The sequence below is a fragment of the Pistacia vera genome, unplaced genomic scaffold, assembly GCF_008641045.1.
Source record: "Pistacia vera cultivar Batoury unplaced genomic scaffold, PisVer_v2 Contig949, whole genome shotgun sequence".
Taxonomy (NCBI): domain Eukaryota; kingdom Viridiplantae; phylum Streptophyta; class Magnoliopsida; order Sapindales; family Anacardiaceae; genus Pistacia; species Pistacia vera.
Window position 1 is genome coordinate 135,550 of NW_022196833.1, and position 115,059 is coordinate 250,608.

Sequence of the window (115,059 nt, forward strand, 5' to 3'; positions counted from 1 at the left end):
GGTTTTGAATACTTATTCTGTTGGCAATAAATTTATTATAAAGGGATGTGATCTGTTAACTTAAATTATTGACACAAATTTTCAAGGGCGAACGACTTGTACATACCCAAAGTTGACTGTAATGACAAGTTGATACCCAAAAAGTTTTAAAACGACAAATAGGTACCTTCCGTCATATTCTGTTAGTGATTTTTGTTTATTAATAGTAAAAAGACTAAAATGCCCTTCAAAGTTTCAATTTTTGTTTTTTATAAATTTAAAAATTTCTAAAAAACCCCCTAGGTTTGCTAATTTAATTAAACACCCCTATATATAAAATGTTTGTTAAATGACAAAAACACCCCCACCACCCCCAGTGCCAAATTCCGGCCACCATCGCCGGAATCTGGCCGGAAAACTGTATTACGACACAGATCCGTCGGATCTGTGTCGTAACGTGCCGATCTTGCCTTTTCCAGTCAGATCCGCCACGGATCTTGCCGGAAAAGGCAAGATCTGGCCGTCGAAGCAGCAGCCAGATCTGGCCTTTTCCGGCCAGATCCGTGGCTGATCTGGCCGGAAAAGGCCAGATCTACTGCCAGATCTGGCCTTCGACGCCGCAGATGGAGTTTTGCGGCGTCGACGGCCAGATCTAGCCGTAGATCTGGCCTTTTCCGGCCAGATCAGCCACGGATCTGGCCGGAAAAGGCCAGATCGACGCGTTACGACACAGATCCGATGGGTCTGTGTCGTAACGCAACTTTCCGGCCAGATTCCGGCGGTGGTGGCCGGAATCTGGCACTTGCCGGTGGGGGGTGTTTTTGTTATTTTATAAAACTTTTATATATTGGGGTATTTAGTGAAATTTGTAAACTTAGGGGGTTTTTTGAAATTTTTAAATTTATAAAAAACTAAAATTCAAACTTTTAAGGGCATTTTAGTCTTTTCACTATTAATAAACAGTAATAAACAGAAATCACTAACAGAACATGACGGAAAGTACCTATTTGTCATTTCAAAACCTTTTAGGTACCAACTTGTCGTTACGATAAATCTTGGGTATGTATAAGTCGTTACTTAAATTATTGACACAAATTTTCAATGGTTTAAGAATTGATGAAATGTCAATGAAAATAACCACCCAATGGTCATGAAATGTTGGGTTGTTTTTAAAAAACTCAAATCAAACACTTTTTATTTAAACATGGGCCATTTTTCTATTTTAATTGTAAGTATTTTAGGCCCAACTTGATATCACCCTATTCGACCCAACCAAGTTGGGTTGACATTGTGTGAGAGGCTAGTTCGGGTCCAACCACCCGTCTCCTCTAATCTCTTCCAATTTTTACTAAACTTCCCCATTCCTTTCCCTCCTCCCTTCTCCACACCACCCCACACCCACACCCCACCACCCCCCCCCCCCAAAAAACCAAATTTCATTAAAAAAATAACGTTAATGTAAATTAATTAATGAGAGTCTAAAGACAATGATACGCTTTTTTTATTGATAAAAACCATAAGAGAGTTATTTTAAGGGGTGAAGTGGTGAATTTGTTAAAAGTTAGGGATGACTTTAAATTCGAGTCACAATCATAGAGATGAGAGGTGATAAGTGATTTTCTTCTGTGGTAATTAGAATTATGTACGATCAAATATTGGAGTAAAAGTGAAAATCTAACATCTCTATTAGGTTTGTAAAAACCTTGAGCCTGGGTTGGGCTTGGAAATCCCACTCATTTTATATTAGCCCCTAACTTTTTAAAATCCAAGCCCACATCAACAGATGGGATGGAATTAGAACAGAAAAGAGGGGAGGTGATTATGAAGATTTGGTGGAGCAGGAAGTTGCAATGGAGTCGTACAAAGGGAGAAGAAGTTGTAAAAGGAAACAAACTATATGTAAACTGAATTTCTTTGGTTCTTCCTGAAAATTAAAGTTTTTTCAAACCCGTTTAGAAAGAATTTAGAGAAAATCAAAAGAAAACGGAGAACTTGAAATTAAATTGTTGTTTGCTTAATAAGTTTTTTCTTCTCTTAGCCATACTTTGATTCTCTTCAATTGTCTCTTTTATCTTTTCAAAGATATCTCTCGGACATACTCCGACTCTTTTCAATCACCTTTCTTGCCCTCTCAATTTTGACATGGTATCAGAATATATCTCTCGAACATACTTCGACTCTCTTCAATTACTTTTCTTGCCTTCTCAAGTCTGACATAATTCACGAAACTATTAGTCTAATGTTTTAAAGTAGAAGTGTTTCAAAAGTAAAATAAATAGCAAACAAAAGATGTCATTAAAATCATTCAATTTTTAAAAGAAAGAATTAAAAAAAAAATAGAAAAAAAGTTCCGTTAGTTAGATTAAGATGGTAAATCTGGCTCTTTGTCTTCTCTTGCATCTAGTGGTAACGTCCCAATTTAAATTTTTATTTTTATCAAAAAAATCAAGAATAACCATGTTTGTTTAGTATAATACCTTAATTGGGATGCGATTTTATTTAAGAGTAATGTTACATGTACAAATAAATCTTACAAAGATTTATATATAAAGTGATGTGGCAAGAAATGAATTGAATAATGAATATAAAAAATTAAACTCATCATATTTACTCTTCTATTTATTTCTTGTCATATCACTTTATATAGAAATCTTTGTAAATTTTTTTTATACATCTAACATTATTGTTTATTTAAACAAATGAAAATAATTTGATAATTTATTGATGTAAAACTTAGTTCATGTTTTATTTATTTATTCTTTTCAATTTTATTCTTACTAATAAAATAAGTGGGGTTGGAAAATCACTTCCCAAAGCAGAATTATAATGAGGTTGTTGAAATAAGTGTAAAGAGCACTTTATTGGTTATATATTTTGTTTGAACGATGATGAGGAATATACACTACCACGTCTTTTTTCCTTTAGAAAATGTTAGGAAGGTCTTTAAAGTATATAATAATATGCATAGATAATATAAAAAAATAAAAACTGAACATTAAACTAAAAAATTAAATGTGTCACCAAGAATGCTTTACATACAGAGAAAGTCTTTTCACATTGTGAAGTCTTATAAATTATGCAAGAGAGATGATTTCCTCCATATAGTGCCTGTGTGGTCCTGCACTGCAGCGTCAATCGTAATTAACTTAACTTTAAAAAGTCTTATTGGGAAAAAGGATTTCTTCTTTTCAAGTATAAGTCAATTAGATTAGAATCAAAGAAGTCATAACTTCGAACCGAAAAATCTCAATTAGACTATGAATTTTTATAAATACAATAAAATCTCTCCATACTGATATTATATTAAAGAAAAACTTTTATATAGTCATAACAAATTTTAGTCTCAACTTAGGATAGTTATAAATAAGAATAAACGTTACATTGTAATAGTTTATATTTTTTTTAATTCCCGTCTTAAGAAAGTTATCTCTACATAGTAATAATTATTTATATATATTATATTAAAAGTTTAAGATGAAATAAAATATTTATCTAAAATTATTTGGGACAATGATTTATACTTTAGAATTGTTACCACATTTTTTAATTTACAAGTATATAATAACTTGTTGGCATAGACATTTTTTTGTTGAAATTAAAATATTTTTAGCTTCTCAAACATGTTTAGAACTTCTTGGCACGAAATTTTTTGTATTTCTATAGTATCATCCTCATAATTATTTTCTTTATCTTATTGTCTAATTGTAATAATGACTACTGAAACAATAAATTAAAATCCTAATACATACTACTAAAACATAAATTATAAAATAAGAAAACAAAGCTGTCATTTTTGTAATTACACCTATAATAAGTTACAATTTCTTTAAAATAATAAATTAATTTTATCTCATCTTTGGTTATAAAGATGTTTTATTGTAATAATTCACTGTTTTGAAACTTTGCTCTACCCAGCCCAGCTGGTTTAACTAGTTGGATCAAATCCCGGGGCCTTCTCCATCATTACATCACTTGAATTTTGACCGTTGAAAAAAGCCAGAATTTGGTGTAGAAAAGCAAAACCTTAACTGTGTGGTCAGATCACAGGGGTGTGTTTATTGGATTTCAAACTTGTAGGGACTGATGATAATTTGGTTCGGGTTTCATAACACCGAGTAATATGTTAGAAAAAGTTAAGATGTAAGTAATATATTTAAAATATACATCCAGACATAAAGGCCCCTCCACAGTAACATTTAGCTTTTCTTTTTACTGTCACTCACCAAACTTGAGAACACACATACCTTTTGGTAAACTAGATATTTTTACGTGAAAAAATTATAGAACTAACCTAAAATAGTAAATGAATCAAAAAGGCGAAAAGGTGAGACATAAATGAATCAAGGGGAAAAAGGATAAATATGAGTTGTACTCACTTTGTAATACAGAGAAGTCCTCTTCCTTCCCATTAGAAACAGTTATCAGCTCAAGGTCAATCAATCGGTTCCTGCAAAACACCCAAAGCGGTAAGTTTTTTTTTTTTTTTAAAAAAAATTCTAAGAAGATGAAGCATCTGATTATGTTGTTTGAGTGAAACATATATGTTATAACCTAAGCCTAATAAGCAAATTCGCAACACAAACAACACACACAAGGTTAAAGATCAAAAAAAAAAATCACACAAGCACAACACAAGGCATAATTTTACCGTGGTTCGTCTATCCAATCTTGGATAGACTACATCCACGTTGAGCTCCGAAATATGGAAGCACACAACAATAAGAAGATAATCAACGATTACAAGAAGGACAAGACTACAAATCTGCCAAAAACAGACTAACACCCACCAAGGCCTAATCACTCAAGAATCTCTCAATAATCTGCAAGAAACAGAGGACAAATACCAGCCTCTAGAAGGAAACGCAACCCTCTCTCACTCTACCCAGATTAACCAAGAAAGATTCAGCAACAAACTCAGCCCTAGTGTTTTTCCCTCTTTTGCAAACCCTAATACACAGATTAACAAAAAAGCGATCTCTCTTTTTGTTTATCACTGTTGCTCTTCTTTATATATGTCTGCATTAAATACTAACAATTACCCAACCCTGGGGCATCCCTTTCCCATAGTATAGCCCTTTGTTCCCCTTGATATCCAAGAAAACACATTGAGGGATCTTGGTTCTAACTTTCCATCTCTGGTATGTGCATATGCTGCACATCCAAAGACTCTTAGGTGCAAGATGGTCTCCTTCAGACCACCATTCTCTTCAGGGCACTTAAAGTCTATTGAGCTAGAATGGCTTCCTATTTATAAGGTAAGCTGTTGTGCCTAATGCTTCCCCCCAAGAAGTGGTAGACCAGCTGTGAATAAGAGACATCTAACCTTTTCAAGAAGGGTTCTGTTCATTTCTCAGCAACTCATTTTGCTGAGGGGTTCCCTAACAGTCCTATGCCTCAAGATTCCCTCTTCTACACAATAAGAGTCAAACTCTGATTACAGAATTCCAGGCCATTATCAGTCCTAAAGGTTTTTACCTTCCTGTTAACTTGGTTTTCAACCAAGTTTTTCCAGCCTTTAAACTTGGTAAGGCTTCATCTGAGACCTAAGTAGGTACACCATAACTTTCTGCTATAGTCATCCATAATGGAAAGGAAATAACAATTCCCTCCATGTGTTCTAACCCTTTCAGGACCCACAGGTCTGCATGAACATAGTTAACCCTTTTTCAGCCAAATGAGTTCCCTTTTGGAAACTCATTCTGTGCTGTTCCCAACACACAAACTTCACAGAAAGTTAAATCAAATATTGATCCTTACCAAAGTACCATGTTGGCTAACACTGTCATACCTTTTTGACCTATGTGGCCAAGTCTCAAATGCCATTTCTCTGCAGCAGTCAGATTATAGATGATAGGGCAGACTTTACAGTGAGTGCACAATGTTGACCACACAGAATGTACAGCCATTTTGTTGACCCCTTCAAGTAGTATTTCATTTTCTTGTACACACTATGGATCCCTTTTCTGCTTATAACTACATCCAGCTTCATCCAAAGTTCCCAAGGAGACCAGGTTTCTTTTGAGGTCAGGTATTACTCACTCTGGTAACATTAGATTTTGCCATTATTCAACTAATGGTTATGTTTCCTATGCCTTGAACCTTACAAGAGTGATTATTACCCATGAGAACAGTTTCTAACTCTCCCTTCCTAAAGTTTGGAACCATTGGATGTTGGGACTCATATGAAAAGTGCACCTGAATCTAAGACCCATTCCTTACTGCTAGCATGGTTTGAGATAGTGAGGGCTTCTAAAATTCAATGCCAGTGCTAGTGCTAGCTAAGTTACTCCCTGTATTTGCTGTTTTTGTTCTTTATCCAATCATAGCAGTTCTTCTTAAGGTGGCCAGGTTATTACAGCGGAAACACTTCCTAGTTTCTCCTTAGACTTTGTATTCTTCCCCTTTTTCTTAGCCTAGGGTTTATGTTGTTGGAAATTCTTATTGCTATCCCTTCCTGATTGTCCTGGATCTGATCTACCTTTGACAAACAGGTTATTGCCATTCTTTTCTGTATTTTCAACTCCAATTCTCTGATTTAAGACCTACTATAATCAGGTCAACACTGGGAACTGTCCCAGTGTATTGTAAAGCATTCTTCACCACTAAGTACTCATCAGGCAGTGAATTTAACAATATCATGCCAAACTGGAGTCACCCAACTCCTGTCTGTACTTTCAATACTAACGTCATCTTAAGAAACTCCAGGTTTTCTTCTACAGACTTAGTAACATCCATCTTATAAGAAAATAAGGCTCATTTAAGAAATGTAAGTTTGGTGCAGACTGTAAGGAATAAAGGGATTCGAGTTTACCCCAGAGTGTGAGCGGTGTTTCCATGCCATCAACCTTTCGCAGGACTGCATCGGACAGATTCATTATGATCAGATTGTAGGCTCCTCATCCACTTAGCCTTCTTTTTCAGTTTCTCTTCAGACACTTGGTGGCATCTTTTTTAGGGCAAGCCCGACTTATTAGCGAAAGAGGGCTTTCATCTTCTTTTTCCATGTATTAAAATCGATCTTCCCATCTATTGGGTGATCCCATACGAGTAGTGCTCATTCTATGTAGTAACAGGACAGAACAGTCAAAGGGTACGTGGCGTTGTTATACCAGAATTCGCCAATTACTGCAGGCAGTTTTAAAGCAGTTACTGTGTGTCCAGCCTATACCCTTAAACTGTATCACACAAGCAAGACACAAACAGACTGAAGTGACAAGACTTCTACAGCCCTTAGACAATACCCAGATTTCTCCCCTCTTGTGTTTGTGACTCAAACTAACCAATTCGACCTGATTCAAGGACTATTCGACAACCCTAAGCCCTATAAGCCTTTAATCCGAAAACCCCCAATCTGACAAACCCTAATTTTAGAATTTTGACGAAGACCAAACGATTTCTAACCCTAACCCTTAGAACTTTTCAGCTCTGATACCACCGAAATATGGAAGCTCACAGCATTAAGAAGATGATCAACGATTACAAGAAGGACAAGACTACAAATCTGCCAAAAACAGACTAACACCCACCAAGGCCTAATCACTCAAGAATCTCTCAATAATCTGCAAGAAACAGAGGACAAATACCAGCCTCTAGAAGGAAACGCAACCCTCTCTCACTCTACCCAGATTAACCCAGAAAGATTCAGCAACAAACTCAGCCCTAGTGTTTTTCCCTCTTTTGCAAACCCTAATACACAGATTAACAAAAACGCGATCTCTCTTTTTGTTTATCACTGTTGCTCTTCTTTATATATGTCTGCATTAATGATTCTCAGCCCTTGGATCTGCCTTGATCTGACAGTTGTAATTTGGTAATGGTCTTAAACAAAACGACCCCGTTTTGACTTGAATATACTTAAGTGAAACGGCTCCGTTTTTGGCTTCACAATACTTTCAGTCTCCACCTTGAAGCCAACTTTATTCCTTTTAGTGCAGTGAGCTATCCCGTATTTCTTCTCAGCTCTTGGAGGGCAGTATTTACTTAATATGAAGCAGGTTCAAGCAATGCTTGAACTTGGCTGTGGTCACCACTTTTGTTCCCATGTCCGCTGGATTGTCTTCAGTGGGTACCTTCAACAGATTTATCTCTCCCTTTGCAATCAGGTCTCTGACATAGTGATGCCTTACATCCACATGTTTAGTTCGTTCGTGATACACTGGGTTCTTGCTCAAGTGGATGGCACTTTGACTATCAGAGTAGACTGTTGCTGTACCATTCAACAGATCAGCTTCTTTAAGGATTCCTTGCAACCATGTTGCTTCCTTGAATGCATCTGAAACTGCTACATACTCAGCTTCAGTAGTGGATAATGCAACCAGAGGTTGCAACTGAGCTTTCCAACTAACACAGTTGCCTCCCAGTGTGAAGTTATAGGCAGTTGTGGACTTCCTAGAGTCTCTATCACCTGCAAAGTCTGCATCTACATACCCCACCAGATCAAGTGATGCATATCTTTTACAGAACATTAAACCAATTTGAACAGTACCATTAATATATCTCATCAACCATTTTAATGCATTCCAGTGTTCATTTCCAGGGTTTGACATGAATCTGCTTAATAGTGATATTGCATATGCTAAATCAGGTCTGGTGGATATCATGGAATACATTACAGAACCTATGGCATTAGAATAAGGGACATTCTCCATTTTCAATCTTTCTGACTCTGTTTTTGGGGACTGTGACTTACTAAGTATGAAATGGTTTGCTAAGGGCATTGTCACTGCCTTGGATTCATTCAGTCCAAATTTTAACACTAGTTTTTGTAAGTATGAGGACTGATGCAGTTTAAGAGTATGTGCACTTCTATTTCTATCAATCATCATTCCTAGTATTTTCTTTGCCTTCCCTAAGTCCTTCATATCAAATTCAGTATTCAATTTGGCCTTTAATGCATTAATTTGAGACATGGACTTGCTAATTATTAACATGTCATCTACATATAGCAAAAGGTAGATTGGCATGTTATTCATACAGGCAAAATAGAAACAGTTATCATACATGCTTCTAGTGAATCCATTTCCTATTATGAATGCATCAAATCTCTTGTACCACTGTCTAGGGGACTGTTTAAGTCCATACAGAGATTTATTCAGTAAGCATACATAATCAGGCAGTTTTTTATCCTTAAAACCTACAGGTTGACTCATGAATATTTTCTCATCCAACTCACCATGCAAGAAAGCAGTTTTAACATCCAGTTGTTCTATCTCTAAATCATGTTGAACTACAATTGCTAGCATGAGTCTAATTGTTTTAAATTTAACTACTGGAGAAAATATTTCAGTGAAATCAATACCTGCTCTTTGAGTGTAGCCCTTAGCCACTAACCTTGCTTTGAATCTTGGTGGGTCAGACTCATTTATCCCTTCTTTCAGTTTGTACAACCATCTGCATTCCACCAATTTCTGATTCTTTGGCTTTGGAACCAGTGTCCAGGTTTTGTTTGAGTGCAATGACTCCATCTCTTCCTCCATAGCAGCCAACCATTCTTTTCTATCCCTTGAACTCAGTGCTTCATCATAGGTATTTGGTTCTGATCGATGTATTTCTGCCCCAGCTAGGAGTGCTGTATAAATCAGGTCAGCATAGTTGTACCTTGCAGGGGGTCTGATTTCCCTTCTGACTCTGTCCCTGGCTAACTGATATTGGGCCAGGTTGTCCTGCTGATCCTCTTCAGCATTGTCAGTAGGGTAATCTGCACCCTCCTGCTCTTGATTGTGTTGTGGTTGATCTTCAACAGGGTCAGGATCATTTGTTTGGGTGTATTGATCAGGGTTAGTTTCAGGCTCCACCTCAAACTGAGTTGTCCCAGTTTGTCCTGAGGTTTCAGACTCTTCTTGTGAGCTACCTGCACTGTTAGTACCAGATTTGCAAGGAAAAACTGTTTCATTGAAAATCACATCCCTACTAACAATTACCCTGACCCCTGGGGCATCCCTTTCCCACAGCCTATAGCCCTTTGTTCCCTCTTGATATCCTAAGAAGACACACTTGAGGGATCTTGGTTCTAACTTTCCATCTCTGGTATGTGCATATGCTGCACATCCAAAGACTCTTAGGTGTTCAAGAGATGGTCTCCTTTCAGACCACTTCTCTTCAGGGCACTTAAAGTCTATTGAGCTAGAAGGGCTCCTATTTATAAGGTAAGCTGCTGTGCCTAAGGCTTCCCCCCAAAAAGTTTTTGGTAGACCAGCTGTGAATAAGAGACATCTAACCCTTTCAAGAAGGGTTCTGTTCATTCTCTCAGCAACTCCATTTTGCTGAGGGGTTCCCCTAACAGTCCTATGCCTCAAGATTCCCTCTTCTACACAATAAGAGTCAAAGTCCTGATTACAGAATTCCAGGCCATTATCAGTCCTAAAGGTTTTTACCTTCCTGTTAACTTGGTTTTCAACCAAGTTTTTCCAGCCTTTAAACTTGGTTAAGGCTTCATCTTGAGACCTAAGTAGGTACACCCATACCTTTCTGCTATAGTCATCCATAATGGAAAGGAAATAACAATTCCCTCCATGTGTTCTAACCCTTTCAGGACCCCACAGGTCTGCATGAACATAGTCTAACCCTTTTTCAGCCAAATGAGTTCCCTTTTGGAAACTCATTCTGTGCTGTTTTCCCAACACACAAACTTCACAGAAAGTTAAATCAAATATTGATTCCTTACCAAAGTACCCATGTTGGCTTAACACTGTCATACCTTTTTGACCTATGTGGCCAAGTCTCAAATGCCATTTCTCTGCAGCAGTCAGATTTATAGATGATAGGGCAGACTTTACAGTGAGTGCACAATGTTGACCACACAGAATGTACAGCCCATTTTGTTTGACCCCTTCAAGTAGTATTTCATTATTCTTGTACACAACTATGGATCCCTTTTCTGCCTTATAACTACATCCAGCTTCATCCAAAGTTCCCAAGGAGACCAGGTTTCTTTTGAGGTCAGGTATATACCTCACTCTGGTTAACATTATGATTTTGCCATTATTCAACCTAATGGTTATGTTTCCTATGCCTTGAACCTTACAAGAGTAATTATTACCCATGAAGACAGTTTCTAACTCTCCCTTCCTAAAGTTCTGGAACCATTGGATGTTGGGACTCATATGAAAAGTGCACCCTGAATCTAAGACCCATTCCTTACTGCTAGCATGGTTTGAGATAGTGAGGGCTTCTAAAAATTCAATGCCAGTGCTAGTGCTAGCTAAGTTACTCCCTGTATTTTGCTGTTTTTGTTTCTTTATCCAATCATAGCAGTTCTTCTTAAGGTGGCCAGGTTTATTACAGCGGAAACACTTCCTAGTTTCTCCCTTAGACTTGTTATTCTTCCCCTTTTTCTTAGCCCTAGGGTTTATGTGTTGTTGGAAGATTTTGGAATGTCTTAAACAAAACGACCCCGTTTTGGCTTGAATAACTTAAGTGAAACGCTCCTTTTTTTGGCTTTACAATACTTTCAGTCTCCACCTTGAAGCCAACTTTATTCCTTTAGTGCAGTAGCTATCCCGTATTTCTTCTCAGCTCTAATGGGCGTATTTACTTAAATGAAGCAGGTTCAAGCAATGCTTAAACTTGGCTGTGGTCACCACTTTTGTTCCCATGTCCGCTGGATTGTCTTCAGTGGTACCTTCAACAAATTTATCTCTCCTTTGCATCATTCTCTGACATAGTGATGCCTTACATCCACATGTTTAGTTCGTTCGGTGATACACTGGGTTCTTGCTCAAGTGGATGGCACTTTGACTATCGAGTAGACTATTGCTGTGCCTTAACAGATCAGCTTCTTTAAGATCCCTTGCAACCATGTTGCTTCCTTGAATGCATCTGAAACTGCTACATACGCAGCTTCAGTAGTGGATAATGCAACCAGAGGTTGCAACTGAGCTTTCCAACTAACACAGTTGCCTCCCAGTATGAAGTAATAGGCAGTTGTGGACTTCCTAGAGTCTCTATCACCTGCAAAGTCTGCATCTACATACCCTACCAGATCAAGTGATGCATATCTTTTACAGAACATTAAACCAATTTACAGTACCATTAATATCTCATCAACCATTTTAATGCATTCCATGTGTTCTTTCCAGGGTTTGACATGAATCTGCTTAAAAGTGATATTGCATATGCTAAATCAGGTCTTGTGGATATCATGGAAGACATTACAGAACCATGGCATTAGAATAAGGGACATTCTCCATTTTCAATCTTTCTGACTCTGTTTTTGGGGACTGTGACTTACTAAGTATGAAATAGTTTGCTAAGGGCATTGTCACTGCTTTGGATTCATTCAGTCCAAATTTTAAAACTATTTTTGTAAGTATGAGGATTAATGCAGTTTAGAGTATTGTGCACTTCTATTTCTATCATCATCATTCCTAGTATTTTCTTTGCCTTCCCTAAGTCCTTCACACAGAGATCAATACCTCCTATAAATGATGTTATCTTCCGATTATTACCGGATGCTTGCGTGTCAACAATAACACATTTCTGATGGTGTGTAAAGATGGTACTAACAGTCTGGACAACATCATCATACAAACAATTTTAACCCATCGTTAATTCTAAAAGAAGAAAACAAATGGTTTTCTAAAACTTATAGAAAACAAGCGATGACAGAACTATAAAAGATCCAACAATTATTATTTCAACTCAGTGTCAAGTGATTTTTGCGACATTTAATCAACATACATTCATACGAGCTAACTAGTCTTCTAACTATAACAGAGACAGCAATTTACTAAAATGAAAAATAGGGATATAAAACATGCCTGTTGTTTGAAAAAGCTACACTCCCTACTAGCATAACGTGGTGCTAGCACACAATTCACAGATGAATCCTTGAAAAACCTCTTCGTTTCTTTATCGTGAGTTGCCATCAATCCTACCTGCACATTTCAGCCAGTGAAATGTATAACCAATAGAACATGGAAACTACTTTTTAAAGAAGACTGTTTTCTCATTATTTAAGAACATGTAAAATTAGTTCCCAAATTTTGTTAACAAAAGTAGAAAGCCTAATATTAGCATCTTCACAAAATAAGCTGAAAATGTTGGCTTCCCTACTCACCGTTTTGACTCCGAACTCGTCACGGGATGTCTTATCCTCCCAAATCAACAACACAACTCTGACACCTTCCTGCGATTTATACTTCAGCAACTTACCGAGTGTCAAATCACCACCACTCGGCAACGGCCGAGTGGGCTCTCTAACGAGCTTAATCTTCACAAACACAGACCACCCCATAATGTAGATCAGATGACGAGCATCTAAAATGGCTTCGCAAATGTCCTCCCAGCACGTGCCTGGCTTATAAACCTGATCTCCCTCAAGCGTAACGTGAGGCAAGGACTCCTTCCTCACGTGAGCGTCCTGGTACAGCGTCACTTGATTTCCCTTTCGTAACGGAAAATACGTGTTTCGAACTCCTTCCAGCTTAGGATCACCGGCAATGCCATAGCGGTATATTGGATTTGTTTCACACGGCGTAAATTTCATCTTCAGTCGCAAGGCTTTGTGTGTCTTAATACAGCTGGATCGGACGATTCGGAACCATCCCGAGATATCCTTGCCGTTGGCCATTTTTTCCGCTGGAATTTTTGCCTTCCCAATAACCTTGGGCCCAAAGAAACTCTTGACTATAACTTGAAACTCGAGTTCAGTTGCAGGGTGAGCCAAGGGAATAAAAAACTGGTCGTTCCAGAATAGATTCTGAGAGTTCTTCTCAATGATACGAGTGCGCCCCAAAGTGGCTTGCGGCACTAACACTGTAACATAAGAGTCGCCGAAGATAGCCTTACGGGGGTCGAGGTTATTAAGCTCCTCGATTCCATCGCCCTTCCCGGTGGCCCAATTCAGAACCCTTCGAACCTCGATGATCGTAAGGACAAGATCACCGTGAAGATACGGGACGTGTTTATCCTCGGCGGTAGCCATGATGGAATGGTAACTTTCGACAAATGTATGAAACCGTAATGTCAGAGAACCAAATAGAGTAGTAATTAAGAAAAACAAACCGGAGATGGAAGTTCAAAAGAGAGAGAAAGTAAGAACGAAAGAATGATGAGATGGGAAGTGTTTTACTTATATTAGTGAAAGCACTGAGTTTGATTCTCTTTTGTAGTTCATTTCAATAAAACAAAATTAATTAAAGTGAAACCACTTGATCACCTTTGCACGACCAAATAAATAAAACATTCTTTGAATGAAATGATTTGATGTTAATTTGAATGGTCCTCATCTTCCCGCGACACTTCACGTGGAGTCGAGCGTTGCCGGCTGGTTAGTTTTTGTTTGTCGCAGCAGATTCTTCCGTACAATGTCAGAAAACTTCAGTCGAACAAAATGATAATGGAATCCAAAATATATCTGTTATAACCTAAGCCTAATAAGCAAATTCGCAACACAAACAACACACACAAGGTTAAAGATCAAAAGAATCACACACACACAAAAGTCACAATTTTTACCGTGGTTCGTCTATCCAATCTTGGATAGACTACATCCACGTTGAGCTCCGAAATATGGAAGCCCACAACACTAAGAAGATATTCAACGATTACAAGAAGGACAAGACTACAAATCTGCCAAAAACAGACTAACACCCACCAAGGCCTAATCACTCAAGAATCTCTCAATAATCTGCAAGAAACAGAGGACAAATACCAGCCTCTAGAAGGAAACGCAACGCTCTCTTAATCAACCCAGATTAACTCAGAAAGATTCTGCAACAAACCCAGCCCTAGTGTTTTTCCCCCTTTTGCAAACCCTAATACACAGAGTAATAAAAACGCGTTCTGTCAGTTTTTATCACTGTTGCTCTTCTTTATATATGTCTGCATTAGTAATTCTCAGCCCTTGGATCTGTCTTGATCTGACGGCTAAAGCTTGGTAACGGTCTTAAACAAAACGATCCCGTTTTGGCTTGAATATACTTAAGTGAAACGGCTCCGTTTTTGGCTTCACAATACTTTCAATATCCAAACACATGCAAAACTGACAGTGTTCCCTTTTTAATTTTAATCACATCAATGGTGATTTTCCATATGGCTCACTCAGATTTTGCTCCCCACGTGTTATTAAAAAAGCTTCTTTTTTTTTTTTTTCATTTATAATAACATAAACAACACTTTCATTTTAATTCTTGGTACGGTATTTGATATCAAATGTATTTTTAGAACCTATTTGTAAATAAAAATTTTAATTAGAAGCATCCAAACCTTGAATCGAAAACTATAATTATGTTAATTAATATGTATACTATCCAAATATTATTATATTTATACAAGTAAAGGAGAATTTGGTAATTTGGAACAGTGTTAAAGATCTTGAATAGAGATTTTCAACGGCCAATAACCAACTTGTCTTTTTAAACTACCGAAGATCCCAACATCCTTTTCAGCCATTCCCTGCTATATTTTGTCGGCGACTTTAGAATTAAATCTGGACCGTCTATCCTCTCTGGCTACAAGGTGCCGTACTAGATTTTTATTGCTTTTACGTTTGTTCTGCGTTTTGATACTCTTATCCATGAACGGTCCAATCACCCAAGGCGAGAAGCCATTGAGTTTGAAACTTTGAGACTGAGAGGGTCCACATTCCACGACACTAGATTATTAACCATTTGGCAACTGGGATCTTTAAATTTACGTATGTATTTAACCATTTGCCAATTCCATGATATGGTATCTTCGTTTACTGTGTTAATCTTCGTCTTCAATCTTCATCTTCAAGCGCTCTTTTAATAATCATTAAACAATGGACGTTGACTCATCTTGCTTTTCTCTCTCCAGGCTCACCGAACCAAAACTGCCCTATCAGATTAGCAAAATATGCGGACCAATAAAATATGTAAACAAGTGGGAAATGAGATGGATGTGTTACTTTCTTTAAATAATTATTATATATATATTTTTTTAATGAAGATTTCCCATGTCTTCATAAATGGTTGATTCAAGGTTATCATATCGTAAGCTGTGCCATACCGATCTAATAAAATTTTTTGTCCTGTTATACTGTGTTAACCCACCAAATTTGAAGGTCCCACTATATATCATGACGGGAGTCGGTTCGTATGTTTTATAAAAATATTTAATATTTATAAATTATGATAATTTTGATTTATTATTAATAATTATTATAAAAGCATACTTATCAAAATCGTTGGATCCAAATTTTTTTCTTTACTTAATAAATATATTTTTTACACAATACAACATCATTTGTACAAAAAGACTCTAAAAAACAGTAGACAGTGCAGTCAAATCTCAAAAAAACAACGGAGTGGGCACAAAGATGCCCAGTAAGTAATCTCCTACTCTATAATCCCCGTGCACTACTCATCAATTCTTTCCGTACTCTTGTCATTTTCTCTAATTCTAGTTCTCACTATTCTTTTCTTTCTTTCTATTCTTTCTTTTTCTCATTCTCATTCCGCTTTCTCATGGCAGAGACCGCTCTCTCTCATAGTTGTTTACATGCATTCCGCTCTCTCATGGCGGAGACTGCTCTCTCTCATAGCGGTTTATATGAGGGGAACTCTACACTCATGAGTTCCCCATCGCACAACCTATTTTCTTTTCTTTTCTATAGCACTTAATAATCATTTTATTCTCTAGTGCTAGTTCTTTCTTTCTCTTTATTCTAAGAGAATTGGTTCTTTTCTTTATCTCTATTCATAGAGTGTTTCTTTCTCATTTCTCATATTTCTTTCTCATGTGATTACTCAATTACACATATGCTTATGGATGGCTCATGCCTAAAATCTTTCTTACATGCATTCATGACATGCAAATATGCTATGTTGCATAAAGTAAGGTTCTCTACTTCTACTCATGCTTCTTTTAGGCATTTCATCAGACAATGTGTGTGCATACATAAACTTTATTCTAACTTTAATTATACTTCTTTCTTAACCATCCAAAATTGGAGTTCAACTCCTTTAAAACATCACACATCCTGCAAGGAAAACACACTTCAAATATTCCTCTCAAATTCTTCTAATTCTATCCATACTTCTACCAAAATTTATCAACACAATCCAACCTTCTCATGGTGGAAATTTCTTCATAAAACAACCTTGAATTCATTCATGAATTCATCAACTTATTTCAACATAATAAATTCAAGCATTAATCATACATAAAATCTCTACACATCACTCAATCATGCAAATCACAACTTAGGTGGATTTACTTACCTTAGACACAAGTAGAATCCACTTAAGCTCTCAACTCTTGATGACTTGATACTATCTCTTAAACCTTCAATACACAACTCAATAAGGATCCTACTCTTTCAACAATAAAATTACATCTAGAGTAAGGATTCTCACCTTTTAGTGCTTAGGATCAACTTGTAACAACTTCTAGTCAAAAGCTCTTCAAAGATCCTTGGAAAATTGAATGAAAATTTGAGAGAATTGAAGGATGAAAGAGGCGGTGGAGAAGAATCAAGTGAAAGGGTTTCCAAAGCTAAATCCTTAATATCTCATATTTTCTCCACTCTTTCCCAAAATACCCTTGCTCCTTCTTTGAAATTCCACCTAAGACCTTTCATTCTTTGCAAAAACAACCCCATTCAAACTATTCTCCATGCCATTTCCTTACATTTCACTCCCAACTTTTCCTACTAAAAAGGGGTAGAATAGTCATTGAGTCTCAAAAAGAAGAATTCTCTAAAACTCAAGGGGAACATTCAGCCGAATCTTCGCCGTGGCGAAGCTATTTTCTTCGTCCCGGCGAAAGCTTACAGCAGCTACACGAGGTTGTAGCACCTCATCGCTGCGGTGAAGATTATTCTTTGCCCTAGGGAAGACTGTAATATCAAGATTTCGCCAAGTCTTACAAATTTGCAGGGCAACCACTCAACCAAACCAAAACACCCTTTCAACCAAGGGTAAACCAATCAATATTAACAACATACAGACTCAAAAGAGGATAAATCAACAAACATTTAAGTCATTCATCAAAACTTAACGACGTACCTCAAGTGGGGTGTTACAATTCTCTCCTCCTTAAAAGAATTTCGTCCTCGAAATTCAAACAAACAACTCCGGGTAACGACTTTGCATGTCTTGCTCTATCTCCCAAGTAGCTTATTCAACTTTATGGTTTCTCCAGAGGACTTTCACTTAAGGAATACTCTTATTTCGGAGCTCTTTAATCTTCTGGTCCAAAATTTGAATTGGACACTCCTCGTACACGAGATTCTCTTCCACAATTACATCCTCTGTACTCAATATATGGGAGGGATCAGTTATATACTTCCGTAACATTGAGATATGGAAAACATCATGCACCTTGTCCATGCTTTGTGGTAGTGCCAATCTATAGGCTACTTTCCCCACTCGTTGCAACACTTCAAATGGACCAATGAATCTCGGTGCTAGCTTCCCTTTATTTCCGGTGCTAGCTTCCCTTTATTTCCAAACCGCATCACCCGCTTAAAGGGGGAAACTTTCAAGAAAACTTTATCACCCACTTCGAATTCAACTTCCTTTCTCTTCAAATCAGCATAACTTTTCTGTCTATCTTGGGCTTGTTGCATTCTGCTTCTAATCAGCTTCACATCTTCAATCAATTTCTGAGTCATCTCTGGCCCAATAGGTATATTCAACTCATCTTTCTCACCTATCTCATCCCAATGTAGTGGAGATCTACATTGTCTACCATACAAAGCCTCATAAGGAACCATCTTAATTATAGAATGATAACTATTATTGTAAGCAAACTCCACTAAGGCCAACATCTCATGCCAGGATACTCTATAATCCATACAGCTCTCAACATATCCTCAAGCACTTGATTTGTTCTCTTTGTTTATCCATCAGTTTGAGGATGGTAGGCGATGCTAAAAGCCAATCTAGTACCCAAGTTCCTCTGTAAGCTTGTCCAGAAAGCGGAGACAAATCTGGTATCTCTGTCTGAGACTATTGTCTTGGGTACCCAATGAAGTTTCACTATCTCTCTGATGTAAATCTAGGCTAGCTAATCCGAAGTAGTGCTCTCTTTCACCGGAAGGAAATGGGCTGATTTTGTCAATCTATCTACAATCACCCAAATGGCATTAAATCCTCTCTGAACTCTAGGGAGACCTACAATAAAATTCATCGAGATACTCTCCCATTTCCACTCAGGAATACTAAGTGGTTGAAGTAATCCTGATGGCCTTTGGTGATCTGCTTTCACTTGTTGACATACCAGGCATTTAGCTACAAACTCCGCAATATCATTCTTCATACCTGGCCACCAATAGCCTTTCTTTAGATCTTGATACATCTTGGTTGCTCCTGGATGAGCAGTGTAGGGTGTGACATGAGCCTCCAAAAGAATTCTCTCTCTCAACTCCTTATCCTGAGGAATACACAACCGATTCTTGAAACGGAGAACACCATATACCAGATGGAACTCTGGTCTCTCATTCTTATACACTCTTTGCAATAACTTCTGACACCACTCATCAACCACTTACTTTTCCTTAATTTCATCCAGTAAGGTAGACTGAATTTCTAACTTGACAATCCCTCCTTGAATCACCTCAATCTGTTCTTTACACAACTCATCTATTAACTCTCTCTGTCTTGTGAGTTGGGATAAATCTTGTGAGTTGGGATAAATAAGCTTTTCTACTCAACGCATTGGCTACGACATTAGCTTTCCCTGGCTGATATTTAATCTCACATTCATAATCTTTAACTAGCTCTAACCACCTTCTCTGCCTCATATTAAGCTCCTTCTGAGTAAAGAAATACTTCAAACTCTTATGGTCAGTGTAGATATTACTCTTTGCACCATAAAGATAATGCCTCCAAATTTTCAAAGCAAAGACTACCGCTGCCAACTCTAAATCATGCGTAGGGTATCTTGTCTTGTACTCTTTCAATTGACGAGAAGCATAAGCTATCACCCTACCTAACTGCATCAAGACAGCACCAAGTCCCTACAGTGAGGCATCTATAAAAATATCATACTCTACACCCTCCTGAGGCAACACTAAAACAGGAGCTGATGTCAATTTTTTCTTTAACTTGTGAAAACTCGTTTCACAAGTAGTTGACCAGATAAAAGGAATTCTCTGCTTGGTAAGAGCTGTTAATGGCTTAGCCAACTGGGCAAACCCTGCTACGAATCGTCGGAAGTAGCCTGCTAATCCCAAGAAACTTCTCACTTCCTTTACCGTTTTCGGCCTTTGCCACTCAAGGATTGCCTCTGCCTTACTAGGGTCCACTGAAATCCCTTCACTAGAAACAGTATGGCCCATAAATAATACTTGATTCAACCAGAATTCACACTTAGAAAACTTAGCATACAACTTATTTTCTCTCAATCGTTGTAGTACAAGTCTTAAATGCTCCTCATGCTCTTCTCTCGACTTAGAGTAAACCAGGATATCATCAATGAAAACCACAATGAATTGATCCAAGCAATCGTGAAATACCCGGTTCATCAAGTCCATAAAAACTACTGGGGCATTCGTCAACCCGAAAGACATCACTACAAACTCATAATATCCATACCTTGTACGAAAAGCAGTCTTAGCTATATCTTGCTCAGCCACTCTCACTTGATGGTACCCTGACCTCAAATCAATTTTTGAGAACACTACCGCTCCTTTTAATTGATCAAACAAATCGTCTATCTACTGTCACCTTATTCAGCTCTCTGTAATCTATACACATCCGTAAAGATCCATCTTTCTTCTTCACAAAAGGAATTGGAGCTCCCAAGGGAGAATGACTTGGTCAGATAAAACCTTTATTTAAAAGCTCTTGGAGTTGCTTCTTCAATTTCTGAAGCTCGGCTGGGGCCATTCGATAAGGGGCTCTCGATATTGGTGCTGTCCCAGGTGCTAGTTCAATACTGAACTCAACCTCTCTCTTTGGAAGTAAACCCGATAACTCTTCCGGAAACACATCCAGAAATTCTCGAACTATAGACACCCTCTGAATTTCTGGCTGAGGAACATCACCACTCTGCACTACATGTGCAATATATCCTGAACACCCCTTTCTCAGCATCTTTCTAGCTTTCAAGCTACTGATCAACATACTCAATTGATGGCCCTCACCGAAACTACATACTCAATTGATGGCCCTCACCGAAACTAAACTTATCTTAACTATCAAGATTAAATCTTGCTTTCTTCTTCTGACAGTCAATTTCTACTCCATACTTCCCTAGGAAATGCATACCCAAAATCACGTCGAAATCGGGCATATCAACACTATTAGATCAACTAATAGCTCTCTTCCATGAATCACGACGGACTCTCCTGGAAGCATCTCACGGGTCAAAACACTAACCCCATCAGGTAACTCTATCCTAATGGGTTGGTCTACCACGACAGACTTCAGACCTAATCTTTCTATCATCCCATGAGATATAAAAGAATGCGTGGCTCCAAAATCTATTAAAGCATAGAGAGGAACTGCATGAAAGAATAACTAACCAGTTACTGCTGATGGACTGGCCTCCACCTCACCCTGTGCCATGGTAAACACCCTGGCATTCGTGCCTCTAGAAACCTGTGCTGCTGGTGGAGGAGGAGCTTTACAATCTTTCATTAGGTGCCCTGGCTGGTGACACCTATAGCAAACATTCGAACCGAACTCTTTTAGACACTCCCCCAAATGATTCTTCCCACACTTAGGGCACGGAGTGACTCCAGTAGTTCTAGGCCATTTACTCTGCCAATCGCCCCTATTCTTCTTTGGCTGGAACCTCTTTTTGTTCCTCATGTCTCTACTTCTCCCAATCTCAACTCTTTCTTTTTGCGGAGCAGGGGGCGGTTCATTCTGTACTATCATGGATGGCCCTTCTGAACTCATCTTGTTCACATAAATCTCTACTCTCAAAGCCCGATCTAATGCTTCAATATAGGTATGAGGGGGCTCTGCTCCTATCATAACATCACGGGCTATTTCTGACCTCAACCCGAGAACAAATTTCTCTCTTCTCAACTCGGGAGTACTCACTATCCCAGGTGCAAACCTCGCAAGAGAGTTGAATTGAACTGAATACTCTTTCACTGTACTCATCCCTTGCTTCAGATTAATAAACTCTTGTATTTTCTCATGAACCCAGTCAACCATTCGATACTCGGTCTCAAACACTCTTCTAAAATCTCCCCAAGTCATGGTTGCCGTGTCATGAGTCTCTTCCATTAATTCCCACCAAATTCGGGCATCAGCCCGAAATAAGAAACAAGCATAGCTAATCCTCTCTCTATCATTCATGGGAAACAGGGCCACCGTCTGCTCAACGGACTTAAACCACTCTTCTGTTTCTAACGGATCCCTAGTACCCCTAAACTCTGGTGGCCGATGCTGACTTGCAAGCCCTTGAATCGAATCAACTCGATTCTGTACTATCTAAGGTACCAGCCCTTCTCGCTCTTGCATTACGGGCGGTACTCTATTAGGGGTCTCAGTTCTCTCCGGTACAACTCTCCCCTGACTCTCTGCTAACACCTGCTGTATAATGGTTCGAATCATTGTCGCATCAAGGGTAGGGGGAGTCTGTTTCGGCGGGTTAGAGGATTCTCCCTCATTCATCACACCCTTACCCTTCTTTCTATTACTACGTCTCATCTACAAAATAACCATTCTCACATCAACTTCAATAACCCACTAATAAGAAAAGAATTTAACTTACAGTGGCCGGATAAGACACGTCGTAATGGCTAGAATGACACATTGTCCCATCCCAAAATCATTGCTCTGATACAAAAAATGTAACAACTTCTTTCTATTTTCATATTCATAAAATATATCAATAAAAGATAAGCATATTTATCAAAATAGTTGGGCCCAAATTTTTTTTCTTTACTTAATAAATACATTCTTTACACAATACAACATCATTTGTACAAAAAGACTCTAAAAAACGGTGGACAGTGCAGCCAAATCTCCTCGCTTGCCGACGCCCATCCGACCAGGTCCTCACCTATGTCTTGTACAGCAAAGAAAACAACGGAGTGAGCACAAAGATGCCCAGTAAGTAATCTCCTACTCTATAATCCCCGTGCATTACTCATCAATTCTTTCCGTACTCTTGTCATTTTCTCTAATTCTAGTTCTCACTATTCTTTTCTTTCTTTCTATTCTTTCTTTTTCTCATTCTCATTCCGCTTTCTCATAGCAGAGACCGCTCTCTCTCATAGCAGTTTACATGCATTCCGCTCTCTCTTATAGCGGTTTACATGCATTCCGCTCTCTCATGGCGGAGACCGCTCTCTCTTTTAGCGGTTTACATGAGGGTAACTCTACACTCACGAGTTCCCCATCGCACAACCTATTTTCTTTTCTTTTCTGTAGCACTTAATAATCATTTTATTCTCTAGTGCTAGCTCTTTCTTTCTCTTTATTCTAAGAGAATTGGTTCTTTTCTTTATCTCTATTCATAGAGTGTTTCTTTCTCATTTCTCATATTTCTTTCTCATGTGATTACTCAATTACACATATGCTTATGGATGGCTCATACCTAAAATCTTTCTTACATGCATTCATGACATGCAAATATGCTATGTTGCATAAAGTAAGGTTCTCTACTTCTACTCATGCTTCTTTTAGGCATTTCATCAAACAATGTGTGTGCATACATAAACTTTATTCTAACTTTAATTATACTTCTTTCTTAACCATCCAAAATTGGAGTTCAACTCCTTTAAAACATCACACATCCTGCAAGGAAAACACACTTCAAATATTCCTCTCAAATTCTTCTAATTCTATCCATACTTCTACCAAAATTTATCAACACAATCCAACCTTCTCATGGTGGAAATTTCTTCATAAAACAACCTTGAATTCATTCATGAATTCATCAACTTATTTCAACATAATAAATTCAAGCATTAATCATATATAAAATCTCTACACATCACTCAATCATGCAAATCACAACTTAGGTGGATTTACTTACCTTAGACACAAGTAGAATCCACTTAAGCTCTCTACTCTTGATGACTTGATACTATCTCTTAAACCTTCAATACACAACTCAATAAGGATCCTACTCTTTCAACAATAAAATTACATCTAGAGTAAGGATTCTCACCTTTTAGTGCTTAGGATCAACTTGTAACAATTTCTAGTCAAAAGCTCTTCAAAGATCCTTGGAAAATTGAATGAAAATTTGAGAGAATTGAAGGATGAAAGAGGCGGTGGAGAAGAATCAAGTGAAAGGGTTTCCAAAGCTAAACCCTTAATATCTCATATTTTCTCCACTCTTTCCCAAAATACCCTTGCTCCTTCTTTGAAATTCCACTTAAGACCTTTCATTCTTTTCAAAAACAACCCCATTCAAACTATTCTCCATGCCATTTCCTTACATTTCACTCCCCACTTTTCCTACTAAAAAGGGGTAGAATGGTCATTGAGTCTCAATAGGAAGAATTCTCTAAAACTCAAGGGGAACATTCAGCCGAGTCTTCGCCCCGGTGAAAGCTCACAGTAGCTACACGGGGTTGTAGCACCTCATCGCGGCGGTGAAGATTATTCTTTGCCCCGGCGAAGACTATAATATCAAGATTTCGCCAAGTCTTACAAATTTGCAGGGCAACCACTCAACCAAACCAAAACACCCTTTCAACCAAGGGTAAACCAAGCAATATTAACAACATACAGACTTAAAAGAGGATAAATCAACAAACATTCAAGCCATTCATCAAAACTTAATGACGTACCTCAAGTGGGGTGTTACACAAATAGGTTCCAAATAGGTTCTAAACTGGGTACCCCCTCCAGGTTCAAAACAGGGTACCCTTTTTACAGGTTCTGGTTCCGACACACACAAGAATCGGAACCAGAACCGGACAGTATCGGTTCTAAAAAATTGGAACCAGAACTTACTCACACAGTACCGGTTTCGGGTAGATTCCGATTCTAGTTTCGGTTCTATCCCCCGGTTCCGGTTCTACCCGCATGCTCACCCCTTGTATATTTATGTATGTATGAACAATGGACGTTGACTCATCTTGCTTTTCTCTCTCCAAGCTCACCAATCAAAAACCGCCTTATAAAGTAAGCCAAATATATGAACCAAATCAACCTATAAAATATGTGAACAAGTGGGCCATTGCAGATTTCCCATGTCGTCATAAATGGTTGATTAGCATGCAAGTACAATCACAAACGTGTTTCATTTAATACCTGAGAGTATATTACAAACATCAACCATAACTTCTGATTATTTTTTTCCTGGGGCTCATTGAATTCAACATCAAACCTTCCAAAATGCTGCTGCTATTCTCTCTTTCTCTTTTGCTGGTGTGTGGTAATGTAGCCATGGCAGCATCGAGTTCAAGCAGTAGCACCTCCACGGAGAGGCAGATTAGTCAGACACCAACATGGGCTGTTGCTATTGTTTGTGCTGTTATCATCATCATTTCTATTTTCTTGGAAAAAACTCTTCACAAACTTGGAACTGTAAGTTCATTTACTTTTCTTATGCTTTTAGAAATTCTTTACTGCCAAGAGCTTCGTCATGTTTGTTCTATAACTACCTTGACCCTTTTAATTATCTTGTTAACTTGTCATTCCGGTTCTTTATATTGTTATGTTTGGTTCTCTCTTTTTTTTCCCCTTTTTTGAGGCACAATAAACATTAAATTTCTGGTTTACATGTTATGTGTTTGAACTTTGAAGTTCTTTGATTTTCATTCCTCATATTGCTACTTAGTGCTGAGTTTTTACTCGCTTTAGTCATGATTTAAGATTGGATTTTTCAACGGTTATACTAGTAAATATGTAAGATTCTCAATGTAGTTCAAATAGTGTTTGTTAATCTTAGAATGTTGCTGTATTTGGCCCTTTGATTGACTGTGGGTAATTTACTGGAATACAAATTCAGGTTCTTACAGAGAAGCACAATGCGGCTTTGTTTGAAGCCCTTGAGAAGGTCAAATCTGGTAAGAAGATAAATTTTCTTCTATACTTCTGGTAGTTTTTTGGGTGGACACAAAAATTGGGTGCTTAATTGACATTTAATATGTAATTTTTGCAGAGTTGATGGTTCTGGGATTCATTTCGCTCATACTCACTTTTGGGCAGAAGTACATTATCAAGATATGTATCCCTTTCAAGGTTGCAGCCATTATGCTGCCTTGCGTATCAGATAGTGTGAATGATGGAGAGTCAGGTAGCGAATCAGAACATCGTAGACGACTCTTGTGGTTTGACCATAGATACTTATCTTCTTCAAGTACAACTACTCCTGCATGCAAGTCGGTGAGTGCATATAAAGCTCAAATTATGGTTCCTTTTTACATTTTCCTAAATTGATAGTAGGTACATGGTATAGTGGAGATTTATGTTGTGACTGGCATGTATTGTATTTTCTTTCTTGCAATGTATGAGAAATAAAATTTTGTGGTTTGAAATATCATGTTGACAACCTTCAATGCAGTGTTTTGCTGCCAACATGACCAATGGTGAATTTTCTTTTCCTGTTTTTGGAGTTGGGTGGGTGCCTGGGGGTGACCTTGGTGCTACAAGCCAAAGAAAACTTAATATTAAACTTATTACGCATAGATATCTTTCATTCCTCAGCAATATTTCGATATGTTTTCATTGCCGATGCATATGAAATCTAACCTGTGTATTTCTAGATTATAATTAAATCACAAGACTTACGACATCCCATATGCATATTCTTTTTGTTAAATATCTCATGTAGTAGTATCGAATTTAACATATATATTCAAAGTTAGAACTATAAATTTGGTTTTGAGTGATGAATGAAATCCTGGATAATGCAATATGAAGCAAGCTTCATCTCCTGGTATTCAATTTGAAGCTTTTATGGAAAATTTATAATTTCTCATGCAAGGTATATGCTACATGGAAACAGTGTCCTACTAAGATGCAAGACCTAATGTACTTTTACCTTGAAAATTTTGATGGTTGATACCTCTTATATACTAATCAAAATCCATATAGTCAAGTAATAGCTAATCATTTTTTTTTTTTTTTTTTTTTTTTTTTTTGGAGTCCTGTCTTGTGGGCATCATTTGTGCTTTTGTTATCAACCTACCAAAACTATTCATGTGTTTTTAAAAACAAGGATTTGATTAGTATTTAAGTAAATTAAAATTCATTGTTGATCATAAATCAATCAAGGAGTTCAATTCTTCAAACTAAAAAGATACATAAAAAAGCAAATGATAGTGCAAATGTTACAATAAATTAAAAAAACACAAATTTAGAATAATTAATTAATAAATTTTTGTTATAATTGATTTAAAAAACACATAATTCCACCTCCCACTTGTCTCCAACGATCTGGTTTACTGTCCTTACACATTCCCGACTTTCAGGCTCCTCGAAGGAAGCCTCTAGCTGACCAAGATGCTCTGCCCAAAGTGAGTTCCTATATCCATAAATCTGCACAAGGCACATGCTGGTCACATAACGTTACGTATATATCACCCATAACGGTAGTTTTACAATTACAGAATGTTCAAGAATTATCGGAGTCTTAGAATACAATCTTAGTCAGACTAAAGTTCGAGGGTTTATGATTGGAACTCAAAATATGCATTTGAAAAGTATTAACATAAAAGATTATAGGGTTACTGTCATACTTTCATCAAAGCCAAAACTAATTTTATGCTATGGGATGCTTTTGCTACAGCAATCATGCCCACCAGAGCAACAATTACAAACAAAGCTGATTTTTGAAAATCTTAAAAGAACTACAGGATGTCAACTTGCTTTGTTCAAGCCAAAAGCAAACAGGAAAGAAGCAAATCTGGGTGAAATAAATATGTAAGGAATCGAGAAAGAGAAGCAGTTCAAGACAATGATACTATAAGAGTATGCCAAAGAGAAAAGAAAAGAGAAGAGAAGAATTTCAATGTATTTTGTCAATATATTACAACCTGTACAATAGCTAATTTATACAATTTTTGTAAATGTAAAATAGGAAAATAATAAATACAAATCTCTGTAATTGTTCAATCAATCACATGAATTAAGGTGATTGAAGGGAAATCAATAATAATAAAGACGCATTCCATATTTCGTCAAAATCATTTGAAGTTGTTCAAATCTTTTGATCATGGTCTTTCAAGAAACAGTTAGGGATGAGTACCAAAATAAACAGACCTGACCATGTGGATGCCTCTTGATTTTCGCCCAAGCATGATGCGGTTGATATGCACCCATGGCTATTTCAGTGTCTTTACTCCCAGCCATTGATCTTTGATTAATGTTGGCAGATCCCACTATCACATATTCATCAGCTACTATCATTCCCTTAGCATGGACATATACCATAAACCGCTTATGTTTTTGTGATTCAGATACCTGATAAATCTTTAATTAGTAACTACTAACTATAATTTAAAAATATGTCCTGCTTTCCTTAGAAAACTTATTACATATCAAGACCTGATACACGAATGATTAATAGAGCTAGTATTTCAAAACTGTCATGCTTCCATCAGAAAATACACTTTAAAAGTTAAAAGATTTATATGAATGTTTATATATCTACCATAAAACATTTGACATCAACAAGTCAAACTGGAAATCAAAAGCAGCAATTAGACAGGAAAGTTCACAAATTAACTACTTATGAATCCTAAGGATTGATATAATGCTTGTGACTTTTTCAAGAGAGAAATGAAATAGCTAATAGAGATCTTATATTAAGAACAAGAAAATTATTTAGCCACAATAATTAACAACAAACAAATAATTTAGTCAAGTTGTATTACAGTAAGCTTAAAAAAGCACAATAGGAATTCTCTTCCAAGTAAATACCTTTTCACCACTGTTGGTTGACACATCTAGGTTTTCTTCCCGTTTACCAAGGCAATAAAAATTGAGGTAATCTTGTGGATGTGCATTCCTCTGCATATCTTTCAGTGCCTGTGCGACAACACTATACATCATCTGCATTGTCTGGCTCTGCAAAGTGCAAATAAGTGGAAGTTAGACAAAATAAATTCTGCATTGTTATTTTTAATATACATTTTTTTGACAAAAATGTCAAAACATTTGAAGAGAAACTAGAATGATGAAGGTATTAAAATAGCAAGTGCTCATCCTATTTCCCAAGTATAAAGTTAAAGTAAACTTAATTATAGAATCCAATTGGATAGCAACAACATAAAAGACTATACCAATTGAATTGCTAAAGAAGACATTTAGTGTTTAGAAAAAAATGTTACCAGACTTCCCATTGTGTTTTTCAAAAGCCACAGTTATGTCACCATTCTAAACCCAAGTGAAGGAACCAAACTAAATCAGGCCAATTTATGAACCAAGATCATATTATATCTGGCATGACAAAAGATAGAAATGAGCCCTTAAACTCTGAAACAATAATTAAAAAAAGAACAACACATTATTGTTTCGAAGCAATACAAGATAATACATTTTAGAGGATGCTAATGAACATGGTCGGTGAAACAAGAATATGAATCAATTTGATATTTAAATTTTATATGCAAGTAACAATTCCAGTTCATAAGATTTGGGACATATATCAGAATAAAACCTGCCAAAACAGAATTTCTCGCACATGGCGAGAATTTGGATCACCCTCGGGCCACATAGGTATGATAATTGTTGATGCGTGCTTTTGACACCAACAAATCGACACGTGCGTAACGTTGATTGGTCAAGAGACACACGTGATTATGGATGAAATGTAGAGTAAATGTAACAATGAGAGCTTTTTAAAGTGGTTCGGATGCTAAGGTAGCAAATCATACGTCCACTGATAGTTTGTATTAGAATCGTGGGTCAGGTCGCAATAGCGGACTAACTTACAAATGATTAGGGAAAAGTAAATACAAAGGTACAATGATACAAGAGAGAGAGAAAGCTCCTTCAGAGTGCAAAGAAGCCAAATCCCTTTAATGAAAGGGTTTTTCCTTTTTATAGTGAGATGAGTGCAGATAATCATCATTAAATCCGTGGGTTGGTGCGAATGTCAGGACTAAATCCGGCTTTACGTCACATTGTCCACCTTCCAAGTTGATTTCACGCGATTTGGAGCAGGGAAATGGACACGTGGGAGCTCCACGGCGTCTTGCATGCCTGACGTGCGCTTACCATTCTGACAGGAGCAGGTCACCCCCATCACGTGATTTCCCACGTCAGCCCTTGATTTCCCAGGCAAAACAGAAGTCCCCTAGTTTTTAAGGTTTGAGGGTCAAACCTTAGAAACTAAGTCATGCCGCGAGTAGAGGCCCTGACCATTCTGATCTGAATGAAAGAAGCTCGGGATAGGACCTTTCGCGAACATGACTTCGCGGAAACCTCGTCCGAACGACCTGACAGCCATCGCCCAAACGTCCTGACTTCATCGAGCGCTCCTTACCGTGCCTTGGAGAATTAATGAGGTCGTTTCTGCGTTGGCAGGTGTTTTGCGCGTGTCAAGCGTCTGCCAGGCACATTAAATGCGTTGTGTGCTGACGCGTTACTGCTTTGGCAGAGCATTAATTGCGTGACGCGCCCGAAACGACAACCCTCATCACAGCAATAAATGCGGCATGGGGCGCATTTAATGCGGAGAGAGAGAGAAACGTCGTTTCGATTCCGAGGGGCGGTAAACGCCGGTTCGTAGTCCATATTAAAGTCCAGATTTTCCAGATGAGGCCGCCAGAATCCCATTTGCCTAGAGCGCAAACTCTGCAAACCGAAAGCCTTTCTTTTCCGATTGACATCTTTCTGATACCTGAAGCAAGAACCGTTCACTGTCACGTCCCCCAAAAGGTAAGGGTTTTTTGTTTCCCTTTTTTTTTTTTATATATGGTGGTACAATGGCGTTGCGTCATCTGATGCTTCATCAGAGGTGCGACGATGAAGTTGGGTTCCTGCCGTGAATGGCGGCTGGAATCGCTGTTAGGTTTTAGGGAATTTGCCCCAAGCCGCCGTACGGGGCGACGTACGATGGCTAAAATGACCTTCTGTCTGTCTGTGTTGTAGACTGCGGAATGGAACCCTCAGCATCTAGATCCGAAGAAGGAGCCGGTTTGTCTTCGCGGGATGTTCCCGTGGATGAATCCCTCGAGGTTTTCTCGGTTCTCACCCGAGAAGAATTCGAGAGGATAAAGAAACAGTTCGGTGTCCACGCGGAGGTGTTTCTCGACGCCACCCGGTCGTCGTGGCATCCTTCCGATGGCCTGGCTGCGATCTCCGAAGAGATCTTCAAGGGTGGGGGGTTGATTCCTCTCCACCCTTTTATTAGGTCGGTCCTAGATCGCTTCGAGATCGCACCAATATAATTAACGCCAAATGCGTATGTCATCGCTGTTGCGATGTACATCGCGTCCCTTGAGAGTGGCTTGGGCGAGTTAACAGCGGTGGAGCTCGGCTGTTCGTATTACCTCAAAAGGAGTAAGGACAAAGACTCCTATTACTTGTCTCGGTGATCTACCATCACCAAAGGGATACATAGCTATCCCAGTAACGCGGGGACCTACGAGACAAAGTTCTTCTTCTTCTGCTACGAAGGCTACTGCCGCTTTCAAAAACCAAGTAGGTCCCTCTTCGCTAGATTCATTAACTGTGCGCTCGCTTATTTTAACGACCTGCATTCTTTTGCAGTTAACAAGACGACCAGCCTGAATTTGCTCACCTGGACAGGATCGTGTCTTTTGGGGTTCTCCCTGAAGAAAGTCGGGATGCGAGGAAGCTCGTGACAACTGCGAACTTGTGGAAGTACGGTTTTTTTAACGACCAGGCATCTTTAGAGTCCCCAGAATGTAAGTTGCACACTGATTCCTTTCTGGTCATGGAATAATTTTTGCTTAGCTACTAACGCACCTTCATGCAGCGACCATGCCTCCGAAAGAATCTGAGCAACCCCGGCGAGCACCATTCAACTTCCCTCGATCGAGGAAAGAAAGGGAGGCCAAAGCTGCTCGCCTTACAGCGGTACAACCGATGCAAACTGCCGCGCCTTCCCAGTCCTGTCCTGAGCAAGAAACGACCAGGACAGAATAGGTCGCTCAACCACCTCCTACTTTCCCGAGATGGAAGGCTCCGGCCCAGCAGTCGAAGAAGAGGAGGCAGATTCAGGTCGAGGATTCAGAGACCAAATCTTAGGAAGAACCACTAAGGTCGCGGCGGGACGTCAGAAGGAGGTCGGGCAAGGAACCTGCGGACAAGATGGTCACTGCCGACAAGGCGAAGGACACACCAGTGCTGGATTTACTGGGGAACCTGCTCGAATACCTGCAGCCGATAGTCTACTCTCTGCTTGAATGTGGGCTATCGGAGTCATATGACGAGTTCTCTAATACGAGTGACGACTTGATGACCACATCGTTCCAACATCTAAGCAAGGTAAACGAACTGTTCTTAAAGTTTGTTTGCCATTTTCTTTCTAACTTCTTGTTCGCAGGCTTTGCTTGCCATGAGGATGTCCATGGAGAAAGCTCAGCTGGGGGCCGCGAAAGGGGCAAATGATCTGAAAGAGGAGATCGCGAAGCTCAAACAGAGCCTGGAGACCGTCGAAGCAGAAAGAACGCAATCGTTTGAGGCGGCGAATAGATACTTGAACCAAAAGGAGGCCGCTATGCGGACAGTTGACTTCCAAAAGGTGGAGCTCGAACGGCGTGCAGACGAAGTAAAAGAGCTTCAGAGGACAACCGCTAGGCTCTCCAAGGAAGTCGGAAAGAAAGATCAGGAACTCCAGACGACCTTAACACGGGCCCAGCGAGCAGAACAAGAAAGGGAGGCCTCCGAAAAGGAAATGCTAGCTTTTGAGGCCGAACTCCAGGAAAGTCGGGAAAAAATTGCTTCCCTGACTAAAGAAATACGGATCCAATCAGAGGAGATCAAGGATAAGGCCATCGACTAGGCGATCGGGTCCATTTATACCCTACGACCAAAGAAACCAGATCTGGATATGTCCGACCTCCCAAAGGGGTGGCAAGAGACCTTGCAGATTTTGGTGAAAGAAAATGATCAAGCAGTAGTAGCTGCCCGAGGATCCGACCAGGCAGAGGGTTCGGGTCTTGTTTTGAAGGATCCCCCCACTGACCAGGCTTAGTGCGATGAGACCGACTCCATAGGAATTAATAGGGTCTTGAACAATTTTTGTCGTACATGAAATACACTTTGCTTTCAATTGCTGTTCGCTTAATCATATATGAGTGCAGTTTACAATTCAGTTCGTTTTACATAGGTAATATTACATGCGAATTGTTACAAGCGAATAGGATAATATTTTACAATAAAAAGGAGACTTAACAAAATTAAAACCTAATTTGCAATGAGAGCTAAGCTCGGGATTACTGATAGTATGACCGAAGGTGCTTGACATTCGAAGCTTGGGGTACTTTGGAACCATTCAACCTTTTGAGATGGTAAGTCCTCGATCTGATCACCTTGTCGACTCGGTACGGACCTTCCTAGTTCGGTCCTAATACCCCCACGCTTGGCTCCCTGGTTCCGAAGAGAACTTCTTTTAGCACAAGGTCACTGACCTGGAAGTCTCTTCGCTTGACCTTTGAATCGAAGAATCTCTTCGCACGTTGTTGGTAGGCTGCTATCCTTAGTGAAGCTTTGCTGCGGTGCTCCTCAACAAGATCCAGACTTGCTCTCATAAGTGCTTCGTTTTCAACCTCATCGTACAAGTCTCTCCGAAGAGAACCAGTTCCTACCTCTACAAGAATCATTGCTTCGCAGCCATAGGCTAGCGAAAATGGCGTTTCTGAGGTGGAAGTTCTCGGAGTTGTCCTGTACGCCCATAAGACTTTGGGGAGATCGTCGGCCCAATTTCCCTTGGTTGCCCCAAGTTTAGCCTTTAGAGTGTGCTTGATGGTCTTGTTGACAGCTTCAACTTGGCCATTTGCTTGTGGTCTGGCGACTGAGGCAAATTTTTTACGGATGCCCAGCTCATCGCAGAACTGCTTAAACTCCTCGTTATCGAATTGCTTTCCATTATCTGAGATGAGGGTGTGGGGAATTCCGTAGCGGCACACTATGTTCTTGAAAACGAAGTCTTTCAGCTTTCTAGTCGTGATAGCAGCCAGCAGTTCAGCTTCCAACTATTTTGTGAAATAATCTACCGCGACCACGGCATACTTAACTCCTCCTTTTCCGACTGGCATGGGACCGATAAGGTCGATCCCCCACATGGAAAATGGCTAAGGGCTAGACATCGTTATCAGCTCGTGAGAGGGGGCTCGCAGAATGTTCGCGAACCGTTGACACTTGTCACATTTCTTGACAAAATTGTGCTTATCTTCTTGGATCCGGGGCCAATAATACCCCTGACGAACAACCTTGTTCGCAAGAGATCGAGCAGCTATGTGATTACCACAGATCCCTTCGTGAATTTCCCTCATGATATAGTCTGCTTCTTCACTGATCACACATCGGAGGAGAGGGGCACTGAATCCTCTCCTGTATAGCTGGTCCCCGATGAGTGTGTAACAAGTAGATCTTGCTCACAGGACCCTTGCCTCGACCTTGTCGTCTGGCAAGGTCCCATCCTTGAGGTACTGGAAAATGGGAGTCATCTAGGAGTCCGGTTGAGTCATATTTACGGCCTGTTTGGTTGAACTGATAGTTGGGGCATCGACGAACTGAACAGGAATGCTTTCTGGAGCTTCTGAATCCAACGATGAGGCTATCTTTGCTAGGGCGTCCGCTACGGAATTGCTATCTCTGGGAATCTAAGTGATTTCAAAGTGTTTGAACGACCCGAGAGCGGCCTTAGCTTCTTTCAGATAGCGGACCATGTTTTCTTTCTTGGCTTGATATTTCCCTAAAATTTGGTTGACGACCAGCATGGAGTCGTTGTAAACGCTGATCGTGGTTGCACCCATTTCTTTGGCAAGTCGCAACCCGGTGAGCAGGGTTTCATACTCAGCCTCATTGTTGGTCGCTTTAAACCCGAACCGGAGAATACCATGGATTCGAGTCCCTTCGAGGCTTACAAGGAGAAGACCCGCACCGGCTCTTTTTCTATTTGATGACCCATCGACGTAAAGGTTCTAGGTCGACAGGTTCCAAATACTTTCTTGGATGGCTTCGCCAGGCTGTTGCTCGCTTGGAAGATAGGAAAATTTTGAGATGAAGTCAGCAACAGCTTGCCCTTTGATGGTCGACTTGGGCTTGTACTTCAGGTCGAACTGGCTTAACTCCATGGCCCATTTGAGCAGTTTACCCGAGGCTTTTGGTTTCTGGAGGACCTGCCTAATGGGGTAATTAGTCATTATGTGGATTGTATAGGCGTGGAAGTAAGGTCGCAGCTTTCTGGATGCGATCAGCAGAGCATAGGCTAGTTGCTCCATTTTCGGATACCACATCTCGGCATCCGTCAGATGCTTGCTCACATAGTACACTGGCCATTGCACCTTTTCCTCTTCCCGTACTAGAGATGCACTGACCGCGAACTGAGAGGTGGACAGGTAGAGGAGCAGGATTTCCTGTGGAAGAGGCTTAGAGAGGAGAGGTGGCTTCCCGAGGTGTTCTTTTATACTCTGGAACACCTGTTCGCATTCAGGAGTCTATCCGAATTTCTTATTAGCCTTTAGAACATTGAAAAATGGTAAGCAGCAGTCTGTTAGCCTCGATATAAAGCGACTAAGTGCTGCTATTCGCCCATTTAGACTCATGACCTATTTTTTGCTCTCCATATCGAGCAGAGCTTGAATCTTCTCGGGATTCACTTATATCCCTCGCTGATTAACCATGTACCCTAGGAACTTTCCTGACGATACCCCGAACGAACGCTTGAGAGGGTTCAGCTTCATTCTGTACAGTCGGAGGATGTCAAACATCTCAGCGAGATGTGCGATGTGTTCTGAGGCGACCTGGGATTTGACCAACATGTCATCCATATAGACCTCCATTGTTTTTCCGATTTGGTCGGAGAACATTCGGTTAACCAGCCGCTAGTAGGTTGCGCCAGCATTCTTGAGGTCGAAAGGCATAACTTTGTAACAATACAGCCCTGGTCCGTAATGAAGGACGTATGCTCCTCGTCTGGCCCATACATCGGGATTTGATTGTATCCCGAGTATGTATCCATGAAACTTAGCAGCTCGTGCCCCGATGTGGCATCTATGAGCTGGTCAATTCTCGGTAGAGGGAAGCTGTCTTTCGAGCAAGCCTTGTTGAGGTCGCTAAAATCAACGCAGGTCTACCACTTGCCGTTTGGCTTCTTTACCAAGACCGGGTTGGCGACCCAGGTCAGGTAGAGTGCCTCTCGGATGGACCCATTTCAGAGGAGGTTTTCCACTTCTGATTTTAATGCAGCATACCGCTCCGGATCCATTGCTCTTCTTTTGTGGCGAACCGGTTTGGCCTCACTGCCGATGTTTAATGCATGGCAAATAATGTCCAGGCTGATCTCGACCATATCTGCATGCGACCAGGCAAACACATCAATGTTTTCTCTTAAGAAGCTTATCAGTTCGGACAAGAGCTAGGGGTTGAGACAGCTTCCAATTCTTAACACTCGGCTCGGCTCTTTTGGATCAATCGAAACCTCAGACAGATCCTCAACCGGGCCACTAGGAGGGATTTCTTAGATTCGAGGATCTATATTATCCTCTGCTGGGCCAGGCTGTGGCTTGATCCGGCTGATCGCCATAGCCTGGCGAGGCACACATCGCGAAATGCCATTTCCTTTACTTGCCATCTGTACCGCTTTTACGTAGCATTCGCGAGATGCATTTTGCGATCCACTCACTTCCCCTATCCTCGTTGGAGTTGGGAACTTCATCTTGAGATGGTATATGGAAGTGACTGCCTTGAAGCTTCTCAACAGAGGTCGCCCCAAGATTCCATTGAAGGCTGATGGGCAATCCACGACCAAGAATTTGGTAACCCTAGTCACCTCGTCATAGTCGCCGAGCGTGACTGGGAGCTGGATCGTTCCTTTGGGGATCAGGTGGTCCCTTGTAAAGCCGTAAAGAGGGATCGAGGTGGGCTTCAGGTCGGCCTCGTCCAAGTTCATTCTTTCGAAAGCGGTCTGGAACAGGATGTTCATAGCGCTTCCGTTGTCCACGAGCATTCTGCAGACATTATGGCACCCTATCAGAGGCATGATCACCAGGGCGTCATCATGAGGATGGTGCAAGCGAGCTGCTTCCTTTTCGCAGAAGGTGATCAGCTCCTCATTTTGAGCCTTTTGCGGTCACTGCGATGCATTCATTACCCTGATCGGGTCGTGATATGCTTCGCGAGCGTACTTTTCCTGCGCACCTCGCGTGTTTTCCCCGAGGTGTGGGCCTCCGAAGATTATGTTAACACTACTGTATCCACTACAATCACGACGCTTTTTCTTTTGCTCCTCTCGGTTCTCCTTCGGAGCAGAGTCATCAATATACTCCTTGAAGTGCCATTTCTTGATGAGCTCTTCGATTACCTGCTTTAGAGCTCGGCATTCATCGGTGTGATGCCTGTTGTCCCGATGGAAACGGCAGTACTTTTTGCTGTTCTGGCCGTAGCCGGGGTTTTCATGGGTTCCGGCTCACTGAGCAGGCTGGCCTCCTCAGATTTGTCAAGAATTGCAGATACGGACACATTTAGCAGAGTGTATTGAATTCTGTCGCGGTCATGACGAGGAATAGGAGCATAGGACTTTTTGTGCTCGTAGCGGGGTTTCTTCCCTTTTCGCTGATCATCGACGTCTCTTTTGCGATCAACTCTCCTACTTTCCCCACGACCAGACATACTGCTCGAAGTGCCGTGATTGTGACGGCAGAGTGCCGCCAATGAATTCTCTATTCGAAGATATTTTTCTACAAGGTTGTAAAATCTGGTAAGGGAGACATCGTCCTCAGCCTATAATTCTTTCCATAGGTCAGTTTGCAGGCGAACTCCAGCTATTATGAGCGTTCAGATGGACTCTTCGAGGGCATGAGCTACCTTGTTGAGTTCCCTGTGGAAACGGTCGATGTAGGATTGTAGGGATTCGTCTCTTTCTTGCCTTATGTTGCTGAGATAGCTCAAAGGCATCGAAAACTTCCGATTTGCTTGGAAATGTCGTAGGAACGTCATGCTCATCTGAGGCCACGAACTGATCGATCCCGCTGGGAGTGACCTTAACCATCGCTTGGCGTGAGAAGTCAACGTCACGGCCAAACAACGACATTTTGTAAGATCCAAAACCTGGTGGAGCTCCATCAGGTTGTTGAACTCATACAAATGATCTTGCAAGTCATGGTTCCCATCAAACGGCCGCATGTTAGGCATTCTGAACCCCGATGGGAGTGGAGCAGCTAGCACTTCGGGAGAGAAAGGGGATGTAGAGGCGACCTGGGCCTGCTCGTTTTGCTGCTCTCTTAGTCCAGAGCTCGCTGTAGCTCCTCAATTTGTGGTAATGGAGCCAATTGGGGATTGCTTTTACCCATGCAAGTCCGACCTTCGCGATTACAGTTTAGGAAAGTCCGGAGGTCGGACTCTTCTTCGCCTCGGTCGGCATTTCCAGCCGCTCTTGACACATGCTGACTAGAGGCGTGTGAAGGTGATGGATGGTACGGGGTATTTTCACGACCCTCGCGGTGGTACGAACCGTCCCACAAGGTGTGGGGACCACCCGCATGATAGCGATCAGGATCGTTCTGCTGGCGGTGATAAGAATCGTCCCGCCTGGCACTTTTGCTTGGGTTCATCTGCGACGTGGCATGGGACAGCTCAGGATTCACTTTTTCACCGAGTCTCAGCTTTGCCGGCACCTGCTGGGGGCACGGTTTGTGTTCGTTGGCCCTTGGGAGCCCGTAGGCTTGTTTTTTGCCACTTGCTTACCCTTACGTCTACATGCTACAGTGCTCGCGGCACGGGCTAATTCTCTCTGCCGCGCTTTCGCTCGACCTGCAGGCGTTTTTGGCGGTTGCACCGCCCTAGCTATTCTAGATGGTACGCCTTGGTCCAGACGGTCCAGCCTTTGGTTGACCATCTGGAGAGTATTGTCGAACCTCTCTAGGTAGCTTCTGATGGCGGGGTCAAGCTGCGAAGCTGCCGGGATATCCATCGCAGCATTTTGTGGAACTGGAAGTATCCTGGAAGAGGTATCCCCCTGGGTTAGGGGAACTCCCTCAGCGCGCTGGTTGGCTTGCTCAGGTTCAGATTGGCGGGCCATTTGTTGCTGTAGGACCAGTAGGTCAAAGATTCTCCTGATGAAGGATGAACACTAAATCAGCCCTCCTTCTAGCGCCAAACTGTTGATGCGTGCTTTTGACACCAACAAACCGACACGTGCGTAACATTGATTGGTCAAGAGACACATGTGATTATGGATGAAATGTAGAGTAAATGTAACAATGAGAGCTTTTTAAAGTGGTTCGGATGCTAAGGTAGCAAATTCTACGTCCACTGATAGTTTGTATTAGAATCGTGGGTCAGGTCGCAACAGCGGACTGACTTACAAATGATTAGGGAAAAGTAAATACAAAGGTACAATGATACAAGAGAGAGAGAAAGCTCCTTCAGAGTGCAAAGAGGCTGAATCCCTTTAATGAAAGGGTTTTTCCTTTTTATAGTGAGATGAGTGCAGATAATCATCATTAAATCTGTGGGTTGGTGCGAATGTCAGGACTAAATCCAGCTTTACGTCACATTGCCCACCTTCCAAGCTGATTTCACGCGATTTAGAGCAAGGAAATGGACACGTGGGAGCTCCACGGCGTCTTGCATGCCTGACGTGCGCTTACCATTCTGACGGGAACGGGTCACCCCCATCACGTGATTTCCCACGTCAGCCCTTGATTTCCCAGGCATAACAATAATATAGACCGCAAATCTCTCATTAGCTCTGATTTTACTGGCAATCTTTAGTGCCAACTCCATAGGGATAAGGTTATCAGCTCCTGCTCATACAAGAACAGAATGACTTCAGAAAAATTTAGGGGGAATAGAAAACATAGTAATGGTTTATGATGTCCACAATCTATTAACTGAAAATGTTACAGAGATATAATGGCGTATTGAAATTTCTATATTAGCTCCTGAACACCTCTTTCAAAGATCCTAAGAAAATTTTGCAATTAAATACTTCATATTTGTGTGTTCCTTCTATTACAAAACTTTTGGTGTTAGACTTCTTGATAAGAAGAAAATATTGTACAAACAGAAAAGATCGATCAGATTTTAACCTGCATCTTTATACAATGGCCATGCATAAGATGATCCAAGAAAATACTGATTTTCAATATATATGAAACGCTGAGCAGATCTGATGGCTTGAATGTATGCCATTTGAATGCTCTTGTCTATTACCGAGTCTTTTGCACAGATAAGGTTCTTCTGCAAGAGAAGAATTCATTCAGAACTGATTAAGCAACAGATGACTGAAAGAGATTAAATTGTCAAGTCAATATCAAGTACCGGTCATGACCTTGAATATTATCCTCTATGGATGACAGATAGGATTTTCTAAGTATTAAGAGAGCAAAGTTAGTTGATACACAAACCTGATTCTCAGCCTTGTTAACATCCTTTAGAAATCCTTCCACTGATCCTGAGTCAATGGACCGGAAAATCTGTAAAAAAGAAAAAATTCACTAAGAATTAAAGAAAATAAAAATAACAAACCAAAGAATAAAATTTCATTCAATATTATATTTGCAGTGTATGACCTGAACATTCCAGGTTTCAGGATTTTCTTCCTTGGAAACCTGTACTACGTCGCCATCCTGTGGAACTAGTGTGGTTCCATCACTTGACACAGATACGGAAGGACTTAATATCGCTGCGATGCGCTCTATCTTAAGCAGAGAATCATCTTGCAGAGAATCGTCTTGCAAATGAGAAACCTTTTTAAAGTTTCGAGTGGATTTTGCGCGCGGAGTTGCTTGCCTCCAACACTGCTCAAAGTTTATAAGAACATCATATGCAGCTGGCCCTTCAATTCTGCAGTGCAAATCATGCCATGGCTGTCTTGGAGCCTTGATTCCAGCCTGACACCAAAAAGAATTGTAAAACCAAGTGAAGAAAAAGAGCAAGAAAACAATAGCACTAGAACTACTTGCACATGAAGGACGTTTGAAAGTATAATCCTATACAGTTGATTTTGAGCTAAATAGAATGCAAGGTCCAGTATCAAACAATAATATAATGATAAATGTTTTTGATGCAGTGATACTTTGCTGGAAATGCATCAACATTGCAGGTTCAGTTGGAATTGTTTTTGAAGCCTATTGAAGATAGTTTACTGCAGTGGTCCAACGTGCATGGCTGTAATTTTTAGTGTATTGTAGTTAAATGGTTTAAGTGTAATTAAGTCAGTATTATTGTGTGTATTGTGTAAGAAATATTAGTTGTTAAGTTTTTAAATTTGAATTTGTAATGTTTGCTGTAGTTGTTGAATCAGTAGAGAGTTGTTAAGCTAATGTTTATATTGATCAACTTCAATGAAAACCATAGACTTTTGCATATATGCTTTGAGTTCTCTTTATCTTTCTTTTGTATTCTCCGACCAAGAACTATCAAATGGTATTAGAGCCACTCACAAAAATATGAAGTTTCTTGCATTCAACCATTAACCACAACTCAAGAACACCTTCCTTTTTCAGCAAAAACCAGCCTGCATCAGCTCATTTTTCTCTCTACGACAGACACAAAAAACTAGAGACATGGCAACTCAATCTGCTGTGATGGCACCATTGGTGTTCAATAGGGAACACTACCATATATGGGCTGTTAAAATGAAGGCCTTCCTCCGGGGTCAGGGGCTGTGGCAGTATGTGGAAGAGAATAGACAGACAGCACCCTTGGGACCAAATCCTACTTTGAATCAGATCAGAATACATGAAGAGGAAACTGCCAAAGCACCTAGAGCTCTCTCTCACATTTATGGAGTAGTGACTGACCTTGTATTCACAAGGATCATGGCATATGAGACTCCAAAGGAAGCATGGGACAAGCTGAGAGAAGAATATATGCAGGTGCTTAATCTAAGGAGAGAATTTGAGATGCAGAGGATGCAAGAATCAGAAAAAGTTAAGGATAATGTTGACAGACTAATGAGTGTTGTCAACAAAATAAGGCTGATGGGAGTGGAGTTGACAGATAGAAGAGTGGTGGAAAAGGTTTTGGTGAGCTTGCCGAAGAGATTTGAGTCCAATATCTCCTCCCTTGAGGACTCCAAGGACATAACTCAGATTACTTTGACTGAGCTTGTTCATGCTCTCCAAGCTCAAGAACAAAGAAGACTCATAAGGCAAGAAGACACAAGTGAGAGAGCAATGATAGCAAACCAAAAAGGCAAACCTGCACAAGGACAAAATAGGAGGTATGCTGGGGATAAAAAGGAAAAGAAAAGAGTAACAATAAGTGGGAGAAGTCAAGTGGAGTGAAGGAGTTTCCAGCTTGCACTCACTGTAAAAGGAAGGGACATTCGGAGAGAAGGTGCTGATTTAGACCAAGGATACAATGCAGGAGTTGCAAACAATTTGGGCACCTAGAGAAGGTTTGTAAGAACGAGGGAAACAATTTGGGCATATAATATCAAACAATATTATAATGATTTTTAATAAATGTGATTATTTATTTTCAGACTGAGGCCAACAACATTTAATGAGAACAAAGTTAATCTTCACAGATAACTAGATACATGCCTGAAAAAGAAGTAGATGATCTGAAAATTCAGCACATGACCATATGATTCAAACAGCATGGCAATAAAAGAATTCTTAAGAGTGGGTGCGCGTGTGTGTGGGGTGAGGGTGAGGATGTTATATTGAGAAAAGTAACACAAGTCTAAGAGTACTAGCCAACAAGTAATATAATGGATCGCAAAAATTATATATGCTCACATGGAAATAGTATGCTGTACAAAGAAATGCTGAAGTTAAACCACAATTTTTAATATTGGCAAGAAAGCCACTCACAGGATACGAAGGATTATGGAAATCATCCTTGAACACAGTGTTGAGATCACGAAAGAGACGATGTTCAGGGGTGTCATAGCGACCATCACAGAGATCAATACCTCCTATAAATGATGTTATCTTCCGATTATTACCGGATGCTTGCGTGTCAACAATAACACATTTCCGATGGTGTGTAAAGATGGTACCGGCAATCTGGATAACATCATCATACAAACAATTTTAACCCATCGTTAATTCTAAAACTTATAGAAAACAAGCGATGACAGAAGAGAACCAAAAAAGATCCAACAATTATTATTTCAACTCAGTGTCAAGTGATTTTTGCGACATTTAATTAACATACATTCATACGAGCTAACTATAATAGAGACATCAATTTACTAAAATGAAAAATAGGGATACAAAACATGCCTTTCTTTTGAACATGTTACGCTTGCTACCAGCAAGATAACGTGGTGCTAGCACACAATTCACAGATGAATCCCTGAAAAACCTCTTCGTTTCTTTACCGTGAGTTGCCATCAATCCTGCCTGCACATTTCAGCCAGTGAAATGTATAACCAATAGAACATGGAAACTACCTTTTAAAGAAGACTGTTTTCTCATTATTTCAGAACATGTAAAATTAGTACCCAAATTTTGTTAACAAAAGTAGAAAACCTAATATTAGTATCTTCACAAAATAAGCTGAAAATGTTGGTTTCCCTACTCACCGTTTTGACTCCGAACTTGTCATGGGATGTCTTATCCTCCCAAATCAACAACAGAACTCTGACACCTTCCTGCGATTTATACTTCAGCAACTCACCGAGTGTCAAATCACCACCACTCGGCAACGGCCGAGTGGGCTCTCTAACAAGCTTAATCTTCACGAACACAGACCAGCCCATAATGTAGATCAGATCGCGAGCATCTAAAATGGCTTCGCAAATGTCCTCCCAGCACGTGCCTGGCTTATAAACCAGATCTCCCTCAAGCCTAACGTGAGGCAAGGACTCCTCCCTCACGTGAGCGTCTTGGTACAGCGTCACTTGATTTCCCTTTCGTAACGGAAAATACGTGTTTCGAACTCCTCCTAGCTCAGGATCACCGGCAATGCCATTGCGGTATATTGGATTTGTTTCACACGGCGTGAATTTCATCTCCAGTCGCAAGGCTTTGACTGTCCTAATACAGCTGGATGGTTCGATTCGGAACCATCCCGAGATATACTTGCCGGTGGCGATTCTTTTCGCGGGAATTTTAGCCTTCCCAATAACTTTGGACTGAAGGAAAGTCTTGGCTTTAAGTTGAAACTCGAGTTCAGTTACAGGGTGAGCCAAGGGAATAAAAAACTGGTCGTTCCAGAATAAATTCTGAGAGTTCTTGTCAATGATACGAGTGCGCGCCAAAGTAGATTGCGGCACTAACACTCTAACATAATAGTCGCCGGAGATAACCTTACAGGGGTGGAGGTTATTGAGCTCCTGGTTTCCATCGCCATTATCGGCGGCCGAATTCAGAAACCTTCGAACCTCGATGATCTTAAGCTCAAGATCACCGTGAAGATAGACTACTTGTTCATCCTCGGCGGTAGGCATGATGAAACGGTGAGGTTCCGCAAATGTACGAAACCGGAATGTGAGAAAACCAGATAGCGTAGTAGTTAAGAAAAACAAACCGGAGAGGGAAGTGCTAAAGAGAGAGAAAGTAAGAACTTAATAGAGTAGTAGTTAAGAAAAACAAACCGGAGAGGGAAGTACAAGAGAAGTGTACACCGGAATGAGAAAAAAAGAGAAAAAGAAGAAGAAGAAGAATAAAAGATAGAGAGAGTTCAACAAAAGAATGATGGGCTGGAAACATATATAGTAGCGTTAAGTCTCCAATGGCCACCTTTGTTGGAGTCTACTACTTCAATATTAATGAGTCCTACAGATGTATTCGAGAATCCCATTTATTGGGTTGAACTTAAGAATAAGAATCTTTATAAAATTAGATTTGGCCACCTTGTCAACATCGAGATAGATAAGATGCAATGGTCCAGTATCAAACAATATTATAATGACTTTTTATAAATGTGATTATTTATTTTCAAACTGAGGCCAACCACATATAATGAGAACAAAGTTAATCTTCACAGACCATGATTCAAACAGCATGGCAATGAGTGAGGCTCTAGAGAAAATTAAAGCTGGTCTCTTTCATTCAGACATTATATTTCAATGTAAAGTTTGTAATGCATGAGCAATTTATGCATTGATCAAGAAATTGAAGTCAGTTTTTTGTTTTGTAATGCAGAATTGATGCTACTAGGCTTCATATCTCTACTCATTACAGTGGGCACAAAACCTGTCTCAAAGATATGTATCTCTGCAAAAGCTGGAAGCACCATGCTTCCATGTAAGGAGCCCAAGGACAAGGAAGACTACAACAATGGTGGAAATGATGGAGATGATAGAAGAAAGTTATTATGGCACACCGGGAAAGTGATACGGCATCGAATCCTTGCGGCAGGAGGAGAAGAGGACTATTGTACCAAACATGTAAATATATATATAGTATCAATTCACAGTACTGCATATTATACTGTTCATATAGACAATGACTCAATAATTGTGTTAATTATTGATTTCAGGGAAAAGTACCTTTGGTCTCCCAGTCAGGGATTCACCAATTGCACATCTTCATATTTATGCTGGCTGTCTTCCTTGTTCTCTACAGTGTTCTCACCATCGGTCTAGCAAAGGCTAAAGTATGTCAGTTTCATGAATAATTTTATAAATATTCTGCTGGGAAAGCTTGAGTGATCATAAACAGGGAAAACCAATTTGTAATGCACACAGATGAAGAAATGGAAAGGATGGGAGCTGGAGACATCATCCTTGGAATATCAGTTCACTAATGGTAATTAGCATTTTCCTAAACCTTTTGGCTTAATAAAAATATTTTGAGGTTTATATATTTTGTGCATCAATGATTAAGCTGATGACGTTTAGTGTTATAGATCCTTCAAGGTTCAGATTGGCTCATCAAACTTCCTTTGTTCGACGCCACACTGGATTCTTCACAGCACCTGGCCTGAGATGGATAGTAAGATGCATTCTAAAACTCCCTTTAGTAGGATTCTAAAATGTTGAATCAGAGTAATTTAGCCATTTTTGAGCCTGATTTGGAATGAAATACATTGTGACATTGTGGTGTTCTAGTTAGATCCCTCTAACCAGATGAGGTAATTCATGTATACAGGTGGCTTTTTTCAGACAGTTCTTTTATTCTGTAACCAAGGTGGATTATCTGACCATGAGACATGGATTCATAAAAGTAAGTTATTCCACTTTTATTTTTGCTTTTGTTCTAAACATAAATGCATATCCAATATGTAAATATATATTGCAGGCTCATTTGGCTCCCAACAGCAAATTTAACTTCCACAAGTATATCAAAAGATCAATGGAAGATGATTTCAAGGTGGTAGTTGGTATCAGGTTGTGCTCCATCCTTCTCTTTTTCTCTGACAGTGAATTTCTGATTAATTTTTACTTAATAATTAACCATGAATTTCTGTTTACAGCCTACCATTATGGACATGCTGTATTGTTTTCCAGCTTCTCAATGTGTATGGTGGGGCTTCTTTTCTTAATATGTGTTAATTTTGATTGTGAAAGTTTTCATTGACATTAACACAATTGCTTAACTTATTCTGCAGGATGGTATACTCTTTCATGGGAATCATTCATACCACTAGTTGTAAGAATTTCTTAACTTTCTAGTTTTAAATTGTTTACCTGAGGATATTATCTTATGAACTACTAGAACAGTTCAATTTATATATAAAATTAAATGGATTCTATTATACATGCAACAGATATTTCTGATAGTTGGCGCGAAGCTTGAAATTATAATCATGGAAATGGCTCAGCAGATCCAAGATCGAGGGACAGTTGTAAAAGGAGCTCCTGTTGTAGAGCCTAGTAACAGCTTCTTCTGGTTCAATTGCCCAGATTTGATTCTTTTCTTGTTACATTTCACCTTGTTCCAGGTACTTCTCTTGCCTTGTTATGCTTTTGATCTACGGACCCAAAACTTGCATAGATTATGCATCAGGTTTTTATACATCTAGCATATTATGAGCTGATGATCATGTTTTCAATTAGCAAAACGCGTTCCAGATGGCTTACTTTCTATGGACATGGGTAAAATAATAACTTAACCACTATCCTTGGTAGAAGAAATTTAATTTGTTGGTTCAGCATTGAGAGAAAAACTCGGAGAAAATTTCATTTTATTGTTTTTATTCATCAATGCAGTATGAATTCGGGTTGAAATCATGCTTCCATAAAAATCTGATGGAAGTATTGATAAGGGTGTTCCTGGGTGTAGCTCTTCAGATTTTATGCAGCTATATCACCTTCCCTCTCTACGCCCTTGTAACTCAAGTAACTTCTTTAATTCATACACAAATTCGGAATCAAAGTTTGTAAATAGTTACAATCATAATGTACATTATGTTAAAAAATTGCAGATGGGGTCTCACATGAAGAAGGCAATCTTTGAAGAGCAGACAGCCATGGCTCTAAAGAAATGGCAAAAGGCTGCCAGGGAAAGGAAGAAGTTGACAAAGGCCACAGGCATAGACATTCCATCTAGTTTCATAAGAGAAGAAAATAATACCCCAAGCCATGGACTCATCGCCCTTACAGTTCCTCCATAAATACAAACCAATACTCGCCATGGACCTGAAAGTGTCTTAGTTTCCAAGGAGTACTTACAATTATAATTCTGAGACTGAGTTATTAGAATAGAAGGTCCTGCACCACTTGTTTCTAGTGATGATCATCATGAACCAAGAAAATATAACAATCAGCAAAAGTTGCCAAAACTGATAGTGGGGATTTCTCATTTGTTAAGCCTTAAAAGATGGGATTATCGTTCATAAATTGTTGCTAAACTTATAAAATATAAATATAACAGTTATCATATGATCAAGTTCCAAAATCATGCTTTTTGCTACTAATGGAACGATTAGGCTTCTCTATCAAGAGTAAGCGTGTTTTGCTGGAATTATGTTCAATTATGCTTATGGAAGAAGCCCTCTCCATTTATGTTCACATGGACTTGGAGTGGCTTCTACTTAAAACTCCTTTCTTCTCACAAACAAATGTAAAAAAAATTCTTTCACCTGTAGACTCAACCTCATCCAAGTGAGTTTGCTGCCCCCTCAAACTTGATTCTAGCATGAGCTTGGGTTAGAATTCACATCTCCACAGCAGCTCCATGGCAACTTTTACACCTTTGCTGATGGTAAATGAAAGAGAAAACAGCACCAATATTTACAACAGAGGCACTGTATTACTTTGTATTAATCCCTTCTGAAAACAAATTGTAGAAACTATTAAAACCGAGCAAACTTTTAGTCGTGGTGAATTGTCTAGTTAATCACTTTACGTAACTCCAATATCTCATATTATCTACTGAGAAGACAAAACAACCAAATAAATAGCAGAAATTGTCTGAAAATGTCCGATTTATACTCTACACATCAAAATTATCAAAGATCACAAGTAAGAAATCAACAGATATATGAAAAAAAATGGTAAATAAAAACAATGAAAAGTTTACTAGGTAGATGTGTTCTGCTAGCTATAGCCCTTAACTCAACTACCTACACAATAAAACAAAGGAAACATATAAAAGCTGTATTGCAGTGTGAGATGGATATATTTGCAGTCCCCACGGCAGAAACAAATTCTAGAAGCTTTTTCATTGTGTATTATTTTTATTAGACTAGTTGTTTCCTGCCAGATTCCCAGACATATATCTCTTTTGGAGGACCAATGTGACAATCTTACCTAACCATTCATATTTTGTTATAACTTAATCACATCTCTATGTTCTGCTCTAATATCAGAGTCTTTAATAAATTATTTGGATTTGGCATGAGTATTGGCGTGTTCCCAAGAGTATGCTTTTGTTCAGGGCTTAAACACTTGCATATGAATCCATCAGTTTATACATTTAGCACATGATCGATGGTCATGTTTTCAATCTGCTTAGTTCTATGTACTTGGGTAAATTATAACTTAGCTGCAAATTTTGATTTGTTGGTTCACATTGAGAGAAAATGTCAGAAACTTCATTTAGTTGTTTATCATGGTTATGCAAGATGTTTAGTTGAAATCATGCTTCCATGGCGGGTGATGTACTCTTCATTTTAATGCAGCTATATCACCTTCCTTTTGTTGATTGATTAATCAATATATTTTTCCAATGTATACGCAGCTAAGATATCAATTGCAGGAGCACCAGCATAATTAGGCATTTTGACATGTCTTGATCATGGAAGACTTATTAAAAGATATGTATCATGATTACAGATGGCCCTCTCCATCGAGCGGCTTCTATATACCCCTTCCTTTTCATCAAAAATATAAAATGTCCGAAGACGTGATAACTTTCTTCCTTCTGCAGACTCAACTTCTTCCAAGTTAGAGTAACGTCTAGCAAACTGGCGCACTAATTTATGAGATATAATATGACGCATTAAACATACTGAACCTAACATAACGAAGAGACCCCAAGCTTCTGAGCTGGAGCTGGTCTACTTCTTGTTTTGTGCCTGTGAACTGCAAGCACTTTTCGAAGCCATTTGTCATGGATTTTTTGGAGATCTCCATTCTCTGCTAGATGAAGAATGGCGGTTGACATGTCAACTGCGGCGGTGAGCCTTTGGAAAGGCCTTGTGTAACAATCAAAAAAATGATTATCCAACCATGAAAGATATAATTTCATAAGTATAAATGTGACTGGAAGAGCCATGAAAGCAATTGTTGTAAAATATAGCATCCAGACGAAGGATTAGTCTCATTGAAGAAGAAATACTTACAATCCCCACCCATTTCTGGTGATTCTTGCCTACGATACCAAATTGGCAGCGTGTTAGAGGAAGACATTCATATATGCACTTTCGTCAACAACTGCAGCAACACCACCCCTTTTGTGGACCATCAGTTAAGGCCTTTTCATATTCTCTACCGAGTTGAGAGAACCAGTCTGGATCTGTCTATCTGAAGTGGTCAGTTAAATAAGTTTCAGCAAATGAACCACGCTCACGCCAAGGGTTCATTGCTTACTATAAACTTTGGATATCTTTAATGGGTGAAGAAAGCTGTTCTACAGTAAGATTGAGGTCGATTTGCAGTGTAGCTTGAATCATATTAGAACAAAAAATAGCCAAATAATCAGCACAACCGACCCATGCAGCTCACAGTTTTTTCTCCTGCGTGAAACAGAACAGAAGCATATGGTTGGTTGATAGGATTGCCGTAATCACCTAACTTAAACAAGTAATATATAATAATTCATTTCACTTGCCATGGGAAAAGAACAATGTTGAAAAGGTGAACCTGCAGAGCAAAGCAAAGATCTTAGCTATAAGGGGATCCACAAAGATGTAATGTATAGATATGGTCTTGATGAGTGAAATGATTGAACAGTCCCATCTATGGGAGCTTCTTGGGCATAATATTTATTGACACAAATAGTAAGCTATAATAGAATGAATTTGATATTCTTTGGCACTTACCACAGAATGGTATTAATTTGTCTCTTAGGAGGCACGAAAATCATCATTGGACCGATGTTCCAAAAGCCAAACAATTGCTCCTACATAATGAAAAAAATCCTGTGACACACCACAACAATGGAGAAAATGGTCCAGAAAGACCCAACATTAGAGTCTAGCTTCTTGATTGGGGCCACTACAACTAGCCCGGATTCCATGTATGGTTGGGTAAAGTCCACCATCTTATTCTATCAGGGGTGATAGTAAATCACCTACTGCAGCATCACAAACCTGTAGGGGACAAGAGAAACAAAAATCAGCAAGAAAAGTAAACATTTTGGCAAAGTTTGGGTGAAGTTTTTATATTTCACACTTACACCCCGGGATTAAGCGAAGAAGATCAGCAGCTTTGTGTTTATGTTGGGTATCTGTGTATGGGATAGTTGATACGGATAGAATAAGGTAAAAGTCTGAAGCAGTTTTAAATACATCAATGCAGAACCCAGTGAACTGATCAGTGCCCTTCACTTGTGAGATAATGTCAGTATACTAGTTTCGGTTTGAACACAAATTTTCAAATGCTTTCCGTTGTTTGCGAAAACCCATCCTCGAGGCGTCTCTGTAGTCTGGCCGGCCAGATTACACCATAAAGCTGTTGACTTGCATCGGACCGATCAGTGGCTTCTATAAAGTTCTTCTGGAGGCACAACTGATAGACCAGAATAATTAGACCAGTACCACCCTTCTAGAGCCAATGTTAATAACATTGATGATTTCATATGCAGGTAATGAGGTTCCTATCTGAAGTAAATTTCACGGGCCTGTTACACCAGTCATATAACCTGTAAATTGTTATTAAGCAACAGATTCCCTCTGTGAAGGTGCTCACTGCATCAAGATGCAAATTTGTTCCCTGTGTATCTGATAATTTGAATCCTTTGAAAACGAAATGTTTCCTTCTTGATTGAAAAATGCATCAATTGCATTAGCAAGAAGCCCCGAGTGCGTTTCCGTTACCCATTAATGCTGAAGTAGTCGACAACTCCACAGAATTATGCGGTCAAAATATCTTTCAAAACTGGAACGCCTTCCATGACTGTACCACCTGTATCTGGAAATCTCTCGTGTCCGGGTTGGGGGCTTATTTTCCCATCAGCCTCTACCTTAAGGGGATATTTTAGAAGGTAGCCACGGAGTCGCGTGAAATTCTCAGTGGTGAACTTGGCCCAGTTGTCTCCAGCGATCTTGTTTACTGTCGTTACAATTCCACTACTTTCAGGCTTCTCGAACAAGCCTCTGCTACCAGATGCTCTGCCCAAAGTGACTTCCTATATCCATAGATCTGCACAAGGCACATGCTGGTCACTAATGTTCGTATATATCACACAACGACAGCTTTACAATTACAGAATGTTTAGGAATTATCGAAGTCTTAGAATACAATCTTAGTCAGACTAAAGTTTGAGGGGTTATGATTGGAAGTCAAAATACGCATTTGGAAAGTTAAAACATAGATATAGGGTACTATCATACTTTCATCAAGCCAAAACTAATTTTATGCTATGGGATGCTTATGCTACAGCAATCATACCACCCAGCAACAATTGCAAACAAAGCTGATTTTGAAAATCTTAAAAGAACTACAGGATGTCAACTTGCTTTGTTCAAGCCAAAAGCAAACAGAAAAGAAAATCTGGGTGATAAAATCTGTAAGGAATCGAGAAAGAGAAGCAGTTCAAGACAATGATACTGTCAGAGTATGCCAAAGAAAAAGAAAATAGAAGAGAAGAATTTCAATGTATATTTTCAATACATTGCAACATGTACAATAGCTAATTTATACATTTTTGTAAATGTAAATAGACAAACAATAAATACAAATCCCTGTAATTGCTAATCAATCACTGAATTAAGGTATTGAAGAGAATTCATAATAATAAATGCATTCCATATGAAGTTGGTCAAATCTTTTGATCATGGTCTTTCAAGAAGAGTTAGGGATGAGATACCAAAGTAACAGACCTGACCATGCGGATGCCTCTTGTTTTTCGCCCAAGCATGATGCGGCTGATATGCACCCTGGCTATTTCAGTGTCTTTACTCCCAGCCATTGATCTTTCATTAATGTTGGCAGATCCCACTATCACATATCATCATCTACTATCATTCCCTTAGCATGACATATACCATAAACCGCTGATGTTTTTGTGATTCAGATACCTGATAAACTTAATTAGTAACTATAATTTAAAAATATGTCCTGCTCCCTTAGAAAACTTATTACATATCAAGACCTGATACACGAATGATTAATAGAGCTCGTATTTCAAAAATGTCATGCTTCCATCAGAAAATAACTTTAAAAGTTAAAGATTTATATATGTTATGTACCATGTCATATATCACCATAAAACATTTGACACAACAAGTCAACTGGAAATCAAAACCAGCAATTAGACAGGAAAGTTCACAAATTAACTACTCATGAAGTCTAGGATCGCAATAATGCTCGTGACTTTTTCAAGAGAGAAAAGAAATAGCTAATAGAGATCTTATGTTAAGAACAACAAAATTATTTGCCACAATAATTAACAACAAAACAAATAATTTAGTCCAAAACGAAGTGCATTACAGTAGCTTAAAAAGCACAAAAGGTCTCTTCCAGTAATACCTTCACCACTACTGGTTGACACATATGGTTTGCTTCCCGTTTACCGAGGCAATAAAATTGAGGTAATCTTGTGGATGTGCATTCCTCTGCATATCTTTCAGTGCCTGGCGACAACTATACATCATCTGCATTGTCTGGCTCTGCAAAGTGCAAATAAGTGAAGTAGTAATTGACAAAATAATTCTGCATTGTTTTTTAATATACATTTTTTACAAAAATGTCAAAACTGAGAGAAACTAGAATGATGAAGTATTAAATTGCAAGTGCTCATCCTATTTCCCAAGTATAAAGTTAAGTAAACTTAATTATAGAATCCAATTGGATAGCAACAACATAAAAGACTATACCAATTGAATTGCTAAAGAAGACATAGTGTTTGAAAAAAATGTTACCAGACTTCCCATTGTGTTTTTCAAAAGCCACAGTTAGTCACCATTCTAAACCCAAGTGAAGAACCAACTAAATCAGGCCAATTTATGAACCAAGATCATATTTATCTGGCATGACAAAGACAGATGAGCCCTTAAACTCCGAACCAATAATTAAAAAAGAACAACACATTATTGTTTCGAAGCAATACAAGATAATACATTTTGAAGATGCTAATGAACAGGGTCGGTGAAACAAGAATATGAATCAATTTGATATTTAATTTTTATGCAAGTAACAATTCCAGTTCATAAGTTTTGGGACAATATACAGAATAAAACCTGCCAAAACAGAATTTCTTGCACACGCGAAAATTTGGATCACCCTCAGGCCACATCGGGTATAACATACACTGCAAATCTCTCATTAGCTCTGATTTTACTGGCAATCTTTGTGCCAACTCCATAGGAAAGGTTATCAGCTCCGCTCATACAGAACAGAATGACTTCAGAAAAATTTAGGGGAATAGAAAACATATAATGGTTTAGATTCAATAATCTATAACTGAAATGTTACAGAGAAACGATGGCGTTTGAAATTTCTATATTAGCTCCTGAACACAACTTTCAAGATCCTAAGAAAATTTTGCAATTAAATACTTCATTTTGTGTGTTCCTTGTATCACAAAACTTTGTGTGTAAGACTTCTTGATAAGAAGAAAATATTGTACAAACAGAAAAGATCGATCAGATTTTACCTGCATCTTTTATACATGGCCATGCATAAGATGATCCAATAAAAATCTGATTTTCATATATATGAAACGCTGAGCATCTGATGACTTGAATGTTGCTCTTTGAATGCTCTTATCTATTACCGAGTCTTTTGCACGAATAAGGTTCTGCAAGAGAAGAATTCATTCAGAACTGGATTAGCAACAGATGAATGAAAGAGATTAAATTGTCAGTTATATCAAGTACCGGTCACGACCTTGAATATTACCTCTATGGATACAGAGATAGGATTTTCTAAGTATTAAAGAGTAAAGTTAGTTGACACACAAACCTGGTTCTCAGCCTTATCAACATCCTTAGAAATCCTTCCACTGATCCTGGTCAATGGACCGCAAAATCTGTAAAAAAGAAAAAATTCACTAAAATTAAGAAAATAAAAATAAACAGACCAAAGAATAAAATTTCATTCAATATAATTTGCAGTGTATACCTGAACTGCCAGGTTTCAGGATTTTCTTCCTCCAAACCTGTACTACGTCGTCATCCTGTGGAACAGTGTGGTTCCATTACTTGAACCAATAGGGAAGACTTGTTATCGCTGGGATGCGCTCTATCTTAAGCAGAAACCATCTTGCAAATCGAAACCTTTTTAAGGTTTTGAGTAGTGGATTTTGTGTGCGGAGTTCCTTGCCTCCAACACTGCTCAAAGTTTGTAAGAACATCATATGCAGCTGGCCCTTCAATTCTGCGTGCCAATCATGCCTGGCTGTCTTGGAGCCTTGATTTGAGCCTGACACCAAAAGAATTGTAAAACCAAGAAGAGAGAGCAAGAAAACAATAGCACTAGAACTACTTGCACATAAGGACGTTTGAAAGTATAATCCTATACAGTTGATTTGAGCTAAATAGAATGCATGGTCCAGTATCAACAATATTATAGTGATTTTTTATAAATGAGATTATTTATTTTCAGACTGAGGCCAACGACATTTAATGAGAACAAAGTTAATCTTCACAAATAACTAGATACATGCCTGAAAAGAAGTAGATGATCTGAAAATTCAGCACGACAATGATTCAAACAGCATGGCAATAAAAAATTCTTAAGAGTGGGTGCGTGTGTGTGTGGGTGAGGGTGTCTTTGTTCTATTAGAAGAAATCACAAGTCAGAGTACTAGCCAACAAGTAATATAATGGATCGCAAAAATTATGCTCACATGGAAATAGTATGCTGTACAAAGAAATGCTGAAGTTAAACCAAATTTTTAATATTGGCAAGAAAGCCACTCACAGAATATGAAGGATTATGGAAATCACCCTGAACACAGTGTGACATCACGAAAGAGACGATGGTCAGGGTGTCATAGCGACCATCACAGAGATCAATACCTCCTATAAATGATGTTTATCTTCCGATTATACCGGATGCTTGCGTGTCAACAATAACACATTTCGATGGTGTGTAAAGATGGTACTACACTCTGGACAACACATCTACAAACAATTTTAACCCATCGTTAATTCTAAAAAGAAAACAATGTTCTGAACTTATAAAACAAGCGATGACAGAAGAGAACCAAAAAAGATCCAACAATTATTATTTCAACTTAGTGTCAAGTGATTTTGTGCGACATAATCAACATACATCATACGAGCTAACTATAACAGAGACAGCAATTTACTAAAATGAAAAATAGGGATATCAAACATGCCTGTTTTATAGGCTACACTCGCATCAGCAGCAAACGTGGTGCTAGCACACAATTCACGATGAATCCCTGAAAAACGACTCCGTTTCTTTACCATGAGTTTCATCATCCTGCCTGCACATTTCAGCCAGTGAAATGTAAAAGCTACCTATAGAACATGGAAACTACTTTTAAAGAAGACTGTTTTCTCATTATTTCAGAACATGTAAAATTAGTTCCCAAATTTTGTTAACAAAAGTAAAAAGCCTAATATTAGATCATCGCATTTCACAAAAAATAGCTGAATGTTGGTTTCCCTACTCACCGTTTGGACTCCATGCTTGTCACGGATGTCTTCTCCTCCCAATCAACAACAAACCTGACACCTTCCTCCGATTTATACTTCAGCAAATCACCGAGTGTCAAATCACCACCACGCGCAACGGCCGAGTGGGCTCTCTAATAAGCTTAATCTTCGCACACACAGACCACCCATAATGTAGATCAGATGCGAGCATCTAAAATGGCTTCGCAAATGTCCTTCCCACCGTGCCTGGCTTATAACCTATCTCCCTCAAGCTAACGTGAGGCAAGGACTCCTCCCTCACGTGAGGCGTCTTGGTACAGCGTCACTTGATTTCCCTTTCGTAACGGAAAATACGTGTTTCGAACTCCTCTCAGCTCAGGATCACCGGCAATGCCATAGCGGTATATTGATTTGTTCACACGGCGTGAATTTCATCTCCAGTCGTAAGTCTTTGACTGTCCAAGAGGCTGGATGATTCGATTCGGAACCATTCCGAGATAAACTCGCCGTGGCGATTCTTTTCGCGGAATTTTAGCCTCCCATAACTTTGGACTGAAGGAAAGTCTTGGCTTTAATTGAAACTCGAGTTCAGTTACAGGGTGAGCCAAGGGAATAAAAAACTGGTCGTTCCAGAATAAATTCTGAGAGTTCTTGTCAATGATACGAGTGCGCGCCAAAGTAGATTGCGGCACTAACACTCTAACATAATAGTCGCCTGGCATAAAGTTAATGTCAGGAACTTCTCGGCGGCCCATCAGAGACCTTCGAACCTCGATGATTCTAAGGACAAGATCACCGTGAAGATACCAGGTGTTATCCTCGGCGGTAGCCATGTGAAAACGGTAACTTTCGGCAAATGTATGAAACCGTAATGGCAGAGAACTAATAGAGTAGTAGTTAAGAAAAACAAACCGGAGAGGGAAGTGCTAAAGAGAGAAGTAAACTTAATAGAGTATGTTAAGAAACCAGTGAGTTTGATTCTCTTTTGTAGTTCATTTTTAATAAAATAAAATAAACTAAAGTGAAACCACTTGATCACCTTTGCACTGCCGAATAAATAAAACTTCTTTGAATGTATGATTTGATGTTAATTTGATTGTCCATGACTCCATGTGAGTGTGGTGGGAAGATGAGACATAGTCAAGCATTGAGTCGGCTGCAAGGGAGAATTGGGGTGAGGAATGCATGTGAGTTGGGAATTGGCATCATAGAAGCTTTTTGAGTGTAATTGAATCGAAGATTGAGAAAACATCCTCAACTAATCTTCGGTCTTAAAGTTCACAATCATGAGTTTTCAGTACCCACTCTATTACTAATCAAGGTAGATCGATTGCAAAACCTCTTGAGTAATACACCCAAAATTCTAATTGACGCTTGGCCACCCAGTGATGGTTTCAGGCTTTATATCGTTAACGACAATAACCAAGTTGGCGTTTGGTTTATTATTTTAGATAGATTTTGAAAATAAATTGGTAGTTGGATAGGGAGTATTACGAGGTAAAATTTAAAATTTATGAAAAAGCCCCTAGGCTTGCAATTAATTAAATACCCTAATATATAAAATGACAAAAACACCCCCCCACCTGCAGTGCCAAATCCGACCACCACTGCCGGAATCTAGTCGGAAAACATGTTACGACACGATTTGTCGGATCTGTGTCGTAATGAGTCGTTATGGCCTTTTCCAGCCAGATCTACCACGGATCTGACCGGAAAAGGTAAGATCTACAGCCTGTTGTGCGCGGCTGGCCAGAAAGGCCAAAACGACGGTCATCTTTGGCTGTCTTTTTCGGTTAACGATAGCCAAGATTTGGCCGTCGTTGAACTCAACGATGGCCTCTTTGGTCGTCATTCACGCCAGATCGGGTGATTCTGGCCGAAAGCCAGATCGATGAACTTCCGGCCATTTTGGTCGGCAGGTACGCCGTTGTACAGATTCCGGCTACCACCGACGTGGGTTGCCGGAATCTGGCAAGTATGGGTCATGGGGGTGCTTTTGATAATTTTTAAACTTTTTTTCAGGGTGTATTTGAAGAACTTAAATACTTATGGGGTCTAAAAGTAATTTAAAAAAATAAGGTAATATTTCTTAAATAATGTGCCAAACATTATTTGGAGAGTAAGATTGGGAATGTGGATAAAAATAATAAGCCAAACATGCCCCAAAATATTGTTAATATTTGACTAAATTAGTTGATTGTTGAATGTTAAATAGTCTGTGTTGTAATATTATTTTATTTTTAACTGTTGAATATTACAATATTATTATTGATGTGTGATTTTGACACCAAAGACCTTGCTCATGCAAAGTGCTAAGAGGTCTTAGAAATTACACATGATTAATTTTAGTTAAGATAATGTTATAACAAAGTAAAAAGATTAAATAATAAATAAGACAGTGAAAATTTTATAGTGGTTCGGATGCTTAAAGCAATTTTTATAGCCACTGTTGTCTTTTATATAAATGTTCTTGGTTATTAGCCAAATTACAAGAGATCGCGAACAACGAACAGAAGTATAAAGACTGTGTATTCAGAGAAAAATATTAAGTTAGTCTCTTTCCGGCGGATGGCCTTTGCTATTTGTGATTATGAAAATCAGAGATCCCAGATATTGTGAGGGAGAGTCCTTTATTTATAGCTGTTGAGTTTAACGTAATGATTACAAGTCTACAAGTGGGTAGGTATCATGCAAATCCTTCTTTGCATCCCATTTGGCTGATAACTTATGAAATATTCTCAAATTATTTGAGGCTTGAACAGATGTGTAGACCTTATTCATTCATAAACAAAACCTAAACCTGTTGAGTTGGTGACAGTTATATTCTCTCTGTCTTGGGGCGACGTGACAGATCCTGAATGGTGTAAAGTTTTTATAAACTCTGATTGGTGCTTGCTGATGTGAACTTACGTCAATATAGATTTGTTAAGCATAACAATTATGAACAGCACAATCTATCAATTGCAGGTGATCTATTTTACGTGCAATGTTTTAAATGCTTTAAATTTCATTTCAATAAACCATTCACAAAAGAAACATTTAAAATTGCAGCAGTTCATTCCAAAATAAATAACCAGTACACTGACAAGATCAATTTTACAAAACGGCACTATCATCTGCTTTTCAAAATAGCTTCGACGGCTCTAAATCGATCTATACCAAACGCCTCTAAACTCAAATCCAGATCTTCTCTCTTCCCTCTTTGTACATTACATATATAATACAATAATCCCATATCAGAACTTAGCTAGGGCAATTTTGATCTCACCAACTGCTTTTATTAAAGCAGTTTATCAAGAACATGTTTAGTCTGGAGCAAGTACTTGAGTTTTCTTAATTAATTTGAAGCATTCTACAACGTATTAATTCCATTAAAAGTCCCATTTTGAGGTTAGAATAAATTAGGTTGATTAATCGTGGGATGGAGATGGGGTCACCATATTCCTGCAAGCCGATTAGGAATAGGAAAGGGTCAATTAGAGAGGGATACGGAGAATAATATGATAATTGATATATATATATTTTTTATATGATGGCTGCCTCGTTAACCGAGATATAATTGTTGTGTCTTCTGCCATGGTGGGATCGGAAAAATAAAATATGCATGGAAGTGGAACCACCACTATTGAAAGAGATCGGTACTCTCCTTTTCCCACCAATCAAACCCCCTTTTACGAAAATTCCAAATGCTAAATTAATGGCAATCACTTCCCCTCAACTTTTATTAATTTTTGGGAGTTTATGCCTTACTGATTTTAGGAGATTTTTAATTAAGTTAATTTTGAAGTGTTTAAAAATTATTATTTATTAGATTTTTCATGAATTAATTTTAACTGGTTTAAAAACTCTTTAAAATCAGTATAGTATATTTTTAAGGGATTTATAAAATACCTTAAATTAAAGTGTTTTGGCTGATTTAAAAATTTTATCCTAAAAAAAAACTCTTCCCACTATTATTCCGTTATATACTCTAATTTGCAACCAAAAAAAAATTTGACGGTCGTTGGAACATGTAATGGCTTTTTAATTAATTATATGATCCATACAATTTGCAGGTACAGACTGAGTTTTGGATGAAATGACAAGCTACAGCTTGGATCTCTCATTCCTACTTTTACAAAAGCTAGATCTGCCCTTGTTTGAGTTTTGGATGAAATGACAAGCTAAGCTTGGATCTCTCATTTCTAGTTTTACAAAAGCTAGATCTGCCCTTGTTGCTGCTGGAAAATAGATATTTTTGTCAAGTTTGGACATGTTCCATTTCACTTCTGAGTTAAAATGGTTTCTTATGGTGACAATAGCAGACAAGCTCCAATGTCAGTTATTTTAGTCAATTTCTGAATACAACTAGCAACTATCGTATTGTTCTCTAACGTAGTACATATGCTATGAACACTTAAAAGAATGCAGAGTTAACAAGTATTGGATCTAACCATACATATTCACGAGGGGATCCCAGATTGTACATTTATGTGCATGTCTAAATACACTTAAAAACTGCTACTAAAAACCCCTTAAAACCGCTACGGTGGTTTACCTTCAAAATCGTTACGATGGTTTATCCTCATAACCGCTACCATAAAATTCCCAAGCAAATCCTATGGGAAAATTGTGTGAAGTTAATTATCTTTAGTGGTCGAATGGTTCAATAGAGATTCTTGAATATATTATTTAAGAGGTTTTAAATTTAAGTCTCTCATTAGTTACTAATAGAAGTAGTCATTGAAGTTCTTACTTAATTGGTAATTTCAAGATCTTGATTGATTAATTGAGATGCTTATATATTGACACTAACACCTGTTATAAAATAAAATAAAATAAATGGTTTGAACTGTGAAGATTTAGGTGACCAAAATCCGAGGAACCTGCCCAGCACCTAATAAATGCTTCATTAATTTGCTTTAATTAGAAGATATAGATACGGTTTTACTGATTCAGAATATATAACCTAAATGGCGTTTGGTTTTGTGGTGTGCATGAGCTCCAAGAACACCTCATCTCAACAGGGGAGCACTAAGCTTTAGTGAAGACGAAGAAGCTTTAATTTACAGGCTACACCTACTGTAATTCACATGACCCCAGTAACTAAACTCAATTATATAGATGAATCATGAATGGTGGTTGGAATATCTTCACTGTAAGGTAATAACCAAACAGTCTTCATCAATGATAAACGAGTGCGCCTACCCAATAGTATATTGTCGGCCTGCGACACTCTAACATATAGTCGGCTGGCATAAAGTTATTTTCCGCGAGGACTTCTCTCGGCGCCCCAATGCAGAGACCCGAACCTCGATGATTCTAAGGACGATCACCGTGAAGAACCAGACGTGTTTATCCTCGGCGGTAGCCATGAAAACGGTAACTTTCGGCAATGTATGAAACCGTAATGGCAGAGAACTTATAGAGTAGTAGTTAAAAAACAAACCGGAGAGGAAGTGCTAAAGAGAGAGAAAGTAAGAACTTAATAGAGTAGTAGTTAAGAAGAACAGTGAGTTTGATTCTCTTTTGTAGTTCATTTTTAATAAAATAAAATAACCTAAAGTGAAACCACTTGATCACCTTTGCACTGCCGAATAATAAAAACTTCTTTGAATGAATGATTTGATGTTAATTTGATTGGTCCATGACTCCATTGAAGTGTGGTGGAAGATGAAGCATAGTCAGCATTGAGTCGGCTGGCAAGGGAGAATTGGGGTGAGAATGCATGTGAGTGGGAATTGGCATCATAGAAGCTTTTTGAGTGATAATTGGAATCCAGAAGATTGAGAAAACATCCTCAACTAATCAGGTCTTAAAGTTAACAATCGATGAGTTTTCAGTAGCCACTCTATTACTAATCAAGGTAGATCGTTTGCAAAACCTCTTGAGTAATACACCCAAAAATTCTAATTGACCGCTTGGCCACCCAGTGATGGTTTCAGGTTATATCGTTAACGACAATAACCAAGTGTGCGTTTGGTTTATTATTTTAGATAGGATTTTGAAAATAATATTGGGTAGTTGGATGGAGTATTACGAGTGTAAATTTAAAATTTATGAAAAAGCCCCTAGGCTTGCTAATTTAATTAAATACCCTAATTATAAAATGACAAACACCCCCCACCACCGCGTGCCAGAATCGACCACCACTGCCGGAATCTAGTCGGAAAATCATGTTACGACACAGATTTGTCGGATCGTGTCGTAATGAGTCGTATGGTGGCCTTTTCCAGCCAGATCTACCACGGATCTGACCGAAAAGGTAAGATCTACAGCCTGTGTGGCCGCGATGGCCGAAAAAGGCCAAAACGACGGCATCTTTGGCTGTCTTTTTCGGTAAACGATAGCCAATTATTGGCCGTCGTTGACCTCACGATGGCCATTTCTTTGGTCGTCATTCACGGCCAATCCGTGGTGATCTGCCGGAAAGGCCAGTCGTGTGAACTTCCGGCCATTTTTGGTCGGCAGGTACGCCGTTGTACGATTCTCGCTACCACCGACGTGGTTGCCGGAATCTGGCAAGTATGGGTCATGGGGTGCTTTTGATAATTTTTAAACTTTTTTTCAGGGTGTATTGATGAAATTAATAACCTTATGGGTCTAAAAGTAATTTAAAAAAATAAGGTAATATTCTTATAATATGCCAAACATTATTTGGAGAGTAAGATTGGGAATGTGATAAAAATAATAAGCCAAACATGCCCCAAAATTATGTTAATATTTGACTAAATTAGTTGATTGTTGAATGTTAATTGTCTGTGTTGTAATATTATTTATTTTTAACTGTTGAATATTACAATATTTATTGTGTGATTTTGCACCAAAGACCTTGCTCATGCAAAGTGCTAGAGGTCTTAGAAATTACACATGATTAATTTTAGTTAAGATAATGTTATAACAAAGTAAAAAGATTAAATAATAATAGACAGTGAAAATTTTATAGTGGTTCGGTATGCTTAAAGCAATTTTTATAGCCACTGTTGTCTTTTATAAATGTTCTTGGTATTACCAAATACAAGAGATCGCGAACAACGAACAGAAGTATAAAACTGTGTATTCAGAGAAAAATATAAGTTAGTCTCTTTCCCGGCGGATGGCCTTTGCTATTTGTGATTATGAAAATCAGAGATCCCAGATGTGAGGGAGTCCTTTATTTATAGCTGTTGAGTTTAACGTGTGGCGATTTTATGGGCGGGGATTTTCGCCTTCCCAATAATCTCAGCGCCAAAAACATCGTTGTCTTTAACTTGAAACTCGAGGTCAGCTACAGGGTGAGCCAAGGGAATAAGAAAGTGCTCGTTCCAGAATGGATTCTGAGAGTTCTTAATGACACGTGTGCGAGCCACGGTGGCTTGCGGCACCGACACGGTAACATAAGGGTCGCTGGTGATAATCTTACTGTGATGATGGTTATCCTCGATTCCATCTCCCTTCTCTTCGGCAACCCAATCGTGAGGCTCCGACTCTGGCTTACTTTCGCTAACGCGACAGGCCGTGAAACAAAGGCGCAAGTGCTCGGACACTATGTCCATGTTCGGCAACCGTCGAGCCTTGATGATCTTAAGATCAAGATCACCGTGAAGATACAAGTCTTTTCCATCCTCGGCGGTAGTAGGCATGATGAAACAGTAAGGTCCGGCAAATGTACGAAACTGTAATTCGAGAGAACCGGAGAGAGGAAAGTATAAGAGAGAGAGAGAAAATAAGAGTGAAAGAATTATGAGATGAGCTGTGTTTGCTTGTAGTCGTTAGTTTCGTCCTCGTGGTAGTGCCGCTACCCATGTTACTATGTATTTAACACTTGATGAGGTAATTTTGTAGTTAAATTTTAAAAAATTAATTAATTAATTAAAATGAAACCATTTGATTACACGAACAAATAAATAATAAATTTAAAATCTATGAATTTGAATGAAATGAGATGATTTTGTAAGGTCGATGTGAGAGGAAAGGAAGAAGAAGACAAAGTGAAGCAATGAGTTTGGCTCCAGCGAAAGTGAAGAGGAAAGGAATCCATAGGTCAGATCGTCAGAACGGAATGGGCAAAGTTCTTATTATTGTTTATAATTAATTACTTTAGATTTTAATTTTTAATTTTTTTAAATTTACAAGAAACTACAGTAAATTAAGTAAAGGATTTTTTGATATTATTTTCAGACTGAGGCCAACGACATTTAATGAGAACAAAGTTATCCACAGATAACTAGATACATGCCTGAAAAAGAATAGATATCTGAAAATTCAGCACATGACAGATGTCAACACAGCATGGCAATAAAAGAATTCTTAAGAGTGGTGGCTGTGTGTGTGTAGGCGGTTGAAGGTGCCCTTTGTTTTCTTGAGAAAAGTAAATCCCAAGTCTAAGATTACTAACCAACAAAGTATATACATAAAATGAAATCGCAAAATTATGCTCTACATGGAAATCAGTAAGCGTACAAAAAGAAATGCTGAAGTTAAACAAAAGTATGTTTAAGATGTGGCAAAGAAAGCCACTTATCACTCAGAAATGAAGATTAGAAAATCACCCTGAACCTGGTTGGTAACATCGAAAGAGGACGAGGTCAGTGTGTGTCATCGAGCGGACATCACAGAGGATCAATCAACCTCCCCTCTATAAATGTGTTATCTTTCCTTGATTAACACTCGTTCCGATTTTACCGGATGCTTGCGTGTCAACAACATAACACATTTCTGATGGTGTGTAAAGATGTTACCAACCAAATCTGGACAACAACATCATCATACAAACATTTTACCCATCGTTATTCCTAAAGAAGAAACAAGTGGTTTTCTGAAACAATAGAAAACAAGCGATGACAGAAGAGAACCAAAAATTACAACAATTATTATATTCAGCCTCATGTCAATGATTTTGTGACATTTACATCAATACTCATAATGAGCTACAATCGAGTCTAACTATAACAGAGACAGCAAATTAAAATGATAAAAGAGGGATATAACATGCCTTGTTGTTTGATGCTAACCTTACTACTACTCTTACACAGCATACGTGTGCGCACACACAATTCACATGATGAATTGCTTGAAAAATCCTTTCCGTTTCTTTCACGGGTGCCACACTCCTGCCTGCATATTTCAGCCAGTGAAATGTCAATAGAACATGGAAACTACTTTTTAAGAAGACGTTTTCTCATTATTTCAGACATGTGAAGATTGTTCCCAAATTTGTTAACAAAAGTTGAAAGCCTAATATTACATCAATCACATTTCCACAAATATTCTGACAAAATGTTGGTTTCATACTCACCCGTTTGACTCCGACTTGTCATAGGTCTTATCATCCCGATCAACAACGAACTCTCACACCTTCCTCCATTTATAATACTTGAGCAGTCACCGAGTGTCATCACCACGCCGCTGCAACGCGGCCGAGTGGGCTCTTCTAATAAGCTTTAACTTCTCAAACACAGAGACCAAGCCTACAATGTTACACCAAATGGTGTAGACCTCTGAATGGCATGACAAATGTCCTCCCGAGCAGCGCTGGCCTGCTTATATAACCTGCCTTCTCCACATAGTTTAATGTGAGGCAAGACCCCCCTTTCACGTGAGCGTCTTGGTACAGCGTCACTTGTTTCCCTTTCGTACCGGAAAATACGTGTTTTCGAACTCCTTCCGCTCAGGAGTTACCGGCAATGCCGTAGAGCGGTACAATGGATTTTTTTTCACACGGCGTGAATTTCATCTCCATTAGCAAGGCTGTGTCCGGCTTATAGCGTCTAACCGTTGTAGCCCGCTTGATTGGGAACCATCCGAGATGTGGCTCACAAGAGCAAGAAAACAATAGCACTAGAACTACTTGCACATGAAGGACGTTTGAAAGTATAATCCTATACAGTTGATTTTGAGCTAAATAGAATGCATGGTCTAGTATCAAACAATATTATAATGATTTTTTTATAAATGTTGTTGATGTAGTGATACTTTGCTAGAAATGCATCAACATTGCAGATTCAGTTGGAATTGTTTTTGAAGCCTGTTGAAGATAGTTTACTGCAGTGGTCCAACGTGCATGGCTGTAGTTTTTAGTGTATTGTAGTTGAATGGCTTAAGTATAATTAAGTCAGTATTATGGTGTGTATTGTGTAAGAAATATTAGTTGTTAAGTTTTTAAATTTGAATTTGTAATGTTAGTTGTTGAATCAACAGAGAGTTGTTAAGCTAATGTTTATATTGATCAACTTCAATGAAAACCATAGACTTTTACATATATGCTTTGAGTTCTCTTTATCTTTCTTTTGTATTCTCCGGCCAAGAACTATCGAATGGTATCAGAGTCACTCACAAAAATTTGAAGTTTCTTTCATTCAACCATTAACCACAACTCAAGAACACCTTCCTTTTTTCAGCAAAAAACTAGCTTGCATTAGCTCATTTTTCTCTCTATGACAGACATAAAAAAACAGAGACATGGCAACTCAATCTGTTGTGATGGCACCACCGATGTTCAATGGGGAACACTATCATATATGGGCTGTTAAAATAAAGGCCCTCCTCCGGGGTTAAGGGCTATGGCAGTATGTGGAAGAGAATAGACAGACATCACCTTTGGGACCAAATCCTACTTTGAATCAGATCAGAATACATGAAGAGGAAGCTACCAAACACCTAGAGCTTTCTCTCACATTCATGGAATAGTGACTGACCTTGTATTTACAAGGATCATGGCATATGAGACTCCAAAGGAAGCATGGAACAAGCTGAGAGAAGAGTAAATGGGCGAAACCACAACAAGAAATATGCAGGTGCTTAATCTAAGGAGAGAATTTGAGATGTAGAGGATGCAGGAATCAGAAAAAGTTAAGGATTATGTTGATAGATTAATGAGTGTTGTCAACAAAATAAGGTTGATGGGAGTGGAGTTGACAGATAAAAAAGTGGTGGAAAAGGTTTTGGTGAGCTTGCCGAAGAGATTTGAGTCCAAAATCTCCTCTCTTGAGGACTCCAAGGACATGACTCAGATCACTTTGACTGAGCTTGTTCATGCTCTCCAAGCTCAAGAACAAAGAAACTCATGAGATAAGAAGACACAAGTGAGGGAGCAATGATAGCAAACCAAAAAGGCAAACCTGCACAAGGACAAAACAGGAGCTATGCTGGGGATAAAAAGGGGAAAGAAAAGAGTATCAATCAGTGGGAGAAGTCAGGTGGAGTGAAGGAGTTTCCAGGTTGCACTCACTGTAAAAAGAAGGGACATTCGGAGAGGAGGTGTTGGTTCATACCAGGGATACAATGCAGGAGTTGCAAACAATTTGGACACATAGAGAAGGTTTGTAAGAATAAGGGAAACAATTTGGGCATATAATATCAAACAATATTACAATGATTTTTTATAAATGTGAATATTTATTTTCAGACTGAGGCCAACGACATTTAATGAGAACAAAGTTAATCTTCACAGATAACTAGATACATGCCTGAAAAAGAAGTAGATATTATCTGAAAATTCAGCACATGACCATGATTCAAACAGCAATTTACTAAAATGAAAAATAGGGATATAAAACATGCCTGTTGTTTGATAATGTTACGCTTGCTACCAGCATAACGTGGTGCTAGCACACAATTCACAGATGAATTCCTGAAAAACCTCTTCGTTTCTTTACCGTGAGTTGCCATCAATCCTGCCTGCACATTTCAGCCAGTGAAATGTATAACCAATAGAACATGGAAACTACTTTTTAAAGAAGACTGTTTTCTCATTATTTCAGAACATGTAAAATTAGTTCCCAAATTTTGTTAACAAAAGTTGAAAGCCTAATATTAGCATCTTCAGCATTTCCACAAAATAAGCTGAATATTAGTGAAGACGACAAAGAAGCTTTAATTTACGGGCTACACCTACTGTAATTCACATGACCCCAGCAACTAAACTCAATTATATAGATGAATCATGATGGTGGTTGGAATATCTTCACTGTAAGGTAATAACCAAACAGTAATTTCATGGACGTTACAGTATAGTTTGGCTCAATAGCACAAAGGTTAGGTGGAATCAATGCATTTTTAAGCATAATTTTCACACTGTAGAGAAAGACTTGGAGCAATTATGAAGCTGACATGGGCTCTCAAAATATTATTCATGAACGTTCCAATCCCCAAAGGCAGAAAGCAGAAGCCATGGAGTTGTTTTTTTTTTACTTAAGGGTGTCTGAGCCTTAATTATGCCTCTCTTTTACTAATCAGACAAACCAAGGTTGATTATTAAATTTGAAACTTGAGACTGAGAGGGTCCACGGCACCAGATAATTAGTGAAGCTTACTCTAGATTAGGAATAGGAAAGGGTCAATTAAAGAGGGATATGGGGAATAATATGATATATATATTTTATATGATGGCTGCCTCGTTAACCGAGATATAATTGTTGTGTCTTCTGCCATGGTGGGATCAGAAAAATAAAATATGTATGGAAGTGGAACCACCACTATTGAAAGAGATAGGTACTCTTCTTTTCCCACCAATCAAACCCCCTTTTACGAAAATTCCGAATGCTAAATTAATTGCAATCACTTCCCCAAAACTTCTTTTATAAATTCTAAGGGAAAATTGTGTGAAGTTAATATATCTAATGATCGAGTAATTTAATAGAAACTCTTAAATATATTATTTAAGAGATTTTAAGTTTAAGCCTTTCTTTAGTTATTAATAAAAGTAATTACTAAATTTTTTACTCAATTGGTAGTTTCAGAATCCTGATTGATTAGTTGAGATAAGTATAAATTGATGTTAACACTCCAGTTATAAAATAAAATAAAATAAATTCTTTGAACTGTGAAGATTTAGGTGACCTAATCCGAGGAACCTGCCCAGCACCTAATAAATGCTTCATTAATTTGCTTTAATTTGAAGATATAGATACGGTTTTACTGATTCAGAATATATAACCTAAATGGCTTTTGGTTTTGTGGTGTGCATGAGCTCCAAGAACACCTCATCTCAACAGGGGAGCACTAAGCTTTAGTAAAGACGACAAAGAAGCTTTAATTTACGGGCCACACCTACTGTAATTCACATGACTGATGACCAAAGTGCCAAACCAAAACCGCCCTACAAGATTAGCAAAATATACGGACCAATAAAAATTCAAAGTCCATTATATTGTGGGTCGTGCCACGCCAGGACCCCTAAAAATTCGTGTTCTGCCGACCTATCAAATTTGAAGACCCATAGCATGATCCACTATATATCATGTCATGCCTTGGGCCGTGCTGTAGGCTGGCTTGCATGTTTTATAAAAATATTTAATATTTATAAATTTTGATTTATTATTAATAATTATTATAAAAATATTTTATATATTATATTTAGTAACATTTTGTATTTATATTAATTAAAAAAATATATAACCAATACGAAATATAATAAAATAATAAAAAATTGAACTATTAATTGAATTTCAACACTTTTTATTATTTAAAAGTTATAATTTATAATTACAAATACAAAATTAAAAATTAAAAATTAGGATTAATAATTATTATACATCTTCAAATATATCTTAGTTGCAAATATGGATTTGTATTTTCTTTTTTTTTGTTACGATTTCTATTTTCATTGAACATGTTATTCATTCTCTTGGAAAGGTAACACCTTTGATTTCATTATGGAATGTGAGCATTGATGATCCTGATCCTNCCCCCCATCTGGCACTTGTAAACAAAAATAAAATTACAAATTATAGATTCAAAATTATAAAGTCCATTACTTTGTAAAGGTAGATTCTCAAAAGTCAAACCAACTTATTTTAAATGTTATGAAATATAAATATGAATATATTCATATTACTTTTTCTACAAAAGTTTTTATTAACTCCCTAATATTTAATTTTATTTTATATTAGTCTCAGTTCCTGGTTCCTGGTTTTGGTTCAAAAAATTTGGAATCGGAACCTACCCATTGACGATTGGTTCTGAGTAGGAATCGGAACCGGAACCGGAACCAAACCCAGGATACCCGTCGGTTCCGGTTCCAACCGGTTCTTTTGAACACCCCTAATATTAATACCTAAAATACACTTCACTTTTTTAGCCGGTGTTCAATGAGTTACCAAGAGCTAAGGTAAGAGGGTTTTTATAGAGTAAAGGTCGGTAGATTGAATGGTGGTGATTGATTGAATATTTGCCGTCAGAATCAACCGAAAATCATCTAAAAACATGAAACCTTAGTTTTATGGTGGTCAGCAATTAGCAAGAAATCAGGTGTCCTAGTGAAACAGATTTTGTAAAGAGGAAACTAGAGGTTCAAATGATAGTGATGGATAGAATTTTTGTTATCGGAATCAGCTTTGAGTAATAAAGGAATATTAATTTTGGGTGGAAAAGTGCCATTAAGGAAAACCTTGGGTGGGAAAATGTTATTTACTCTAATAAATTATGGAAAATGTCGGGCACGTGATCAGTCGTATCCCATTTATGCATAACTGTTGCAGTAATTTCTTTTTTGGTGTATAAAATTTAATGTACGTATAAACTAATTTCTTTTTTGGTGTATAAAATTTAAAATTTAAAAGGAAATTAAATTACTCGGGAAATGGCGTATCACATTAGAGGGAAAAAAAAAAACGATTCAAAGATGGGAATTTCGCAGCTACCATATTTATCTTCTCTGAAACGATGGATCATTAAGGCCCACAGCTTCAGCAAATTTCTTTTGTGATTGGTAATTTGTCACGTCTGGCGGGCTGGGCAGGGCTGGACCCTTTGAAAATGTCCACTGCCATATGCTGTCATTTGAGTCCTTAGATATTAAAAACTTACCAATCACGTCCCCTGAGGATGTGGAAAAAATGGGTCTGGCTGGCCCGGGTTCTGATAGGCCCAGCAGAGGCCCGGGTATATTAATGAGGATTACAGAGCCTTGGAAAATGACTGATAACTGCCTGAAACACATGTAATAACCTATTATTTCAAGGGAGAACGACTTATACATACCCAAGATTTATCGTAACGACAAGTTGATACCCAAAAGGTTTTGAAATGATAAATAGGTACTTTCCGTCATGTTCTGTTAGTGATTTCTGTTTATTACTGTTTATTAATAGTGAAAAGACTAAAATACCCTTAAAAGTTTGAATTTTAGTTTTTTATAAATTTAAAAATTTCAAAAAACCCCCTAAGTTTACAAATTTCACTAAATACCCCAATATATAAAAGTTTTATAAAATAACAAAAACACCCCCCACCGGCAAGTGCCAGTTCCGGCCACCACCCCGAATCTGGCCGGAAAGTTGCGTTACGACACAGACCCGTCGGATCTGTGTCGTAACGCGTCGATCTGGCCTTTTCCGGCCAGATCTGGCAGTAGATCTGGCCTTTTCCGGCCAGATCAGCCACGGATCTGGCCGAAAAGGCCAATCTGGCTGCTGTTTCGACGGCCAGATCTGGCCTGAAAGGCCACATCGGCACTTTACGACACAGATCCATGGGATCTGTGTCGTAATGCGTTTTCCGCCAGATTCCGGCGTGGTGGCCGGAATCTGGCATTGGGGTGGTGGGGGTGTTTTTGTCATTTAACAAACTTTTTATTATGGGGTGTTTAATTAAATTAGCAAACCTAGGGGTTTTTTAGAAATTTTTAATTTATAAAAAACAAAATTGAAACTTTGAAGGGCATTTTAGTCTTTTCACTATTAATAAACAAAAATCACTAACCGAATATGACGGAAGGTACCTATTTGTCTTTCAAAACCTTTTAGGTACCAACTTGTCATTACATATAACTTTGGGTATGTACAAGTCGTTCGCCCTTTTTCAACCAAACATAGGTAGGCGGGCCCAGCCTAACCTGGGTAAGCCCGACCCGGGCTTTTACCCGAGCCGATGTTTTACATGTTTACAAATTACAATTAGTTTACATCTTGTAGTTGGAGCAATTTAAAAAACAATTGAATTTTGTAATGATTTATCTCAATAATGAATCTATTTGAAATAATATAAAGGGTAAAATCGAAATTCACAAAAACAACTAATGTCTTTCGTTAATCGATTATTATTCTTACAAGGGCGGTTATTTCAGTAGTTCAAAACCTATGTGGGGGGGGGGGGGGACGGAGATTGATTTTAATAGGTAGGGGTCTAAAGTTCTTTCTCAACTTGAGGGCCTTTTCGTTTTTTCCCCGAAACTTGATTACTGGCCAACTAGAAAACATGAGTTGACACCACAATTAAAGTTAAAGATAATGCAAAAGATTAATTAAGAAAAAATCAAAAGTTAACAGTGGGCTTAAGTGTCAACTTTCAACCTTATTAATTTTCAAAGTTTAATTATTCTCTTCTTAGTTCTTATATCAAATATAATAATAATTATACATTTGATTGGATTTTTTTTTTTTTTAAAGGAAAAAGATATGAATATCCACGTGTCAAGTGTTTTTTATTCCACATGTCATATTCAGCCTATATTTGACTTGGATTAAATTAAATTCCAAATCCCTAAAAATTTTGGTTAAGTCTGGTATGAATAAACACATGTAACATCATTTGATCGTTACCTAGCAATTTTTTTTTCCTTTTTGTGAGGATCCCACCAAGTATATTTTATTTTTAAGAGGTAATACACTATATCATAATCATTTCATCAAACTGGCATGAACTAGGGGTGTTCAAAACCGGTTAACCGATTTTGTGAATCGAACAATTTTTTCGGCTTAAGAATTTTCCTGAATCAAAACCGAACCGATTAAGGGGAAAACCTGTTTTAATTTAATATTTTATATATTTGTAATAAACCGGTTTCGGTTAATTAGTTTCCATATTCTCCTAAACTGATAATCAAACCAAAAATTCGGTTTTTTATTTTCTTTAAACGAAACTAAACCGGTTTTTCGGATAACCAAAAATTTAGTTCGGCTCGGTTTCTATATTTTTTTTAAACACCCCTAGCCTGAACACCTCGATTAAAAAAGAATAAAAAACCTAGAAGGTTTGAGTAGTTGAGGTACACACATAAACTTTGATTCAATAATTGAGCACATTATTGTTCATCTCAAAACTTAAACAAAATCATTTCTTGATTGAATAAATTGTACATGAACGTTGAAGGATAATAATGTGACAAAATAAAATAAAATAAAATGAGGAGAATCTGGGAAGGAATAGTATATTCTTATTCTTGGATGGAATTGGGAATAAGCAATCCTTTGCTTAAAGTTTACACTTGCAGATGAATAGGAGAAGCTTTGTTTCTTCTCTTCCACAAGTTAACTTCTTTCCTTGGCTCAATGGAAACTTCTTCTCCACGTTCAACAATGGCTTCTTCTTTTTCTTTTTCACAAGCTGTCCAATCAAAATTATTTAACATTCCGCGACTGCTTGAAAACTGCTTCATTTGACCCAAAGAAGGAACCCTTTCAACAACTTTATCGCTTTGTTTTGTTCCATTGAAAGATTTTCTGTTTGCAAAGGGCTTCTTTTTCATCTCTTTTGGAGATGAATTTCGTGGGCTTTCTTGCAAAACAACAACTGGCTGAGTTTTTGACATATTTTTCTTCTTCTTGTTCTTAACTTGGCCCATGCATGAAACTTTTGGTGAGGTTGGTTCTTGTGCCACAAAGCTCTCAGTTTTGGGTTTCCTTCTCATCTCCTTGGGAATCATGGAGATGGTTGGAGCTGTAAAGCCTTTTCTAGCAACTGGGCTGGATGGTGGGCTCAATTGGAAGGTGACTGGAGATGCAGCTTTTGGTAGACATGAAAGGATCTTGCTTCTGAAATTTGATAGCTTCTCCATTCTCCAAATTTTGATGAAGATCTTAGAACTGGTGATTCTAACAAGTGATTTGTATTTGTAGTAAGCAAAGCAAATGAAAGAGTCAAAAGGTTTAAGCAGACAGAAAAGAGAGAACTGGATCAATGGAAAGTACCTAAAGAAAGAATCATTCATAGCCGGCTACAATTTAATATACATTTGCTGAGTAATCAATTGTAATTTTTTAAAGGTCGGCGTCCAATCCTGGTCTCTAGCCATTTTATAGATTTTTGGTACAAAATCCAGAGCCAGATTGAAAGTCAAATGAAAAACTGATTTATAGCATCAAAATTTCCTTCGGGGTTTGTTGCAAAAACTATGTTTTAAAACCTGACCTAGCTTGATGTGACCGGTTTAACCAGACCTAGGAGCTTCACTGGATTAGATTAACATTTTCCCTATTTATCCAAAATCTTAAAATTTGAGATGATGATCAGCGAATAATTGAAGGCCAAAATATTCAGGTTTTTAAAGAAAAAGTGCTAATGAGTGCAATGGTGATAACGGAGTTGATTTCAGATGAGTGAATCTATCAAAAATTGAACAAAATTGGTCATAACAACAGCCAGCTTTTGCTGACAATTGGCGAGGCTAATGAGAGTGTGGTAAGATGGGTTTTAGTCGGAAGGAAGAGAGGAATATTTTCAGAGTGACGAGAAAGGTTATTGACACCGACATCGGTGAGATCTAGACAAAATCGAATTAGATCTTAGATAGATTTTCTAGGAAATAAGCTCAAGGAACGATTGAGATTGCATATGGGGTGTCACTACCGCCAATCAGTCGTCGACCGATTTGTATTTTATGTGTTTGCTAAATCTTAAACCTATAAGGACTTAACGATAATTTTCAGAGGTATATTTACTTAATTTTAAAAGTTTTGTCACCAGGTTTGACCCAATCAACCTGAAACTCGCCAACTTTACTGGGTTTCACCCCAGGTTGGTTATTAAAAAATTGGTATAAACTAGAGAATTGTAATTGCAAGAATTGTGAGTGCAACGAATGTCCATACTTTAAAAAATTGTACAAATAGAAATGGGTCAACCTAGTCGGTAAAGATTTACACCAGAGGTAAAACCCAGTCTGCAGCAAATTTGTTTAAACAAAAAGAAACAAAGTGCAAGTTTATACAGGTTGGAAGTGTTTCTCGATCACTCTAAGTCTTAGTTTGTAACGTGAATATCCCTTGTTTCTCAGTAAAGCACTAGTGATACAGTAATAATACAAGATAATAACGAGCCACTAAATACTATGACGTCCGAGAATGATGGTGATATATCAATTTCTGGATAATTGCCCAGATCTCTACCTCGATGATAAACAAAGATTTAGCGAGTGCTTTGGTCATCTCTTGCTTCGGTCATTTTTCGTACTCTTATCATCCTTGGTGCTCTTGTCATCCCTGTTTGTCTGTGGGGTGTACTGACTAGTAGATGATGGAGAGTAGCCTGGCGCACTAGGTGAGTATCCGGCACTCGGACTGCCCGGAAAAATATAAAAGAAGAAATTGTAAGAACCAAATTTGTAAACTTTCAGTTTAAATTACAATTACAGAAAGTGTTACTTCAAGAACTTAGATAGGAGAGTCTGCTTATTACCTGTACTGTGGAGAACTCGGGCTATAGTCAGGGCTAACCCCAGAATTATATGGACTGTAAAGCGAAAAACAACAGAAACATAGAACTTTAAGCTTTCAAAGCAACTGAAACAACGCAAATCAACACTCCTCTAACTAAAAAACAATATCACATTAATTTTCCTAGCCACATACAGAGACAACATAAAAGATGCTTTTGAAACCTGTTAAACACAATAATCTAGAGCATGTTACCTGCTAGGACTAAATGACGGGCTTGAAGGAGAATAAGATGGAGACGTAGGTGAATATGATGAAGATGTTGGGCTGCATCAAAACACAGGATCAAGGTTTAACAAGAACAACAACAACAATAATGACCAAAATACTGTAAGGCAGCCAAATAACAGCTGGTAAAGTATATGAAAATCAGAAACTAAGTCAATCAAGCAGATATGACATCTCTAAGAAACTTTAAGATTCAGCACATATTGCATTTTGACATACCTGTAATTTGGAGATGTAGGACTGTAAGGACTGGCAGGTGACAATCTAGGGCTGCTTGGTGAATAAGCCAGTGATGGACTGTATTTGGCAGACTGAGGACCGTAACTTGGTGAAGTAGGGCTATAGGTTGGTGAGGTTGGGCTATAACTTGGAGAAGTTGGGCTATACCCAGGAGAGGTGGGGCTATATGCTGGTGAAGTGGGGCTGTATGATGGAGATGTGGGGCTGTAAGAGGGTGATGTTGGGCTGTAGGAAGGTGATGTTGGGCTGTAAGAAGGAGATGTTGGGCTGTAAGACGGCGAAGTTGGACTGTATGCAGGTGAGGTAGGACTGTATGCAGGTGAGGTGGGGCTGTACACCGGAGACGTAGGACTATAACTAGGTGAAGTTGGACTGTAACTTGGAGAGGTTGGGCTGTAACTTGGAGAGGTGGGGCTGTAGCTTGGAGAGGTAGGGCTGTAACTTGGAGAGGTGGGGCTGTAACTAGGCGATGTAGGAGAGTAAGATGGACTAGTAGGTGAATAGGCAGGACTTGTTGGGCTATAACCTGGAGAACTGGGACTATAGGTTGGTGAAGTGGGGCTATATCCAGGTGAAGTGGGGCTATATCCAGGTGATGTGGGGCTATATCCAGGCGAGGTGGGACTATATCCAGGGGACGATGGACTGTATCCAGGGGATGATGGACTATAGCCCGGAGAAGAAGTAGGTGAGAAGGCCATTCCGCCAACATAAGGAGAAAACTGAGCATCTGTAACAGGTGACAGACGGAGATTCGGGCTCAACAAGTAACTTGGAGACATCATGCCGTCGTGATAAGGAGTTCCGGAAATGGGAGAACGAGCAGGTGTCATGCCAAACTCCAGACCTTCCATATAACTTGGCAGCTGAAGTTCAATGGCATTCTTAAGCATCTCATCATTGAGATACAAGGAACAGTCTCCTGTCCCAATTGGTGCAAGCTGGCCAAGCATTATATTCTCAGTGACACCCCTCAAATAATCCGATTCAGCATACACTGCAGCATCAAGAAGAATGTCCACAGTTTCTTCAAATGAGCATCTCATCATTGGCCCAGTATCATTTCGATTGATTCCATGACGAGTGATGGCCATCAAGTGGCCGCGATAGGTCATGGTATCGCACAGGATAGCCAAATGCCGATAATTCACATAAGATCCATCAAAGGATATAACCACGCGCAATTCATCCAGCAGTGCCCGACGAACTGCCTCAATCCCAAGAACTTCAATAATTTCAATTAAGTGATTGCTAGTTGTTCTCCTTGCATCAACATCTTCATGACACATAACAGCTAAAAGATTAACACCTTCTGTATCCAGCATCCACTCGTCCTCCGACTTAAATCCTTGATTCTCATCGAACTTGTTTGATTTACCCTTTTTAATAAATACTTTGTTGATATCTGGAATGCCTCGTAAAGCCATTTCTGTTAGCATGTTACTCTCAATCTTCTTCAGGAAAACATCATCTTCCGCTGATTCATCATTAAGCTCACCCTTCGGGGCTTCGTCATTCATGATACGAATACGCAGGATAAGTTTCTCAGCATTGTCATCATTAAATATACAAGTCAAATCATCATCAAACTCAAGATTGATCTTTTCAGCAATGGCAGCCATGCTTAACTTCTTATCAACCATCATTTCACGATTCAACTGGATACGAAGCAACCAAGGAGATATTTTTTCAGGCGCAACCTCCTCATCTGGCATCTCATAATAAGACTTGACAAATTCAACGTCCTCATCAATTATTGTGCTCATCGGGTCTGGATCATACCATACTTCTGTAGCTGCAGTAACACTACGAAGTGTGGTGTATTCCAATGCACATTGAACATTCTTGGCCCTTTCCTTTGTTGAGTTAACTCCAGGTTTCAGATAAACTGAAAGAGAAGGTGTTTTAATTTTCTTAGCCACATTGATAATCTCCCTCAACCTAGGAACACCAAGAGTGACATTCTTTGCACTCACACCAGCATAGTGGAATGTATTAAGAGTCATCTGAGTGGCAGGTTCACCAATGGACTGTGCAGCAACACAACCAATCATTTCCCCAGGTGCCACAAGTGACTGCAAGAATCGTGACTCTATCTCACCGATAACCCATTCAAATGCTTCACGAGTAAGCCTGTGCTCCTGCAACACTCTTTTACTGGCAAAAGTGCTGCGCAGCAAAATATTGAAGAATAGGGTGGCATTCTTTTGGGCTTCCACGCTCAATGGATCGTCACCAGGGACAACCTTCAGCCGTTCCTGGAGCTTATCAATAGCTTCCACCACTTCCATTGGGTGCATATCAGAGGGCCTTCGTGGATCAACTTTAAAAGTCTTTTGTGCATTCCAGATAAGTCTCTTAAGGTTAACAGGCATAGGCCAAGAACTATCACCTGAGGTTGCAATCTCTGTAGCAAGTTGGAATCTATCTGCTTCAAGCTTCTGAACTTCAGCATCAAAAACATCTTGTAATTCTTTGATTGATTTCAAATCGTCAATAAATTCTTGCAACAGATAATTTGGGTTCCAGTTCTCCTGATCCATCTCAAATCTGAAAGTCTTATGAAACTCTGATTTCTTCATTTTCAAAGAATCCAGTGTCTGCGTTTCTATCCAGACAGCATCCATACCATCTTCCCCATAGAGAAATTGGATTACATCACCCAATGAGTTCCTAACAGTGCCATCATATTTAACCATTATGTCTTCCATAGCCTTCACCAGACGCCTCTGGATGTACCCAGTCTCAGAAGTCTTAACTGCAGTATCTATAAGACCTTCCCTACCACCCATTGCATGGAAAAAGAACTCTTGTGGGGTCAATCCACGCAGGTATGAGTTCTCCACAAACCCTCGACTTTCTGGCCCGTAGTCATCTTTGGTGAAATGAGGCAATGTCCGATCTATGAACCCAAAGGGGATACGCTTACCCTCCACGTTCTGCTGCCCCACACAAGCAGTCATCTGTGATATATTGATGAAACTTCCTTTGGATCCAGCTGTCACCATTGCCTTAAGATTATTGCTCTCAGATAAACTCTTCTGCGCGCTACTTCCAGCATCATCACGAGCCTTATTCAATACCTGAAGATTACACAGAAATTAGTAATAACTGAAAATATCCAAAGCAGAAGCAAATTATTAGAAATAGTTCCACTTAGGCACCTGGTTCACTTTGTTTTCAAATGACTCCATCATAGTTCGTCCAGGTTCAGGCTCTAAACTTTTCTCTTGTGATTTCCTGATTAGAGTTTTCACTTCATCTTTTGCTTTCGAAATAGTATCATTAATTGTTTCCATTGTTCCCGCATCGGCAATTGTATCCCCAATTCCAATGCTAAAACCATTCTGCAAAAGCCAGTAATTAACAAGCCACTGTGTATGCCCCAAAAATTTGCGAGCTGCATCTGGACCAACCTCCTCCCTGTATGCATGAAAATTTTCAAGAATACGAAAAAGTAGTATTTGCAAGAACAATTTCTTAAAGCATAAACAGCATAGCAGTCCCAGTTTCACTCCTAGCATTTGTCATACTCTAGATAGGAATTAAATTGTTCTACTCAAAATTATAGCTGTCAGTCATTCCCAAAGATATTCAGCTTTCCTCTTTCCCTATCTAGGGATTTGAGCTTTATATTTCTCTAATCAAATATATTGTGCTTTCTTCAGGACAAAGAAAGATGAATATTTTGGGAGGACTCAATATGTTGACTATGCAAGATTTTTTATTCATCATACTTTGGCTATAGTTCAGCAATGCTTAAAAATACCTAAGTCCTTGCTCATACCCAAAGAACCTACCAAATAACATGAATAAGACTTCCAGTTGATGTGCCAAGTGTCTTCTTGCAAAGGGTTCCAGTAAGGAGCTCCCCTTTTTCTATACGGACTTGGGTATCCCCTATAGTAAGTAAGCCTTTGTCAAGATCCGAGTGCCAGGCAGCAGTTCTCATCAGATTTATCTGCTTAGGGATAATGAGATTAAAAACTTGTTTTCCAGTCCAAAGAGGCCGTGGTTTCAAAATGGCTGGTTGAGGAATTTTGCCATCAAAATCTTCCCACCACATCAAGATGTTCATGAATACATCCTGCAAAAACAAAGAGAAAATTAGAATCGCATATTGTCCCCAAGAAATAAAAATATTTAAGTACCCAAAGGGAGTGAGAACAGAATAGTAGTTGCCAATATCACCTTCTCTATGAAGGTGTCCCTTTTTGTGATTTTACGACATCCTAAAAGTGTATCCTGGACAATGCCCATTACAGGCCGATTCGATTGAGGGGACACAATGCATTTAGGCACCATCATTAACTCCAAAACTTCCGCTCTAGTTTCAAATGATTGAGGAACATGCATATTCATTTCATCACCATCAAAATCAGCATTGTACGGTGAAGTGACAGACAAATTTAGGCGGAAAGTTGAGTATGGCATAATCTTGATTCTATGTCCCATGATAGACATTTTGTGAAGACTAGGTTGACGATTAAAAAGAACAAAGTCTCCATCGTTGAGATGCCGCTCCACCTGCAATCACAATAGCAACAGTTAGTGCTTGTTAAGGAAACCCTGTAACTATTTCAAAACTGGACAAGGAAAGTGCCTTGTAACCAAGTTCCAAGTGGTGATCGCTACTTTTCTTCAAGTATCTAAGATCAAGCCTTTGACCATCATCCCTTATGATATATTTAGCACCAGTTTTGCCAGGTGGAGGATGTGGCCCATATTCGACAAGCTCTTTTAACCTGTTTTGTAAATGAAAAAAGGCTCCAATGACAACAGATAGCAGAAAGACTAGCAAGGATAAAAATTAAAAGCGTGAAAAGGTTTAAACCTTTCAATGTTATACGGGGTCACTGTTTCTGGATAAGTGAGATTTAATGCAATACTCCATGGTACTCCCAGTTGATCAATGTTGATGGTTGGATCTGGTGTTATAACTGTTCGAGCTGAGAAATCCACTCGCTTACCCATCAAGTTACCCCTGATCCGTCCTTCCTTTGCCTTAAGTCTACTACATATTGATTTAATAGGTCTACCTGATCTCTGTGTAGCCTGAATAAAAGAAGATACCTCCACAATGAATTTAACAACATGTACGAAGATGTTACATATACATGTTTAAACATATATCTTCTGAGTATCCTGTGTATGCTTCTGTGCATAAGAAACCATACCCTTGGCTGCCCAGGCAATTCATTGTCAAAATATGTGGCTATGTGGAACTGTAGCAATTGTGCGAATTCCGATATGATATGCGCAGGTGCCCCATTCCTTTCCTGTTTCCTCAAGTTCTCATTGTGCCGAATAATCATTGCCAATTGATGAGTTAAATCGTCCTGGGTTCAGCAATAACATGTTATAAGAATTCATATAAATGATCCTTCGTGTTCACTTTAAATATACTAGAACAGCACCATTTCTCCTGATCCTCTCAATCTGAAGTCTTATGAAACTCTGATTTCTTCATTTTCAAAGATCCAGTGTCTGCGTTTCTATCCAGACAGCATCCATACCATCTTCCCCATAGAGAAATTGGATTACATCACCCAATGAGTTCCTAACAGTGCCATCATATTTAACCTTATGTCTTCCATAGCCTCACCAGACGCCTCTGGATGTACCCAGTCTCAGAAGTCTTAACTGCAGTATCTATAAGACCTTCCCTACCACCCATTGCATGGAAAAAGAACTCTTGTGGGGTCAATCCACGCAGGTATGAGTTCTCCACAAACCCTCGACTTTCTGGCCCGTAGTCATCTTTGGTGAAATGAGGCAATGTCCGATCTATGAACCCAAAGGGAATACGTTTACCCCCACAGCTTGGTGAATAAGCCAGTGATGGACTGTATTTGGCAGACTGAGGACCGTAACTTGGTGAAGTAGGGCTATAGGTTGGTGAGGTTGGGCTATAACTTGGAGAAGTTGGGCTATACCCAGGAGAGGTGGGGCTATACGCTGGTGAAGTGGGGCTGTATGATGGAGATGTGGGGCTGTAAGAGGGTGATGTTGGGCTGTAGGAAGGTGATGTTGGGCTGTAAGAAGGAGATGTTGGGCTGTAAGACGGCGAAGTTGGACTGTATGCAGGTGAGGTAGGACTGTATGCAGGTGAGGTGGGGCTGTACACCGGAGACGTAGGACTATAACTAGGTGAAGTTGGACTGTAACTTGGAGAGGTTGGGCTGTAACTTGGAGAGGTGGGGCTGTAGCTTGGAGAGGTAGGGCTGTAACTTGGAGAGGTGGGGCTGTAACTAGGCGATGTAGGAGAGTAAGATGGACTAGTAGGTGAATAGGCAGGACTTGTTGGGCTATAACCTGGAGAACTGGGACTATAGGTTGGTGAAGTGGGGCTATATCCAGGTGAAGTGGGGCTATATCCAGGTGATGTGGGGCTATATCCAGGCGAGGTGGGACTATATCCAGGGGACGATGGACTGTATCCAGGGGATGATGGACTATAGCCCGGAGAAGAAGTAGGTGAGAAGGCCATTCCGCCAACATAAGGAGAAAACTGAGCATCTGTAACAGGTGACAGACGGAGATTCGGGCTCAACAAGTAACTTGGAGACATCATGCCGTCGTGATAAGGAGTTCCGGAAATGGGAGAACGAGCAGGTGTCATGCCAAACTCCAGACCTTCCATATAACTTGGCAGCTGAAGTTCAATGGCATTCTTAAGCATCTCATCATTGAGATACAAGGAACAGTCTCCTGTCCCAATTGGTGCAAGCTGGCCAAGCATTATATTCTCAGTGACACCCCTCAAATAATCCGATTCAGCATACACTGCAGCATCAAGAAGAATGTCCACAGTTTCTTCAAATGAGCATCTCATCATTGGCCCAGTATCATTTCGATTGATTCCATGACGAGTGATGGCCATCAAGTGGCCGCGATAGGTCATGGTATCGCACAGGATAGCCAAATGCCGATAATTCACATAAGATCCATCAAAGGATATAACCACGCGCAATTCATCCAGCAGTGCCCGACGAACTGCCTCAATCCCAAGAACTTCAATAATTTCAATTAAGTGATTGCTAGTTGTTCTCCTTGCATCAACATCTTCATGACACATAACAGCTAAAAGATTAACACCTTCTGTATCCAGCATCCACTCGTCCTCCGACTTAAATCCTTGATTCTCATCGAACTTGTTTGATTTACCCTTTTTAATAAATACTTTGTTGATATCTGGAATGCCTCGTAAAGCCATTTCTGTTAGCATGTTACTCTCAATCTTCTTCAGGAAAACATCATCTTCCGCTGATTCATCATTAAGCTCACCCTTCGGGGCTTCGTCATTCATGATACGAATACGCAGGATAAGTTTCTCAGCATTGTCATCATTAAATATACAAGTCAAATCATCATCAAACTCGAGATTGATCTTTTCAGCAATGGCAGCCATGCTTAACTTCTTATCAACCATCATTTCACGATTCAACTGGATACGAAGCAACCAAGGAGATATTTTTTCAGGCGCAACCTCCTCATCTGGCATCTCATAATAAGACTTGACAAATTCAACGTCCTCATCAATTATTGTGCTCATTGGGTCCGGATCATACCATACTTCTGTAGCTGCAGTAACACTACGAAGTGTGGTGTATTCCAATGCACATTGAACATTCTTGGCCTTTTCCTTTGTTGAGTTAACTCCAGGTTTTAGATAAACTGAAAGAGAAGGTGTTTTAATTTTCTTAGCCACATTGATAATCTCCCTCAACCTAGGAACACCAAGAGTGACATTCTTTGCACTCACACCAGCATAGTGGAATGTATTAAGAGTCATCTGAGTGGCAGGTTCACCAATGGACTGTGCAGCAACACAACCAATCATTTCCCCAGGTGCCACAAGTGACTGCAAGAATCGTGACTCTATCTCACCGATAACCCATTCAAATGCTTCACGAGTAAGCCTGTGCTCCTGCAACACTCTTTTACTGGCAAAAGTGCTGCGCAGCAAAATATTGAAGAATAGGGTGGCATTCTTTTGGGCTTCCACGCTCAATGGATCGTCACCAGGGACAACCTTCAGCCGTTCCTGGAGCTTATCAATAGCTTCCACCACTTCCATTGGGTGCATATCAGAGGGCCTTCGTGGATCAACTTTAAAAGTCTTTTGTGCATTCCAGATAAGTCTCTTAAGGTTAACAGGCATAGGCCAAGAACTATCACCTGAGGTTGCAATCTCTGTAGCAAGTTGGAATCTATCTGCTTCAAGCTTCTGAACTTCAGCATCAAAAACATCTTGTAATTCTTTGATTGATTTCAAATCGTCAATAAATTCTTGCAACAGATAATTTGGGTTCCAGTTCTCCTGATCCATCTCAAATCTGAAAGTCTTATGAAACTCTGATTTCTTCATTTTCAAAGAATCCAGTGTCTGCGTTTCTATCCAGACAGCATCCATACCATCTTCCCCATAGAGAAATTGGATTACATCACCCAATGAGTTCCTAACAGTGCCATCATATTTAACCATTATGTCTTCCATAGCCTTCACCAGACGCCTCTGGATGTACCCAGTCTCAGAAGTCTTAACTGCAGTATCTATAAGACCTTCCCTACCACCCATTGCATGGAAAAAGAACTCTTGTGGGGTCAATCCACGCAGGTATGAGTTCTCCACAAACCCTCGACTTTCTGGCCCGTAGTCATCTTTCGTGAAATGAGGCAATGTCCGATCTATGAACCCAAAGGGAATACGTTTACCCTCCACATTCTGCTGCCCCACACAAGCAGTCATCTGTGATATATTGATGAAACTTCCTTTGGATCCAGCTGTCACCATTGCCTTAAGATTATTGCTCTCAGATAAACTCTTCTGCGCACTACTTCCAGCATCATCACGAGCCTTATTCAATACCTGAACATTACACAGAAATTAGTAATAACTAACAATATCCAAAGCAGAAGTAAAATATTAGAAATAGTTCCACTTAGGCACCTGGTTCACTTTGTTTTCAAATGACTCCATCATAGTTCGTCCAGGTTCAGGCTCTAAACTTTTCTCTTGTGATTTCCTGATTAGACCTTTCACTTCATCTTTCGCTTTCGAAATAGTATCATTAATTGTTTCCATTGTTGCCGCATCGGCAATTGTATCCCCAATTCCAATGCTAAAACCATTCTGCAAAAGCCAATAATTAACAAGCCACTGTGTATGCCCCAAAAATTTGCGAGCTGCATCTGGACCAACCTCCTCCCTGTATGCATGAAAATTTTCAAGAATACGAAAAAGTAGTATTTGCAAGAACAATTTCTTAAAGCATAAACAGCATAGCAGTCCCAGTTTCACTCCTAGCATTTGTCATACTCTAGATAGGAATTAAATTGTTCTACTCAAAATTATAGCTGTCAGTCATTCCCAAAGATATTCAGCTTTCCTCTTTCCCTATCTAGGGATTTGAGCTTTATATTTCTCTAATCAAATATATTGTGCTTTCTTCAGGACAAAGAAAGATGAATATTTTGGGAGGACTCAATATGTTGACTATGCAAGATTTTTTATTCATCATACTTTGGCTATAGTTCAGCAATGCTTAAAAATACCTAAGTCCTTGCTCATACCCAAAGAACCTACCAAATAACATGAATAAGACTTCCAGTTGATGTGCCAAGTGTCTTCTTGCAAAGGGTTCCAGTAAGGAGCTCCCCTTTTTCTATACGGACTTGGGTATCCCCTATAGTAAGTAAGCCTTTGTCAAGATCCGAGTGCCAGGCAGCAGTTCTCATTAGATTTATCTGCTTAGGGATAATGAGATTAAAAACTTGTTTTCCAGTCCAAAGAGGCCGTGGTTTCAAAATGGCTGGTTGAGGAATTTTGCCATCAAAATCTTCCCACCACATCAAGATGTTCATGAATACATCCTGCAAAAACAAAGAGAAAATTAGACTCCCATATTGTCCACAAGAAATAAAAATATTTAAGTACCCAAAGGGAGTGAGAACAGAATAGTAGTTGCCAATATCACCTTCTCTATGAAGGTGTCCCTTTTTGTGATTTTACGACATCCTAAAAGTGTATCCTGGACGATGCCCATTACAGGCCGATTCGATTGAGGGGACACAATGCATTTAGGCACCATCATTAACTCCAAAACTTCCGCTCTAGTTTCAAATGATTGAGGAACATGCATATTCATTTCATCACCATCAAAATCAGCATTGTACGGTGAAGTGACAGACAAATTTAGGCGGAAAGTTGAGTATGGCATAATCTTGATTCTATGTCCCATGATAGACATTTTGTGAAGACTAGGTTGACGATTAAAAAGAACAAAGTCTCCATCGTTGAGATGCCGCTCCACCTGCAATCACAATAGCAACAGTTAGTGCTTGTTAAGGAAACCCTGTAACTATTTCAAAACTGGACAAGGAAAGTGCCTTGTAACCAAGTTCCAAGTGGTGATCGCTACTTTTCTTCAAGTATCTAAGATCAAGCCTTTGACCATCATCCCTTATGATATATTTAGCACCAGTTTTGCCAGGTGGAGGATGTGGCCCATATTCGACAAGCTCTTTTAACCTGTTTTGTAAATGAAAAAAGGCTCCAATGACAACAGATAGCAGAAAGACTAGCAAGGATAAAAATTAAAAGCGTGAAAAGGTTTAAACCTTTCAATGTTATACGGGGTCACTGTTTCTGGATAAGTGAGATTTAATGCAATACTCCATGGTACTCCCAGTTGATCAATGTTGATGGTTGGATCTGGTGTTATAACTGTTCGAGCTGAGAAATCCACTCGCTTACCCATCAAGTTACCCCTGATCCGTCCTTCCTTTGCCTTAAGTCTACTACATATTGATTTAATAGGTCTACCTGATCTCTGTGTAGCCTGAATAAAAGAAGATACCTCCACAATGAATTTAACAACATGTACGAAGATGTTACATATACATGTTTAAACATATATCTTCTGAGTATCCTGTGTATGCTTCTGTGCATAAGAAACCATACCCTTGGCTGCCCAGGCAATTCATTGTCAAAATATGTGGCTATGTGGAACTGTAGCAATTGTGCGAATTCCGATATGATATGTGCAGGTGCCCCATTCCTTTCCTGTCTCCTCAAGTTCTCATTGTGCCGAATAATCATTGCCAATTGATGAGTTAAATCGTCCTGGATTCAGCAATAACATGTTATAAGAATTCATATAAATGATCCTTCGTGTTCACTTTAAATATACTAGAACAGCAGTACATAAAATTTCATAGGAGTTAAATCCCCATGTACCATTAAAAGGGAAAGTAGAGGTTGTTCATCTAAGATGAATGAGTAAGGCAATAATTCTACACAAGAAAGAAAACGAGTAAATACTTGCCTCACTCCTGGAGGAGGTATCCATCATCACAGAGGGCCTCACAGGAGGTGGAGGAATGGGAAGGACCTGCAGAATCATCCAATCCGGACGAGCATACTTGGGATTCAACCCTAACAGTTGGCAGTCCTCATCACTAATCCTCTTTAGAACACTAAGAACCTGAGATACACATAATGAAACTTAGCATCATACAACAAGGAGGATAAAATGAAGGCAGTAACATATTACATGTATAATAAATTACCCTTTCGGCAGTAAGTGTCTGCTTCCTTTCAACAGGTTCAGGAAGTTGATCCTGATCATCACTCTTCTTCCTTTGAGCCTTGTACTCAGCAATCATCTTCATGCCTTCAATAGTCAGCTTAGGCTGCTGAGCACCACAGCCACCCCTACTCTTCTTAACAGGTTCGTCACCATCTTCACCCTGGACATTAATCTCATCACCTCCGTCACATTTAGTTTTGTTTTTGCATGCATCCAGAATCTTTTTAAGCTTGTTCTTGGGATTCCTTATTTTCAAGGCTTGCTTAAACTTGTGATCTTCCTGTTTGAAAAACAATCAAATCACAAATAAATGAATGAGAAGATCCTTAAATTTAAAATTGGAAGTACCAAGAAACAAGCAAGCGGTACCGATATATATCTGAATTGCCTTAAGAAAACAAAATAAAAAGAAGAAGGGAGACCTCTCCAACACTTTAGACAAAGTAAACAAAGAAAACCGACTTCAGACTGCAACTAGACAAAGAAAACCAACTTCAGACTGCAACTTTGAAAGCCTAGTAAGGTCCATCGTCCACCTTTGGAAGAAGAAAACTCCTTTCCAACTATATCTCTCTTAATCATAAACATACACGAGTGTCTAAATGCATGACCAATTTCAACTCGTCATGCTCATACATCCTTTTGATTCGCGTTTATCCAATCATAGTTTTTATCATGTTGTGTTTTCAGTAGCATTTTGCATAAATAAACGCGAAATTCTTGCCTTCAGATACTATCTACCATTCTTTGAGGCTAGTGAATAACCTAAAATGAAAATTCCATCAATGTGATCCATGCCAAAAGATAATCAAAATTCTTAGGAACTTTATGATTCTGCAGTGACATATACTAGTAGAAATGAAGAACTCAGACCAAAACCAATATATACTATTGACCAGGGGTATTGTTACCTCATCAGCTAGGATTTTCGAGCAATTAAAGCAAACACATCGCATAATACTGAGGACAGTCTTCAAAAAACCTATGTGAAACATTGGCTTAGCAAGCTCCAAATGCCCAAAATGACCCGGGCACTCAGCCATGTTTGCAGTACAAGTTTCACACTTCATCTTCCTATCGATTGTACCAAGCCGAGGATCACTTAGACCAGCTGGCTTTGGTTTTCCCCTCTCAGTTGTTTCACTATGCTCAATCTGTACCACTGACATTTGCCTCTGTGTACACCAAACACCAATCATTCAATAAGTTACAAACAGCATTTAATTAAAAAAAGTAACAGCAAGTATAATAAAAACTTAAATATGAATACAACCGAGCTCAGTAAGTACTCCCTTGAGTTTAAAGCTTTTTTTCTTTTCAATTCTATTCTCATCCACCAAAAACAAATGATACCCCCTATAACTCATTTTCAGAAGCTTAGCAATTAAAAACTAAACCAAAAGAGAAAATATGATTTCGCAACGAGTAGAATAATCAGTACTCGTTGTGAGATCCCAAGTCTCGGTGTTCTATTTCTTTGCTGTGAATTCTCAGCAACCAAACAGACCACTAAGAAATTATAAGAGATTCGAGAAAAATTACAATCTCATCTGGGCTGAGAATGCCGAACTGCACCAGGCGGACCTTGGCGACCTCCGCCGGAGAGTAAGGAAACCGCGTGTCCATGACGATCAAATTTAGAAAACCCTAAGCTGAGCTAGGGTTTCAGAAAGAAGCGAGAGCAAAAATTTGTATTGAAGAAACGTTTTTGTTTTTCTGTTTTAAAATTATGGTGGATTCTCTTTTTTCCCAGTTTCTATTTTCGAATCTGTTAAGTTAGCGTCTATTTGACTGAGAGAGAGATCGAGATTTCGCCCCTCCTTGCCCTCTCTGAATTTTACGCAGAGAAAGACCCAAACGAAATGAATTGGTGCTCCCCTCGCGCGTATTTATAGAGAAAATGCGAGCCTAGGTTAACCGATCTACTACTTGTTTTGGTGGACTGACTGAAATACCCTCCCGTAGTTGCGTGGCGGCCAAAACCAGAACAAACGGATACGGCGTCGTGTTATGTTGCATTATCCATTATGTCCCTCTTCTACATCACGAAGTAAGATTTTTGAGTTGTGGTATGATACCGGTTACCAGAGTCTTCCCACCATTTTATGTCCTCTATATATCAATCAAATTATAATATATTATTGTACATTTTTTTTTTAAATTAATCAAATACTTTCATCAAAAGTAAGTAAATCTTGTGAGAAAATTTATACAAATGGTTTAAATGTAAGGTGTAAATCTCCCATTCATTATTATTTTATTGTTTTTCTTGTGTATTTTTAAAGTACAAACGAGTCAAACCACCTCAATTATAACTATTTCTAAGAACATATGAGATGGTTTTCGTAGTAAGAAGATAATATTTCTAAAAAGAATAAGAAGATCCTCTCATTAGGGACGTGAGACCTCTTTATATAATATTGTCTGGGTGGATTTATCAGTTAAGTAACCCTTACAGAAAGTGACATGCAACCTAGGGTGGGCTTGCACGTAAAATAATTCTTTCATGAGATGACACGTAGTCTAACTGTCAATACAAATTGATGCTTATCAATAAAATAACATTTAGTAAACTTACAAATAAAGTAGTCTTCTAAAAGAATAACACGTAACTGAAGATAGTGTATCCTTAAGACACGTGACGTGAATCCATACAAGTAGATTTACCACACAACAAAATATGACTATATATATATCCCAAATTGATGTTTATCAATGAAGTAACATTTAGTAAACTTATAAGTGAACTGGCCCTTTAAAGAAATGACATGTAACTAAAGACAATGCATCCTTAAGACACGTGATGTTAATATATGTAAGTGGAACACACACACACACACATACACACACATATATATATATATATATACAAACATCAATTATATAACCCAAATTGATGTTTATCAATGGAATAATATTTAGTAAACTTACAAGTAAAATAATCCTTTAATTGAGTACACGTAACTAAAGACGGTGTATTCTTAAGATATATGAATCCATGTAAGTGGATTTACCCCACAACAAAGCATGACAATATATATATATAACCCATTGTTTCGGCCACGTAAGATCCTTAGCATTGGCTACCGTAGGTCGAATTAGAATTATAGAATCCTGTCTCAGGCCATGAACCTCAGTATCGGTACTGAAGTTCATTCGTATAGGATTAACAGAGTTTATCAATTGATAAATCAACCTATACTGAATTGCTATTCCATCACTAGAAGCCATTAAGTCTTCTAATCTCGAAGTATGAATTCGAAGAACCATAATCCATTTAAGATTTGGATCCGTAAGACTAACCATATATCCTGGTTTAACCGTCCCATAGGCATCCCCTAAAGCTAAATTAGCATGAAAACCGCCAACTAAAGTTTTGCTAAACGTAAGTCATCGTCTGTCCAGTAAGACAACTTGTGAGGACAAGATGTTTGAACGCCAAGCTAAATAAAGACGCTAAATGGCTTGAGTTCGATGATTTTTTAGGCCCGTTAGATGTTGACACTTGTCAACCTTTCATAATATTGGACCTATTTCGTATTTTTACTTAGTCTCTGGTTAGGGCTCAACTTCTCGTTGATTGGCCCGTTTGGCCGATGAAACGGTGTCCTTTGATCATCTCTACCCATAGAATACAAGCTTTTACTTGGGTTTAGACTTTAGGTTATATCATTAATTAACAGTAATGTTACCGTTATTGAAGAATACACACCAAATTTATATACTAAATGACGTGACGCTATTCAGTTTTCTAAAAAAAAAAAATTCATAATTAATCGAGATTATGATAGTGTCACGGTATTGAATTTGGTACCATTTTTCAATTATTTTCCTTAATTACAAATATTAAATATTTTTTATCCAATACACTAGATTTGTACCAATCAACGTTCCCAATTTATTAAAAACAGGTTAAATTATGTCATTAATTAATAAATAAGATATTTTCAACCCTCGAGAGCGATGACTTTGAAATTCCAAGCCTCGATAATGTGTGGCAACTCGCAATTGCCAACACAATACAAAGAGTAGAAGACCAGCAAGTCAGCAACACGGTTTCCAAATTGGAATGAAAAATCTTTCATCTTCCTTGATTTTATCGTTCATCCTCATAAACGAAGCGCAGAACTAAACTGAACAAAACGAGGATGGCTTCAATCTACAGCTGCAGCGAGTGCGGGAGCAATCTGAACCTGAAGACCACCCATCTCTATCCGGCCGACTTCTACTTCGAGGCGGGAAACAAGGGCTCACTCTCCTTCGCTTTGATCGATGACACCAAGTTCAGTTTCGAAAAAGAGGACAAGTTGAGACCTTTTTTTGAAACTCGAAACTACTGGGGAATTCAGCGAAACAGGACCAAGATTAAATGCAATAGTTGTGGTTTTCATGTTGGATTCATTTACGATGATGGGCCTCCGCTCACTGAGACTCCTGGCCGCGTCTTTCATTTTGGACCCAGTCAAGCCATACCTAGAGCTCCGAGATATAGGTTCAAGACCAAGGCTTTTCGGATCTCCACAGAGACTTGAACAATTTGCTCTCCTGTTCTGTTCCGTTTTTGTATTTTTGATGGGGTGCTCATTTAGATATGCTCATTTTCATTTTTAATTTATGTTATGGATTTTTATTTCATTTATCTCTGTATTCAATATTTTGATATAGTTTATATAATTTTGCTTTATACAGTTCAAGTTTTTCTGGGTTTGAGAGTAAATTGAAAAACCATGATGATTTCTATTGTGAGGTGGATAAATTTTTAATTTTCAGTGAATTTTATTAGCATCTTAAAGATTCTGTTTAATCATATGAAGTTATGATTTTCTTGTTCCGAATTTCAAAGGAGGTGTAATCTTTAATGGTATTGTTGCCCAATTATCTATTGGGTCTAGGAACAAACCAAAACCGTCCATTGAGCTTTCTGGGTTGTGGGATGGTTAATTTATTTTATTAAATATTGGCTTTGGCTTGGTGAATGATTCTGAATCCTTATCCAAAGCTAGATTCCTATTATATATGTACAAAAGAAAAGAAAATTTTATTGTACAGTGATTAGGTGCGATTGAGAAATGCTTGTTTGGATTATTGTTGACCGCCATCAATTTGCAAGAATTGGAGTTACCACATTATGGAATTTGGATTTTCTATATGCTAACTTAGTCAGTTGTTACTTGAAAATTTAGGTTACATCTACCAGTCAAAATTTCCTTCATATGCTCTTTTAGATGCAGAGACACGCTGGGGGGGTCATATATTGTTGAACTTTGTGGAAACAACTGGGCAGATTTGTGGGAAATTCTTCTATCAATCATAGTTGAAAGGTAGGTAGGATTAGTAGCTATGGGGGTTGGCTATGAATGTAATTCTTGGTGGCATTTATTTGTTAATTTTATGTCTTCTATCATATAGTGATTGCATACTGTGTATTATTGGCAAAATCAGAAAAGGAAATCAGTGAAAGGGTGTTTCGAGATGAAGCCAATAAAGGTAGAAACTGAAAGCGCTGGTGCGAAGACAAAACAGGCAGTCCCACCACCACCACCACCTCCACCACTTCCAACTGGAAGATTCTGGAAGACTGTTACACAGAGCATAACGAAGCAAGAGATTGCTAGGTTCTGGAGGCAGAAGCGCATTGATGAAGAAGATCATCTCCTTGCTGCTATTAAGGCTGCAGCACGTATCAGGGCTCGTAATTTCTCTGTAAGATCTTATACTGCATATAAGTTATGTGATCAAAGCACTCATTGGACAATCATGACAGTTAACTCTGCATAACATCTGAATGCCTTATTCCACTCTTGTTTTATTGTAACTGTTGCATATGGTTTGCCAATTACTATGACGCCTCAACAAAGATATTGTCCAGTTAAGGAATGTTACAGTATATAGATAACCTTTTGATACAAGCCTAGAGCATATGGTTCAAGGTGATTAGATGATGCAAAAAATATTATGGTGCTAATAACAATTAGATGATACTGATTGCATAATTTGGCTCATACGAAGAAAATTGGAACAGATTGAATGACCACATAGACCATGCTTTGTATTGATTGATGTAGGCTCTGGTCAAATTACATTCTAATGATCAGTTAACTGGCTACCTTTAGGGGTCAATGTTGCTGATCAATTGTGAAACGTGACCAGAGAAAAAAGGCCGAAAGGATTTATCTTTAGAAACAAGTTGTTGGAGGGTTGAATCAACAAGTTTTTCTCTTCCAAAAATTTGTACATAAATGGATGTTGTAATTGCTATCCTTGTGATAATGAGTCCACCATCTTAATATTTTTGCAAATAGCTGATTCGAAGTTCATCCCTCCCAAAACAGGTCAAGAGTGAGTGAATAGAATTCTTGAAGTAATACTATTATTGGATGGATCAGTTGTCTTCCTTGTCAATATCATATTGAAATTCTTAATAAGATTTGTAGTCACGATCACCAAAATGCACATTCACAATCCACAACATAGACACATAAACATTCCTCTTCTTCATGTCTTGCGCGATAAATCCAGTTGCTTCCCCGTGTTTGGATACTTTCTGAAAGTAAATTACCTTGCTGTGGGTGATGAATACGCCTAAGGCTTTTTCTTGTTGCTGGCACTTTAAAATGTTAGTCTATTAGGGTCTTCCATAATACTCAAAAAATTATATGCAGGTAAAGTTAATCATGTAGTTTGATAGAGGGGGTCTCAAATTAGTCCATAGTAAGCTTTTGTATGCTTAAACATTGGAGTTTTCTGATTCTAGTTAAAATTTATGATATGCAGGAGGAAGACTACAAGCAGTTTGTGGAATCCTTAAAGGATGATGAGGATAATGACGCTTCCGAAAGGAATTTGTCCAGCACCACCATTAGCAAACAAGACAAAATCATCAACGAAGTGCGTGTCGGAATAAAGGACTGGTCAGTAGAAATATCCTCAGATCTTTGGCTGTGACTTAACAGCAATACTTTCTTTCCGAAAACCAGAATTCTATGAACTAGTATAGCTGTGCAAGAAATGCTAAATTGAGTAAATATTGATCTAACTAGCATCTTTTTAACTATTATGAGCAGGTGGACAAAGAGCAAGTATGCATACCTAAACCAACCGGCCATTGAGTCCACGGATCCTCCCAAAAAACGAACTTCAACTTATGTTCCCAATTGTTTTACTTATAAACCCGTTCCCGTGTATTTTTCTTCTCTTGGTGTCTTCTAGACCATTGCAGCTGCTTCGATTGAATTTGTATCGATTGATATTGTGAAATTTGATTGTAATGCATGAATGTGGTATGTCCAACTGAGAGGCTTTTCATTTAATAAGTTGTATGCAGATGTGATTGTAATTATTCCCTTCTGAAACAACAAGAAGCCTACTAAAAGACAGACTCATACTGATATCATTGTAAAGAAAATGTTCTTTCCAGGTTTGGTTTTGTGCAGGGGTTAAATTGCTACTCATATTTTTCCATCTTTCTGCATCCTAATTTTGTAGTCCACTTCACTGTCTGTCTTCTAATTGCAACAAAAGCATGGTTGGATCCAGAATTAGGAAAGCAAAAGTGAGGATAATAATAATGCTAAGTCCATAATTCAATCTCACAACCTTCTCTCATAACCTCTGACATGATAGCTCATCATTAGTTAGCTCGCAAATAGGCATGTAGCAGTAGGACCCATACAAGGAGGTGGGATTCATTTTGCGAGCTATCCAATGATGAACTGTCACGTCAAAGATTGTGAGATTAGATTGTGAATCTAACGTTACTTGTAAGGATAATTGAAACTCCTTGCAGAAGTTTAATGTGCAGGTGATAGCCGAAGTGTCATCCTGATTAATGAACTGAAATGACTCATCACCATTGATAATTACACTTTATATATGTGGGGAAGATAATAAGTTAATAACAACTCACTTTTGGTTGATATTATTATTTCATACCAAACTTTACTCACCAATTAATCATCTGTCTTCATCAAATCACTCTTCGGGCATCTGGGCCACAAAATAATAAGCTAAAGATTGCAGCCTGTGACCTATTGGCCGATATCATTGACAATTAAATACGCTAATTTTTTTTCTAACTTTTAATCAAACTCCATTTCTTTTATCATAAGTGGGAATTGGGATTTTTCCAACATTAGTAAATCAAAGAATTTATTCTCATGCCTGTCTTTTAGTGGTTTACATTTTTTTAAACTGAGATGTTTGGGTCAGTTTATGCACACCTCGACTAATTCTTAAGAAAAGTTATCCCATAACAACTCATTGAGAAGAAGCTATCTCATAACTTCTCACTAAGGAGAAGTTATCCCATAATGACTCACCGTTGTGACTTCCCAAGTAAATCATTAACAAAGGTACTACTTATGGGCTCAACAAGAAATTGAATCTAGGATTATCGGTTGACATTTTCACAAACACTTGCTTAATAAGTCATAACCCAAGTAATTTCTTGTAATCTTTATTTATTTATTTAATATGACATGACAATTATGAATAATGTTATGCTTATAATTAAGGCATATAATCAAGCAAAATTTTTATAAAATTCATGTAAGATGATTACTCTATCTTATATTTTTTATCTGATTATATGACTTAATTGTAAGTGTAGCATTATTCCACGAGTATTAATGTCTCTGTTTTAAAAACCAGACCGGATCGGGCAGCTTTTTAGGTTCGGTTTAGGTCTTAGGGGGGTTTTATAATATTTCAAAATTATAAGGGTTAATTGGTAATTTTATAGGGATGTTTTGGAAATATGTCAAAAGTTTAGGAATTAATTGATAATTTTGGGGGTATTTTTAAAATAAATAAAAATTTTAGGGATCAATTTGAGTTTTTTTAAGGGAATTTTTGTAATATATTAAAATTTAAGGGATTAATAATAATTTTTTAAAAATAAAATTATCGCTGATGTCATTGATCCAACCGATTGAATCGTGACCCAGACAACAAAACGGGTTACTCTCTTATCCGAGTTTAAAACAATGATTAATGCCACGTTGCCACAATTCTTTGTGTTCGTCCATTTGTTCCCCATTACAGGGTAAGTAGATAAAATAAAATACTTGTCAGAATAAAAACATTAATGAATAATAACAAAAGAAGTACAGGGACAAAAGTGGAACAAAATAAAGATAAAGACAGAATTCAAAATTTTGAAGTCTTCGTAAATTATCTTGATAAAAAATAATAAATGGATAATAAAAAATAGGCAAAACTCCCCAAATCTCAGAAGCTCGTCGGTCAGGAGAAAATAACAAATAAAAAAAAGTGCGTAAGTACTTAACACTTGTACAGTTGTACGAAGTCTTCAACTTTCCGTTTCAGATCTCGCTCTCGGAATTCACAATCTAGGTTTTTGACGGATCGAATTTTCAAAATCAGAATTTCAAGATATTGAAATTTTGGAATCTGAAGAGCAATGGTGAAGGCGAGGCATTCCCGCTTTCCGCCGCGGAAATCGTCGTCATCGACGTTGATTTTGACGGTGTTGATCATGTTCACGTTCGTGGTTCTGATTCTTCTTGCTCTCGGGATCCTCTCGATGCCGAGTCATCCCGGCGATTTGCCGAAAGCAAACGATCTCAGTACGATTCAACAAAATATGAAGTACGTGTTTTGGTTTATTGTTTTAATATTTGTTATGTTTTCTTGAATTGGAGGCTGCTTTGGTAATAATTGTGGTTTTGTCTTGGTGTTTTGTTTCGTAGAGTGGTGGAAAATGATGGGAAGGGGGAGCAGTGGGTTGAGGTGATCTCGTGGGAGCCTCGAGCTTTTGTTTATCATAATTTCTTGGTAATTTTTTTCTTCTTTAATTTTATATTATTTATTTACCATTGGGCTTAGAAATGCTACTTGTTTTCCTTTGTTGATACGATTCTGCACTCATGTGAATGCTATGAATGAGCCAAGGGGCCGTAATTGTGTTTGGATTATCTCTAAGTCAAATTGAGCCGTTCATTTTGGCTTTTGTGATTGATTGCTTTTAGGAATAGGGGCAATTGGTTATGATAATGCTCGATGTGTTACACTCTTGTTTCGCACGCTTAAACAATATATGATTTGTATTAAATGATCTGGAATGTGAAATTTCCATGCATATTGTGTGAACTGCATATGTGGCCTGTTTGAGTACAACAGTTGTGTTGGTTCAACAAGAATAATGTGTAAATGGGGAATCAGGTGTTATTTATTTGCTTGTTCTTCTGAAAGATTCTATGACTTGTCAAAACTTAATTTCGTGTTACGTTCATCACATGCTGAAGATCTTTTTTTTGGCAGACCGAAGAGGAGTGTAAATACCTAATCAATCTTGCCAAGCCCCATATGCAAAAGTCAACTGTTGTTGATAGTGCAACTGGCAAGAGTACAGATAGCAGGTGCTTAATTTAAGCTAAATATGGAGAAATGAAATTCTTTTAAATCTTTTTCTCCCTTTTTGTTTATTTGTTTACTTATGGAATAGTTAATATCCCTCTCAATCTGCAGGGTAAGAACAAGCTCTGGAACATTTTTGGCTAGAGGACGAGACAAAATTATTAGGGACATTGAGAAAAGAATTTCAGATTTCACCTTCATACCTGTTGGTATGCAGTTTGAACTACCGTTTTTGCTTTGTCATTTTTATCTGCTAAAAAATAAAAAGAGTTTATTTCGTTGTTGTGAAATTGAGTTCTCTTCTGCTATTACCTTTTTTAATGCACCTATTGATTAGGTGTTATTCTCAAGTGCTATTAATATTCAATAGAATTATACACCATATCTATGCATAGAAATTAAATCTGCATATTGTACTTGAAAACAAGGAAAAAGTTAAATTTGGGAGCATATGATGATGAGGTTTTGTAATGATTTGCAAAGAAATTAAGAAAGGTGTGATGGATTTTGGATAAACCTGTGCCTTCGATCTTCTTTCTATGAAATTGAGGAAGGAAAAATCTCTTTGGTAGGTGTCTCAATTTGCCTTGTCTAGGTCCTCGAAGAATGTAAGATTTTTACTTCTTAATGTTTATTTGATACCTTTACCCTTATCCTAGTGTGAGTGGGATTAGATCCTAAGACATCTTGTATGGCCACAAGAGACTGTTTAGCTAGCTAGTAGATAGTTCTTTTAGTTACCAAAAAGAAGACATTATCATCATTACAAATTTCATTTTTGTTAATTATTTTTTCTAGTCCTGAGATCAAATTTTTTATTGCAAGGACCATAATGATCCCTGTCACCTCTATTGCCACTGTTTGGATTTAGCAGTTTATGCTCATCAGTAAAACAAACATGACTTTAATAACTTGTTTAATAAACGAGTTATATTAGGGACTTGCATTATTCTCCTTTCCATGAAGATTACTCCTGGCATCACTACCAACAGTCTGCTGCCATGACATATGTTACACCATCCAGGTTATCATAGCAATTTTGACTCTGGCACCACCAGATATAGATTTACCTTTTACCACCACCACTACATCAACTTATGATCCCACCACTACCAATGCACTTCTCTAGAACAAGCTGCTACACCAAGGAATCACTACCTCTTCTGCTCTAAACATCACCTCTACCTTTTTGTTTCTCAGCATAACTTTAATTACAGATTTATTAAGGACTACCTTGTTTACTACCACCACCCTCAGTTGCAGTAGATTCTGAACAATAAAGTAGTGTTTTGCAAAAATTGTGGTGAATTTGGTTTATGCTAAATCCGTGGATGTATTGCCCTTCCTTTCATCCAACACACGGCTGATAAAGAAATAGAGAGAAACTTGTTTCAGTTGAGTATTTTGGGTTCAGTGGGTGGTTTCTGGATGGTAATTCTTTGTAAAGCATGTCTTATGCTTCAGTTTAGTTGTTACGTCTATTTCTCATATTTGGTCTGAACATTCCTTTGCTATAACTTAACCTGACACTATAACATACAGAGCATGGGGAAGGACTTCAAATTCTCCATTATGAACCTGGACAGAAATATGAGCCTCACTATGACTACTTTATGGATGAGTTCAACACTAGGAATGGGGGGCAACGCATGGCTACCGTGCTTATGTACCTGTAAGTGACATAAAATATCTGCATTGGTTGCATTCAGTGCAAGTTCATAGTTGTATTCCTATAATTGCTTTCTTTTACATCATACAGCTCAGACGTTGAAGAAGGAGGCGAGACAGTGTTTCCTGCTGCTAAAGGGAACATTAGTGCTGTACCTTGGTGGAATGAATTATCTGAATGTGGAAAGAAAGGACTTTCTGTTAAACCAAAGATGGGTGATGCGTTGCTTTTCTGGAGCATGAAGCCTGATGCCAGTCTAGATTCTTCTAGTCTACATGGTTAGTAAGAGTTATTATAAATGCATTGCTGCATTACCCAATTGGAATCCTATTATCCACTAGTTTTTCATCTCATAATAATCTTATCAAGTTTTTCTCTGTTGTGTCACTTCAGGAGGTTGTCCCGTGATTAAAGGAAACAAGTGGTCATCAACAAAATGGATACGTGTCAACGAATATAAGATTTAAACTACTGACTTAAAAAGTAATTTTCTCAACCCCAGAGTAGATTTGAATTACAAAACTATCCACTGCATTCTCGTATGACAAGATTTATATTCTCAATTGGCAGCAATTAGTTTGTGAGTTCTTGTGATGTAGCCGTGCTTTGTAAAGTCTCGGCAATGCTCCCACGGAGTGTTGGGCTTCAGCCTTGATGCTGTAAGTTTTGATGTTCTGCTGTACCCTGCTGCTAACTTGTTTTTTTGTTTCCTTTTGATGGGAGCCCTCTCATGTTACTACCACATAGAATAATACAAATTTGAAATTTTTACGAGCATTCCAAGTCAAAATAGTTTGGATATTCAGTTTCCTACAAATGATGTAAAACCAAGAGCTTATATTTATTTAATTTTGGGATTTTTGCCAGCTTCTATGCTTTTTATTCCAGGAATTTGTAGTGTCAAAGATTCAATTAAGACTTGGAATTGCTAATAAGTAACAAGCCAGCCATCATATTTTGCTTCAACATTTTTTGGCCAACAAGAGAAAATGGATTCCTCGTTATTTGATTATTCTTATTTTCACTTTGAATAAAAGAATACCCAGTGGGGGTTTTGAAAACTATTAAAGAGAAGAGGATGAGAAAAGAATTTGCCATTGGGCTTCATTGTGATATTTTATTTTGCACAATAATAAACGGAAAATGATAGAGTTATCGAAAAGTGTATACCGAAGTTGTGCATCGAATAACGTGACAAAATTTTGACTGTTGATTAATATTAACTTATAATGAATCAACGGTCAGGATATTGTCACGTCATTTGGTGTACAAATTTGGTGCACACCTGTCGATAACTATAGCATTACTCATAATAAACACCGATCTTGCTTAACCCAATTTAAAATTTTTTAAAATTATGACCAATAAAATTATTATCTCTACTGTTATTAAAATCTAGTTTATTAAGTTGGTAATAATTTTAACAAAAAATTGATGGTTCGTCACAAGTGTTGCATGTAGGTGGCTTTTCAACTTCAATATTTAGTGTTATTGAGAAATGACACGTCTTTTGGTGCCATAACAAAATGTAAGATCTCATGTCAAGTTTCCAGAAATGTTGGCAATTTGTTAGTCAGTTCCAAGTGTGTGGTAGATTTGTTACTTTTAAAGTCTTCTGATTTAGTAATTGTTGATTCATATTTTTTTTTTAATTTGAATGGATAATTTTTTCTTTCATCCTTTATATTCACACTTACTACATTAATGATTAATCCTCATCTCATATTTGTTTACAATTATTTTATTTTTATTTACGTTATCAGGACAATAACTATGAAATTGCTTCATTCAATTCCAAATCAGCATTTGCAAATTCTTGGGCCACACACATGGAACCAATTGAAAATTGCAAAATTTCATGGCACTTGGCATGAATTTACAACTTGTTTTCCAGTTAAAGACTTTTTTTTTTTTTTTTTTTTTTTAACATTGTATTTAGATCAGTTACACACATGTCGATTAATCTCTATAGATTGTAAGTGGTTAACACAGTATTCCACCTCTATGCTTTGTTTTAAAAACCAAATTGGATCGGCCAGTCAGACCGGTTGGACAGGGACCCGGCAGCTTCTCCAGTCCGGTTTAGGTTTAAGAGGGTTTTTGTAATATTTTAAAATTTAAGGGTAATTGTAATTTTATAGGGGTGTTTTGGAGAATGTCAAAAGTTTAGGGATTAATTGGTGATTTTTGGGGGTATTTTGAAATAATTATAATTTTAGGGATTACTTTCAATTTTTTAGGAGAATTTTTGTAATATATTAAAATTTAAGGGATAATATGTATTTTTTTAAAATAAAATTATCATTGATGTCAACGGTCCAACTGGTCGGTCCAAACGGTTGGATCAATTGACCTGTGACCCGAACAGTAAAACGGATCCCTCTGATTCAGGTTTTAAAACAATGTCTTTACGATCATCTACTTAAGCCTGGGGAGCTTTATTTTCCATCAAAGACATTAATACTAAAAGTAAAAATATAATTATTTTTTCATTGGTTAAAAATCAAAGGATAAGTATTACGTGGCTTTCCACCTTTAGTATTAGTGTCATTGATGACCAATAACACTACTGACACTAAAAAAGTTACACCGAATTTCTATACCGATCTACGTATAATGCGCGTCTTAATTTTTTTCTAGTGAACGGCCGTCTATCACATTTGAACAGTCATTCACTCACATGGACATCCGTCCATATTATATGGACGGACGTCCATATACAAGGGACGGGCGTCCCCATTTAAAGGACGTCTGTCCCTGATTAAAATACAATTAAAAAATTTATAAAACATTAAGGACGGTCGTCCATCCATTACTTTTGAACAGGTGTCCACAAATAATGAACGCCCGTCTTTGACCCAAATATGAAAAAAAAAAAATCTTTTGGGACGGTCATCCCTTCTGTTTGGACGGACGCCTGTCCCTTACATTTGGACGGGCGGGCGTCCATTTCAGTCCATACTTTTAATAAAAAAGCAGCGTGGAGCTGGGCATTCTGGGCTCTGCTTTCTTCTTTCTTTTTCTCCTCAAACGCGCTGCCAGCTGCACAATTGCTGTGCTTCTTCCTCCTATATTATGCACCAAAATTCATGAGGACTTAAAAAAGAAAGCATGCAACAAAAGACGGTTGTTTTTCTATAAAGGGATAATCAAAACTAAGAACAAATAAAAATAGTAGTGAATAATACGGAAAGAAACCAAAAAGAGAAAAAAAGGAAGAAGAGGGAAAGGGAAAGGGAACCCACCATCTTTGTTCTTCGCTCCTTTCCAACTTGGGTAAGTACTTGAAGTTGGATCTCTGGTTAGAGAGAAAGAGAAGAAGAGGGAAGAGAGAAAGTTTGATTAGAAAAGAAGAGTGACGATTGGTGCGAGATTTAAAGAGGTGAAAGATAAAGCGTCCAAATTGGGGAGAGAATGGTCTAAACTCATTAGTTAATCTCCCGCTTGCTTTTTGAGCTCATTCAATGAGAACATTGTAACTGAAGCTGCAACTGGTCCAATTGGGAAAGAGCTTTTTGAAAAAGAACAAGAAGACCTTCTAGCTGATCTGAAAGACATTCTGAAAAAGGCTTGTGATCGCCGAGTGAGTTAGTTTCATTATTTTCTGCATATTAGTAAAGGTGTAAAGAAAGCAGTCATCGCCCATCTACTCCATTTTCCATATAATCTTTACTTCAAAATATTTCCTCAAAGATGCTTCTTGAAGGGGATTCTGACTGCAATTTTTCCTCATAAGTCAATGAATTCGTGAAACGAGCCAGATCTGCCAAGATACATGCTTATATTATCAGTCATCTTAGAAAGGAGATGGGGAACGAAAACGAAGAAAAAGAGAGGAGATGGGGAATGAAGACGAAGAAGAATGAGTTTTTGTTTAGAATTTTTTTTATTTTATTAAAAGTATGGACGGGCGTCCATTTGGCCGTCCAAATGTAAGGGATAGGCGTTCATTTTTAATGGACGCCGTCCAAATGTAAGGGACGACTGTTCCAAAGTTTTTTTTTTTTTTTTTTTTTTTTATATTTGGGTCAAGGACGGATGTTTATTATTTGTAGGCGTTCATCCAAAAGTAATGGAAGGCCGTCCATAATGGATGGACAGCCGTCCCTAATATTTTATAAATTTTTTAATTGTATTTTAATCAAAGACAGACATTCTTTAAATGGGGACGTTCATCCCTTGTATATGGACGTTCGTCCATATAATATAGACGGACGTCTATGTGAGTGAACGGTCGTCCAAATGTGATGGATGACCGTTCACTAGAAAAAAATTATAAAAAAATTGAGACGTGCGTTACACGTAAATCGATACAGGAATTCGGTGTAACTTTTTCGGTATCCGTAATGTTATTGCATTAATGACTGCATTGACTTATATCTTTGGGTGGCAAGACAAGCCGTAATTTCATGCCACTTGGCATGAAATGCTGGCAACTTTCAATTGGTTCAATGGATGGCCAAATCCCATATGTACAACTTTAATGCAATTCGAAATTGAATAAAGAATTTCACTTTGGTCCTTCTACTACATCAATCCCCATTTATTTTACATTTAGGTTATACCAGTGAGACCAGTGTTTTTCAATACTAGGATATCACTTAAATCTTAAAGTCTAAAGTGGTCCTGATTCATTAGAAAAATTGCGGGTCTAATCAAATATCACCTCCAATTACAAGTGGAATANTACTTATCACATCAATCCCCATTTATTTTACATTTGGGTATACCAGTGAGACCAGTGTTTTTCAATACTAGGATATCACTTAAATCTTAAAGTCTAAAGTGGTCCTGATTCATTAGAAAAATTGCGGGTCTAATCAAATATCACCTCCAATTACAAGTGGAATATTAAACAGGAATCTTTATTCATCAAAATTTTGTCCCATAAAAGTACTATCAGATATCTTATTATTGAAAATTGAAGTGTTTAGTGTCCTGCTCTCAAAACCTCCCAATAAAAAGCAATTCAATATGACTGCACCCATTAAGTTGCTTGGTTTATTCATTAAATTTGCTCTGGTCTGCTTCAGCATTGGAACAATGAACCATGTTGCCATATGATGTTGAGAAAATTTGCTACCCGCGCAGTCCATCCATTGTAGAAAAGGGGTTTCCGGCGAATCATTGTTTCGCTTTGATCAAGTTCCTTATGACATATTGCAGAATGCCTCCATGATCAAAATAAACCAATTCCACCTATATTGAAGAGACCAAAGCTTTTAGTAAAAGGTGGCAATAAGAGTTTAAAAAAGCACGAGCTTCCGCTTCAAATAAGAGCGAACCCTGGGAAAAGCATAATTAGGTCATTTTTGTTACCTCTGTATCGAATCTTATGATGCATGTGAATGATTTGCCACTGTCTGTAACCACTGTGACATCCTGACCAGGTCTAATTTCACTCACACTGCTTGGAAGATCAATGGTGTACCGTTCATGCCCAGTCAATCCAAGAGTATCAGCATCCTCCCCAGCCTTGAAGCACAAGGGAACGATGCCCATACCCACCAAATTACTGCGGTGAATTCGCTCAAAGCTTTTTGCAATCACAGCTTTCACACCCTGGTTTAGATTACAGTTTCAGAAACTACCACAAGAGTAATAAATGATAAAACAGAAATCAAATGAAATTAGATGCATCATAAGGGTCTACCAGTAACATTGGACCCTTGGCAGCCCAGTCACGAGAACTTCCACTCCCATACTCAGCACCGGCCAAAATAATGCTATCGTGCCCCTCGCTCTTGTACCTCTGTTTTCAGAAGAGGATAAAATTGGAATTCAAAAAAGAAATTTCTTCAATAAAAAGGTTAGTGGGAACTTTTAATCACGACTGAAAAACAAGAACTCATGCTATCTTGTGAATTGTTTTCTTTGTTTCCTCCCACAGGAGCCATATTAGTTGTTATCGAATAGGTGATTTTAGAATCACTACAATGGCAGCATTGACTTTTCTCCAACTAATACTTTGACCACTTTTATCCAATTTTTCCAAATCCGATCATAAAGGAAGAGGCCCAAAATATTGAATATTGACCAACCAAGACATTCTGTTGAGATAAGAAATTACCATGGCAGCATCAAACACAGAGAGCTTTTCCCCAGTGGGAATATGAATTGTTTTAGGCCCAACTTCTCCATTCAACAACTTGTTGACGAGACGAATATTAGCAAAGGTGCCCCTTGCCATAATGTCATCATTACCACGGCGACTTCCATAAGAGTTGAAGTCTCTTCTATCAACACCATGTTCCATAAGATATCTAGCTGCAGGACTGTCCCTGTGGATGCTACCAGCAGGTGAGATGTGATCAGTTGTAATACTATCTCCAAAGTTGAGCAAGCAGTAAGCTCCTTTCACACCATGGGCGCCTGGAGGAGACATGGTCATGCTTTTAAAATAGGGTGGCTCGTGTATATAAGTTGATTTTGGATCCCAAGCATAAAGAGTGCCAGAAGGTACAGATAATTGATTCCACATGGGATTCCCTTGAGTGATAGCTTGATATGTGGCCTTAAACATATCAGGCAGCACATTTGTTTGAACAACCTAAAGACAGTAAAGGAAAAAAAGAAATGAAAATCTAGTAATCTTTCAAATTTTTATGACCCAGAAGTGACACCATAGAAGGTTCAGTAGCTCACCTGTGCAACTTCTTCGTTGGATGGCCAGATGTCCCTGAGATGTATCTTCTTTCCATCTTTTCCCACCCCAATGGGTTCTGTTTCAAAATCAATATTCACCTACAGCATTGCCTCAGATTAGAAATACTTGATAACAAAAATTGCATACAATCAACACAAATGAAGTTTTATACACTATCATTACAGGTAAAGACAAAAAAGTTGAACATAAGTATAAAAAGTCAATTTCAAACACACAATAGTATCTAGATGAACACTACAACAGAATTAGAAGTTTATACAGTATCACTACAAGCATAGAGAAATACAGGAGAAGCATTGAATGTGCATTATAAGAGTTTGCTAGTGCATATTCATTTTCATAGAATAAGAGTTACATACAGTGCCAGCCAGAGCATATGCAACAACAAGAGGCGGGGAAGCAAGATAATTAGCCCTCGTTAAAGGATGAACACGGCCCTCAAAATTACGGTTTCCAGACAACACAGCAGCCGCAACAATATCTGGAATTGTATAAAACAATCAGAGACATGGTCACTTTGAAATATTCTCAAGAGAAAAATCTGAAAGGTGCTATTATAGCAGAAAGTGACCATTTTCAGTGATAGCTGCTGCCACTGCTTCATCAATATCTCCAGAGTTTCCAATGCAGGTAGTGCATCCATAACCAACTATATTGAACCCAAGCTCATTCAAATACTTCTGCAAGCCACTGCAGAGGTAGTTCTTTGACTCAGGGACTTTAAACAAAAACTTTAAAAAAAAAATAATGGGAAAAACTGTTGCAGATTCTTGTAAAGTACCTGTTCTGCAAGTACTTGGTTACAACCCCAGAACCTGGAGCAAGACTTGTCTTAATCCATGGTTTGACCTGTAAAAAGATGTATTGCAGCAATTCATAATCTAAATCACTAGGAGAACAAAATACTCAATACCATATCCTATTTGTATCATCTTTTTTCCAAAAAGTTAGCCTAACTGCAAGAACACTCCTTACAACCAACCACCACCCCTTCCCAGGAAAAAAAGAAAAAGAAAAGAAGATAATGAATAAATAAATAAAAGTTGCTCTAACATAGATTAATACAGAGAACACAAATTTTCAACATGTTCTGAAATTGGATGGTTTTCAAGATTGTGAGTGTGTCTGTGTGCGCGTGTATAAGAATATGTGTGAATTACTAGCATACGGATTAAGGCCTCTTCCTTTCACTCATTTGACCAACCAGTATGTATCCCTTCAAGGACCTTCTCAACTATACCATACTCAATTTCTACATGTAAATAATAGGAAAGCACACACTAATTTTTCACATAGATACCACTCAAACATTGTCAATAGAAGAATGACGATGACAGAAACCAAATTTACTCTAAAATGCAGCACATCTCCCATTATATTCCAGATTTATCAATGAGGAAATGATTATGGCTCTCTAGGTCATAGTTCCTGTTTGACTTCGTATAAATTCTTGTTTTTATTTGTGATTGTATGAAACAATGAACAGAGAGTTGGAAAAAAAAAAAAGGAATAGACAACTAACCTCCAATCCTAGCTCACAAGCTTTCTTTGCAACCAAAGCAGCACCAAGCATTACACTAGGGTTTGAGGTATTTGTGCAACTAGTGATAGCTGCTATAACAACATCCCCATGCCTAAGCTGTGCAGGAGTCCCGTGAAATGAGAACTCCACAACCTTAGTTTGAGCTTCCTTGGGTATAGCAAATCCCTGTAATACCAAACTCACAAAAAAGAAAATAATAATAATAATAAAGAGAGACATAGAAAGCAAGAGAAAGAGAGATAATTCATAAAATTACTTCTATCACTGACAGACTTAGTAAAAATTGACCTAATTGCAAAATTTAAGCCAGTTGTAAAAGGCGGTACAATCGTTTATTGACGTTTGTAACATGGTATCCTATGTCACATTAAACCCTGTTTTTTCATCCCTATAATTAATAAGTGCCCTCTCAATATTATAATTATGTAAAACTAGAAATCATGAAACTTCACTAAACAGAGCTAGCTATGCCTCCGCATGACTAATCTGAGATAGATGTAATGTGGAAGTCACACGATAAAACATAACTAATAGTTGCAATATCACTATCCTTTCAATAATCATCACCTCAATTCCCAGGATTTCATTTCAGTCTCTTGTCAAAGTCTCATCCTTCTAAGTAGCAATTTCAAGATAATTTCTTGATTACAATGAGAATTTTCATCATTAGTCATTGCATGATTCTTTTAAGTCAGAGATAATGACTTTATATCTACTCATACATCGTTGATCGCCAATTACAACACCCCGGTCCCCTGTGCATGACACCTATGCCCAAGACATGTCCATAAGGTTCTGTCTAAGTTTAGACAGTGTTCTCACCTTGAATCCAACTCTATTATTCAAGCATGCATGCCAATCTGCTTTCATTTCTCTCAAAGTAACTCGATCATGTGGCCTGCAATACATTGACAACCAGAGACATGCCATAAAAAATAGGAATACTAAAAATGGGAAAATAAATGTTAGCTCTACCTCTTGGGCCCTGAAATGCATGGTTCGACATCCTCAAGATTCAGTTCGAGACAAGCAGAGTACACTCTCTCGCTCTGAGGCTGAGCTCAGTGACAAATTCAGAGTCAAAAACTATATTATTGAACATGTTGGATAAAGAAGGATAGTAGAAAGAATAATAATAATATTAGTATAAAAAGCAAAAAGGGTTTGAATTAACCTCACTGTAGTCGACAAACAACTTATTAGCCCGCAAATAGGATTCTATCATGGAAACCTGCATTATGCTAATGAATCAGTCCATCATAAAAAGCCAGATCACATCAAACAAAATTTATGCTGATGGCGTACTGTGTCATCACTTCGGCCAGTCAGTTTCAGATAATGCAGAGTGACATGATCCACTGGAAAGAATCCCATGGTTGCACCATACTCAGGAGACATGTTGGCAATAGTGGCACGGTCAGCTAATGAAAGTTCGCTCATGCCTTCCCCTGCATACATGACACCAGCATCAGTAACTAATTGACTTTAAAATTAAATACATGGACAAATCAAATGGTTATATTAATGCACATACCATAAAATTCCACAAACTTGCCAACAACCCCATGCTTCCTAAGCATTTGGGTTACTGTCAAAACCAAATCAGTGGCGGTCACACCATCTCTCAGTTTTCCAGTTAGTTTAAACCCAACAACACCTGGCAAGACCATGCTCATAGGCTGCATGCGAAAAAAGAAAAGAAAATAAATATTCCTTGACTAAAAACCACAGAAGCAAATCAATCTAAAGAATAACTTGAAGCAAAATGAGTTGGAAAACAAGAAAGAATATTTTTATTGATCAGCATTGTAAGAAGGCGATTAAATAAACATAACCTAACCTACATGGAATAGCTTACGCAAAATACACAAGTGCTAAATTTTTTAATCCGAAAACCTTTTTTATTATTAACTAAGTAAAATAAAATATGTTAGTTACATCCATGATTACAGACCCCTAACTAGAATCAAACATTCTGTAAAATACTTCCAACTTAATAGGAGAAACACTGAAAAACCAGCACAACGTTTGGTCCCAAGAAGTCTAAATGGTATTTCAAAGTAAATTATTTTACCTGGCCAAGCATTGCAGCCTCTGCCTCTATTCCACCAACTCCCCAGCCAGCAACACCTAATCCATCAATCATAGTAGTATGTGAATCTGTTCCCACAACACTATCAGGATAAAGCATCCCATCTGTGTTGAACACAACTCTTCCAAGGTATTCCAGATTGACCTGTGGTTGATATCACAACTCTTAATAACTTATCAAGACATGAGAAAACAACATAATGGAAACACAAGACATTAATTTTCAACTACTAAAAAAAATCCCATAAATTATCACTCCCACCAAAGATATATCATTCTTTATGTTACCTAATATACAATCCTCACATAATGCTTCTTCATTACCTGGTGAACAATTCCTGATCCAGGTGGCACAACAAGCATGTTGTGGAAAGCATTAGAACCCCACTTGAGAAAAGCAAATCTCTCTTTGTTCCGGTGGAACTCAAGTTCCATATTTGCGTGCACTGCATTTTCTGATCTTGCCACATCAACCTGAACTGAATGATCGATAACAAGATCAACAGGAACCTGCATGAATTACAATCCTCATCAAAAACCAAATGTACCTTCAAAATTAAAGTGCTTTTAACAATATTCATCCACAAAAGTTATACTCACCAATGGATTAATTTTATTAGAATCACCACCAAGTTTGTTCATAGCATCTCGCATACATGCAAGATCAACAACAGCCGGAACACCAGTAAAATCCTAAGAAAAAAATAACAAAAACATTGCATTATCCTTAATCAACAACATAAATATTCACATTACAGTTACTTAATCAATTAACAAAATCGAAGCTAGAGTAACATTACACATTATATTTATCATTTACCTGAAGAAGCACTCTAGCTGGCTTAAACGGAATCTCAACTTGCTTCGGTGCCGTATTTTCCCAATCAATAATCTTCTCAACATCCTTACTCTTAACTTCAAACTCATCGCAGTTACGAATAGCCGATTCCAAAAGTATCCTAATGGAATATGGAAGCTTATCTGCAACACAATCCAAATCTCCTCATCAATTCAATTAAACTCTTCTTTTATTTTTTCGGTTTTTCATTTAAAAAATTAAATAAATAAACTAACCTCTACTTGTTTGGTTAGAATATTTGAAAAGTTTCCATCACACGTAACCTAATAAAACAACTTGACCTACTCTCTTATCGTCCTAGGAATCCAGATTATCATCAACCACATATCACAATAATTTTCTCACTAAACTTTCCCCCCGTTTCTCATAAACCAAACAGGAAATAAACAAAAACACTAACCGATTCGAGGATCGTTAAGAGCAGGCAAGCTATAGTACTTGCCAAATTCACCACCGTCGGGCCTCTCGAGAGTTTTCAATATGCTCTTAAAAGGATTCCCCGTCGCTATCAAATCATAAAAACTCGAAAATCGGATTAAAATAATCAATCTAAAATCGTCAAGACTCCAGTGACACGTGAAGAAAATTAAATTAAATAATTTCAAAAACCGATAAATAAACGAAAACTCACCCATACTGAGACGATTTGGATTGCTAAAGAAATGTAAATCTGTAGGTAAAAGCGAGATCTAAACGATAAGGGGAGTAGGTGAGCTATGAAGTTTTCGAACAAAAGATATTTTGACTAAAATATCGTCACTGCAGTGCATCTTCAGCTCATTTTTTGGTATATTTTATCTTATTCAGTGTCTCGAATCCGATCTTGGGATACTAACAAGTTCGTCCCTTAGGAAAGTTTTTAGTAACATTTTGGTCCTGAGGTTTGCAAATTACATTACAGGGAGCCAGGGAGGGAATAAAACGTTGTCATCTAAACAATTAAATAGGACTATAAGTTTCCACTATAAACGTTAGGGTTGAAATTGTTATTCACCAGCTTTTGAGTAGTATGCTGACGTGGCTGCCGAATTATGCATATGGTAGATTCATGTGAATAACTTTTTTCCGCTTCTGGCCAAACAATTGGTGACGTGGCACTACCGTAAGGTTTAACCCCACCCAGTTTCGGTAACGGTTTTCATGCAATCTGGTTGGGTTTTTATTTTTATTTCTTTTAACAAAATGGAATTAATTTAAGAAAATAAAACATAAATTATCGTTAGTGATAAGCTTCCTTTTAACTTTTCATTTAAAAAATAAAATGTGATACAAATATTCTATGTGTCTTTTAATGTTTTAATATTTTAAAATATGTTTAATATGACATTTTAAAAAAATTATAGAAAATCGTATAAACGATTTTTAATATTTTTTATCTTATTAACACTAGTATTTAAAATTGAATCCGAAAACTTTCTTCAAAAATATTTTAATTATTTTCTTCAAAAAAAAAAAAAAAAGGTCTATTTGATTGAAGAGATGTTTTAATCTATGTGCTATGTCCTTATGCTATATATGGACATGTTTGCTACACAACATAGTGTAACAATAAAGACATTATATAACACTAAATAATGCAATATCGTGTTTGATGATAAAACTTTTTTTTTTTTTTTTGGTTACCGGGGGTGTTCAGGCTAACTTACATGCATCTCGACTAATCCCTCAACATCGAACAAAGCTTCCAAAACAAGACAAGCTTTGCTGTGTCTGTGATCAACAATATTAACAGTCGTTCTTGTGATTCGAACCTAAGACTACAGAGGAAGTAAATCCCTTGGCCCCGAGTCTTTTACTACTTGGTCAACTCATTGTTGGTTTTGATGATAAAAACTGCATAACATTAAATAATGCTAAGCCTAAAATATTACAATATATTCCACATTAAATAAATAAATATTGTCAATTAATTTAACATTTATAAATTTAAATATATAGTTGCCGGTCAAACTATAATCAATGTTGATCAACGATATTAACCATTATTGACTGTCATTGACTACTATTGTCTGACATTGATTAATATTTGATCAGTGTTTGATCGATGTTAATCGATGCTTGAGTGTTATTAACCAATTATTGTTGATTGGTATTTTGACTTTTATTAATCAGCATTGACCATTAACTTGTTCAACTTTTAACTTTTTTTTTTAATTTATTAGTTAAATCATAATTAAAATATATATTAGTTTTTAATAAATGAATTTTTGTTAGAAAAAATAAAATATTTTTTTACCATGTAATTCATACACCAAATATATCATAATATAAAAATAATGAAATATTGAAATGTAATGTTTTTCCAAACATAGTACAATATTAGTATAATATCATAATATACAATAAAATATTATACTATGTAATTTTTTAATACTATGTTATATCCTATGCCAAATATATTAAATTAAAAAATATAAAAATACTATGTTCTTAATACGTTAATAAATTTTTTGTCTCAACGAAAGTGTATATCGATGTAATAATATTAAAGTTGTTAAAATTATTTTATTGTGACATTACAAAGACAATTTTGTATTTTTATGTTTCAAAATTTTTGTCGTACCTCGTGTCGAGTTAAATATTGGCTGAAGCGGGTTAAATTAATTCACCCTTCAAGTTTACTGAAACTCCTGAGCCCCCAAGTATTTGATAAAAGTGATAGTTACCCCCTTAATCCGGAAGGGAAGTTTACATAGACTTGAACAGCAGCACAGTGGCAGAGTTGGCTATTCACACTGTAATGCAATACAAAAGTAATAATTCAAAAAATAAACATGAAATAAATTTATAATATAAAAAAGCCGACCAACACCATCCACCACAACAAATCGCTACCAACCACAACCAAATCAGCGGCACAAAATCTGAAATAAAACACTAACACAAGACGTGAATCTCCAACTATTGCATCAATAAAAATCAACCACTCCATGGAACTTAAATCCACGTAAGCAAAACCAAAATTATCCTGGCCAAATTAAAATAATAATAGTAACAATTATTGGTTAATAGTTAGTTGAGCAGTTAGTTTAGTAAAGGTTAAGTTAAAGTAACAGTAGTTAGTATGTCTAGTTAATTCATCTTTGTATTAATTAGTTTTACTGTAGCTAAATCTAGTTGTAAGCTACTTAAATATCCAAAATGTAATAAAAGGTATCAAACTTGAATAAAAAAATATAGTTGTTCAATTTCTTCTCTCTCGGTCAAAGAGTTTTCACTTCTTCTCTTTGTAAAATGGTATCAGAGCTCTGATCCGAGCTTATTCAAGCAAAATTCCGCAAATCTTCCTTCAATTAGATTGTTTTTTCTTCTATCTCATTCAATTGATTCAGAATCTTTGAATTTTTGTTTGAAATTTCTTCTTGAAAGAGTTCTTTCTTTTGACTTAAATTCTTGATCAACAATGAGTGGATCTACATACACTAGTGTTCAAGGAGCTACAATGGTAGCAGATTACAATAATTCACTATACATGCATCCTTCTAATACTCCTGGAAGTCAAATAGTGAGTCAGATTTTGACTGGAACAGATAACTATGGACTTTGGAGTCGTGCGATGAGAATAGCGCTTTTAGCCAAGAACAAGTTGTGCTTTATAGATGGCTCATTTGCTCATCCTCTTGATTCTCTTCAGGCGCAGCAATGGGACCGGTGTGATGCAACGGTGAGGTCATGAATTATGAACACAATTTCGAATGATTTGGTTGCTGGAGTTATTCACAGGAACAATGTTGCTACAATATGGAAAAATCTTCAAGAGACCTATAACAAGATTAATGGTTCAAGAATTTATTCAATAATGAAAGAAATTGCTATGATGCAACAAGGTATATCTACTATTCAAGTATATCATACAAGATTGAAGATACTTTGGGATGAATTTGCTTCAATGCTCCCACCTGCTAATTGTGCTTGTCCTATTTCTAATGTTACTAAAGAACACGAGCAAACTCATAAAGTTATACAGTTTCTTATGGGTCTTAATAGAGTTATTCAATAGTTCGTAGTTCAATCTTACGAATGAATCCATTGCCGACAGTCAACATTGCTTATTCAATGTTAAACCAAGAAGAAAAACAGCGAGGAATTACCACTGTTGTTAACACTCAGTCTAATGTCTCAGCTTTTTTTACTCACAATGCTAAACTTGTTAACAATTATGCTCAAGGTACCAAACAAAAGAAACCTATGGAATGTGAATATTGTCATTTGGCTAATCACAAAGTCATTTTTTGTTGGAAGCTACATGGATATCCTGATAATCGACAAAGAAATAAACAAAAGAAAGGGACAAATTATAGGACTCCTGCTGC

The 115,059-nt window shown here is 38.0% G+C and overlaps 12 protein-coding genes, 1 long non-coding RNA gene and 1 pseudogene across 14 annotated transcripts; 4 read left to right on the plus strand and 10 right to left on the minus strand.

Moving 5' to 3' along the window:
* Nucleotides 1-11,740: 11,740 nt before the first annotated feature.
* Nucleotides 11,741-13,996, minus strand: LOC116120822 (phospholipase D delta-like). Its single transcript, XM_031406794.1, has 4 exons — nt 13,037-13,996; nt 12,738-12,854; nt 12,381-12,486; nt 11,741-11,952 (listed from the first exon to the last, which is right to left on the minus strand). The coding sequence occupies exons 1-4, from the start codon at nt 13,901-13,903 to the stop codon at nt 11,741-11,743; spliced, it is 1,302 nt and encodes a 433-aa protein (XP_031262654.1). The 5' UTR covers nt 13,904-13,996.
* Nucleotides 13,997-14,581: 585 nt separating this feature from the next.
* On the minus strand, nt 14,582-22,130 carry LOC116120823. The gene is given in 6 exon segments (XM_031406795.1): nt 14,582-14,608; nt 18,769-18,853; nt 19,632-20,523; nt 20,720-20,894; nt 21,270-21,373; nt 21,416-22,130. Coding segments are annotated over 6 exon segments (1,998 nt in total).
* Nucleotides 22,131-27,206: 5,076 nt separating this feature from the next.
* Nucleotides 27,207-44,358, minus strand: LOC116120824 (phospholipase D delta-like). Its single transcript, XM_031406796.1, has 11 exons — nt 43,492-44,358; nt 43,190-43,309; nt 42,776-42,970; nt 40,523-40,843; nt 40,358-40,426; nt 40,040-40,187; nt 39,669-39,754; nt 29,473-29,553; nt 28,734-28,880; nt 28,074-28,274; nt 27,207-27,350 (listed from the first exon to the last, which is right to left on the minus strand). The coding sequence occupies exons 1-11, from the start codon at nt 44,356-44,358 to the stop codon at nt 27,207-27,209; spliced, it is 2,379 nt and encodes a 792-aa protein (XP_031262656.1).
* Nucleotides 44,359-44,914: 556 nt separating this feature from the next.
* On the plus strand, nt 44,915-47,468 carry LOC116120825 (MLO protein homolog 1-like). Its single transcript, XM_031406797.1, has 10 exons — nt 44,915-44,951; nt 45,056-45,300; nt 45,393-45,509; nt 45,601-45,661; nt 45,762-45,847; nt 46,154-46,242; nt 46,464-46,467; nt 46,623-46,796; nt 47,065-47,193; nt 47,280-47,468. Exons 1-10 carry the CDS (start codon nt 44,915-44,917, stop codon nt 47,466-47,468), a joined length of 1,131 nt encoding a protein of 376 aa, XP_031262657.1.
* Nucleotides 47,469-50,127: 2,659 nt separating this feature from the next.
* LOC116120871 lies at nt 50,128-50,603 on the minus strand. The gene is made up of 2 exons (XR_004126611.1): nt 50,340-50,603; nt 50,128-50,160 (listed from the first exon to the last, which is right to left on the minus strand). It is a non-coding gene; the product is annotated as an uncharacterized LOC116120871 (long non-coding RNA).
* Nucleotides 50,604-50,699: 96 nt separating this feature from the next.
* LOC116120826 lies at nt 50,700-56,920 on the minus strand (annotated as a pseudogene).
* Nucleotides 56,921-63,238: 6,318 nt separating this feature from the next.
* LOC116120827 (phospholipase D delta-like) lies at nt 63,239-63,814 on the minus strand. Its single transcript, XM_031406798.1, has one exon. The coding sequence runs from the start codon at nt 63,686-63,688 to the stop codon at nt 63,239-63,241; it is 450 nt and encodes a 149-aa protein (XP_031262658.1). The 5' UTR covers nt 63,689-63,814.
* A 9,316-nt stretch (nt 63,815-73,130) lies between these two features.
* LOC116120868 (uncharacterized protein At1g76070-like) lies at nt 73,131-74,135 on the minus strand. Its single transcript, XM_031406838.1, has one exon. It carries the CDS (start codon nt 73,972-73,974, stop codon nt 73,246-73,248), a length of 729 nt encoding a protein of 242 aa, XP_031262698.1. The 5' UTR covers nt 73,975-74,135; the 3' UTR covers nt 73,131-73,245.
* Nucleotides 74,136-74,901: 766 nt separating this feature from the next.
* LOC116120828 (DNA-directed RNA polymerase II subunit 1) lies at nt 74,902-81,474 on the minus strand. Its single transcript, XM_031406799.1, has 11 exons — nt 81,463-81,474; nt 81,124-81,285; nt 80,781-81,001; nt 80,550-80,691; nt 80,138-80,473; nt 79,747-80,033; nt 79,111-79,369; nt 75,926-79,029; nt 75,674-75,745; nt 75,441-75,494; nt 74,902-75,322 (listed from the first exon to the last, which is right to left on the minus strand). The coding sequence occupies exons 1-11, from the start codon at nt 81,472-81,474 to the stop codon at nt 75,187-75,189; spliced, it is 4,785 nt and encodes a 1,594-aa protein (XP_031262659.1). The 3' UTR covers nt 74,902-75,186.
* A 56-nt stretch (nt 81,475-81,530) lies between these two features.
* Nucleotides 81,531-89,387, minus strand: LOC116120829 (DNA-directed RNA polymerase II subunit 1). Its single transcript, XM_031406800.1, has 11 exons — nt 89,083-89,387; nt 88,452-88,715; nt 87,521-87,820; nt 87,277-87,435; nt 86,913-87,074; nt 86,570-86,790; nt 86,339-86,480; nt 85,927-86,262; nt 85,536-85,822; nt 84,900-85,158; nt 81,531-84,818 (listed from the first exon to the last, which is right to left on the minus strand). The coding sequence occupies exons 1-11, from the start codon at nt 89,164-89,166 to the stop codon at nt 81,531-81,533; spliced, it is 5,502 nt and encodes a 1,833-aa protein (XP_031262660.1). The 5' UTR covers nt 89,167-89,387.
* Nucleotides 89,388-91,511: 2,124 nt separating this feature from the next.
* On the plus strand, nt 91,512-92,219 carry LOC116120862. Its single transcript, XM_031406834.1, has one exon. It carries the CDS (start codon nt 91,689-91,691, stop codon nt 92,070-92,072), a length of 384 nt encoding a protein of 127 aa, XP_031262694.1. The 5' UTR covers nt 91,512-91,688; the 3' UTR covers nt 92,073-92,219.
* A 438-nt stretch (nt 92,220-92,657) lies between these two features.
* On the plus strand, nt 92,658-94,967 carry LOC116120861. Of its 2 annotated transcripts, none has more exons than XM_031406833.1 (4): nt 92,658-92,861; nt 92,950-93,243; nt 94,315-94,451; nt 94,605-94,967. In XM_031406833.1, exons 2-4 carry the CDS (start codon nt 93,013-93,015, stop codon nt 94,747-94,749), a joined length of 513 nt encoding a protein of 170 aa, XP_031262693.1. In that variant the 5' UTR covers nt 92,658-92,861; nt 92,950-93,012; the 3' UTR covers nt 94,750-94,967. The 2 variants fall into 2 exon arrangements, with proteins under 2 accessions (XP_031262693.1, XP_031262692.1); XM_031406832.1 differs by having other exon boundaries at nt 92,663-92,861; nt 92,983-93,243.
* A 1,764-nt stretch (nt 94,968-96,731) lies between these two features.
* Nucleotides 96,732-100,452, plus strand: LOC116120852 (probable prolyl 4-hydroxylase 10). Its single transcript, XM_031406823.1, has 8 exons — nt 96,732-97,149; nt 97,251-97,335; nt 97,822-97,919; nt 98,029-98,126; nt 99,460-99,589; nt 99,677-99,864; nt 99,980-100,069; nt 100,157-100,452. Exons 1-7 carry the CDS (start codon nt 96,962-96,964, stop codon nt 100,051-100,053), a joined length of 861 nt encoding a protein of 286 aa, XP_031262683.1. The 5' UTR covers nt 96,732-96,961; the 3' UTR covers nt 100,054-100,069; nt 100,157-100,452.
* Nucleotides 100,453-104,423: 3,971 nt separating this feature from the next.
* Nucleotides 104,424-111,498, minus strand: LOC116120836 (aconitate hydratase 1). Its single transcript, XM_031406806.1, has 20 exons — nt 111,378-111,498; nt 111,147-111,251; nt 110,708-110,868; nt 110,488-110,580; nt 110,212-110,397; nt 109,871-110,032; nt 109,331-109,475; nt 109,102-109,244; nt 108,971-109,027; nt 108,772-108,851; nt 108,619-108,694; nt 107,776-107,961; nt 107,035-107,102; nt 106,825-106,943; nt 106,613-106,734; nt 106,232-106,330; nt 105,657-106,136; nt 105,240-105,338; nt 104,906-105,148; nt 104,424-104,785 (listed from the first exon to the last, which is right to left on the minus strand). Exons 1-20 carry the CDS (start codon nt 111,379-111,381, stop codon nt 104,711-104,713), a joined length of 2,703 nt encoding a protein of 900 aa, XP_031262666.1. The 5' UTR covers nt 111,382-111,498; the 3' UTR covers nt 104,424-104,710.
* Nucleotides 111,499-115,059: the final 3,561 nt, after the last annotated feature.

What these genes read in the sequence shown, in the direction of transcription:
- LOC116120824 (XM_031406796.1), bottom strand. Translation starts at nt 44,358, where the DNA reads ATGCCTACCGCCGAGGATGAACAAGTAGTCTATCTTCACGGTGATCTT. An exon ending in TCCATAATCCTTCGTATCCT is followed by an intron (nt 40,844 to 42,775) that starts GTGAGTGGCTTT and finishes TTTTGGTGTCAG; the next exon opens with GCTGGAATCAAGGCTCCAAG. An exon ending in GATTTGCGGTCTATATTATT is followed by an intron (nt 29,554 to 39,668) that starts GTTATGCCTGGG and finishes TGGTGTCAAAAG; the next exon opens with CACGCATCAACAATTATCAT.
- LOC116120862 (XM_031406834.1), top strand. Translation starts at nt 91,689, where the DNA reads ATGGCTTCAATCTACAGCTGCAGCGAGTGCGGGAGCAATCTGAACCTG.
- LOC116120868 (XM_031406838.1), bottom strand. Translation starts at nt 73,974, where the DNA reads ATGAATGATTCTTTCTTTAGGTACTTTCCATTGATCCAGTTCTCTCTT.
- LOC116120836 (XM_031406806.1), bottom strand. An exon ending in GATCAGGAATTGTTCACCAG is followed by an intron (nt 110,033 to 110,211) that starts GTAATGAAGAAG and finishes TATCAACCACAG; the next exon opens with GTCAATCTGGAATACCTTGG. An exon ending in AGGCTGCAATGCTTGGCCAG is followed by an intron (nt 109,476 to 109,870) that starts GTAAAATAATTT and finishes TTTCGCATGCAG; the next exon opens with CCTATGAGCATGGTCTTGCC.
- LOC116120828 (XM_031406799.1), bottom strand. An exon ending in AATTGCCTGGGCAGCCAAGG is followed by an intron (nt 81,002 to 81,123) that starts GTATGGTTTCTT and finishes TCTTTTATTCAG; the next exon opens with GCTACACAGAGATCAGGTAG. An exon ending in CCTACATCTCCAAATTACAG is followed by an intron (nt 75,746 to 75,925) that starts GTATGTCAAAAT and finishes GTTTTGATGCAG; the next exon opens with CCCAACATCTTCATCATATT.
- LOC116120822 (XM_031406794.1), bottom strand. Translation starts at nt 13,903, where the DNA reads ATGGCTACCGCCGAGGATAAACACGTCCCGTATCTTCACGGTGATCTT. An exon ending in GTAGCTTTTTCAAACAACAG is followed by an intron (nt 12,487 to 12,737) that starts GCATGTTTTATA and finishes GATGTTGTCCAG; the next exon opens with ACTGTTAGTACCATCTTTAC. An exon ending in TATAGGAGGTATTGATCTCT is followed by an intron (nt 11,953 to 12,380) that starts GTGTGAAGGACT and finishes TTGATCTGGTAG; the next exon opens with GGTATGTAGATGCAGACTTT.
- LOC116120825 (XM_031406797.1), top strand. Translation starts at nt 44,915, where the DNA reads ATGGCAATGAGTGAGGCTCTAGAGAAAATTAAAGCTG. An exon ending in GGAATATCAGTTCACTAATG is followed by an intron (nt 45,662 to 45,761) that starts GTAATTAGCATT and finishes TTAGTGTTATAG; the next exon opens with ATCCTTCAAGGTTCAGATTG. An exon ending in TCTACGCCCTTGTAACTCAA is followed by an intron (nt 47,194 to 47,279) that starts GTAACTTCTTTA and finishes AAAAAATTGCAG; the next exon opens with ATGGGGTCTCACATGAAGAA.
- LOC116120829 (XM_031406800.1), bottom strand. Translation starts at nt 89,166, where the DNA reads ATGGACACGCGGTTTCCTTACTCTCCGGCGGAGGTCGCCAAGGTCCGC. An exon ending in ACCCCGTATAACATTGAAAG is followed by an intron (nt 86,481 to 86,569) that starts GTTTAAACCTTT and finishes TTTACAAAACAG; the next exon opens with GTTAAAAGAGCTTGTCGAAT. An exon ending in GGGACACCTTCATAGAGAAG is followed by an intron (nt 85,823 to 85,926) that starts GTGATATTGGCA and finishes TTGTTTTTGCAG; the next exon opens with GATGTATTCATGAACATCTT.
- LOC116120827 (XM_031406798.1), bottom strand. Translation starts at nt 63,688, where the DNA reads ATGCCTACTACCGCCGAGGATGGAAAAGACTTGTATCTTCACGGTGAT.
- LOC116120852 (XM_031406823.1), top strand. Translation starts at nt 96,962, where the DNA reads ATGGTGAAGGCGAGGCATTCCCGCTTTCCGCCGCGGAAATCGTCGTCA. An exon ending in ACGATTCAACAAAATATGAA is followed by an intron (nt 97,150 to 97,250) that starts GTACGTGTTTTG and finishes TTTGTTTCGTAG; the next exon opens with AGTGGTGGAAAATGATGGGA. An exon ending in AGATTCTTCTAGTCTACATG is followed by an intron (nt 99,865 to 99,979) that starts GTTAGTAAGAGT and finishes GTGTCACTTCAG; the next exon opens with GAGGTTGTCCCGTGATTAAA.
- LOC116120861 (XM_031406833.1), top strand. Translation starts at nt 93,013, where the DNA reads ATGAAGCCAATAAAGGTAGAAACTGAAAGCGCTGGTGCGAAGACAAAA. An exon ending in TCAGGGCTCGTAATTTCTCT is followed by an intron (nt 93,244 to 94,314) that starts GTAAGATCTTAT and finishes TATGATATGCAG; the next exon opens with GAGGAAGACTACAAGCAGTT. An exon ending in CGTGTCGGAATAAAGGACTG is followed by an intron (nt 94,452 to 94,604) that starts GTCAGTAGAAAT and finishes TATTATGAGCAG; the next exon opens with GTGGACAAAGAGCAAGTATG.